Below are 144,179 nucleotides of genomic sequence, written 5' to 3'. Positions count from 1 at the left end.
CTTTCAAAGGAATAATCAGCTTTGTTCCGTGTTGAGCACAGATCCAAAGATCTGCATTGCCTTCTTCAGGTAGAAATCTTAGTACTAAAGTCTGGCAGAAAAAATTTGAAGTATAGGTGTCTGTTGTCTCAGGAGGGATTAGTATTTGTTCCTTCTGTGTAGGTGTAGGGGGTCTGTCTTCCACACTTCTTGTCTTGTTTGTGGTAGGCATTTGTTTCATTATGGGATTGAGTTTTGATTTAGTAGTCCTGACTATTGCAGATGAATGATGCTGTCTGGGTCTGGCAAAAATCAAAGATGTTACTGGCAGTCATCCATGTGAATTTTGTAGTATGGAGCCTTTTATGTTTAATGCATTAATAGATACCATTTTCTGTCAGAAGTTTTGAATAAAATAAGTTTTTGGAATAAAACTTCACACTAGCTGTGGACAATATATATTTTTAGTAAAACTCTGCAGATCTGCATTTAGACACAGATGCCGAAAAGTGATGCTATGTGTACAGTGTGATGTGCCCAGAGCTGCAGAGACCTGATCAAAAATCCTAGTGTTGGGATGGAGGAAAAATATGCAGAGAGTTATTGAAGGCAGAAGTCATCTGTCAAGCACAAGCTTTCTCTGAAGGTTATTTAATTAGAGGAGTTACTAAGTAATTTTTCAGACTCCAGGGACTTATTTCATCTCTTTTTGGTCCAAGATGACCTCCTTGAAAGAGGTAGAAGGAAATGGTTTCCTTGTTTTTCAATGCCTTGATTTTTGAATATGAAGATTAACCTTTTTCCATTTAAAAATAAGTCAAGATTTTTGTGTCATTTGTATCATTCTTGCTTTTTTTTCCCCTTTTTGTTTTCTTAGAGACCAACACAATGCTCTTGCATTCTACAGAAAAGTTCCAAGACACAGCAACTTTAATTCCACGGTCTCAGTCTACCTTCACTTTCTTTATGCCTGTGGTAACCTTCCATTATGGCAGAGAAAACGTGTCGTGATGTTGTGTTGCTTTATTGCATTGTAGCTCTACAGATCTCATCCAGCAAAACATTCAACTTGTCAGCTGCATCTTGTTGGTGTGTTTTTTCCTTTCTTTTTCCTTAATGCAAGATAGTTTTCTTGGTTTAACAATTTCTATGTTATTTTGATATAATAGTCACCTTTCCCCTTTGCTAACAAACTGTAGATGTGACTGCCCCAGCAGTTGTTGTTTTAGATGTAATTGCATTTCTGATATCCTTTTGATCTCAGGTACATTTGCAGGTTTAAATATTTATTAAGTAGAACTAAGAGGAAAGGATTTTGTTCCAATTACTCTCTGTTTCTGCTCTCTGTGCTTCAAGATGCGTGTACAAGTTATGGGGATTTTTTTTCTTCATTTTTGCTGCATCTGGTTCTTGTATTGCTGGTGAGCAATTTTCTTATTGCTTCATTCAGATGTATATAGGTGGAGACTTACAAATACCTGTGCTATTGGAATACTTCAGGATACTTAGTTTTGGATCAGTACTTCACTTTTATTTTAATTAACTTTAGTTCTCAGGACTTCCAGAAAATATAACACACTCACATAAGTAAATATTAAAATAAAATTTTGCTTTCTGTGCTTTCCTTTTTCTTCCTGTGCAAAAGCTTTTTTTTTTTCTATTTTCTTTAGCAAGTCATTCTTTGGAGAGCTAAGAGCAAGCAGTGATGAGTTTGAATTCCGAGAGGATTAGGGGTAGGACTTTGAAATACAGACTAATTCCTCAGACACATCTGATATTGTAGAATTTAGAGATGGCATTAAATCATGCCTGAGCATTTGTTGAGTAATTGCCTTCTTTCAAGGAAGGAAAATTTGTAGTGGTTTTGAGTGATGTGTAGTTTAATGTTGTAACTAAACTTGTCATCCTTTACTTGTAATGGGAATTCCCCTTTTGGCACTTCTTTCCCTGCTACCCTAGCTGGGAATGCTTCCTTGCATCCAGTACCCCAGATTAAGTGGTTGGTCTTGTGGTTTAAAAAATCCCACCTGGTGAAATGATACATGCACACCTCTCCCCAGCTCACTGCCAAGTCAGCCAAATGAGTTGGGTGAGCGGATGTGCCACACCAGTGTCTGTGAGGGGAGCAGTGGGGACAGTGCAGCAGCTGGGGATGGAGGTGTGGTGAGGTGCGAGCAGCCCCACATTTGCTGTGCAAAGCATTGCAGCACTTCAGGATGATGTCCTTTCTCCCCCTTACTGGACTAGTTGTTCCATGGGATCTTTCATCTCCTCTAAGTAGAATCAACTGGGATTGTTAAACAGTTCAGTCTAATCTCATGAATTTTTTTAATGACATGGCTTCTGTATCCCTTGGATCTGAATTGAGGCCTGCGTACTTGTATTAAGCTATTTGGATGTTCACGTTTCACATCTTGGAAAGCACTTGAGTGAGAAAATGAATGTGCACAGTAATTCTCAAACAAGAGCTATGGACTCTGAAAGAAACACAGTGGGCAGATACAGATTGTGTACCAAGCCATGTCCTGTTTGGAAGCTGTTGCCACTTTTTCTTCATTTTCCCATTTCAGAAACTCATCAATTAAAACAAACAAACAAAAAAAAACCCCAGAAAACAAAAACAACAACAAAAAACCCAAACAAGAAAGAGAAATATTACTTGCAAATATTAGCAGTTATGGGATAGGCATGCTTACAGTTATTGCTGCTGCCTAAGTATGTACTTCAAAACACTTTTAAACTCACATCAGACATGATGACAAAATGTTCCTTGGTGATGAATATACCAGTAAGATGTTTTTATCAACTTTCAAATAGTAAAGTTTTGCTTTCTTTTTTGCTATTGGAGTTTTGGGGGGTTTTTTTGCTTGCATATCTCTAATAGATCAGCTCAATCAGCTCCTTTTGATTGATGATGATTTGTGATAAATATATTCTTAGATTTTTTTTCCCCAATCTAGCACAACTGAAAGAGCCACTTAAACACTATTGCTGCTGAGTGTGTACTTATAAATCATATAACTGTGTCTGTACTGATAAATACTTTCAGAATAGAAGGCTGTTTTCAACATTATTTTAAAACCCCCCATGAATTAACTTTTCAAGGAAAGGTCTTTTGTCAACATCAATGTTTCCTTTTGGAAACTAAAATTGAATGATAATAGCCTTTGATGTTACCCTTAATTGAAATAATCACTGCAAATGTTTTCTGATGTTTTATTTTCATAGTTTGTGGCAGGTAATGCAGACAAGTGAGGTTTTTTTGAGACATTATAAATTTACCAGGAAATACTGGATTCTGTTTATGACTTGCTGTCATTCTTAGAGGTGTTCATTCCTTGCTTTCAAAGCTACTGGTGCACATGAGATTATTGCCTTCTGTCAGTCCCAATACCCTTTATATGTTTCTCCTACTCTTATTCCCTCCCCTTTCTTTTTGCCATCTATCCTTGTACATTTATGCAGCTTCATGAATCATGAGGATTGAGTGATCTTAGAAAAAAACAGCAAAGCCTTTTCATGACTGCTCTGCAGTGTTTTTGTCCATTTGAGTTCTTTGGGGGTATGAGACCTTCCCCTCACTTCTGCTGCTTCTGTGAAGAGGTGACAGTGAAGCCAGAAGAGTCCCATGTTGCTTTCTGCTGCTTGGGCACTGCACAACAGGTGCTGATTCTGCTTCTGCCTGTGGTGGCCTCTGTGGAGATCTTTGGTTGGCAGGGCTTCTTTTGGCATGGAAGACTTCAATAGAAGTAGTCTCTAGCAAGAAGATGTGTTCTTACCCACACTTCATCTCTTTGGGAGGAATCATTGTGTTGTCTTGACTGTCAGTCTGAAAATCACTTTAGCTCTAACAGTGTTTTTTCACTGTAGAGCTGAAGGAAATGGAAAGGATGTTCTAGTTTCTGGGGTTTCTGGTTTTTTTGTTCCCTCTTTCTGGTGATAGATTGTCAATTTTGTAAGGCAAGTAATGTTTAATTCTCTGCTTTTCTGGTAAGTGATAAGGTTGTCCCACTTAGTTTTGACATTTATCACTAGAGTGGATGAAGGCAAAAGGAAACATGGTTTATTATAGGTTACCTGGAGCTGTGTATCTGAATTCTCACCAAGCTGTAAGTGTTGTGGGTTTGTTTTTTCAAATTTATTGACAGGTACTTAGAGAAAAATTAATTTTTTTGTAAAATGCTGAAATACAGTCTGAAACTGTATAGCATTTGTGGGCTAATCAGTTAATCCTGTGTATGTTATACCAATGTGGGTATTGGGGAGGGAACTCATGCTATTATTTTTAGGAAACTAATGAAAATTTGAAGATAACCTAAAATATACTTGCATGCACATTTTCATATTTAATACCTTATCTATACTTCTTGAATAGCCTGACCTGCTCTACCTGGAGTTTTCTGTTGCTCCTTGGCTTTTGTCATTTGAGTAGGTCTGTTGTGCCCAGAAAATAAGTTGAACCCAAAATTCTAAATGATCCTAATTGCTGTACAAATAAGTCTGCAACTGCAAAGTTGGATGAGACCTTCCTCAGAGAATATGTATACTTGTTTTCCAGAAACCTCAGATGAAGCATTATTTTTGTTTAATCCCATTCTAGGTTTAGAAAATGTCATGTTTTATTGTTGTTTTAGTACTTTAGATAGTGCCTATAAGCTACAAAATATGTACTTTGCACTAAGTAAAGGTAACATTTACAGAGATGGTAGGACACAAAGGCATTTAATTTTGTCTAGAGAGTACAGCTTATAGTAATTGCCATTTTCAAAATGTTTTGAATGTATTAACTGAGAGTATATCTAAACACATTTCCTGTACATGCAGCTATCAAGGTATAATCTTGATGCTTTTCCCTGTTTTTGTGGGTTTTTTTTTTTTTTTTGAGTATATAAAATATTGTTCTTATGAGGGCTGTGTGTGTTCCTCTGCTGGAAGCTTCTATTTTTGTTCTGAGTACTCAAATAGATGAAAAGAATGTGCCTTTGACAGCAATTTACTTACACTGAGTAAAGGAGTAAGAAGGAAAATGAAATCATCTTTGCTGTAATAATTGTGGACACTAACAGTGATAATCAAATATTGCAAAATATCTAGTTTTTCAGTGTTTATGTTTCGCTTCTTGGTGTGCTTGGAAATGTCTGCTTTAGTATGCTAAGCAGGTTGGCAGTCAGAAGAAGTTAACATTTTTTTATGGGATATTTTCTGCTTGTCTTTTCTGTGAGAAGCAGCATTCCAGGCATTTTCAGAGGATACTTTATCTCTGTTTTATATAAAGTGCTTTTGCTGAGAAGGGAAGAAGTGGGTGCCCCATAATATAATTACATTAAATTGCTAGAGTGCTTGCCTGGCACACAGGGAAGCTGGATTCATTTACTGCAGCAGGAGAGACTGGAGTTGTATTTCTGGAGACTCCTTGGGAGGCAGGGAGTGAGTGCTGGGTCAGAAATCAGGCTGAGCTGGACACTGGACTGCTGAAGGAACTCCTGTGTTGGAAGGAACTGGTGCTTCAGAGCTTGCTCTGCTGACGTGATGGGTAATTGAAAGATTGTGAACTGAATTGGGGTGGGGGAAGGGCACACACTGAATACAGAAGGAGATGCTAAGCAGCAGCAAAGAAACTTGGGTTTAGTGTGTCAGTGTCTTAGTCAGCTGTCAGATTCTCCTCATCTCTGAGACTTTTTCTTAGGAGGAGCCTTAATGCTTGGTTTAGGGATGCAAACCTTGAGCAGGCATTACGCTGTTGCAATGCCAAGTGCTGCTCCACACCACATGGAAGTTCTTCTGTGTGTCTGGTCCCAATTATGTGGTCAGAACAGAAGTGTATGAAGTCCTGAGAGGAGTCATCTTGCAGTGAGAGCACCCTTCCAAACCCACCAGCTGGTGTGACTGATGTGTACTGCTGGATGCAGCACAGCCTTGTGTTAGGCCAGCTGGATCAAATGCTGCTCTTTGAAGGTGCTGCCATTATGCACTTTCCTCTTAGAAAATCACCACTAGCAGAAAATCTGTCTGCAGTAGCCCTCACCTCAAAAGTTCTGCAACAGATAGTAAGCTTTAACAGGTATTTTGTTCAACAAAGATACATTTCTCAATTATTTTGTCTGAGTGTCTACCAGTCCAGGTAGGACATAGCTCACAGCCATCTCTTGTGCCCAAATGTTGCATGTTGTTCAGCATCTAGGTTGCCTGTGAGAGGAATGGCTGGTATTGGGAGCACAGTCAGCTCCCACTTGAGATATTTCCAAACTCAAGAGCTTTTCAGAGATGTGTGTTGAGTTGCTACTTGTAAGGTCTGTGTGATATCTTAATGTATCGAAGGATGTTTCGTGTTGTTAAGTTGTTCTCTCGATAGGAAGCCACTGTGGGGTTGAAATCTCTGCTATAATGAGATCGAGTTCGTAGCAGTTAAATGTCAAATCCGTGATACTTGAAACTATAATTAAAAGGAAGAAAAAAAGTATTGTGAGACAAAAATAAGAAACACAGTAGTAGTTTCAAGTGTGGTTTAAATTTTTTTATATAGAAGCAATACCTAGGGACTTGGAACTGTTTAAAATTGGTTTTGATGCCAAGTGAAATAATTGACGAAGAATTGCTTTGCAATGCTTGTAAGGAATATAATATTCAATGCATACAAATACACCAAAACTAAAGGGAAGTGGTCTGGAAGATTTAAATAAGGGTAATGAAATTATCCACTAATGTACATCTGTGTATAATTATAGCTTTCTAAACTCAAATTGAGTACTCTTAAATTTCTCATGGAATACGATCATGTCTTGTTGTATATGTGTAGAAATGCTGTGAAAAATGTTTGAATCCTGCTTTGAATTTGAACTACCTCATCCTTTCCCTGCAGCAGAGCAGCTGCAAATGTGTAACCAATCATTTCCTGAAACAATTTTTTTGAGTCCAGTTCACAGAAACTAGACACAGAGAAGCTTGCTGTTGCATCTTCAACATGTCTCAAATTCAGTCTTCCAGCTAGTCTTAATGGAGTGAGTGAGTAGAGCAGGGGAAGAAAAGTGAGCTGTAATAGCAGGGTTTGTCAGTAATGTGGGCTTTCTGAGGCATGCAGAGCTTGCAGTGTCCTGAAAGAAGTTGCAGCAACTCCGTGATTAATCAGCCTAAAAAAATCCATCCCACCTTCAGATTAGTCAATTTACCATAACGAATTTGCAAGGTTATGGCTGCAAGGAATATTTTAACAAAATGTTAAATAAATGTGCATCCCTTAGTTTCAGAGCTTTAGGAATAGCAAAGGTATTTAGAGAATTGAATTAAAAAATGAGATTTTATGTACATTTATTTGTTATTTTAAAAATATTACCGTAGAATTATTGTAATATTTCCCACTGAGTGGACTTGAAAGGTTGCAGTTTTGGTTTTTTTGCATGTCTTCCCACTAATCTCTGATTCAGTAGCAGAAGCAGTGACATGATGTGTAAAATTAAAATATGCCAAATCCCTGCAACACTTGCATTTTAGCTGGCGTGCACTTATTTTTTTGTTGATACGTGTCCTGGCCTAAGAAAATAACTGCATGAGCAATGGCTACAAAGGTTTTATTCTAGTGATGTTCTGTGTGCATCTAATGTGTGGTCAATGTCTCTGCTAGCTGGCAGCCACATTTTTGTTTTTCAGTAACTTCCAAGTGGTCATCCACGTGCATTTACATACCAAGTTGTAGCCTGAAATTGTCAGCTCTTTTTAAAAATGTCAGGAAAATATTATTTTTAAGTATTAGTAGTATTTTAATGTAGAAAAATACAGTAGCCTTTTCTTTTTAATTTTTATTCATGAAAACTCCCTCTTGTGCTCTCATGATGAAAGAGCTGTGCCTCCTCTTAAGCAGTTTAAGTTGCTTTCAGTCTTCCCTTAAGCTTAGCTTTCTGTATGAATGAGTTTTGTCAGTGCCAGCATTGTTGTCTTTTACCAAGAGGATTACTCCTCAAAAGCAAGTGGCCTTTTAATATCACATTAGAAGTTGGGATTTTGTTTGACTCAAGGCAAGCTGAAAAAGCAACGCTGTGGTGATGGCAACATGGTAATGCCATTTGAACATATGATTGATTCCTATATAGCACCAAATTACCATGCTGAAGCACTTTGCAATCAATGATATAAAGAAACTGGGTTTTTTTATGCCTGTGATTTCAATAACTGCTTTCATCTATTTTCCTGCTCTCAAGTTCTTGCTAAAGGATGTAAGATCTTGTTTGCACCTAAAAGGTAGGGGTTTCCCACATGTACCTTCCAAAGTCTTAATTGGATGAAAGTTAGGGCTTACACCAGAGTATCAGTTTTAACTGAGTTGCTGATTTTAGAGCCACTAAGTCCCAATCTAGGGCACAAAGTTCAAGGTAAATATCCCTTAATGCCCCATACCATCCCATCAAAATACTGTTTTATAAGGAATCATAGGAGGCAAGGTGAGCATCAAGCAATGTGCAGTGGCAACTTCCATCCTGGCAGCTTGGCTCACCTCAAAATGTCTGAAGGCTGTACCGAGTAGTTCCCTGAAAGGGTGACATTTCTAAGAATTCAAAATGGCATTTAACTGTGAGATTTCTGAATCTAAGTTTGCCTTTGGCAGTTTATTTTATAAAAAACAAAACACAGCAGCAACAAAATGCAAAGTGGAAGAACTTGATAAATAATTACTCTCAATGGCACATGCACCTTACCTAGAAGGATCAATGTGAAGGCAGAGTTTTACCCCAAAGACTTAAAAGGGAGGGGGACAGTGAGGAAGTACTCGATAGTTTTTGTTTAATTACAGGAGAAACGGTTGCATTATTGCTTTTATTGTTTCTATTGTTTAGCAGATGTTTTGCATTTATTTTTCAACTTGTGTGTTTTTTAGACTCATTGCAGTCATCTGGAATAGTAAAGAGCTTAATTGAATTTTGCAGCTACCATTGATACTTGGATTTCAGTGTTTCTGTAGTGTCTTTAAAATGGTGCACAATGCCAAATAATGAGTGAAATACAACTTTCTCAAAATACAGAAAGTATCTATTTCACTGTGCTGGTGGGACTCAGTGCACAGTGACATATAATTTCCCTCATCAGTGTGAGTCATAAACATTTTCTTGAAATGTGTTGTGTGGTTTTGGGAGTGTGCTTTTGTATTGGTGTGGGTTTTCTTTGGTTTTTTTCATTGTTGTCCTACAACTTTCTCTAAGCAGAGGTATCAGTTGAGGTCCACAAGGCCCAGTAGCCCAAAGCATGTACCAACATGAGGATATGTAGTATAAGAACCTGTTAAAATTCCTTCTCTCTAAGATCCTTGATGCATGATGCAATGAAAAACGTGCACATATATATATTTAGTAGTACTCAGAGTAGTACTCAGTTTTTAACTGATTTAGCTGTATTTCTCAGGGAGGGGGGTGGGGGAAGCCTCTGTATTTAACTTTTCATTTCACTATTTTAGAAATATGTTGCCTTTTTCAATATATTTCTAAATATTAGTGCCAACTTAGCACTTAGTGACTTAAGCTGAATTTACATTGGAAAGTTCTGGGATGCCTGGGGACAAGCTGAAATGGTATCATTTGTGGTTAAAATGTTCCCCAGCATAACTTAGGCTTGTTCCAACTACTTACTATTCCATCAAAGAATTCCCCAGATGTGGCTCAGGAGCTGGGACAGCAGAGATATTTTCCAGTATGCACTTCATACACCATCACCCTGCTCTGGAGACTCTGGCAGATTCCTGTAAGGGATGAGAGCTGTTCTGTACTGCTTGGCTTCAGTGCACTCAGTGATTAGTACAGGCACAGTGTTGTATCTTCTTGCATGTTGTAGTAAAGGTCTTCTCTTTCTCAGGATAGTGCCAATAGAACTGGTTTTATAGATGGGACTCCTTTGGTGCAGATTTAAAAAAGGAAACAGAATTTCTTTTGGCAAGTGTGCAAGAGCAACATAAGCTGATGGCACTTAAATCAATTGGCTAAGTGTAGTACAAATTGGCATACAGTCCATGCAGTTGCTAGGTTTTTTTTGTTTTAAAGTTAGCCTCTTCTTCACTTCTTCCAAATGCATAATGGGGTAATTCCAGCTTCATATTTTGTATTTTTGTGGTGATAAGAATGCAAAAGTGTGGTGGTCAGGATTTTTTTTTCCCTGTTGAAAGGAAAATGAGATTTATAGGTTCAAAATAAATGCTGGCAATTGGAGGAGGGCGTTGGTGAAACTATTTGCCCCCCACCCATCTAAATCATCAACATCTCTGCAATCACAAATCCAGCAGAGTTGCCTGTGAAGCCCAGAATAAACTCCCATGATATTAACATGGGAAAATATTTTGGAAGTATTTTTCCAATAGTAAGGATGCCATTCTGGATATAATTGCTAGATAACCTGATTTCTCTTTTCAAAGAACTTTGTTTAGGCTGTTCCTTGTTAGAGCAGGGCTTTCTTCAGGTCTTGCTTAACCTTTTTGCACATGTAGCTCCTCGGAACATAACTGATTAAAAAAATAATTCCATCTTTCCTAATAATTTCCTTTTATTTTTCCAAAGAAGAATTTTTACATAAATTAATTGCAAAAGTCTGACTCTCGTGTTTTTCAAGAAATTGAGAGAATAATCATTGTTTCTCTTAAAATCCTTGTTTTCTTGGACCACTCTTAAGTCTAAAATCTGGAAAACCTAGTTTACTTTGAAGACACAAAACTAAGTTAAGATTATTTTAAAGATCATTTACTTTTTTTCAGGACGACCCAAATGATATCGACCCCAAAAGGAAGGAAGTGCGTGGCAATGATGTGGAGGACAAGGGACAAAGTGTGGAGACACTACCTCCAGGTATTGCAGTAAGATTTGTTGTGAAAGATCCATAGCCATAAAACATTTATCAGTGAAAGCCATGAATCACTGCTGTTGTTCTGATTCTGATAATTCTTTGTCGTTTCAAAGTTCTAGGATTACTTTAGCAACATGTACTTCTTTGTTCTTATAGCTTCAGCATCCTTAAATCTCACCTGCTTCACTGCTCCTTTGAGATAAAACAATAGGGAGTGTGTTCTTCGCTAGTATGTTTGTATTGTCCTTCAGTAGGTTTGAGGTGCTGTAAAAGCCTCTGGTACAGAAGTAGTCCATTTCTCTTGGTGGATGATGCTGGCAGGCAGCAGACAAGTCACCTTGGGACTGTTATTTTGACTGAAGATTCAGCCAAGGTTCATACATTTTTAGGTTTATTTCTAGCTTTTGATTTGGCAGATTTTCCTAACTGTGCTGGTAGTGTACTTTATTTTTTTTCCTCATGCTTGCTCAGTATTTGTCACATGCTGGAAAATAACAGAGCAACGTGATTTTTATTTTGTTTGAGTGAAATCCTCAAGCCTTGAGGATGAGTTAGGAAAACTAAGTGTTAAGGAATCTTCATTTCATGTAAATGTTTCCATAAACTTCTTTTGCTGCTTAACTGTTTCACATAAAGGAGATTTCATATATAGCTACAATTGACAAACTAAAGCATACAGAAAAATGAAAATTGAATTTGAATATTTTACACAATTGAAGAAGTTTAACCTGTGACAAGGACAATTACTGATGAGATAGCATCACAGGTTTTGCTTCTCTTCTATGAATCCTTGTGTTTTGCTTACAAATATGTCTGGCCAAACATTTGAAATACTGTGAGTTCTTACAGAAAGAACTAACCAAGGCAAGCTTTCTTTTAAGCAGCTGGGAACTCCCATCCCCAGGAACATGTGAGGCGTGATTTTTCTTTTTCAGTCATAAGCTCTTTGCTCTTGATGCCTTTTTTTCTGTATCCTTTGGCCTACCTTAACTTAGCCACTCTTTGGAGAAGGGAAATAAGACTGGTTATCTATGTCTACTTGTTTGGCAAAGCCTTTACTTTGTGTATGTATTGAGAAATAAATCTCAAAAAGCTGAAGAGCCTGGCTTATTTAAGTTGGTTTCTGGCAGATATTTTCAGTTATTTGTTCTGCTTAACAGACCTGTCTACAAATTTTGTTTCTGGTGTTAGATCAGCCAATTTTGCACCTTCCAGCAGTTCTTATTTCCCTTTTTTTGAATGTTTATGTATTCTGGACCAAACTTTATACTTTCCCAGTGGCCTTAAATAGCCTGTTTGAGTATTAAAGGGAGAGGGAAGTGTCACAGGTTGAAAGGGAGAGCTATCAGAAGCTGGAGGGGTTGAAACCAGAAGATTTAAGTGTGCAGTAGAGCAGGTCATGGCTTTTTTCATTTCATATGTTGATTAGTAGTCTCTTCTGGCCTGATGTAACAGACAGGAGAATTGTTACTGCAAAGCAGTATTAGAGTCTGGAATTAAACATCAAAGATGTCACAGACAGAACTACACACTCTTAAATCATTATTTTTTTTATTTTCAGTTAATATAGGCAAAATTCGGAATTCTTGTGGCAGTGAAGCTTGGTATTCATATTTCTGCAGATTCTTTGCATTGTTTTAAAAATTTGATTCTAATTTGCAGGATAGTCTGGACAAATTTAATATATAAGTGAGTTTTGATGTTACACTGTTAACACTACTGTTGAAGTTTAGTTACTTAATTAAATATTCCATCAATTGTGTTTGGATTACTGAATGTTGTTCCTTAAACCATGACTATTAAACTGGCTATTTTCCTGTTTTTACTGTAGGGAAAGTTCGGTGGCAAGACTTTGATCAGGACGCCTACATTGGTGCTACCGTGGTGCGATCGGGCCAGGATCCATACGCACGGAATAAATTCAATCAGGTGGAGAGTGACAAACTGCGAATGGACCGCAGCATTCCTGACACCAGGCATGATCAGTAAGTGCCAAACTGAGCCATCTTGGCTTGGATTTGCCTTTCTGTATTTATTGCTCTTGAGCTGCTCTTTCTGAAGCAGGAGTTTCCAGCTTTAGAAAGGCCAATAGCAGCAAACTCTCTGATCCTTGAACAGTGGGTTAAGGAACAATAAATCTTATTCAAGTTTTTCTGTTTCTGGGACTTGCATCAGCATGTACTATATATCCAAACTGATGCTGCATTTCAGTCTTTCTTTTTTCCTGTTTATCTGGTGGCATTTCTCGGTTTCTATGTTTGTAAGTCTCTCTCACAGTGAGGATGATCAAACAGTGGAGCAGGTTGCCCAGAGAGGGTGTGAAGTCTCTGGGCTTAGGAATATTCAAAGCCCAGTGCAGAGCCTACTGTAGCAGGTACTGCTTCTAGGGAATTTGAGCTCACAGATCTCCAGGGCCACTTTGGATCTCAGTCAGTCTGTGATTCTGTTTGTATGTGATGATTGTCAACTCTAAACCTAAAGGAATCAATTTTGTCACACCGTGGTAAACATAGGTCAGAATTATACTTTCAGGCTGCTTGTGCAGTTTCAGGAAATAGTACAGCTCACAGTAAGGAAGGATATTATTTACTATTGGTTAGAGAAGACCTTCATTTTAAAAAGGATTTAATAACTTGCATGAGTCTTGCTTGAAAAAAATTGCTCATTAGGACTTTGTAACTTGAAAATACAAAACCAGGTTTGGTTTGGTTTTAAAAACTAGGCAAGCCAGTCTCAAAACATATTATTGCCAACCACATGTGGTTAATTTGCCTAGCTAATTCTACAGTTAGGAGGAATGTACATTCACAAATTTGTAAGTAGAAGAAGCAAAAAAAGACCCCAGGAGAGGAAAGAGAACAGGAAGATTCCTGTTTTCTTCCATAAAGCTCTTTAATCAGAAATGGCCTACTGAAGAAAATTTGTGTAGAAACTCAGTTATGTCTGAAATCCCTTGTATGATAGTGTGGGTTTAGGTTTCTTTATGCAAAGTAGTTGCAGATGGGGTAAACCAAGTAGTTTGTTGCTAATTGCATGTCAAAGTAGGAAGAATCTGATGTTTCACCTGTTGTCAAGAAAGCAGTAAAAAGCTCAATGCCTGTGATGCTGTACTGAGGAGTTTAAAATTACTTTTGAGTTTTCTTCATAGCATATACTTTTTTTCCACAAGAAATGTATTCTAATTTTTTAGATCAGGTGTTCTTTTCCAAGAGATCAAACTCAACTCTCAACTTTTTTAGAAGTTTCTGTTATTCAGATATGCTGAATTTGGAACTTTTTAGATATCTAATAACCTTGGAGGGGGAAGGGGGCATGTCTCTAAAGACAAAGGGTGTCTGTTGAGAATAACTTAAGTAAGAGAGACATCCAGAGATAAATTATATTACAATGGTCATTTCTTTTAACTGTTGGTCTTGTTATTGTATGCTGGCTTGCTTAAGTGTTTCCACTAAGCAGAGCTGAAAAAGAACCCAGAGAGAGATGTGTTACTGGGGACAGGCTATATCTGAGCTGGGATTATTACTTAGACTGTGCCATGGAGCAGATTTAAGTGTCTATCAGTCTGTGAACAGTCATCTTTTAAAGAAAAAATGAACCAAACAGTAAAACAAACTGAAGCAATCATTCTTACAAGTTGTTCTTAATGAGTTCCTTGCCACGCTGCGTTTAATTTTCATTCTATTTTGGGAAGACCTTTCACTGCAAAAACTGAAAAAGCTGCATTAAATATTTTTTTGGGAAGTGTGCAGTGGAAAAAACAAAAGCAATAGCCATAGGAAGAAGACTATCTGAGCACAAGACACTTTGAAGCATGTTAGTTTCTAATAAAATTGAAGCCAACTACGTTGAGATTACGATCTCTTGTGGAGCTGTTGCAGTCTTCTTTAAGGAAAGAAACCTGGGTGAGAAAATACTTTGTTTCTTCTTAAGTAACTTGTTATTAATTGTGTTGATGTGTATCAGGATTCTGCATTACATGTGTAGGTGTGAGTGTAACTGTGCATCTTTTTAATACTATATTGTGAAGTCTGTGAAGTCTGTTTTTACATCATGCAAACTTTTACTAGCAGGAAGACAAAAGTTTTCCTCGTGCTTTTTGTGAAGGCATGCCAGCAGTACCACCAGACACTTTTGGTTCACTCATTTTAGCTGCTTGCCTTTGTTTTAAGCAAAAGGAAGAAGAGAGAAACAGGCAGATACAACATAAGAAAGGAAGTGGAGAGAACTCTGAGCAGGAACATGGATTCTCACTCCAGCTGATGCTCACAAACTACCACTTGGGCTGATGCTCACAACTCTAAGAAACCTCTGTGCTTCCTTTCATTTCATGGTAGATTGGGAAATCCAGAAAGGGACAAGTGGGTGTCACAGTTGTAATAGCAAACTCATAGAACTGTCCTTCTGTCAGTGTAAAATAGATTCCCAAGGGGGATAAAGGATTAAATACCCCATGGTTTTTGTGGACCAGTGTTCCCCATGTATGCTTTGGACTAGTGATTTCTGATCACATCTTCTAATTGATGTGATGATTTTTGGGAATTACTGTCAAGTACTATAGCTGCACTGAACTGTTTTCTTTGTCATTTGGCACCTATTAGAAGCTTCTGACCTCACGCTTAAGTTTTATTTTTAAGTAGAGAAGAAATAAACTTTCCTGTGCCTTTAGGACCAGTTGAAATGAATATTCTCCTTGCACTGGTTAAAATGTATATTTCTGCCAAAAAGTGTTTCAAACAAATCAGAGGTTCTGGGAAAAATTGTTAGTTAAATGAACCAGTCCAGATCACTGGGGGAAGGAATGTACTTTTCATGTTTTAACTGGTTTTACTGACCTATGTTAAACATTGAAGGTCTTGATTGAAATTTTCAGTTCAAGTTCTGTCTTAAATAAATGTATTTTTTTACTCTGCATGTAAAATTGAAGTGCTGCAGCTTGAGGAGACAAAGTTTAATCTTTGTGCCAAAAATAATGACATTGTTTCTTTGGTTTGAATTTTAACTGTGGCCCTGTTGACACAGCAGAGTAGGAGGAAGACTGATACTGAGTCAGTTAAAGCAGGGATTTATGAAGAGCTGAAAACAGTGATACTTGGTGAAACATTCCTCCAGTTTTATTTGGATGACTAGAAGTGTTATTTCTCCCTCAGAAATACACAGTAGTGCTCTTCTCTTGAGTTTTCTTAAAATTGAGAGGCTTCATTGCCTTGAGTAATTCTCCCTAATACATGATCTGGCTCAAGTGCTCTCTTCTGCAAAGAGATCAATATAAGTTTAATGTGACTTTTTAATTATTCTAATGCGAGTGCTTTGTGTGATAACTGTGTACACAGTAGCTCTGTCCTCTGTGGGTTATTTGAAAGCTAGCAGGATAAAGAATATCTTCTTTGGCACCACAGACTTCGAGTATAATAATTACACATCTTTTAGCTGTCTAGATGAATTGCCAGAAGCTCACGCTAGAGGAGCTGCTCTTTATTTTTCAGGAGCACAGGCATTTGAGATTTATTTGTTCCATGCAGGGCTCTAGTGACAAAGCCATCGTGTACACCCACCACAAAGCCAGAGACACCCCCGCTAATCTGACACAGCAGTTGCAGGCTTGGCATAGACTCTGCTTTTGTGCAGAGCCAAGTGAGGTCACTGCAGCATGAGAATGTTTTGTTTCATGCAGGCACTAGTGTGTGACTCTGTGCTTGAGTTGTATCGAAAGTACCACAGGTTGTTGGGTTTTTGTGGAGTGGGGCAGGGGAAGAAGCACATTACTGCTTGCTCTCTGATCCCAAGAAGGTGGAAGTTGTATTGTTTATGGTGCATGTTGCAGATGTTTAATTGGGTGTGGAGTGGGCTTTTATACAGGCAGAAGCCTAGTTTTAGAAGTGTGGGTGGCAAACTTCTCTTAAAAACTGGTCTGATTAATACTGCACAGAGTACAGGAATTGAATTGCTGAAATAAGTACTGAAATCGCTGAATTTGCTACAGGTGTATGCTAGTTGGGTTTATTCTTTCTGAAGACAGCTAGGCCTGTTAAAATTCTACCTTTAATTAAAGGACATGGAAGAAATACATCACTGATGTGTGTCACTGCACAAATGGCAATCAGTATTGTGACTTGGCACATTGTAATGCTTTTGGCATCAACTCAATATACATTGTTTTCTACAACTGTTAGTTTCTAATACAATGAGCATAATATCTTTTTAGGCTTATTTTATTTGATTAAATAGCTTAACTGTATGTAGTCCTGAAGGAAGCATTTTGGGATTTGCTTATTTTTGCTTATTATATTAATTTCAGGTTTCTAGAGGTGATGAAAAATGAGTTGACATAGATAGAGTATTTATTATCTTTATGGTTTGGAAGGATATAGTTCTGTGTTTAGTTGGCTCAACATTGTCACAGCTACCTCTGTTCTTCACATTCTGCATATTCATGATCCTTACAAATTCTCATTAGAATAGAAAACTAGTTTTATCTGTGAGTATGGCCAGGATGTTACAGGAGCTTTAAAAATAAAGGGAGAAGTGGGCACATGCCATTATAAACAAGAAACATGTGGTGAACCATGCGTTTTCGTTGAAAATATGCTTATTGCCTTGGATGTATTGCATGCTTTTAGTGTAAAAGAAGAGCTCTGGTTTCACACTCAGCTGCACAAAAGACATTTGACATAGTGCAATGATGACGGTCTGGTGACTTGTCTGAACCTGCCCATATCTGCCACTGACTTTTTAGCCTTTTGTGGACTAAAACAGCTGCCAAAAGCATCAAAAGGCAGGCTGATTATAATCTCACTTGAAAACAAGCTATTTCATTCTTCTTAGGCAGTGTGTCTGTGAGTTTAATCAATAAATTTGCTTTGCAATGAAGGCAGTCTCCCAAGCCTGGGATGTCAAAGTTAGGTTGAACTGACAGGGTTTTATTTCTTTCAGGTGCCAGCGGAAACAGTGGCGGATAGACTTGCCAGCCACTAGTGTGGTGATCACCTTTCATAACGAGGCAAGGTCTGCTTTGCTTCGAACTGTTGTCAGGTATGCACAAGAGACTCATTTTTCTTTCAGACCATTCATTACTGTCAGCTTGTGATAAGAATGGGAAGTAACAACCCATTATTGAACTATATACTGAACTATTTGCAGAGGAAAAGGTAAGTTTTAATTTCATTGACATCTTCAGTTCTTACATCCTGAAGTAGTGATGTTAAAGAAATTGCTCGCCTTAACTAAAATGCATGAAAGTATGGGACTGATTATCAGATGATGTTTGGAGGCTGGCCGTTTCAAGAACAAGTCAGGGTAGATGGATTCCCAGGTGATATTGACTCAAAGATATTTGCAAAAGTTCCAGCTCCTTGTTGGACATTGTCTAATGCACTGATTTCTGGGGGCTGGAATAGTGAGGGTGGGGGAGTTAGGGAGGCAGGGAAGAAGGAAGACACAAAATTAAACATGTGCCTCTTTTCATGCTTTTTGCAAGAACAGGCCAACAGCTGTTGTTGAAAGTAACATCCTGGGCTAGGTTCTACTGCAACTTAACTGAGTAGCTGCTTTTCTGACATTATTTTGGAAATTTAACACTGCTGGAATGATTTTTTGTTTTGGTCTGTTTCAGTGTCCTTAAAAAAAGTCCATCACATCTTATTAAGGAAATCATACTGGTGGATGACTACAGTAATGATCGTAAGTACTTTTATAGGACCCTACCTTACTGTGCTTATTCTGGTAAGATTTCTTGATGCTGATAGGTCAGTCAGTTGAGAATAGGCAGAGGAATGTGATTAGGAATTGGCAGAGGATTAGGAATTGGCAGAGACTTAGTCAAAACCAAGTCTTAACTCTTCCATATCTGTCATTGTGGAAATGTGAAGTCTCTATAAATATTTCCAGTATATCTTGTCTTTCAGCTAACAGGAAATAATAAGAGTGTATTTTTAAAAAGAGCTTTTTCATAGTGTGTTATCTTAAATAAAAATAAAACCCATGGTGTTTGCAACAAATATTTTTGTTGTGCTGTTTTAAAAGAATGCCTGTCTCCATCAGTCTCTCAGAAAAAATCTTACTGAACCTAAAATAAGTCCATGTCTTGTAGGTACTAGTGTATCATGACAGAAGTTGAAACAATTGAAATGGACCTCAGAGTCATATTTCTTAGAAGAAGCTAATATATATTTGCATTAATACTTTTACTAATACTAGCTTAGGTCAGGTTTGTCTTAATGTTGGTTAGAAAGTGAGCTTTCTTATAGGCAAACAAAGCAGTTTATTTAATTTTGTGGAAGTTTTTTCTCTGTATGTAATGTAGAAACTGTCTAATGAAAGCAAAGAGAAAATAATTAAAATTATTTCAAGACTGTAAAATTAAGCTAGCTTTAAGTTAAATGGTGAAGGTAGTAATTTCTTAGCCTGGTAATTTTTCTTTATTTCTTGTGAGATGAGTAGCTATTTATGAGCACAAACATTTTCACCTACAAAACTTTTGTTTTCTTTAAAGATGGCATCTCTTCTGGTATACAAATGTTGGATGCAAAACTATTTTTGCATGTTGGATGCAAAACTGGTTCTCATCACCTGACTTTTTTTCCTTTTTTTTTTTTAATTCATAAACCTATTATTGTTTTTTTTTTTTTAAGCTGATGATGGGGCTCTCTTGGGAAAAATTGAAAAAGTACGGGTTCTTCGGAATGATCGGCGAGAAGGTAGGCTTAATTTTAAGGAAGTAAGATACAAATTCCACTGTGCTGCCTTATCTGTTAGTTTTCATCAAGTCTTTTAAAGGAACATTCTGCTTTACTTATTGGAAGAGAGATCTTCACTTTATAAATCTACTAGTGCAAGGAATAAAAAAGATATTCAGGTAAAAACAGTAATTGTGATTGTTTCCATATTGTTCTGTGCACAATTGCCCATTGTTGGCTTTCACAGAGTGAGCTTCCTTCAGAAATTGCATTTAATCTTCAACCTTTCCTTTCTCTTCCTGCCCTGAATCCTTAGTTGAGCTGCTTCCATAGTACACAAGGTCTCACTGTAAAATGTATCTGTGTTTGAAATGACGCAGCTTAAAAATAGCTGTCTTTTTTTGCTGGTTCCCTTATTAGATATCATTTTATGCATTTAGTTGATGGACAGCCAGACAAACAATTTGCTTTGACTAGAGGGTTTGAGGAGCCAGGAGGGCTGGGACCAAGTATGCTGGTTTTTCTGAAGCCAGTTTGCCCTGTAACAAATTTGTCTTACATTTGTGTTTTCTTCTACATTGCTTTTTAAGTTGTGGTGTCACAGCACTGAGCCCTTCTGTCAGTAGTTCACTGACAGTGGAGTTTAAAGTATTAGATGCAGGCAACTGTTATCTACAGCTGTTTGAAATAATAACTGAGATTTGACAGTTGAAATAGCTGACTGAATTAGCACATATGTGCTTGCTAATTTTTATAAGCTGCATCTTCTAGACTGCTGGCCTGGCCTGGGGAAGAGCTGGAATCATTAGATTGTCAGGAACTGGAAACTGCATACACAAAACATGTGTTGTCCCATATTTAAAGTTAGTGCTATAACTGATGGGTTCTTAGTGTTTAAATATTCTGTTTGGAATATACTTGTGAATGAAGGCTTATTAGGAAAGCAAGTCTTTTATGACTTGCCATGGTTGCCAGGTTCTGAGTAAGTTAATGTCATTTTTCAGTGTATCGCTTGAAGATGGAGGTAGCAGTAAAGAAAAAACAGAATGAAGAAACACATTTTTGATGTTTGTTTCTTTTAGTAATTTTAAATATTAATTTGCAATGCATATGCAAATACATGCTTAGGAATGTGCATCCCTATATCTGAAAATTAAATGTAATTTGACAAATCTATTAGGTCAGAAGAGCACAAATGTTTGCAGATAGAAGACAGAGTATTTGTTTGTATCTTTGTGAGATTAAATATTACACATACAAATTAAAATTTAAGAGAATTGCTGAAATTAGGCCCTGTGTAGGGTGATAAGAGTAGCTCAGCAGTATGAACAATAGAGGAAAGCAGTGTGTTTTAAAGCAAAAGTTGAGGTGAAGAGATGGTGTCAGTGAAGGGGGTGACATTAACTGCCTTTCTTTCAGAAATTAATATTAGTGGCTATTAGTGTCATTTCTAGTACCAGAGTTTGTTATGGGAACAGATGTGTTTGAGGGTGTGGTAGTCTTCAGAATAAATGTTCAGTGGAACCTTTTCAGCTCTATTCATTATAAGCCTGAATGTGATTGTGGAGGACTCAATGACCAAAGTGCTCATGTCCATTTTTTTAAACTATGAAATTAAAAACACTGTTGTGTGTTTTCTAAAGAACTAAAGATGGCTCTTCAACAATATTATTTAAAATTAATAAGCTCTGGGGGGTGGAATTTGAGAAGTTTGAGAAAATATAGTGATAGTGCTTGAGGAATAGTTTGATGTGGAAAAACTGAACAAAACAGATTCAAAGACTGAAATTAAGGCACCAGCATTAAGTCTGTGAGGTACAGTTAGGTGTCACTGTGCCACAGATAAAATGTGAAACGTTGGAGAGCCATGGCACAGCATGTATCTGGAACTGTGCTCACACTTGAAATAAGAGATAGGAAAATGATCTTGATGGAGCTGATATTGAATGTTGGTCAGAGCAAACAAGCTTTTCCTCATAAGCATCTTGTGTTCTCTTGGCATGGTCATGTTTTGTGTGTTTGTTTTGTAAAGGGAGGAGCAAGTAACAGGCTTGATTCTTTTACAGTATTTCAGCTAGGGAGGGGGGGAAATGCCCAAACAAACCATGACAGATTTAGTGGGAAACAATCAAGAAAGAAAAAGGAAAAAAAAAATTAAAAAAGAAAATAAAACCAAAACAAATCAGACTTGGCTTTGGTCTCACATAACAAAAAGGAATCAATGAATTTTTGAATAGCAGTAGAAAAAAGTAGGGAGGAAATTTGCAAAGAAATGGGAGGAAGCTTGCTATGTGTGTATATATAGCAAGGGACTTTAAGGATTGGTGAGGTCATCCAGTGAACAAATAGTAAAGAAAAGGAGCAGAGTAAATCAGTGAGGATATCTATGTAATCGAGACATAGAGAAGAACCTTTGGGTTTTGCCAGAAGTTTCTGCCTAAAGATATCTATTCAGAACAGACAAACCCCAAACAAACTGCAAAACAAGAGAATGGCTGTAGGCACAGCCATTCTTTCCATGTAGAGGAAAGACAAATGGGTTGGATAGGGTTCTCCAATGGGAATTAATGAAGCATGGTTATTTCTTGAAGAAATTCATAGAAGACTGTACAGACTCTGGTAAGTACTAAGATGGGGAGTGGCAAAAAGGTGGGGAGGGTAAGTTAATTATGGTGCTTTCCTTAGTAGTACTTGAAGAGGCATACTTGTTTTCAGGTCCAATCTTAAGATTTATTGATGTAAATACCACTTAGAGTAATACAGATCCATCTGTATTCATGTATCACTTGTTTTGAAAAGGTACTTTTCTTCTTCTGAAATCAGATGGAAACCTGTGGAGTGCAGTAAGCTGGACACTTGCAGGCTGTTTGGTGTGAAGTCATTTCACTGAATTCTTAATGTGCATCTGGTTTTGATAATGGAGCTTGTGTATTTGCCCTGTCTGAGTAATTTAACTAATTACTAACTTAGAATGCAATAGTTTCTCACTACAGTTGATTGTTTTCCCCAGGAAGTACTTAAAATTTTCTGTCTTTACTTCTCAGGCCTGATGCGCTCCCGTGTCAGAGGGGCAGATGCAGCACAAGCCAAAGTGTTGACCTTCCTGGATAGTCACTGTGAGTGCAATGAACACTGGCTGGAACCACTTTTGGAAAGAGTAGCTGAGGTTAGTAAAGAGTTGTAAAGTAATTTCCTGAAGAAGCAGCTTTTAAATTTTAAAGCCATCTGGTTTATACTAGATTAATTTTATTCATTTTCCTAAGGAAGCTTTTTCCCTGATTTAAGATGATGGAGATGATTGGAGTGTTCTGTGATTAAAACATATTTTTGTTCATTTAATCTGTGAACACAGGAACATAAAATCTGAATATTTATTACTATCTTTGCAAGTAATTCAAATATATGCTTCCTTGGTTCTTTAGGGACTGCCTCAGTAAGCTGAAAATCTTTAGAGCAAAGTGTGATTCTCTTCTACCAGTATCATCTTGATGTGATTCAGTTTACCTGAATCTTTATGCCTCATTAAAATTCAGTGTGATAACAGGAGAGAGGATGACTTGTCAAACCAAAATTCCTGTGGAAACTAGCAGGAACTAGAGGCTCTCAGCATCTATGGAAATGATGCTAAGTCTGTGTCCTGGAAAAGCAATTGAGAGGATTGAGAGAGAAACTATACTGTTTTCTCCAGGGGTTGGTTATACTTGTTAACTTGCTCTGGAAGAACTCAGTTGAAGTGGAAGTTGAATGAAGTGTAATTCCAAAAAAGCACTAAGAAACACTCAAGACAACTGGGTTTTTATTCTTTCTTAATTGCATTCCCTTTCTGGAAAGCTAGTCTTCCAGGAAAGGTTTGGTTCTAAAATGCTTCTGATCAAAATGGCTTTGTTAAGCTACTCTGTTTGAATGCCCAGTTCTTTACTTATCCACCTTATGCTTTCCTTTGCATTCCCCAAAAACAGAAAGTGGGAGAGAGAAGGAAGTGAACCCTGTATACTCAGTATGCCAATGAAGAAGCTGTCAACTGATTACTGATTTTCTTTATTCTGGTTGGTTCTGTAATGCTTTTAGAATCATAAAATCATATAGGTTGGAAATTACATTTTAGATCATTGAGTCTGGCTGTTACCCAAGCACCTGCCAAGCCCATTATTAAACCATGTCCCTGAAGTGCCACATCTACACATCTCTTAAATAAATACCTCCAGGGATGGTGACCCCTCCACTTCCCTGGGCAGTCTGTTCTAATGCTTGACCACTCTTTCAGTGAAGAAATTTTTCCTAATACACAATCCAAATCTCTGTGATGTAAGAGACAATTTCCTGTTTCCTGTGCTTGTTACTTCTAAGAAGAGACTGATCCCCACCTTACTACAAACTTCTGTGAGGTAGTTGTACAGAGTCATAAACTCTCCCCTGAGACTCCTTTCTCCAGGCTAAACACCCTCAGCTCCTCCTCAGAAGGCTTGTGTTCCTTCATAGCTCCCCATTACTCTTCTCTGGACACACTCCAGCACCTCAATATCTTGGAGTGAGGAGCCCAGAAAAGGACACTGGATTGGGGTGGTCCCATTGGTGCTGAATACAAAGGGATGATCACTGCCCTGCTCCCGCTGGCCACACAGTTGCTGATCCAGGCCAGGATGCCATTGACCTTCTTGGCCACCTGGGCACAGCTGGGTCATGTTCAACTGCTGTCAATCAGCATCCCCAATCCTGTAGTATTGCATGAAATTGTGACCTGAGTGCAGAACCTGGCACTTTGCCTTGTTGAACCTCATAAAATTGGCAATAGCCTGTTATGTTTGCCAGGTGTTCCAGAAGTACTGCAGGTTGCCCAAGACACATCAGCAGTTAGTCCTGTTTTGGAGTAGAAATAACTAATCAGCTCAAACCTGGACACTATTAAAGTACCTAGAGCCTAAAAAGCCCTTGAGCATGGCTACCATAGCACTTCCTCCTGGTTTTTTTTTACCTATCTAAAGTGTTGCAGCTTCAGAGAGTTTGGGGGAATTTCTCTCTAATTATTAACTAGGAAAATAAACTTGAAGGCATAAAATATATCTCTAAAAGAAGTGGAGAATGCTTGCAGCTAAAGCACTGATGAATTCTAGGACATGGGAACTGTTTTCAGGCCTTTTGTGTAAACTACTTGAAGCATCTATTTATTCAAGAATAAGAAAAGTGGTTGTTTTGGTCAGCAAAACCCTGCATTTGGTAAGACAGTTATTGGTAATTTTCCCATTTCTCTTCTGTATGACTTTTTGCAGGTCATACTCATTTATCTTTCTGAAACTGATATGGAATTTGAAAAAGTGTTACCTTTTCATTGTAACAGAATGTAAAACCTCTTACTAAATTGCTGGCAATTTTGTGAAGATCCAGCATTGAATGGGGTGTATTAGGTTGGAGAAGCTGGTGCATATTTTGCTTCTTGCAGCAGCTACATTTTAGTGGCATGTGAATTATTAGATCCTTCAAAACTCGCTGCTTCCAACTGTCACCATAGTATACACTAATTGTGTACCACTGAATAGTTTTCAGCTGTATGAATATATTTTTCTTAGTCTTAAAAGACTGATGTACTGTTAAATAAATAATGGGTATAGAATTCCATTTAACTGTCATCTGCAAAGATTCCCAGCCAACAGCTATGGGGATTGAAAAAGCAGCTTTTAAATTTTCTGGTTGTTCAAATAATTAAGGCCGGGTTAGTGTTTATATATTGTATAAGATAGCTCTTTGTTATTTTAAATGGATTAATTCAGCTCACAGGGCAGACAGTATGTTAGCTGATGTTAATTGGCACCCTTTTTTGATAATCTCAGTGACAAGAAGCTGAATAGACATGAACTCTTTTCTGCTCACTGGTAACTTTTTTCAGGTCAGGGCTGCTGTTCATGAATACTGTGTTTTCTGATAGGCAGCTGCTTCTATTTTATATCTGGTGGAAAGTGTGTTTTGTTCTTCTTTTTCTTTTTGTTCCAGAATTGCCCACTTGGCATTTATTTCTGTTGGAGTGTTAGGAGAGTAACAGTGTGTGTTACAATATAAGAATTTACAGCTTCCAAGAAACAGTCTGAATCAAGTCAGTTCTGCAGAACTCTATCTGCTGTGCTATAACCACTTTAGAAAGCTCTGCCTCTTGACACCTGAGATATCAAACTTTCCTCCTGAATTGAAACATGATCCATCCCAGTTTTCTTCTATAAGATGGGTTCCTTTTTAGAATATCTTCTGTTTTTCAAGAGCCATGTTTGCTTAGCATTTCTGGAGGGGGTCTGATTCTGCTAGGGGCTTTTCTACGGCAATTTGAGCACAAGCTCAGTGCAGAAGCAGCATACACACAAGGTGACCGCTTCAGAGTTCAGAATGTGTACAGATATTCGTGTAACCAGGAGCTGGTGTACCTTTTCCTCCTTCCTGGAGAGTGGTTTTCTGCATGATTCTTAAGGCTACCTTTTATGCCCTCTAGATTTTTTGTGTGTGTGATTAAATGAGGAGACAGTGGAGGTTAACCCTTTGATTCCTCAAAAATGTCACCATAGTAATAAGTACACAGTTCTGAAAACATCTATAACTACTAGCAGTTTCATGGGCACTCATCTACTTGGCTTTTTCCTTTTCAAATTTCTAAACACTTTGACATTCTGTTCTTAGAATTCAGCAATTGTGTGAGAAAATTAAATGGGAAGATTCTGGTGCAGAACTGAACTAATCTGTTTTCATAGCATAGCAGTGAATCCTCTGTCACATTTAGGAAGGTATTTTTAAACAGAGATGATCTTAAAAGGAGAAAATGACTAAAATTAAGAAGTGTGATGTGGTTTGCTTTTTCATGTCTGTCTCAGATTTTTTGACTTTGAGTGAGACCACTTTTAACTGATGCTAAAATGAAAATATTTATATTTTCTCTTAAGAGTGTTGTGAAGTTTAATCTTTGAAGTGTCTAGACTTTTAGAAGGGGGAAGCAATGAATGCAGAATCTCGAGGATAATTTCTCATGGTTTATAAGAACAATATATAAAGCCTAATTCTCTAGAATATTCATAACTTCCTTATAAATTGTCAAGATGATGTGGTTTGCTACAAATTTTCAGGTGCTAGGGACTTGCAGTGTTTGCAGGCTATTTCTTTTCATTATGTTCACCAAGGAGTACATGGCTTTCCAGTTGCACCTTCCATTAGAGGGCAAAAGATTTTCTACATTAAATTATCCTAAAGCAAGGTACTTATTTATGCATGGTGTGATTAAGGGAACCAGCTGCTTTTTAGTCTTTTAAATGAGTGAACTCTGTAATTTGGAAACCCACAAGTTCTCTTTTAGCAGTGTCTGCATTAACAACTTTCTAATGCTCTGCAAAGCATCACCTTAAGAATGTACAGAGCTTTTTTCTGCTTTGCTACTGAGCAAATCCTGTAATTTCAAGTCACAGAAGGGCAGCACATTCCCAAGCCAACAATGTGAGGGTTATAGATCAAGACTGAATGCACATGGCCTGGGTATTTGGCTGTCAGAGAAACAACTGGGAGTTGTTTAAATATGTTAGGTGTAGCAAGTGGTGTTAGTGTGGTGTTGCACTGATATTGACAGAAATAATCAGACCAGCAGTAAAAGCTCGGGTGTATAAAGACAACATGCTACCTGCTTATGCAGCTTGGTGGAGATAAGCTGAAGCCTAATTGAAGCTCTGCCTAATGTGGCACCTGATAACTTGGGCAGCTTTTACCACCAGGTTCAACCTGATCAAGTAGAACTATTTGAAAAACAAATCTTCTTCAAAAATACTTTGAGAGGGGCATAGATGTATAATCTGTCTGAATTTCAGCTGAGGAATTAATGAGAAAGAAAGGAAGGATGTTTTCATTTCTGTATTTTATGCTCATAGGTAAACTGTGAATAACTGGACAGGTTGATATCTTCTGCCTCATCAGTCTTTATTTAAGGGAGTTTCTTAATTCTATCACTATATATAGAATGCCTAAAATAAGGACATGAGTACATCTAAAGCATTTCAGTGATGTAGGAAGGTGTACACACACACACACACACACACACACACAGAGAGGACTTTGCAGGAATGGTGCAGTAAATTGTAATTCCCTCCCAAGTGCAACACAGTTAGCAAAACTGTGCCTTGCTTGCCATTGCAAACATGGGCTTGAGGCTATCACTAGGAGAAACAGGAGCTAAAGATGTGATCCATGGGGGAATATGGCAGGTTGGCCTTTTTTGTTTGTATTTAGACCAAACAAATTAATTCTCAGTAGGAGGATAGATTAGATGTTCTGTTACATTTCTCATGAAAGCAAATTTTTAGCCTTGTTGGCATAGCTGCAGTGATAGTAAAGGCAATGGAAAAAGCAATGTGTCTTCAGCTTGAATTCTCTTGGGCTTGCTTGAATTCTTCTTTTGGATGATACAGAAATACATGACCTTTTGCTCACTCAGGCAGAATGACCTAGTAGATGCCATTTATGTAATTAGGGCTGATTTAAAATCAGCAGAGACTGAATAGTTAAGGTTCAATAAAAAGAAAATGGGTGTTAAAGGTTCTTATTGGACCAAGCAAAGCATTTGTCAAAGTCACTTTTAAATCTTTTCTTATGACCTCAACCTCATACTAATTTGGTTCCAGTCTGTTCTGCATAATACTGGTTAATAAGGGGGATACATGCTTGAACCATTGTTTAGAATATATGTGGTGTTGTTTCAAGATATACTTATAAAATAAATTCCTAAAATACAGATGTTTAGGTTGTATTTCTTTTAACCATGAGAACAGTTTCTCTATAATAGGAGTAACCAAAATATCTCCTGTTTGTTCAAAACATTTTTTTATATTCACAGATTTGATGATACGCTGTTCTGAAGTTAACTGTTCTCTGAATGATGTTAAATTGTGCAGTTCCAAACTTTTATTTTGAATTCAAGCAATAACTCGTGGAGACAAACTGGCTTAACCATGATACTGCATTTCTAACATTAGATGAGTCTTATTTTAGAACAGGGAGGTCTTGTGATTCTGCTGGGTAATACACATGGAGTTGTTGGAAAGATTTTTGTTCTTAAACTATTTTGGCAAAAACATCAGTTAAAATAATTAACCTTGCTCAGAATAGAATACAAGACCATGGTTGGATAGAGGACTGTGGTTATCTGTACCACTGGAATCTTAACTGCTGGAGATTAATAGTATTCATGAGTCTGAGGTGCTTTTTAGGTTCTCTTTCCTGAGTATCTGTTATTGAAGTGTGATTCTCCTGGTGTGAAATGGATTGGCATTAACCTAAGATCTTTCTGATTGCAGAAAGGCCTAAGTGTCCCTTAAAGGTTGCAATAATTAAACTGTAGTCCACTGCATAGCTGGAGACTTGCTGTGAAAAATATGAATTGTCTGGATGCTTTTCTTTGCATTGGGTTTAAAAGTAAGAATGGAAGGGCTGTTTGCTTGACTGCCTTTAGAACCACAGGTTTACTGCCTTCTTCAAGAGCAAGGCAGAAGAGGGGGATTACTGAATAAAAGTTGCCTAGAATAGAAAGAGGATTTCAAGTTATACCCTGTGCCATGGTTTCTGCTCTCTGGAGCAGTGCTGAGCAGTGCTATTCACAGCACAGGCTCTTTGGAAGTAGGGGGAGATCTGGGGAGACATGCTAATGAAATCCTGCTGAACTGTTCAACATCACATCCTGCCTGAATCTTTATATATTGATTTCATTATTTCAATATTACTTTCTAACATTTATTTTAGGACAAGACCAGAGTTGTGTCTCCTATTATTGATGTAATTAATATGGACAACTTCCAGTACGTGGGGGCGTCAGCTGATTTAAAAGGCGGTATGTACCTGTACTGGAATACAGACTTGAAAAAACCCATCAAGAATCAAAGCTCATAATCACTGCAGTTGTGGAATGGGCAATTAACATACTGTTCTTCCCTTTCCTAGATCTAGTTTCAAGTTCCATAGGTCACTTGCTTCTTGCCTTGGATTTTAATTGGCCTTACTGTTCTCTGCTTCAAAAGGTCATCTTTATTATACTAATTCTTATAAGTTTATGCTGCTTTTTACCAATATGCAAGACTTGCTCCAAGGTTTGTAGGGTTGTGTAAATGTGTCAGAAAAAGCTAATAGCCAGAGCTTATGGTTCTCTTTTTAGATAACACAGGCTTTAATTGCTCACTGGTTTAGAAGCCCATCAACAATGCAGTGTCTATGAGGTTTTTTTCAAGATGCTGGTTTGCTTAAAAAATTAAACTCTTCTGAATAAGCAGAAGGCTTTGGAATGTGTTTAAAAAAATAAATGTTTATTAGCCATGATCTGTAATTGTGAAAACACTCACATGTGACCATGAAAATTTGTAGTATTTATACCTTTGCCATTGAAAATATCCCCAGTTAAACTGAGAAGTACTACAATTTCAATATGTCTAGTGTAAAGTATTGACAGCAAGTAGCAAGAAGGCTTTTGAAGCCCTAAACAAGAATTAAAAAAAAAAAATATTCTTCTCTCTCAAAGAGGGAGAGGGCAACTACATGCTAAACTCCTTACTTACTACAGATTTTTAAAACTTCTTTAACTGCTAACAAGAATCTAATATTTAAAATAGTTTTTCTATACCCACTTAGCCCCTTTTTTCAACTATTATTTGTAAATAATTGTTCCTACAACCCTGGAAACACAACTGTCTGCATAAAAGGTGTACAATGAGCCACAATATAAAAATTAGAGTGCTGTTCTCAGAGTGGCCTATCTTTTTCTGAATGGATTTCCTGAAGTGAGGAAGGAAAAACCAGTTTCCAATCTATTCTTTTAGATTCTAGTCTCTGACCGGTCACCTAGGTTGTTGCAGTGAACTAAAATAAACGCAGTATTTGCATAGTGTTGCATATGCTCCAGTGATCTGGAGGTGAGAGGTTCTATGTCCTTTTAATTAGTGTTTTGAAATGACACCTATGGTGTATATATTCACAGTGTGCTAATGTACAGTTCTGTGCTTTGTATGTGCCAGCATTATTAAACCTTAAGGCCCTTACCCAATCTATTCATTAAATATTAACTACAGAAATCTCTATACCATTGTGGGCTTTTATTGTTGTCTGCAGGAGGAGGAGGAGGAATTCTTTCTTTGAAGCCTTAGATCAGGTTGCTGCTGGGTTCATGCTAAATTCTTCCCAAGTTAAGTGGGAGAGGATTGAGAGATTGTTTCACTTACTACTGCCCTTTATGCTTTATCTTTTAATCTGTAACCTAAGTTGTTCATTTGTCTATTATTTTTAGTACTAATTTTTCCTTTTGTACACGGAAAGAGATTGGGTTTTTCATTTTTTAAGGTGCATGACTCCTACATACTTCTGATTGAGGAGTGAGAAACACTTTTTTGACCTTAATGGTAATTTTGCACCTACTAGTGTGCCAAGCTAATTGAGGGTCGCTTGAAATATCAATAATATATTTGTCAGTTCCCAAAAGCCAGATTGCCATGGTAGAGGCACTACAGCATTTGGCACCACAGGACACTTTTCACTGGGGCCAAGTCTAAACATGGAAACTGAACTATGCTTTCAACCTTAGGTACAGTGTCTGTGTGGCTGAAGCATGGAGAGTTGAAACAGCTGGGACAGCATTTGTGCCTGGTCTGTCAAAAGGACTTAATCACCCAAGACAAGCAACCTAGGAAATGGTACACACTTTTTTCAAAGTGGACAAGTCTGAAGTAATTCCCAAGTCTGGCCAAAACTAAATCCATGCTTTTAATGTTACAGGTTCTTTATTTGGTTGGGCTTTTTTTGTTTGGTTTTTTTTTGTTTGGTTTTGGTTTGGTTTTTTTTTTTTTGAGGGGGATTTCTGGAACTGTTTATGCCACCCTGAGAAACACCACAATTACTGGAACAAGCTGTAGTTAACTGAGAGCTAATAATTTAGAGCATGCCTGTGATGCAGTTTACACTGGATAGAGTTTCATACTGGATATGCTCTGTGTTTAAAAATACTCCTTTTACAGAGTTACTGATATTATCTCATTGAGTGCAGATTTTTCCCAGAGTCTGTGAAGATGGAGACGGAAAGGCAGTTTTGAATGGGTAGAGGCTTTATGCACTTGTTCAGTTTGTGAGAGTGCTGTGTTCCAAAAGAGACCCCTTGTGTTCACTGGAGTACACAGTAACTGTGTCTCTCTGCTGCTGCTGCAGATCAGGGCATTTTTCAGCTTCTCCCAGATGCAAGTAATTTTGCTGGCTATCTAGGATGAAATGTGGCTTTTTAACTGCATGGAATTATTGGAACTCATTTTACTCTTCATGCTGGAGGCTTTGCAGTGCTGTGGGTTGGAGCCATTTTTCAGTTTTGCTACTTGGAGTTTTAGAGTAGTTTGACAGTCTTTCATTTTTACAGTGCAATGCTTCATGAAATACTCAGACATGGAAAGAAGGAGCTGCCATGCATGCTGTAAAGACTGTTCAGGGTAATTTCTGTATTGTGTGTGATAACTATCTCATGAGTTAAAGTGAAAACTGCGGAGTTTTTAACTTCCTACATCAGTCACTGCTATGCACCTTTATGGATGCAGACAGGCAGTTTGTAGGCTGTAATTGTTGCCTGTTTACATTAGCTATTTTCCTCCACTTCCCCACAAAGCAATTGCTTTATCTTTATACTGGAGAATGAAAACTATTGACATCTGTGCACCAGAAATCTGGAAATCATTCATTACATGACCTCATAGGATCTAAATGTGTTTGGCAGCAGGCAGAGTGTACAAGGCTGATTTGCTAGGTGTACTGGGAGAGGGCTATGGGTCTTGTGCAGTTTTTTAAATAGATATTCATGATTATGAGCATAACCCAGCACAAAAACTGTTCTGAAAGGGTTTCCTATAAGAAGTTTGTCCTATACGAGCTCTGTATCATTGCCTAAAAGAGGTAATTTAATGGTTCTAATGTAGAAAGCTGCTATAGGTGACCTATTCATCTTGTCTGTTCTGGTGATCTTTGTGCTCTGTGCTTAACTCACGACAGGCCCTGACCAGTTGTTACTGTGTGTTCACACTTACATGTATATGCATAAGGAAAGTAAGATTTTGGTGCTCTAGTGCACTTGCCTCAGTTTTAAACAATGATGCATTTAAAAACACAATGTTTTTAAAGTATGAAGTTAAATGGATATTGACAAGATGAGTGGAACCTACATAATTTGTTGTGACCTTCATGATGGAGAGCTCTTGCTGTTAGAGTTACTTCAAGAGTACTGCATAAAGCCTGTGTTCATGTAAATATGAGATCACTGCTAAAGAGTGGAAATGCAGTTATTCAGTAAAAATTGTTGGGAGCATTTGTAATGGCTGGAAGATCATCATATGATCTTTTCTATTTGATGTAAGGAAGCCACTTGGGTTTCCCACTTTGTGAAATAGTTGAAGACAAGAGATGCGAAGTTATTTGGTGCTTGAGATTTACTCTTTTTTCTTTACCTTTCATCCAGACTCCTTATTTGTTTTCTACCCAGAATTTTGCACATGTTTAAGATTTTCATTTTAATTACAGTTCCTGGTGTTTTTAATGAACATTGTTACTACAAGTTGAATGATGACGACAGTAATTTTAACATCTTACTTTTCTTCTTGAAGGTTTTGACTGGAATCTTGTATTCAAGTGGGATTACATGACACCAGAGCAAAGAAGAGCACGACAAGGAAATCCAGTTGCTCCCATAAAGTATGTCTGTACCACCATTTCTCAAATAGATTGTAGTTTGCAATTAAGGAGCGTTAGAAATCATCTTCTTTGAGTCTGAAAGAATATCTTCACTATATCTTAGATAAAAAATGAAATTTCATTCATTTATATGGAGCATTATGAGATTCTCAGAAATAAATGGTATTTAAAAAATTGCTTAAAACACACTAGTTAATTGTTTACCCTTAAGAAGTAGATGTCACTCAGTTTAAAGTCAGTGTGTTTTGAGGGCTGTAAATACAGCATCAGTTTTAATGTATTTTGCTGGCACAAATCACCATCCTTAAAGTAAGTGACTTGTGAGCCAAGTGGAAATTTGGAAGCTACCTCAGAAGGTGGTAATGGCCATAGAAATGTCCCATTGGAATGTATGGAAACAACATTTGAATTGATAGATGCAAAATAAGTTTCATTCAAAAACATTGCCAGTTTTTTCAAGAAACTATTAATCTTGATGTACAAACAATAGTTACCTCCATGTTCATGGTTCTGTAAGTAATTTGTTTTTTTCTTTAGGACACCCATGATAGCTGGTGGATTATTTGTGATGGACAAATCCTATTTTGAAGAACTAGGAAAGTATGACATGATGATGGATGTTTGGGGTGGAGAAAACCTAGGTATGTGTATTATTTCCCTTCTGATCAACCTTGAATGAAAGCAGGTTTCATAATTTCCTTTATTGTCAAGGAGTCATGGTTTTCCTGATTTTGTGCAAAGAGGATTAAAAACCAGTGTTTAAATTTCATACACTTTATTGGCAAAATCCAAAACATTTATTTCAATGAAAGAATTATAACAAATGAAAAATTATATGCTAAATCTAAGGGAATAAAAGTATTAGCTCATTGAGCAGTTACTTTTTTTGTAATGTAAGTTGGTTAGTAAAAAATACAGGCTGTAGATTGGCAATTAAGTATAATAATGTTTAAATGCTGAAAATTGAAGGCACGTTTTTAAGATGTTGCTTAATTTAATCATGAAAAGTGGAATGCAGGAGAATGAATTTAATGTTATTAGATACACCTTAATAGATCAATTAATTTAGCTGACTGAAGAATTATCTGTTTCTGAACTTTGCCAGTAGTATTCTGCCTGGCAGCTGAACTTAGTGAATTTTGTAGTTTTATACCCCTTCTTTAGCCCTATGAGATATTAATGGTTGAGAAGGCATTTTTTCTGTATTTTCAGATGTTGACACAAGTGAGATTTAGGCAAGAGAGTTGAGGGGCTGAGAGAACCTGTGCTTTAGCCATTCTCCTTTGAGCTGGTGGTTAAATCTGGCATTAGTAGGTTTTTCTGGCTGTTTGCATTACAGCATTGTGCAAAGGTTTTCTCCAGTTAAGGCCAGTATACTTGTTTTAAAACAAGAAATATTTTATAGGAGCAGAATTTGACACCTCCTCAAGAATTCCTGTTTTTCATTAATTTAGTTTTTTGGGGTAGAGATGCATCTCAGACATTCCAAGCAGTGCATTTTAGGAACGCCTCTAAGCATAGAAGCTTCCCTGCTGCACATGTTAGCTGCAAAATCCTGAAATACATTGAACTTGTAAAAACCCATGAGTATTTTGAGTTACTGAAATCTGCATATGCATTAAGCATATGCTGGGCCTACAAGGAAATGTCTGCTGTGTGGAGACATGGTAACCAAATGTTCAATGCTGCTGTAACACACTGAAAAGTTGGAAGGGGCATTCCTGCAGTCCTGTCTCTGACCATCCTGAGCAATACTCAAAAGAAACCCTACAGGTGTTTTAAACAGTTACATTCCATGTTTCTGTTGTCTTGCTATTTTGGCTGTATATTGCTAAATTGTATTTATGTAAACATAATAATTTTTCATTTTTTAAATGTCCTGGAAAGTCATTGGATAAATTTAATGCAGCAATACTCTTTTCACTCTGAAAACCACTTTTGCCACTCGAGTGCTTAAATATTTGATTAGTTACAAGCGTGTTCTTGAGCTACTGAGTTTTTTTCTGAACACTTAGCAACTACTTTTATGCTTTGATAATTGAGGCCTTGATAGCAGGAAAGGGCACAAGCAACAGCTTCTCTCTCAAGGATGCCAAGAGATGTTTATTTTGCTCCTGCTCTATTCAGTTCCTCCCCCTCCTTGGGAAGAAAAAGATGGAGACTTAGGGGTGCCTGAAAGGCAGGCAGAAGGCAGCTAATGGTTTCTTCCTAGTTGTTGGACTAATTGAAGATGAGTAAAATTCACATGGCATATGATTTAATTGGCAATAAATGACACATGCAGCAGATAACTAGAAATCTGTGATGTGCAGTTTAAAATTCAATGTGCACACTTGTCAGGCCTCTTTACTCTCAAGTATAGCTCTACATCAGGGGCTTGGTGTTACATGCAAATAAATGCTAAATGGACTAGCAAAATAATTCTGCACATCATATTCATTTATAAAAGCTAGCATTTTTCCTTCAAGCATGTACAGAGCAGCTGTTATGAGGTTTTGTTCACATGTCAGTACCAATTTGACAAATTTTAAGATGAGCCTGCAGTATTTTCTCTAAATTGCCCAAATTACCATGAAGGTAGGTACATTCTCAGACTGCTGCTAAATGTAACTGGTAATGCATGTGTACTGTACAAAATGTGGATCAAGATTAGTTCAATCTCTTTTCCAGCTCAGAAACTTCAGTTCTCAGTATGTTTATGATGCTTTTTGATTAGCTTAGGAGAATCAGAGTATACCAGAGAGCTGGATGGACCTTGAGAAGGTTTGGGTCTGATTTGAAAACCTAGGCTTTTCTTACTAGTTTTTCTAAAATCAGGGAATGAGTAAGACATTTCTTGTCTTCTATATTGATGACACACTCTAATAAAAAGAGCAAGTCTCTTACAGAAATGTAACTTGATCTCATAAAAAATTATTGACGTGCTGCTTACGCCTTTTCATTTAAAAACTATGTCCACTGAACTTGCTCTGGTAGTAACATTTCCTACTGTTGGAGTATAACAAAAGAGATGTCTTAAAGGAGTTTGTGGGGTTGTTTTGAGTTTTAGTTGCTGTATATTTTTTCTTTTTCCATGCAGGCTTTGGAAGCCATGTTGGTGCAAGTAGTAATTAGTTTGCTTCTCCCTGTATTCTCGTCCTTTGCGGTGTTTCCCACTGAGCTATTTTGTGTAATATTCACTTTTTTTTGAGATTCTTTACAATCTAAGGTGCTGAAAGGTGTACAAAAATGAAAAATTAGTTGTCTTATGTGAATACTGTGAAAGACAATGTTGTCATTCACGTTTTTGGAGTATGATCTATCTACAGCTTGAGATATGTTGACTGTCTAGGATTCATGAATATGACAGTCAAGAAGAAAGGCAGTTTACTTACTCTGTCAACAGCTGAAATGACAGCATCTCTTTTTATTTACTTTTATTTTTTTCTAAATTTTCTCTGGACATGCAATGAAGATAACATGTTCTCTAACTTGTGGTTGTGGGAAAGTTCTCTCTCCAGGTGACTTCTGCCATCAGAAGTTGAAGATGAGACAAGTTTTAGACCTTTGTGTCATCACTAGGTGGCTCAGATGATTAGTTTGGCTTAGACATATACGGTCCATAACCTTGAACTTACAGAAGTTATGTTTTTATTTGGTCTATCCTCAAGTCAACATTGACTTGATATAATTCCTTCCACTGTTTGGGAGTGTTTGTTTATCTACTGTAATAAGTTAACAGCTCAAATCTATTGGTTATTTTAGTTTGCCTTGGTTTCACTTATCTTCAGTTACTCTGTTTTCGGCTGAAAATTTGTTATAAACTAGGTCATTAATTTATTTATTAAATGTGCCTACTATTGTTTGCTGTTCAGATAAAGCACATATACCTAACTCACTGGCAAATTGAAGCAGGATTTATAGATTTGGGCAAAACTGGTAACTTCAGATAAGAGAAGATACACATTTTGCTTCCAATGTAGTGTGTTTATTTCTGCTGAGCTTACAGAAGCATAAATGCTTTAGATACATGCCTTTGTTTATCCTACAACTTATTAAAAAAATTGTCTCTCTTGATCTTCTCAACAACAATCACTAAAAGCCTTCTCTGTAAATATAATACAAAATAACAGTAGTATATGATGTTGGTCTTTCATTCCTGTTTTTATTTCAGAGATCTCATTCAGAGTTTGGCAATGTGGTGGGAGCCTAGAAATCATCCCTTGCAGCAGAGTGGGTCACGTATTCCGCAAACAGCATCCCTACACATTTCCCGGTGGGAGTGGCACTGTGTTTGCCCGGTGAGTGCTGAATAGCAATGGTTTGGGTTTCCTCAGATGGTCAGCAGGTGGCAGTAATTCCATTTCAGGGATCTCATCTTCAGAAAAACTTGCAATATTATCTATCATGGTAAAATATTAATTAAAAAGAAACTAATGACTTTGAATCAGCTATGTAGATTGAGAGAAGAACCTATGAGTTGGAAGAGGGAAACTTCTGGTGGACACGGACTGAGAATCTGGAAAATAAGGAAATGCTTAGCTTGGTATTTCATCAATATTGTGTGTGTTTGATTCTAAAGAAGGCTTTATTTTCAAAACTGTCATAAAACTTCATTTTGTAGAAACAGCTTCATTGTTCACTAAAAGCCACAATACACTAAGTTATGAATATGCTTTGCTTGCTTTTCATTATTTCATGATCAGCATGTATTATATATATATACAAATACTATGGATTATACAATATACAAATATTATGGAAACTGATTTCAGTATTTATGCCAGTCTGTTGGCAACTGGTTCTCTATAATATTTGCCTTTCCTGTGCTCTGTTTAAACATGCATTCTCTACAGATCTAAGAAATTGCAGTTTTAAAGGCTTAGATTAATATGCCTATTAATTTTCCTGTTGGTACCCATGCATAGCAGTAGCTGAAATACTGAGCTGTCTCCTCAGTTTGTTTTTTAAAAAGTGCTGTGAACAGCATGTTCATAGTGGTTTTGACTTAATAGGGATAAAAGTATGGCATAAATGTACTGAGGGCATTGTGGTCAAGGCTGTATCAGTTGTAGCTGAGGAATCACTGTAGATTTTGGTTTAGAGACTTGAACTTGATGCTCAGGGAGCTGGAGAAGTACAAGTCTCGGCTAAAGATTCTGTGGGCTAAGAGCTGGAAATAAAATTGTTTATTTACACTTGAAGGGATGTGGAGCCCAAACTCAGTTTAACATGAAGCAACACAGAGTGCAGATGTACTTAAATTCATAAGAATGTTCTAAGCTGCTGATATTTTTGGACTCGTGATTCACTGTAGACTGAGGAATCTCCTTAGGGTGTAGTTCTTCCCTTCCATGCTGGTTATGCCACCAAGGTGACTTTAATGAATTTAATATCTGCTAAAATAAAGTCACTGTCCTGGTTTTTTCAGTATAGAAGGAACTCTAGTATTTTTTTTCTTTTTTCCTATTCTTTGATATATATATTTTATGCTGCAGTGAAAAATGAAAAATAGTACTTATGTGAAAACAAAAGCTAGCAATGAAATGTCCTCAGTACATCACATCTCTGTTCCAACATTTATAGTGGGCATCAGGAGGGTTGAAAGCTTTACCTTTTAAACTGCATTGTGTAAGCTTAGGATGCAGCTGGTGTAGTTTAATGAGGTTTTGAAATGACAGTGTCATAACAAGGAGCATGGTTAATAAAAGTGAATAAATTTATGAATATGCTGTGCAGTTTTCCCACTCCTGCAGCTTTTCCATCTTTGGGGTGTTGCCAAGATACTGCTTTTCTTGTGCTGTTAAATAGCTTTCTTGGATGTCAAACCAATATAATGGGATGCCTTAAAATCAATTTTAGCAATGAGAAGATAAGAAACCCTAAGTAGAAGGATATCCTTGTAGTACAGGTGTTATAATACACATGTGTAGGACCATGGTGCCAAGAAAACTGGTGCATGGAAGATGTGCTGGTGGTGCAATTGGGATGTGTTGGCATCTGTCTCTTGGCTGTAGGCAGCTTGTTCTGGACTCCTCTCTTTTTAGCTGGCTAGTCAGTATGCACTGCCTTTTGGCAGCCCAAACAGGTTGGTAATTTTGGGTGGGAGACTGGGAGTCCTGTTTCATGGGAGAGGGACCACATCACCATGTCCTGGCTGTGTGATGTGGGCAGGGACAGCTTGTGTGGCCAGTGCTGCCTTAACACAGCACTCCAGTGAGCCTTGCAGGCCCAGTCTGCTCCAAGCAAAGCTGCCTCTGATCTCTCAGTGCTCTGTTTCATTAAGTGGCTCAACATTAAGTGTATCCCATGCTGTGTTCCTCAGCACTCTGAGTTCTTTAGGGCCTTGCTAGTTCAGGCAGTTCTCAGCATCTGCACAGTGCCCATATTTGTGTCACACCAAGCCTGAGCTGTTCTTCCTCTGTGAGTATGAGCCAGTGGGATACAGGCAGGCATTCTGGCCTTGAAAAGTGCCTTTGGGGTTGTTACACCCTGGAAAACAAAGTACCTCCTCTCTCACCACCCAAATCTGTTTGGCCTCTGGCATCCAAGCTGCTTGCTGGGCAGACAGGAGGGGCTGAGTGACTGAGACTCGCACAGGCCTGAGAGACTGCAGGTGAAGATACATTCACATAGCTTCTAATCTGAATCTAGTGGGATTTTACTTACAAAAAATTTAATCTTTGCAAGAAAAAAAATCAGTCCTCGAACAAAAAATTATTCAGATCGGTCTTGTGAAATTTTCATTCGCTGTATCCTATTTTCTCAGCAACATGCAAGCCTCCTCACTTAATCCTGATTGTTTTGTCTTTTGAATTGGAAAATCATATTAAAGAAGTTATTTGCTTACTGAGTTCACTCCAGTTGCTTTAGGTGAACTTTCTGCCAAATGTAAAGTAAGCTTCAGAGCATGGCAGTTGCAAATGAAGTAAGACTTCCTTTTCAAAGCATAAAATTATGAACAGTAGAAGTAAATGAGTTTTACATGGAAGCCAGGGGAGGGGAAAAGCCATTGCACCATGTTGCAGTCCAAAAGAAAATGTAAAGACACCAATTACATAAATACAGGAATTTTAGTTAGAGATGTGTTTGATTAGAAGTAAAACATTTGGATTAGGATTTTTTTCCCACTTATTAGAATAATGAGTCTTTCTCAAATTTTACAACATTTCCTCTTACCTCAGCCATAGAAGACTTGTTTGTTTCATAGGCTTAAGTATTGTGAAAGCTTGTGTCTTTTTGGAACTTTGAGTGCATCAACCTAATAAATTCCATGAAGTTTGCAGAAAGAACTGAAAGATCTGTGTTAAGTTCTGGATGAAAACCTGCAGCAGTGAGGAGTGTGGAAAAGATATAAATTTCATTATAAATGCATTAATTTCAGTTATGTTACTCGAATGGTTTTCTATTAAGTGGGTCTTTTATAGGGAGTCTGCTGCCTGACTTGTGGCAACTCAGTGTATAGTACTGGGAAGGGTTAAAATAATTCTGAGGAAAAATTGGATGGTTTAATTGCACCTAGAGAACATATAACCCATGTGTTTCATATGATTGTCCCTAGAAATACACGCAGAGCAGCAGAAGTCTGGATGGATGAGTATAAAAATTTCTATTATGCAGCAGTGCCTTCAGCCAGGAATGTACCTTATGGCAAGTAAGTCAGAAGTGCTTCTTCGCCCTATTTGTTAATTCTTCATGACATAGCACCTTCTGAGGTGAAAGCAGTGCTAAATCTGATGTTGTCTCTTAACATATTTCTACAGTTCTATAGTTCTTGTGTTTTCTGTGTTTTCCATAAAATATATGAAGACAGTAGCCTGACTCTGAAAACTCCTTTTTTTTTTTTTCTCCTGTAGTATTCAAAGCCGAATGGAGCTCAGAAAGAGACTTAGCTGCAAACCCTTTAAGTGGTATCTTGAAAATGTTTATCCTGAGTTACGGTGAGTTTTGGCTGAAACAGAGTTCATATGGAGTTTTCTTTTTTGCCCTCCCCAGAAATCATTGGTTTCTCTTCCTCCATACTTGGATGTAAAGGATATGTTTTACTTTATCTATGAATTCAATGCTTCATGCAGATTTATTTGCTTTTTTTGTTAGTTCTGTTCCTAAAGAGTAATTTTTCCATAGCTAGCTGCTTTTTCTACTTATGGCAACTACAGCTGCAATATTTTAGAGAAGAGTGTCCAAAGGACTGAACCTGAGCCTGAAGTTAGTCCCCTACCCAAGCCATTTGCTCAAAAGTACATATTCTGTGTCCTGTTGTCATCCCTTTAAAGCTTTTGCCTATGCCTAAGCCCATGCCTAGTTAAGTGAGGAGACTGAATCTCGTTGCAGAACAAATGATGACATTCGGCAGACAGGAGGGCCTTGTGTGGTTGGCAGACAAGGGTAGATGTCTAAGGCTCTGAGAAGCTGAGTCTCCTATTCCTTCTTGTCTCCTTTTCTCTTGTCACTGAATAATCACTGACTTCTGGAAGGGCTGAGAAGGGGGAAGTGACGGATGACACTGCAAACAGTTTCTATAACATGAACATCCTAGCTAATGAGAAATCCTCCAAGAGAAATGCTTTTTGAAAGGATAGAAAGACTTTGGTTAAATAATCCATTAAGAAGTATGTTGTTCAGATCTGAGCCCACTAACTAGTCTGACTCGCCTGTCAACCTAATGCTGGTAGTGTAGTGGTGTAAGATATTGTGTGTATCTTGTAAGAATACTTGAGGTTTTTTCCCTGGGGCCACTTCATGTCAGTGGTGCTAGGTAACTGCTAGAGACATACAAGCTTGAGATGCAAAAGCAGCACCAGCTATTACAGCCCCAGTGCAACATGTGCAGAACCATACATACTAATGAGTCTCATAAAGCAGGATGATACTGAGGAATTAAGTTCTCCTTTATTTACTCTTAAGAGTGCCAAAGGATATTTGGTTTTGTTTAATCTGTGAGAAAAAATGTCTCCCCTGAAAAATGTGCTACCATAAGCATTACTGACATGTAATGTTGTCTTTTTCTGTCATCCCTCATGTGCTCATTCTGCTGCGTTGAATTATTATACTCATATTATAGTCTGGAGTTCTTAGAGGCTCTGATATGCCCTTGTTTTACTGTTCAACTCATGGGCTCTACCCACAACTGTACTTTGCTGAATGGAACTTGCCTAGGAGGTTCCATGCTAGGAGTGTACTTTATGTGCAACCATTAGAAAGTAGATATCAGAAAAACTTTGATTTTTTTTTTTCAAATTCCTAACCCCTTTTTTAACGTTTCAGTAAAAACAGTCTGAGAAACATGTAGTGTCCTATTTCTGCCACAAGCTAAGTTGCCTGAAAAGACAAAAGGACTTGATGAGCTAATTGATAACATTAAGCTTTGAGTCACTTTAAATGATAAGTCATCTTTAATTTGATTTTTGTGCCACATTTGTATGTTCACCCTCCTTCTCTGGTACAAATCTTCTGGTACTGTGTGTGGTAAGCTTGCAAGTTTACTCATGCTTGATCAATTCATGATTAGATAATTGCCTCCCCTCAAAAGATGATAGAGATTTTCAGATGATAGTCATCATTCATCCTCAGCCTCTCATCTTAAAAGTACTCTGAGTGTTTTTACAAACAAGGAGTTAAAAAAAAAAAAAAGGTAGGAAAAACCTGCCAAACAAACCCTGAACTGAATCAAGCAGATATTTCTGGTTTTGTTTTAGGGTACCTGATCATCAAGATATAGCCTTTGGGGCTTTGCAGCAGGGTACCAATTGCCTTGACACTTTGGGCCATTTTGCAGATGGTGTTGTTGGAGTTTATGAATGTCATAATGCCGGGGGAAACCAGGTCTGTATGCCATTAATTTTGCTTTCTACACTAAGTCTTGAACAAAAGAAAGAAAGTTAAGCTAAACTTTTAAACTCAAGCAGTTGCTATGTACTGGTAAGAGAAAGATGAACCTAAACCAGCACATCAGTTGTTGTTACAGATGGGCTAAAAAGCTTCTCCCTCAAATATAATTTTGTGTTTTCAGGATTAGAATCTGATCCCAGAGATTCATTCAGTGAGCACCACATTATCCCCTTCCTTTGTCACTATGGCACTAGAGGCCATAGCTTCCTTCTCAGAGGTTTTGTACTTTCATAGAAAGCTTTTTTCCAATGAAATGGTGTGTTTGATTTTTTGGGAGCAATTTTTACTTCAGAAAATATTTGGGTTGCATCAAGCATATGGCCTAAGATCAACAAAATAAAAGAATGCTTTGCTGTGCTGCACTGTTAGTCATTTACAGTTTGCAATAGTGGAGTTTAAAAAAAATCTGTCATAAATCCCCATTTGGCTCTTCTAGAAAACAGCAGTGCCTAATGTTCACTCACAGTAAGGGGAGTGTTTTAACAAATCCTTTCTAATCCTACTCCTAAACTAATTGTAAATGTGTCAGATCTTTAAATGAGAGCATTAATTATTTCAAAGAATCTATTTAAGCAGTTGTGACTTAGTTATCATTCATGAAATGCACACAGAGGTTCTCACTGCTTTGTGTGCTTCTTTGTCACTAAATCCTTGTCAGATTAAACCTGACTTTAAATCAAATGTAATATTAATGTGTCAAGTACAGCTGTTAAAATAGAAGGCTGACCAATTAAAAACTACTCTTGAATGAGTGTCAGAAGTTTGCTCTAATTTAAATTAGAAGAGGAAAAACCTAAAATAAGATGAAGCCTAAAATGAAGTAATTTCCTGGAAGATGTGTGATGACAATTCATTGAAATCAACATGTGAGAAATGCCTCTATTCCCTATCATTAAAGAGAATTTATCCATGGAGGCTTTTTCAGTTACCTTTATGAAAGTACCCTCATCTTTTCAGAAACCACAGTGGGGTTTTTGGAAGAAAGGGTAGATGTGTCACAAGTGCCTTGGAGCAGAAATTATAGAATTTTCTGCTGATATTGTGTACTCTTTGTAAATACACAAAGTTATCTTCCTTTTTCAAATTCCCCTCACTGAAGCTGACCCTCTTCTTTCTGTGTCTGTGGTTTTTTCTGTGGCACTGACCTTGACAAACCACTATGCACTTGCTCTGAACAAATACCTTTGAGAGGACATTCAGACAGATCAAACCCAGGTTTTATGTCCAAGCAGAACTTGGATTGGATTGGAAAGAAATGACAACATGGGAGGAGAGGGATAGGGAACAAACCACAGTCTGTAGATCTGTACTTTGTGTTTTGCACCTTACTCTTATCAGGAGGTTTTTTGAGGAGTTAAAGGCATTATAGGCTGTGGCAATCTTCTGTAACTTGAAGAGTGTGTTCTGTCTTATGTTCAGCACAACTTAAAATGCAAAACCTAAGTCAAAATGGGATTTCTGCCCCCTTTTTCCCCTGCTCTCCCCTCCTCCAGGCTGGTACAACTCAGGGGTAGTTGTGCATCTCCAGAGGGCTGAGTAGCTTGTGGTGTGCTTGATAATATGCAAATATGCAGGGCTGTGATAAAGAGCTAAAGGTAAAGCCAAATGCACTTAGGCTCAAGGGGAAGGTTTCAGATTAGTTTGTCTACTAACTTTTTATTTCTGATTTGACACAGATTTTCTCAGATATTCTGATTTTTGCAATAAAGCTATCCATTTTCCAGCCTGTGCCCTGAGCATATACACTGCTTACAATTTCTCCTCTGGTGTAGTGGAACTTGTTCCATCTTACCTCCATTATAGTCATAGTTACTGATCTGTGGAGGAAAGTATCTGTACACTGTGTCTTGTAACATGAGGGGCAATCATGTAGATGTTTCCAGCAACAGGGCTTGGAGCTTTGATGAAGCAGCTGTACTTTGGCTTTTAAAAGGTTTAACTTCTTACATAATTTCTGTTGTGGCTGGAGCTCATACAGCTTTTTGATGGAAGGGTAGAGCTGTATAAAGGTAATCATTTCAAGGCTCTAATTCTGACTGCAGGGTTCTCAGATGCAAGTTTTACTACATCCCTGGTAGTATTTTCAGCTGTCATTTTTCACTATAAATCTTACCAGGGAAGAGTTTGGGGCCATTTGTAATTCCTGATAAGCTCTGAAAAGAACTTGCTTAATTCCTTTACTTGTGACTAAAAAAAGTGGCTATTAATATTTTATTATACATTAATGGTTCTTGTGGCCGTCTTACTGGACAGAACTGAGAAGGCAAGTAATTTTGCTGTCATCTGAGTTTAACATGCTGAGAGTAAAAGGAGAAGTTATCAGCTAAGAGTTTGGAAGACAAAGGGATACACAGATTTGTTCTAGCTTTGCTTTGTTTTCCACAGTTGTCATCATTCTAGTACTTGCTGAATATAGTGCAGTAAACGCATCCAGTGGCTTGGGACCTGTATGGTTGTGATTACTTGTAATTTTTTGGGCTGCAAATTCTGAGTGTTCTGAGCATTTCTTCCCAAAGAGATTTAATAATTATTAAATCTGCTGAGTTTCAAAGTAATTATACATTTATTTTATTTCTGAAACACTGATTACATGCAAAATAACATTTAAATGTTATTTAACATACACGCTTGGCCCTGTATGTCTAAGGTTGTGTATTATACACCACTAAATCCTCTTAAGTTGCTTGAGAGAAGCTAATCATGCCGTTTTAAGTAGTTTATAAGCATGATTTGAATCATTAGCCTGGCTTTAATCAAGTGGCTTCTTTCCTCAAAGGGTAGTTAGACAAATGGAGACCAGTGTGGACCCTGGAGAGCAAACTTGAAAGGAGAGAGGCATATGGAGAGAGTCTGAACATCAGTGCGAGATCAGGCTCTGTGTGAAGAGACGCTGAGATCAAACAAGCTGGGCAGCAGTACATGCAGAACAGCTTCTCTTTACTCTCTGTTTAGGAGTTGCATACTTAAATACATTTAACAGAGATTCTGTTGTACATCATGCCTTGGATGGGAGGAACATTCTCTCTATCCCTTTTGTGTATTGCTTTCTGGTGGTCTTAATTGTATTAAGAACTGCTGTTTCCTCACTGTGGTCCATGTGCTTTGTTCAGTGTGTGGGCAGGGTGGCCAGTGGTGCTGCAGACCAAGCTTTTAGGGGTTTTATGTATACAATTATATGTATATTTACACATGTAGAAATACATATTACACCTGTCCCTTTCTTCCACACACACACAAAAATAAATACCTAACTAAATAAGCATTTGGAGGAGTATCTTCAGGAGGCCCTGTGTGACTGGCAGCAGCAGCTGTGTAAAGCCAGCAGAGGGAGCAAACAGCAAGCTCTGCCCTGAGCTGATGCACGGACACTGAAGCAATTGGAATTACTTTTTGAAATTTTTTGAAATGGACTTTTCATCTCCTGCCCCGTGGGAAGCAATGAACTGTTCTAATGCCAGTACATAGCTTTTTGCAGGATTTTAACTTGGGCTGTGTATGCAGAGGTAGCATGTATTAACATACACAATTTTGTACACTTTTTGTTTCTTCCTTTTTGTAGGAATGGGCCTTAACAAAGGACAAGTCAGTGAAACACATGGATTTGTGCCTTACTGTTGTGGACAGAGCTCCTGGTTCACTAATAAAACTTCAGGGCTGTAGGGAAAACGACAGCAGACAGGTTAGTATGTCATGATTGCACTCTGCAAAAGGTGGGGAAAACAAGGATGGTGAATAAACAATGCCCTGGTGATCTGTCATATCTTCTGTAGGCTCTACTTTTACTGTTGTTTGTGTGTGGGAAGCTAGGATTCATGGTGTCATCAGGGCAGAAATAAGCTTTATCCCAACAGGGCCTTATGTAAAGGTTTCACCCATTGATGTGTAACAGCATTCAACTGCCTCGTGTGTCTTCTGAAAGAGTTTGTATATTCCACAATGCCTTTTTGAAAGGTCTCACTCAGTGAAGTTCGAATATTATGTAGGCTTTTTCTCAGAAGAATGTGTTTTGGCTTTCCTTCTTTTCAGTTTTGGCCTGCTTATAGCAGCCCTAGAAATCATCAAATTCATTTTTATCAATGCAGCATTGTAACTTCATCTATTTCCCATGACTGAGGAAATTCACATTTGCAGAGTCATACCATCTTTTTGATCTAGTCATAAAACAATTCATCTCTTTCTGCTCAGTCATCACTTGTGATCATCTGCCAGCTTCCTTGCTTCTATATCTGTTTTTGCAGACAGGTTACTGGAACACTGTTTATTTATGAAGGAAGGAATATTCTTGCCACTCTTCAGAGAAGGAAACTAAGGAAGCAAGATTTTCTTTATAAGGTTTACAGGCATATTATGGTAGACATACAAGAGAAACCACCCCCCCTTTTTTTTTTAAATCCTGTATTTGGAATTTATTCTGTCCTTGACATCATCTTGGACAAAGAACTTTTGGCAGCACAGATTTCTTATCTTCTGTAGAATTGAAAGGTGTCTGACAAATTTCTGGATTTCTGTAGAGTTGATTATAGTGAATGTGCTTCTTGCTTCTCTATGCTCAGTATTGTAGTGCTATGTGGATGGACTTTGATTCTCATATTTTTCTTCAGACCAAAGGTGTCACACAGGTAACAGGGTGTGGCAGTGCATTTGAGAAGTTCTGAACTAGAGGGAAATGTGTTGGTGTATTCTGTGTCTTGCAGAGTGTTAGCAGAGAGAACAGCTGTTCTGGGAAGGCTTGCCAGAACGTACATACTCTTACTCAAGGATCATCCAAACTGCTCCTGTTATTGCAGTTTGTACACATTTCCAGGCACAAGCCAGGGAAGCTTATGAAGACTGCAAAGGACATGATGTAGAATTCTTCCTTTTCCTGCTTTTCCAGGTCAATAACTGTATTTTCTCTTCCAGAAATGGGAACAAATTGAAAGCAATTCTAAACTGAGGCACGTTGGCAGCAACCTCTGTCTAGACAGCCGAAATGCCAAAAATGGTGGTCTCACCGTTGAGATCTGCAATCCTTCTTTGTCACAGCAGTGGAAATTCACACTTAATCTGCAGCAGTAGAAGGACTTACAAGCAAAGTGCTGTTTCAACTGAAAAACATTGGGCAAAGTTTTGATTGAATTACTGATGTATTTCTTAAAACTTTCCACGGAACTTATATACCTCAGTATTCCACCTTTATCTGAAAGTAGAGTGCTGAAGCAGACACCAGGGATCCAGGGGACTCGGAGCACTGCAAAGATGTCACTGAGCATTACTTCACAGGAAGAAGGAATTGTGCTGCAGACTTGAACTGTTCCTTTCTGTCTTCAGCTGCTACTTGCACAGCAGATAATTAACTCTAGGAACAACTGACGTATTGTAAACAAAAGGATCTGAAGAAACATCTGTGGGGAACAGTGTGGGAGGGAGGGTGGGAAAAATTACTAGGAGAAGGTCATTTGAAAACTCCATTGGAATAGAAGTCATGGTTTGTCATTTCCAGAACCAGAAGTGTCATTTTGAAGTTTTTTTTTTTCTCCTGTGTGTACTTGGTAATTTGAATATGAACTTTTCTATGATGGACTCTAAATATAAATATATGAAAGTATATATATTGTCAGCTCCCAATGATTTGTATCAGTTTTCATCATCCTATAATTATCAACAAAGTGATTGACATATGTATAACCAGAAATTGGATTGGAGTGCTAGTAGAAAGAAACTCAGAGGGTGTGGATTTTGTGCTGCTGGGTGTGATGTCCCTGCTAACACTGGATGCTTTTGCGTTGCAAACTGGATCTACTTCTTAACACTTCACCCTCGCTGGAGATCATGAAACTCAGGAGGAGAAAGAAAATAGCAGAGGAAGTCAATGCATCTGCCCAGATGATTGCTTGGATTGTTTATTCCAGCTTGGGAATTCATCACCTGTGCTCTGGATAACGTTAAACCTGTACTTTATATTTGTGTTGATCATTTCTGTAGTACTTTGTCTTTAAAATATTTCTTCCTTTGTTACAAAATTATATAAACTGCACGGAGCTTTTGTGCAGGTGTATTGGTTCAGCAGAGTTTTATTCTGGGCCCTAATGAGGAAAAAATAGTCTCAAACTCCCCTTTTGAGCTGTAGAAATAAGTTAGAATTGAAACACCACTGACAACAGCACAAGATCTGAATTTTAATTTGCAAGGATGAGCAGCTATGTAATATCTCTGAATTGCACTTGCTTAATTTATAGACCTACTACTGGGGAAATTTCTTCTATTTTTTTCTTTAAATGTAGCTTTTGAATGAATTCAGGCTTGACTCTGGGAATCAGCCTGGATACCTGCATAGCCTATGTGCTTTTAACTATAGAACTTGTGCATTTTGCAGCTTCAGTCCAGCTGATGTCATTTTTATAAAAAAATGCTGTCAAAGGTAACCCAAACTTTGACCTGTCCTTTCTTATGTTTGCATAGACTAAATACTTTTTTATTAAAAGCAAATGCTTCAATGAGCTTTTAAAATGAGAAGGAAGGTAAAAAAGTATTAATAAGTAAGACAGCGTTGACAAAAATTAGTGCAGACATGGAATGCCAGGAAGTGGTTTTGGAAAGATGGATCTTGGGAAAATATAAGGGTTGATCATAAGGAGATGCAAAGCATCTGCTGTACTGTAGTATGCTGGTACAGTTCCCCTCTTTCTTTGTCCTGGAAGTAGAGTAGTTCCTGATTTTTTGTTTTCCCTTGGCTGTAGCTGTGCATCAGGTGTAGAGATGGTACTGTCGTGGGCAGGGTGGCTTCACTGTGCCCAAAGATGCCGTGTGTGTCTGAAGTTATGACCTGCAGGTACCTGCTCACCTTTTGGATGGGGTCCTGAAATCCAGTTTCACCCATCCATCATCATCTGACTTTTTAAATAAATAATTAATACTTTTTCTCTGCTTATCCACAGTCCACTTTCTCCAAAACTTGCCTGTTTTAAAGGCCAATGGATAAACCATTTTCAGCTTTTAGTCTCTCCCTGTAGCCTTTGACCTAGCTGAAGAACTTGAACGTATTTCATAAACATAGCAATAGATGCCTTCATGTTTTGGAAAACAAATGCTGAAATATGAGCTCAGCAGCAAGCCAGTTGTTTGAGGCTTTGGAAAACAGAATTTAAAAGGAAGTTAAAAAAACCTAACCATTCAGCTTCAACTGTGGAGGTATTTCCATTCACAGCTTTGATCTGACTGAGGGTGGTACTAACTGAAGTCAGCAGCTGCAACTCAATACTGACCTGCCTCTTATCTCTGAATCTGAATTGCTAGTAAAGAGAAATTTTTAAAAAAATCCATATTCCATCACTTTAGTCTTCAATGACTGCAATATTCATAAAGTAGGAATATCTTTTCAGTAATTCCCCCTGGATGTTGTGCATAGGGGTTTTAATATAGGAGCTGTATGCTTTTCTTTGAGAGAACAGACAAGAAGTGGTATCCTTTTGTTATGTTTACATGACAGTGTGCCAAAGTTACTTACTGTGATTTAGGGGTTTTTAATGCTGAAGAAATTCATCTGTTTGAAAGATAAATTAAGAGCCCTTGAAGCAAATTGTGATGGAGTCTCCTGAGAACTTTTCTTACTGTCTTCAGAACAAGAATGGTGATACTGTTTATTTTGCAGATTTTCAAAACATAGTTTGGAAACTGTTTTTTTCAGTTGGTTTGAAAAGTCTGCTGTACAGAGCTTGTACTTGTTCATTTTATAGATGGAAACCATCCTTGAAAATTTGTTTAACTTAAATAAAGAAGAACGCTTTATAGATAAGTGTGTGCTGGTTAATAGAGCTGAGTAAAGCCAGTAAAAGTCTGCCTGGAGCTTGTAGGTTGAAGTAGTTTTCAAACACTTCATTTCCCTTGGTTGCTTCAAAAAGTTCCTGTTCTATAAGTGTGTATATGTGGGTGTATATTTGTATTTATGAAAACAGATTTTGTTTGTGTTTCATACTATAATTTTGAGGAAATTGTCTTGTTTTAGAAGCTGTATTACACTGAGGAGAGGGCTAAAGCTGACTATAGTCACCTGAAAATACATTGTCAAGGCACTCACTCTCCTGTTCCTGTCGGCCTGAGCTTCTGGAGGTTCCCACTGTGCCCCTGAATGCTCCAGCAATCCCTGTGCCAGGGCCTGAGAGCTGCAGCTCTCAGCATCTCGGGGTGCCTGTGCTCAAGGGCTCCTGTGCTCTCCCTGCTCTCGTGTGCAGGGCAGGCACTCAGTGCTGCGTGAGGTCATCTAGTGTAAATATTTAAACCAAAAAATACTTTTTTTTTCTTTAATAAAGGTTTTTTAGGGAGCAAACACACCACCAATCTAGTTTAGAGAGTTTGCAAATGAACCTGCACCAGGACAGCTGTGGAGGGAGCAAATTCCACTCAGGAGGTGTGGAAGGAGAATTTTCCTGCTGCCTTTAGAAGAAATGGGGACACCAACAGGGCATGGCCTGGCATTCCCTTGGCAGAGCTGGGGTGCAAGCTGAAGGGGCTGAAGATGGGACCAGAAATTTCATCTGCAACCTTGTGTGCAGCCTCAGAGATGCCACAGGGCAGCTTTTGGGGCACATCATTCTTTCCCACTCCATGGCAGCCAGGGCTAGGTTCTTTGCTCCTGGTCTAAGAAACTCAGCTTTGCAGTCAGCCCCAGGGGCAGGATTGGCCAGCAGAACCTGCAGAAGCATCCACAGGAGAGAGTGAAACATTTCCACTCCTAATTGTACTGACAGGAGGAGTTTTGCCTAGCAGCCTGTGGAAAAGGAGAAGTCATGGGTACAAACTTCCTCTGTGGAGCATAAGTCAGTGACTTTCAAAACCTAAATTAAATCAAGGAAATAGGTCTTTAATATTAATGGCTGGCAAAAATAAAAAGGCCTTGTCAAGCTGCAGTAAACAAAAGGAACAGTTTTCCATCTGCTGATTATATTTGAGAATTCAAATGAGGATTCTCTATCTTAAATGCCCTTTAACACCTAGGAGCTGGTAGGTGATATCTAAATATAATTACAATGGGCTTCTGGCAATAGAAGCTTTTAATCTAATCCAGTGTTAAATGTAGGAGTCTGTTACATCTCTGCCTAGAGTCTTCCATGTTTCCTGTGTGTACAGTTCTCAGTTCACTTCTCAGTGTAAGTAACAGGAGTGAATGAAGCATCCAGCAATTTTTTTGCATTGCTGCTGACCAGAACTCCCTTGTTGCCATGTTACCCGAGTACATAGATCTGAAAAAAAGTTCATTTTCTGGAAATTCAGGTCATGCTTTTTAGCAACTTTTTATGCATGGGTTTACTCTGCTTGCTTGTCACTGTGCATAAAAGCAGATATCTTTATACTGCCTTTATGAGGGAATGTTTAAGCTTTACTCTCTGGGAATTTAAAAAGGCATTTAAAATCCTGTTTTTTCACAAAGATGCCTTTCTGTATTTGGAAAAGAAGCTGAATTTTGGGAGAGATAAAAAGGCTGCAGCCTGCTTGAGGTAAAGACTGTTGTCTTGTTTGAAGTGGATCCTGTAGAGCATTGCCTGGTTCCATTCTGGGTGTTACTGCCATAACCTTAGTTATGTTTTAAGATGTTTAATTGTTGTGCACAAATACCAACATCTACTTTGCCTTACCTAGGTTTATTTTGAATGTAGATGCTGTATGAATTTACATGTCCATGAGTGGCACAGAGGTATCACCTGTGTCCTCCTTCCAGCATGAAACACAGTGAGTAATTTCATAGCAATAGCTTCTTACAGATCTCTCTAGCAAGAGGTTTGTTCCTTTCCAGATTCATTTCAAGTGAATGAAGCCGCTGAAAAAAATTCTGGGATAATAGGCCATGATTACAGAATGAGCACAAATGTCAGAGATGCAGCTTTTGTTAGTCTGCACATTTTATTTACAGCTTAGCATCCAGTAGCTATTTTAAGACCTGCTAGTAATCAAGCTTAAAAATTGGGAATAGACTCATTCCACAGATGTTCTCTCTACAGCCCTCCAAGAGGTCTGAATGGGTGCAAAATACCCTTTTGATTTGGTTTGATTTCTTGCAGCACAGCAGCAGGTTGCTGCTCTGTATGCAGGAAGAGGGATCTCTTTGATTTCAAGTTCCTATTTCTACCCAGAAGATGTTTTTAATCCAAGGACTTTTCGAGGTATTTTTTAATTAAAAAGGATCTGGAAGTAGCAAATAGCTTTCTGTCAAACCTGTATTAATTAAAGGTCACCTTTGGTAGTCTGGTAAAAACAAGGTTAGAAAATTCCTACCAAGGGTCTGTTGTACTCTAGTAGTGTGATCAGCACCACTTTTGTAAAATACTTTTCTCAACTTTTGTGCCACCTCTCTCCCTGTGCAGCAGGTTGCTTTTGAAGTGACCAGGGGTGGATTCCTGGTGGCAGCTCTGTGCTCAGCTGAGCCAGCCAGTTTGGGGAAAGGAGTGCTGATCCCTCCTCTCCTCCCTTGGGATAGTGTTTCTGCCCGTTCCGTAAGACAATATAGGGAAGGCTGGCAAAAACAAACAAAAAAAATAACCAACAACCCAAACATAGAAAGTGTTGTCACTCTTGGTAGCTGAAAGCCCTTTGAGCTTGGCTTAACTAGACCATAAAATCAAGGCTTATGTTTTTGTAAGACTGAGGTGAGGGACGCTCTGGTTTGCCTTCCAGCTGAGATGCATATTGTAACAATAATAACAATAATAACAACTAATGCCAAAACAGCCTGATTGCTTTATGTAAAGCCAGCAGTACCTGTAGTATCAAGAGAGGAGGAACAGGGGTGAGAGAAACAAAACGATTTTAAGCTTTGCATCAAGGAGCAAGTTTCAACATAAAGCCAATGTTTGACAGGGAGATTGCTACTAGAAAGGGGTATAACACTTTGGTCTAGACAGTCAGGAGAAAGAAATTGCTCCACCCTGTGTGCAGTTTGTGCTTCGTGTGGCATGGAGCTCACCATGCTGGTGTCAGGCTCTCTCCCAGCTGGTTTCAGAATTGTATGAAAATGTTGCTCTTACCTTTCCTGTTGAACAAGTTATTTGAGAGAGGGAGGCATCTTCAGGTGAGGATCAGAGCTTCTGTCATAGGAGGAGCTTTAACAGAAAATTACATACTCTGTCTTCTTGGTGTCTTGGTAGAAAATATTTTAAAAAAATGAAGCAGAAGAAAAAAAAGGTGCAAAGTGAGAGGATGTGGAGAAGCAGATGCAGAGCTGCAGCTTAGAATGTATTTCAAAGTCAGTAATTAATAGTTTAAGGAAAAATGAGATCAGGCTATCCTGTGCTCTACAGCATCAGCTGTAACATCTTCAGCAGTGGTGTCTGTGCCAAGTGCTCAGCTTCTGTCTGGATGTGACCTCTGGGAAGAGCTCAGATGTAAAAGACCAGCTGAATTTTCGGAAGTTTTTAGGACGGTTAGTTTTTAAAAATAAAATTTAGGAAGTTTAGACATCTTGAGAAACGGGAAATTTGAGAGTTAGGAAATCTTCAGCTGATATAATTATCCTTTTGTCAGTTCTTCCAATATAAGTTTGCTATAATTAATAATTGCTTCCAGGCTGAATGTCTAGCTTCAACTGCCAGCCATGTCTCTGCTGATTCTGCTTAACCCCTTAAACCAAGTTTTTATAGAATCAAAGCTCCTCGAATATGATTCTGTCATTTCTTTACTTTTGCCCTTGCAGACTGAGCCCTTCAGCTAGGTGAAAAGCAGATTTTCCAGGTCACCCATTGCTACAGCTCTTCCCTGAGCTGTCCTCAAGGCTGACAGAAGGCTGATGAGGGGTGAAGGTCCTCCTCTCAACTCCAGAAAAATTGGATGGGACCCCTGTGGTTGTTACTTGTGTAAGATTCCCACTGGTGCTTCTCACTCACATTGCTCTTGGGGCTTTGTAAGAAGGACAGCCAGGCAGTGCTCTGAATGATCCTGAGGGCTGTTACATCTTCCTCAGCTTCCAGCAAATCCAGTGTGGCGAGGCAAATCAGTGTTGGGCCTGTAGCTGCTTATTATTCTGGATGAAATCAGCAAAGAGAGCGCTGCTGGATGTCCACGAGCAGTGCTTGCAGGCAGCTGGTCAGAACTGATGCTCTTGAGGGCCTGGCAGTTTGCCCAGGGAACATCCCAAAAGTTGGTTGTGCACCTGGGAATCTCTGTGGTTCCCATTCTACAGAGCAGGATTAGATGCCTGAATGGATCAAAGTATTTGTACATTATACTGGTTAAATCATAAGAGGAGAAAATGGAATAAGGGAGACAGACATAGCTCAATTACAAGCCAAGGGGCACAGAGTGGATGCCAGGGGACACTTCTTTCCCTGCTAAATCTGAAGTCTTCTATCAGCAAGGAGCAAGAATTGTCCCATTTTGAGATAAAAAGGCAGGGTGCTTGTACTAGAAGGGGTTAGATCATGAACAGTAAGGAGTATATGGATGCAGAGTTAATGCATGCCTGTTTTTTGCAAGTAGTGGGTGAGAAGACAAAAAAAAAAAAGATGTTTCCAGGTACCAGGTGTAGGACACAAGCTCTTCATATTGTTGAAAATTACTCCATGGATGTGACAGCTCTTTCAGTGGAAACCAGTGCTGTAAAACATGCAAATGTATAAATGTGAACTGGAAAGTTTCTACACCAGAGATTGATGGGAGCTTGAAGGGCAGGTGGAGGTAATTCTAATTGGTTTTAATTCTGTTCCTTTGGTCTTTCCTCAGGCAGTTGGTTACTGGGTTATGAAACCCTTTGGTCGTGCTGGCTCACATTTTCCACCTGAAGTGTCCTGAAGCTGGGCAAACACATGGATGCACTGAGCACCCTTGGAGCACAGCAGGCAAGAGAAGACAGAGCAGCACCAGGAATGTGCCAAGGGATGGTGCCAGGTGAGCACACCCAGAAGGTGTGAGCCAACAGCTGGTGTCTAATGTGCTGGCTGGAGAGTCCCATCTCCAGCTCTCATCTCAAATTGCTTTTCTTGCTACTTACAGAATGGTGTCCTCAACCTCTCACATAAAATGTGAAGATGTTTCTGGCTGATTTTTATATTATAATGGAAAATGGCTGCAGATAGTTTTTAAATTTCAGACTTTCACATTGAGGAGATATGGGAAAGAAATTCGTCTGGAAAGGATTAGTAAGTTAATTTTGTATTTTATTGTGAATAGCAGTTTAGTGCCTTTGGGGACCAAGTTCTACATGATTTTAAGAATTTTATTCCTATCCAAAACTGCCACAGAAGTCTGCCCATAGAATTTGCATTTTCAATAGTCTTTTAGGCAGAGGGTGGCATCTTTGACATTCTGGTGTCTTTTCATTGCATGAGTCCCTGAGGACAGTCTTTGAGAGCTTCTGAAGAAAACAGGTTATATAGAGTTCTGAAAGCTTGCCATGGGATTCACAATTAGCCTGGATGCAAAGCTCTTTGTGCTGCTTTTGAATTTTGACCTTCATTATCAGTGCATGGGGAAAGGCTTCTATGAGCTTCTGGAAATCCTCACCTGGCGCAGAAGAGGTCCTGGCTCAAGGTGGGGCACCCTGGGCTCCATTGCTGGAGCAATTGTGACCAAAACGGCAGGTGGCTTTTGTCCCTGGGAACGCCTGCACTGTGGGACTGGTTGGAACCAGCCCTGGCGTTTTGGCTCATGCCAGTGCTCTGGTACTTCTGTGATCCACGTTGTATGGGTTAAACTCTTCCTGGTCATGAAGCTGAAGATGTGCCTGGCCCGTGTGGAGCAGAGCTGAGCCTGGCAGGAGTGAGCAATGCCCTTGTAGCAATGACCCTTGGATGACTTTCCAGGAAGATAAAAAAAAAAAGAATAGGAAAAGCATTCACTTATATAGATTTGGCCAAACAAAAAGCCATTTCATGGGGGACACAAAGGGTGAGCCCAAATCCATATGAGTGGAAGGTGACCTTTGTCCTGCTTGCTTCAATTCTGGCTTTGCCTGAATGCCTGTACTGGAGGAGGCATGGAGCCAGCCTGGCTCCCTGTGCCTGCACAGGCTGGAGCAGGAGTAGCCACTAACAGTGCTGCTGCTCCTGCTGTTGTGTAAGAGCTCTGTTGTTGTGCTGGTGCTCTCTGCTGGGGCAGGGGAGGTTACCTGCCCCTCACAGGAAAGATTTCTGGGGTGAGTGCACATACAAAAAAAGCAGTCTGAGCCCAAGGTATTCCCAGAGAAAATGCTTGTCTGTGCAGGATGGTTATTTCTGTGTCCACCTATGCATCCCACCCCACTGCTGTTTTATCTGTGGGAAATGTCCTTCCCTTTCCCAGCAGATGGACTTGGCTTCCCCTGTGGGGTAGGATCAGAGTCGTGCATCCTCTTGGCAGCTCTCTTTCTTTGACTGGGTGCCCTGGAGCATGAATTTCCTTAGGAAAGCCAGAGATGGCAGCAAGACAAGTTTTCTGCCAGTTCCCTTGTTCCAGTTTCCTCCTTTTGGCAGAACAGGATTGGATTTTCTTTCTCACTATTATTATGGGCTGCAAAGAAGAGCTCTTAAATTAGCCCTGAGGAGGTGGAAGGGTAGAGGAATCGCTGTGGGGAGTTTGGTCTGACGCATGTAATAAGCACAAGCTCTGCCTGATTCGACTGATGAACCCTGTCATGGGCACAGCCCTCTCCCCAGTTTGTTTTTGTTGTTTTAATTAACTTTTGGCAGCCATGCCAAATGCAACTCCCACACCTTTTCCCAACCACTGCTGCAATGGTACAGTGAAGTTCTTTGGCCACAGCTTGGCTTGGGGGGCTTGGGTCCATCCAAGGAGGCTCCTGTGAAACTCAAGGCTGGTGTGAAAGTGCCTAAATATCCCCCAATATGATCCTTTATCCCCTTTTCCTAAAATACTCCTGGCTCCACCTTCTCCCCACTGCTTTGAGCAGCTCAGAGTCCGACAGCTCTGCTGCTCTTCCCACTTCTTTGGGACACTGGTGCACTGTGTGGCCAGAGATGCTCCTGCTGGGAAGGCAGAGTTGGGCTCTTCAGCCACCCAGCGTGGATGTGCACCCATGGGGATACTGATCCAGCATGTGTGACACTGGCCCTGTTACTAGAGCCTCTGAAGGCTGTCCCTCTCTAGGAGAGACTCCTCATCAGCCCCAGGGGCTGTGGAGCAGCTGCACTGCTCCGGCCTGAGGGGACAGACACCCTGGAGCACCTCAGCTGGTGGGGAGGGGAGGGAGGGCAGCACACAAACCCCATCAGTGCCCTGCAGCATCCTTGGGCAAAGCAGGATTTAGGTCACCTGCCTAGGGAGCAGTTTGTGCTCTGCTGACTGCCTCTATCACACAGGCCTGAGGTGCTGACAGGAGAGAAGGGCAACTTTTGAACCTCAACTATAACTTCCTTTGACTTCAGATGAAGTGTTATGGCTTGCTTTCAGTGAGGGAAGGGAGCCTTGCAGCCACCCATTTTTACAGAAGCCTGCCCTAAGAAGGTGGAGCTGCTCCTGCATCCCTGGGTGCTTCAGCCTTTGCGTGGGGCCCCAGAGAGCAGCAGCCACATCACATCTCATCCACTGCGGATTTTCATTATCCACATGAAAAACTGGGTTAAGCTACCTCAGGCAAAAAGAAATCCTGCAGGCTGCTGTGAGGCTGTCACCGCTGGAGAGGCTCTGGCAGCTGGGAAAGGGCACTGCTTTCATGCAACAATGAACCTCACCCTGCTAGAAATAGCTCCTCAAAAAGAAATACAGGAAAGTCCTCTCACTCCCTTTCTGTTGCATTTTCTCCTTGCAGGTAGCAGGAAAGCCATTTGGTTATCTGCAGCACAGGAGCAGAGCTGGTTGGGACCAGGGGCCATGAAACCAATGAGGCAAAAGTTAGGGTGAGCACATGGGGAGCAGAGTAGGGTCTGGCATGTCTGGTGGTTAAACCTGATGCACAGGCATGAGGCAGGGTCCCACCCAAGGGATGCCAGACAGCATTTCCAGCTCCCTGGGTTTGGGCTGTGACAGGCCAGCTCCCTTGCAGCCCAGTGGTGTTTGGCATCTGCTCCCCCTCACTCAGAGGGAGCCTGGTCATCAGCCCTGTGGGCTGCTCTTTGGGGAAGCAATCAGGGAAGAGTACCTCCCAGTGCCTGCAAGCTGTTCAAGATCTGTGATTTACCACTGGCCAGCTCAGCCACCACTCTATCTTGAAATTTGGTGGTGAGGCTACCGGAAAAATCACGAGAAACAGATCATATATGCTGGCCTGTGGGAAAAAGTTCCTGAATTTGTTTTGCTTCTCACACATGAGCAACAGAAAGCTGTTGCTGGCAGCCACTGAATCCACTTGAATGTCTGTGCTTGGTGTGTGTTTGTGTGTACTTGCCCCAGGCCAGGGGAGCTTTTTTTGTTCAAAAAAACAGCTTCTAAAATCACTGTATTGCACCATACATTGAAATTGGCTGCTGTCATCTCAGGCAAGAGAATGCTGCTGTGCGTGGGTGACTGGTTTAAACTGTCTATGGCCAGCTTGTTGCACTGGCCAGGAAAGGGCCACAGATGTTTAACAGCTGGTCTAAGTCCTGCTGAAGTACCTTTCACATCCTCCAGGGCCACCTCAAGCTCCTGGCTGCAGTAACAGGTTTTCTTCATTAAACGTGCAAGTATTTCTTCTATTTCAGTAAGTTTATTAAACCTGACTTGCAGCATTTAATAGCACTACTTGCTCAGCCTGGCTGCAAACTGTGGGTGATCATCCGTGACCAATTTCATAAATACTTGACATTACTTGGTGTCTGGAAAGACAAACTGTGGAACTCTGCAGTGGCACTTGGCAAATTGCTTTTCTGAACAGAGCAACACTCTACCTGTTCAATGTTAATTACAGGACAGGAGTGAAAAAAATGTGATTATCTGAACACAGAAACACTCTGCTGATGTTCTGCCAAGCTACTTGTTGGGATGCCTCTCTCGCACCCAGTATCAGAAGTGGCTGTGGGTTTTAGGTAGTGGTGAGTTGTTGGGCACTGTAATGGAGAGGACTGAAAAGAGATGAATTGGGATGTCAAGGAGAAGAGCAGCACACATACTCTGGAGGAACACCAGCAGGTACAGAATTACATTTTTCTTTTCAAGTGTTGGATGGGGCTTTTCCTCTGTGGCTGGGTGCAAATACAATTGCTTCTGCTTGGAGACCGACTTTTCCAGTGCATATGTCCAAGATATAACTATGCCTATTAATTCATGTGTTTGTCTTTATCTCTGACAGTTTCAATCTGAAAAGGCTGGGATACTGATAGACTAGTAGGCAATGAACTTTCCCAGTTCCTGAGAGTGATTTGCAATTTATTCTAGTGTGGCTGCCTGCAGATGCTAGTCTTATTCACAGCAAATAAATGTCTCTCCCTTCCCTGCTTTCCCTCAAACCTTTCCATTTTTTGGGGATTATCATTTGGCATCATTTTAGCTGACTGTTTCTAAATTTTGTATGAGTCCAGGAGAGATGGAAGAGGTTTGCTGTGCTGTTTCCTCAAAGGCTTTGAGACAATGTTGCCATCTTAAATCCTGCCTTGTTGCCCCTGGGGAGTCTGAATCTGGCAGGAGGAATATCTAGCATTTCTTTTAAGGTTGCAGTCCAGCCCTGAGCCATAGAAGTGGAAAAAGGAGCATGTTTTGGCTATGGCACCTCGGTGTCTTCACACTGCAGTTGGTGCCAGCTGCAAGGGCTGCACTGCGGGAAGTGAGTCTGTCTGCTCAGGGGAGATGATGCTTATCCAAGTTTGTGGATTGCCAATTCCCCCTGAACCTGAGAATGTCCACTGCTGCTGCTCTTGCTTCTTTGATGAAGGACAGACTGCAGATTCCCAGGCAAAATCTGTGACCGGAAACAATCTGCAAAAAGAGCTGTAGTAAAATACATGAATCCCATGCCAGTATCGCTGGTGCAGGTGTTCTGAAGAATCCTGCCCAAGCCCTCACCTGGGGAAGTGGGAATATCAGAGAAGTGAGAGAGGTTTCTGGTTTCTCAATTCCCATCACCTTTTGTGTATTGATTTCTTAAACTCTCATTCCCAAGACAGAACTGTGGCTGTGCAGTAATCTAAGGGAACTGCTGCATGGAGACTGTCTCTAAAAAGAGAGGGGAGATAGCTTGCTTTACAGGGATCTGATGAGATGCCATTCATTACTGCCTGTAAAGTGCTTTTTCAAATCTCGGGTGAGGGTGCTTTAGGAGAGTCTGTGCTTTGAGTTGGTGACAGCTGGGGGTGTCCTCTGCAGTGTCTGTGAGGTGGCAGCTTTATTCTCTCTGTTCCTCTCTGGAGACAGAGGGACAAGTGGAACAGGATATTGGAAAACACTGCAAAAGGGCACGTTACGTTTGGCTTAATTAATAAAGACCATGTTGTTGGAATTAATTGCGAATTCTCCTGAGAATAATTTCACAGGAGATTGAGTTACTGTAGGCCCTGGCCTGATCTGAGTGGATGGCAATGTTGTAAATGACAGCACCAAGGTAACGTGTGTGTCTGTATCAATCAGATCCTGGGTTTCATAATTTCATAAATTAAATTCCTTCTTTTATTCAATTAGTGTGCTAAAGACGATTTGCATTGCTTATTGTACCTCTGATGGCGTGGCCTGATCAGACACAGCGCTAGCTCAGGTCACAGCACACCCAGGGAACAAAATGCTGTGCTGCTGGGGGCGACTCCGCAGCCGTGCCAGGGAACAAGGAGAAACCCTCCTTTGCTTTATGGCACAGCTGCACTCTCAGCTGGTGTGTTGCTGCTCTCCCTGCAGGGGCCTGTAATCCTCTCCTTGGTGCCTCCTGCTGTGTGTGCCCAGGGAATGATGCAGGGAGGCTCCCGTGCGGGGCTGTTCCCGTCCCAGGGAGCCCTGCTCTGAGCCAGGTCATGCTGATCCATCACCCTGACGGTGCACCCACACATTTCCAGGCTCTGCACTCCTTTGGGAAGAGCCAGCCCCCACGCTGAGCTGCAGGCACGCAGGGGTTTGATCGCTCCTTCAGCGTGGATGTGACGTCTCACAGCAGAAACTCGTGAGTTCCTCCCCTGCTGCTCAGCAGTGACTGCTGCGGTGCAAAAAACACACAGCAAAGGGGAAAAGGAGCCTGTTTCTTGTGTGAAGGGGACAGACTGTCTTTCAAACCAGCATTAAAAAGGGCTGCCAATGCAGCTACTTACATGTTGAAAAGGTTTCTGAGATCTTGGCTGTGTTGAACAGCCAAAATCTCTTGTGTCCCCTTTTGTGATACTAAGCAATTTCACAAAAATAGTCTCTGATGGACTGGGTCCATAAAGACATCAAATAGGTCAAGGGGATTGTTGCTGGTTGCTTCTGTTAATGTTTTCTTTTCCCTGGAATTCTGGCTTTTTCTTAGTACAGCTTAGGTGCAAACTAAATTCCTTCATGTGGAAAATCCAAGATGCTATGAAGAAACACCCTGAGCAAATCAGACAAATCTGAGCAAACCAGACATGGCAGCCCGACAGAGCCCGGCCAGAGGTCAGTGTTGAGCCACACTCACACACCTGGAATGCTGGGCAGCCTGGTCCCAGTGGAGCCTTTGCAGCCAGGGGAAATGAGGGACACAAGGCATGGGGGACTCCTTTATTGTGGCTGCTGGCAAAGACCGACTGTAACCCCACTCCTGTCTTCTTGCAAGGCTTCTGCTGCCTTGTGGAATAAGGTTTAAACCAGGTCCTACCAACCTGCTGACCGGGAGCTGTGAAACAGCAGCCATCTGCAGATCACACATGCCTGATTTTTCCTGCAAATGCCACTCAAGTGGCATGCAGGCCATGGGTTTGGTGGGTACCACTGGTGGTACAGACAATGCTCACCGGGAAGAGCCAGAGCAGTGAGGGCAAAGGGCTGGTTCTGTTCAGTGTTGATATTTGAGAGCTGGGACAGCTCTCCCTGTCCTTGTGTCCGCCCTGCTCTGCCCTGAGATGCCTGTCAGGGTCAGAATGGCATGGCAGGGGGAGACAATGGTCCCCTTTCCTATGTCTGTGTGCTGACTACACTGAAAGGCTTTTTCAAGTCAATTTTTTCTAAAGAAAATGCCTTTGTCCCCAGTGGCTGGACAGAGACGGTAGGTTTATGTTTCTGATGGTCTTAGAGTGTGAACCTGTAACTTATCTTGCAGGATATTCTCTACATCCTTTCACTTAGGCACCCAGAGCATGACCAAACATCTTCCCCACATATTTCAGAAAAGAACAAGACAGGAAAAGCAACGGGTAATATATTTGACTGTATTTCAAAGTTGTTGATTGTAAACAAACTTTGTTGAAGAAATAAAATCACATGACAAGATATCAGAGTGATACTATAAATCAATTTTGTTATTGTTGCCACACTTCACATTTTTGGAACTCGGAATTCAGCTTATGGTGTACAAAATTTGTAAAAATTTATTGCAAGCGTGCCTTTGTGTAGAACAAAACTGGTGTCACAAAAGTAGTTCCCTGTCCCATGCAGAAACACAGCTGTGTGTCTCTTACTGTGAAGAGGTCACACACCTGCATTTCCTGAAAGACTTGGCTGTTATAAAATTGGTCTGAGAAGATTTTTAAAAAGAAAAAAAAAAAGTAATTTGCAGTGTATATTTAACCTCTGTAATTTATGCTTTCAACAGAAATCTTCAGAATTATAAAGAATATGGAATTTGCAACAGAACCGCAGCTGCTGATGGTGTGAGCACAGCCCAGTGGTCTCGAAAGCACTCAGCCTGCTAAGGCCCATCTTCGCAAGTGGAACTGTCACTGCATTTGATGGAATGTAAGTTGCACACATTGAAAAATAAATGAAAACAAAATGTCAGTGGGGAGACTCCTTCTCCAGAATCCCCATTGTTCCTGTTTCTAGTGTGGTGCTTCCACAGTCTGTAGCTTCCATGCTGTGCTGACATGCAGCAGTGCTGTGACTCCAAGGCTGACGACTACGGAACACGTATAGCCTAAGGAAAGGCATGGAGTGAGGCAGGGATGTAGCCAAAGCAGGGTTTGTGTTACTCAATAAGCTGTGCAGACTGGTTATGTTAAACATCAGCCTTTTCTTTAATTCAAAGGCAGCAGGAGAGGGGGGTATACATGCTGGAATGATGAGAGTTAGAAGGGATCACCTGGCTCCTCTCTCTACATGAGTCCATCCTCTGAACTTTCTTCTGCCTTCTCAAACCCACTGTTGAACTCCTCCATGTGTCTGTGTCTACATCCCTCCATGCTGATTAGCCACACCTTCACAGGACCAGAATAATCGCTGGCGTAAACCTGAGTTTTGTTATCTCTGATACCAACCCCAGACCATGGGATCAAACTATTTTTTTTATTTCAGTACTGAAATGCCAGGCAAATATTTGGTTTATATCTAGAAGAAAAATCCAGGTGGCAAAATAAGTCAGAGAGACCTGCGAACTGTTTTCCATCAAATGAGCAACTATGTTTCACAGAGACATGCAAATTGTTCAGCAGTCATGTTTTGCAAATGCCTTGACACAGATTATTTGAGAAGAAGACCACAAAGTTACTTTGACACAAGTGGGTTGGGATTCTGGACAGCTGAACCTAGTGTGCTGTGCTTTGCTTTTAAACTTCCAGGCTTATTGAGGGGAACTAGTGGAAACAGGTCAAAATTCTCTGAATGCCAGAGCACACTGTAAATACTTGAAGTGTGAAAGCATTTGCCACAGTGTTTATTTTAGAAACAGAGTTGCAAGGGCTGGGAGCAAACTGCATAGGCCTGGAATTTTCCCTTTCCTAGAAAACCTTCTGAGACCAACTTGACTATGAAGTCTGCTTGTCCAAGGAGCTTGGATTGCAAATTGTGATCTTGTGTCTCCCCAGCTTTTTTCCCCCGTCAGGTCCTGCCCATCATGGTCATGCAGCACAGCACGACAGTCCTCTCCCTCTGGGTTCCTCACCCAGGGCCCCCAGGCATCCAAGGCTGTTCAGGTACAGCAAATGATGCTCTCCTGGGTCTAGTTTTCACACTGCACATCATGTGGACCACTCTGACATCCAATACAAGCAATTATTACTTCAAAAGAGTGATACAAAAGGGATTTATCACTTAAGGCCTTTTAGTGATACCTAACAGCTGTTCACCAAACCCATCAGAGTGAAAGGGCTTCAAAAACAAAGCAAAACACAAAGAAAATCCCCAGACCCTGTCAAAGGTCTCTCTATGACAGCAACACAGAGCTGAGGACTATTACAGACATGCCAGCTGGAGCAGTGGGTGTGGTGCTGCTGAAACCTCTTTGGGGTCCATCCAGACCTGCTAGGACAGCACTAATGGGGAAAGCAGACAACACCTTCACAGTGATTGCAATCAGAACAGCCTGCAGGAACAATACCCTGTTTCATCTGAGATCTGCAAAACAGCAGAAAGGACCAGCAGAGCAACATTACAGAAGTAAACTGAAGGGCCAGCTCTGTGCTGTCAACCCTTCCACACTGACCAAGAACCTGCAGGATGCTTTGGATATGTTCAAAGTGCAAGGAATGAGGGAAGCAAAGGAAAGTGTGTGGCAGGAAGCTTCTCCAGGGCTAGATTTGCAGAGGCAAAGCTGTCACTCAGAAGAAGAGGAAGAAATCCTTTTTACAAAGCACAGCTGTTCTCAACTGTTTCCCAGCAGTGAGGTGATGATATGAAGGTGCTACCAGTTCATGATGCTTCTGATGCTTACAAAGGTAAGTTTAGGAAGAGTTGTGACAAGAATGAATATGTATCAAGTAGCACTGATGACAGGCTTGCTTATGAGTAGATGATGTGATGTGCTGGTGCAAGTATCCTAGTTAACAGCAGGCCAAATATATACCTGTCTTGGGTTTAGAGTTCCTTGCCCTTGTGAAACTGTGAACAGGCCTTTGACACTTCAATGTTTTCCTCAGTCAGACTGAGATGAGCTTGTTTTACAAATAGCCAATCTTACATCAATCCGAGCACAAAGGAAGTGCCATGGCAAACTCCATTACAGAGGTGGATGGAAGACTTCATATTCCATCTAAGCCTCAGTGACTTTTCTTAACTCAGTAATTATTTGTCTGAATTTCACACTGATTACTGAGCTATTGCAGGGCTTCAGATTTTCCATATATCTAAGTTCCTCTAGGCTTGTTGGGCTCCTACATTTTATCAAATTGTCTCTTACCTTTAGTGCAATTTGGTTTGAACTCATGCCAGCCTGTATGAAGGAACCTGTGCTAAGTGCCACAGCCCTTACTTAGGGGGAAATGATATTTGGCATACTTTCATTTCTAGTTAGGAAAAGTGCTTTTGAACAAGAACCAAGTCATTGAAAACATAGAACATGGTATTAATTAGCAGGAGAGCAAACTCCACTTTGCAGTTTCATCAGCCCCCTTATCTGTGCTGTGCCTGGGTGTCTGGTAGGAAAGGAAAAGCTGTGATAAGCTAATGATGTCTCATGAGTGCTGAGGTTGTTACAACACTTTGCAATCCTTGCTTGGAAAGTACCAGAGATGCACAGAATTATCAGAGCAGCATAATCCCCCAGTCCCCCCCTTGTCAGTGGAATCAGCACTACCACAAGGGCACTAAGGAATGGAAGAATGAGATACTGGAGGTTTCTTTCACTACTCACTAACTCAAGACAGATTTCTAAATAACTTTTAGAAAGAAAGTAACATCTTTGGGGGGAAAAAAAGGCCACAGAAATATATCTGGAGGTAAAGAACAGGAATGCTGTTTTTGGGTTGCTAAATTCAATTTTCTCTAGAAATTACCTGAAGAAAAAAAAGTTGTACTTCTATAAATTATGATTCCTAGACTATTTGTATATAGAAAGGTTGGGGATAGAGAATAGAAACAGAAAATGGAGATGAGATTTCTTTAAATTGTGCCCTATTGTCAAGTGTACAGATGGACTGAAGTAAAAAGTGGCAGAATTCCTGCAAGCCCTTGAAGCATTTTTCAACAGAGACAACAGTGGAAACCACTTCCGAGTGGCTTCTAAGCTCTGGCAAGTGTGGCATTACACACTGGGAAAAGAAATGTTTTCCAAGAATGGATCGTGGCATGACAGACATTTCCTGAAAGTAGTGTGCATAGAAGGTGGTTGGTATGTCCTACTGATGGTCTCGGTTCTTTGAAATAAAGTTTGCATACCATGAACAAGTAATTATCGGTTCTTAGAAGTACAGTTCTAAACAAGTAAGTATCAGTTTTTAGAATGTCAGTGAAAATTCAATTAAGCAGGAGAGAAAGGAGCTATGCTGTGCTCCCTTCACTACTTCAGTGTCGAACTTCTTTTTTTTTTTCCTGAAAAAGTTTAGAGACATTCCTCTGTGACTTGGTTGGCATTTTGACTGCATTTTACCTACTGCTAAGTTCTCAGATCTCTTACCCAGATTGTCTTAAGGCTACAAACAAACCAAACTATAATTTCACAAGCTATTGCACAGTTAGACACACACACACACACTATAACGAGCATCCTTGCACTACTTTGAGACTTTTCCCCCCCCTTTAATTAGGGAGAGGCTTTAATGTTACAAGCAGGTGGGGAACCAAATCTGAGTAAGCCAGTTTGCAGTAAAGGAAATAATCCTGCACAGGCTGAGCTGCAGTTGACAAACTTAGCCTTTTAAAAATTATCCTATATCTTCCTTAATTACTTTGCCTTGGTTGTAGTAACAGAAAAAGTGCAAGATGCTTCTTCAACAAGGAGAAATCTTCATTTTCCCCAACCCTGTCCACTTCCAGTCAATAAAAGGAGAAGATGAGGGGGAAGAGTCATCTGTAGATATAGACTACACTTTGGTGGCTTTTGCTTGTTGGCTTCAAGAGCCAAAATTCAGATATTTTGTACATACAAATATATATAAATATTTTTGCTTACTTATGGAATGTTTGTGCATGATAAGAACAACAGTTCCAAATGATGAGGGATGTTTAAGGCTAAGAAAATGAAATTCATTGCAAAGCTATAATTTTGTTTTCATTTTTCTCCTTTATAAAGGAGACCAAAGCATCTTCCCTGTAATAGTCAGCCACTGTGTAATCCCCCGTCAACACCAATTCTAGGGAAAACTACTCAGGACCCAGTCCCTGAGGCAAAAAGCTAGGATCTCATGATTTGAGCTCAAGTAATCCGCATAATTAACTTCATACATTGGTGAAAAATTAAATATTTCAAGGCCTACAGCCATCCAAAAAAAGAAGAGGCATTTTCTGTATGGGATGGCCTAGATCCAGGCCTTTAAGCATACACAGTTATGTAACAATTGGCCAAGGGCTCCAGATTTATCCCAGGGGCTTACAGCGTAGCTGGAGAGTGGTCTGCCTACTCCTCAGAAATGCCAAGTGGCTCCAAGGTGGTCTTGGAAACCATCCCATGTCTGCTGGGGGCATGGGTATCCTGCACATAGCCCAGCATGGCATGGGAGTGTAAGGAAGCCAGACTCTTCATTTAAGCCATCCCATCAGTAAAGTTCCAGCCATACTTTTCCTTACTGCCCCAGTTTCAACTACCATATAAATTTATGGGATATAATGAGCTAGTAGCTACACTTCCTGATCCAATATAGGCTGGCATTGTATGAAGCAGGGAGCAATAAGAACACTCTGTGAAATTTCCTGAAAAAAAAAAGAAAAATATAGGTTTATATTGCTGAACATTTATTTTTCATGCTTCAGGCTAGCTGCTGTCTCCCTTCCAATACTTACAAGACTGACAAGAACCAGCTATCAAACACACTCAGTCTGAAGAGGGGTGGGCTCAGTTCTCTGCAGGGTCAAGAAATTCTGAACTCATCCTTGAGTTCCTGTGCAGCTTGGCATTGTCAAGGGCTAGAGTGGTACAAACCCACCTCCTTCTTTTGTGGTTAGGAGGCCTCAGTGCACAGTTTTGTCCTTTCTCCCATGTTTCCAGGTGGAGATCTTGTGGACTGAGCAGTGAAAAGGATGCTTAGGAATCTCGCTGCTGTTCATTGTGCAGCTAGCAGGCAGAGCAGGATGTGTGGGACAGGCTCCAGGCTGTCCAGAACCACCATGGAGTCAGCCATGGCCATCCCCTTCTCTCCTTGCAACCAGGTGAGATCTGCCTCTAGGTCTATGCCAAACAGTAAGACTTTGGTAGAAACAGAAAGGTGTCAGTGCAAGGATACTCCATGGGCTAGTCATTCATTTACTAACCCCTGCTGGATTCTTCCTCTCTTATTATTTACATGTTATGCATTTGCATGTCATAAAATGATGAAATATGAGGAGTTTGCAAATTTATGTTGGTTACCCTCTACTGCCTCTGGTCAGATAGATGCATGTAACCTGCTAAGATTTACACTGATGAATCAATCATTCACTCCATTCCTCTTGAATCAACTCAAGTCATTCTTTGGGAGTAAAACTTTCAGGCTTGAGTCCTCTAATCAACGTGGTTTTCTGCCCTGTAAGTTAATGCAATTCTGTTTGTGCCCATCACTGCTAACCTTCAGAATACAGAGGTTTTTGATGATTGAGTTGTGGACTGAAATCAATAAAGTGTAGAGGGCAGGGTAGTAGTTCCCTTCAGTATTGATTCCCTCATTTCAATCATACCTCTCTCTCAGCATTTATTTCTGAAACTCCAGTGGCTTTCAGATTCCACGAGCACCAACATGGCCTTGACCATCAGCTCATGATGATGCTTGTCTTCTACAGTGTCACTAGGAACACAAGAACTCTTTGGGCTTGCTCTATTTTAGCAAGGTTTAAGGTTGGTTGCAACTGGACTTCTTTCCTTTTCTAAGACACAATGCTACGTTATTTTGCTAAACATGTAATCTGCGTAATTACAACTACTGTGCCAAGCCCTGAACTCTACCAAAAGGAATTCCTACAGAACACCCCACAGTGATAATGGGAAAACCTTGGCTATTAGTGACTTTTTTTCCTGCCAACCGTGCACCAAACAAAATTCTAAAGTGGACCAAAAAGGTCTTGACAGTTACCAAAGAAAAAGGAAGAAATTATTGTTCTTAAAACTTTAACAGTCCATTACATTAGCTTTTTAAGCAACATTTAAGATACAGTTGAAATCAAGAAAAAAATCTAGTTGGTATATTTTGATTTCTCACCTGTACACTGACCGTGGCAGTTAAGATGTGAGGCAGTATTACTTACTGGTTTACTCACTGTTAATTACAGTAATTAACAGTAATTAATACGTACAGTGTTAATCACTGTTTGTGTAAAAAAATGTTTCATCATGGTGAAAAAAGAAAATCACTGTAATGTATTTGTCATTTTAAATTCACTAATGTACTTAGTTTCTCCTACTTTTCCTGTGTTCTAACTGGGATCAAATTGTTGTTATGTTACATTAATAAAAACGAAGGGGGAAAAAAAAAACCCACAGAAAGAAGAAATCATGACTGGTCCTCAGTTCCTGGCTGCCTGCCTGTGAAGGTGGTGTTTGTGCAGAGCCTGCTGCAGTGTCCCTGCTCCGCCTGTCCCAGCGGAGGACAGCAGCAGCAATGGGACGGCAGCCGCGCTCAGCCACAGCCCACGGGGCAGCTGCACGGGCTTGTCCCGGGATTTAGCAACTCCCAGGAAGGTGCAGAGTTTCCTGTAAGGCCCATCTAGGACTGCTGAGCTGTGCCAGCTTCTGACAAGCTCTTGGCCCAAGAGGAACTTTACAAGATGACCCTGTTCAACAAATAGCATTGAGATGACGGCTAATTGAAGTCTGTTTTCAGTGTACAGATTCCCACAGGGCATTCACATATGCAATTTTGTGTCAGCTTTTCCAGTGGCACTTTCTGCATGAGATGTTTACATCCAGCTGATACTAGGAACAAAGTTTGCACCTCTCTAGTGGCATCACTTGGCATTTTTGGATGACAGCACTGGTGGTGTCACAAGTTCCTTGCTTTGCCGCTCCAGGTGTGGTATCTTCTGCTTTCCCTCCAGCCCCTGCCTACGCCACCAAAGCAAAGCATCAATGGGTGGGTGAGGTGTCCTCCAAGCCCAGAAGCTCCTTTACAAGTCTTTCACCAAACTGTGCACGGCTGTACCTTGTCACATGGTAGGCCTCTGACATTTTGTAGAGGATGTAGGCATTATTTATAGCGATGCTGATGGCAAACCAGAACACTTGTTGCCAGGTCTTGTTTGGTTTGTGGGAAATGAAATACCTAAAAGCCAAGAAAAGAGGGGAAAACATTGTTCAGCCAAACAATTGCGGCTGGGATGCAAGAAATCACCCCAAAGATCCTGCAGTCCCAAAGGAGAAGCAGACATGGGACTTAACACCTGGTTTAAGTATTATTTAAAGAAATTTTGTACAACATATTTGACAGACATTAACAGCAAATTTACACAATTTTGGACATTTCTGGTACTATGTAAAAGAGCAGACCTCCTTGCTCTCAGAAGCAAACTTCAGCAATAATCTCACCTCTGTATCACTCCATGTAAATAAGAGTACTGATAAATATTCCTTGAGCTCACCCATGACAAATATCCTTGTGATAGGAGATGTAGGTCTGAATCCCTTGAATTTGTAACTAAAAAAAAAGCCTCAGTCACATTACATTACAGTTTTGGGAAGCTTGCTGATGCTTTTCCTCAGGTTTATTGTGAGCAAAGGATGATTGCTGCTGCTGCTGTCAACAGTAGGTGGGAGGATGTGGGGGCAGAGCGAGAGCGTACACTGCTGGTAGGTGGACCACAAGGCAGAACTAGAAAGGACTGACATCTTTATATTTAGGTTCTGACTAATTCTAGGACTGCCAGAATATTCTCTCTTCAGTCATAAGATTTCCCATTCTCCCATTTTCCTACTTTCATTTTTTTAGTAACCATTTAAATCTACTACCCCAGCTTTTTTCCACATTGATTTCCTCAGACCAGATCCCAACATCATCCTCCAGCAACCATCTCCTCTCCTCTTTAATATATTCTACTGAATTCTTGCTGCCTTGCCCGGAGCTGGCTTGGAAAATCTGTGCTTTTTCTCTTTTCTCAATTTCTAGTTCTTGAAATCTTCTGTACCTCATTGCTATTCCCACAGCCAAGCTTCACTACTGCTATTCTTACTCCCTGCTGTTCCTCCCTGCTACATTAAGAGCTAACACTGAGGACACCAACTGGAATTCAGGAGCCAAAAGTTCTACATTCTGTCTCTCTTTGTGTAGATCAGCTCTACATGCAGAACTGAATGTCTTTTTCCTTCTGGCTCCAGGTGATGCAAATATCACCAGGACAGATTATAAACTAAACAGCAGCTACTGCTAGAGGTGGAGAGCTGAGCTAGCCTGAGAGACGTGTGGGGCTGGTAGACCCTTGCTGAATTCTCTATCAGTCTGCTGGCTCATCCTCCCATCACTTCTTAAAGGTCATTTATAAGATGCAAAGGACCTGTGTCTCAAAATTTCTTTTTTTTTGTCTGATGGATGGGTAGACGGAGCCAAACCAAGACCAGCAATGTAGTTCCTGCTTTGTGCAGAGCCAGTATCTGATCTTTGATTTAAACAGAAGTTCTGTCAGAGAATCAGTGACAGCAGCATTGGGCCCTCACATGCAGCTCAACATGAACAACTCAAACCTTGCAGAAACAGAGAAGGTGTGAAAGAGGTACACACAAACATGCACATCTTCTTACTTACTTGCTGTATTTATCATCATATTTGCAGATATAGCTAAGGTGAGCAGCAAAGGCTTCAACTGCCAGTGGGCATGGAATTTCTCCGCTTTTTCTCTTAATTATAACTCCTGCATCAATTAGAAACATAACAGTTTTAAACTGACATCATAATTCTAGCTACTGAAAAATATGTTTTCTATATATGGCTTATAAAATAAACATTATTGACAGTTTTCCCCCTAGAGCTGGAAAATTATCTGTAGCAGAGATGCTAATTTGATTTCTTTTCCCACAGCTAGTACATTGAACAAGTGGAAGTAGAAGAAGAGGGATCATTTTGTAGTTGGAAATGAAAAGGTGTTAGACACAAACATCTTTAGCATACATTCAAAGGAACTCACACATTCCTGTAGTCCCACAGCAGCCCCCTATAGACAGTGTTAATCTCTCCTTTTTTGGGTTACAAGAAGTTGTGGTCACCTCTAGAGCAGTAACTTGCTGTTACGTGCTTTGAATTCTGGAGGTCCCAAATTAGTCCCTTGAAATTAAATCCTTTGCTTATCTCCACCCATGGGGGCCAACAGGGGAGCTTCTCTTCCCTGGGTGCCAATTGACACAGAGAAGAAAATACAGTGAGAAGGGGCCAGCTGGCTGAACTCAGGAAGAGAGAAGTGAGGCTGGCGGGTGATTGTGGTCTCAGAAATGAAAAGCAGCCTCCTTCCAGCTGTGGGGAGCCAGAGCTCAGAAGTACCCATAGGTTGCTCACTGGAGCTGAGCACACATTTCTCTGCCTGCAAGTGCTGTTTCCTGTCCTGTCTCCACAGCTGGCTTGGTAATTCAGCTCATCATAGGGGATGGCCATCCTGCCTACTCCAGAAATCCATGGAAAGTCAACAGGCATCACCCTGCAGCCTTCTACCAACCACTTTTTGCACAGGCAGGTGCTAGAGCAGGTTACTCCAGAAATCAAGTCTATCTTTGACCTGGCCTTATCCAACACTCCTGCAATATTTGTAAGTCCAATGTCTTCCTAAGAAACTCCTCTAACTCTTTTCTGGTGTATTGCTCCTGGAGAAAGCTCCCTGTAGGAAGGAAGGGTGGGTAAAACAAACTTGGAGCATGTTCCCTAACTTTTGATGTTATGCCCCCACAGGTTTCAGTCGTGGGCTCTCCAGGGTGTGGAGCACCACTTACTCCATGGCTATGGCACACTGCTCAGTGAGGCTCCCTTCTCTCAGGTACAACACTATTTTGTCCAGGTCTAGAGAAGCACAGGGCTGGTTGCATCCTTTCTCAGCATCATTTCAGGACAGGTACAATCCTTGGCTTTCTCATTTCTCAGTCTTTTCAGACAACTTCTTCACTTTCCTTCTGCCAACTCTTTTCCAATCAGCCCTTATATGCTACTCACGTTTTGATTACAGACTTCACCATTTCATTCCTCCAGCTGGAAGTCTCATTCAATCCATTATCTCTGTCAAGCCCCCTGTGCTGTCCTAGCTGGCAGACTCTATTTTGGAGCTAGTATGCGACATACTAAATGTCATGCTACAGCTGAGCCATGCAGAAATTTATTTGGGGTGTTTAAAGTCTGATTTTTCAAGAGTCCAAAATTATATTACCTCTGAATTGCTCAATACACTCTCCTTTCACCTCTGCCTCCTCAGGCTAGGTGTAAATGTAGCCCAAGGAGTGGGGGGGAAAAACCAATCAAACAAAGAAATTTCTTCATTACATTCATGTAATTATTATAGTGTGGTTTTGATTCTTTTAATGAGTCCTGCACGTATCTGGCCAGCATGAGGTAAAAAGAACTGATACACCACCAGCCTGCTGCATTAGTGCTGCAAAATCACTTGTCATCTCATCAGGGCAAGTCAGGGAAGGGTAAGTATGTTCCCAGTACAAGTGTTTAAAAAAAAATCACCTTCTTTCTCCTCTTGCTCTCTTCTCTTTCTTCCCCTTCTCTTCCTTTGGAGAATTTGTATTTCCTTTGCAATTTGCTTTGTATTCATAATCTTTAAAGGAATACATTGCAGTGGCAGAACCATATACTCCCTATCACTTTCTATTATATTCCCCATAACATTTCCCTGTTTTAAGAATATAAATAGCTGTAGAGGCATACTATTTTTAGCCTTTCCTAGGCTTGTTTGACAGCCATAGCCCACCTTCCCAGGGAAGACAACTGCCAGAGCTGGGTCATTCCTAGCTGCAGGTCTCTGTGGCACGTGGCCCTGAGCTGACTCATCGGCACATCCGATGGATGAGCCATTTCCCCTCCTGGTCCTCCCCCAGCACTGCTGTGTTCCCATCCCTGGCAGCACTCCAGGGAACACACCACCTGCACTGCAGCCACAGCCTGCCTTTGCTTCCATGCTGGAAAGGGTGCTGACTGCCGGCCTCCATCCTGTTACCATGGAAAGGCATCACCTTTTGGGTTTGGTGTTCTTTTAACCCTTTTTTTTTTTAATTTCAATTTCTAAGCTTTACGCTTGTGAAGCAAGGCTTGAGAAATACTACCTCAAATGAAACAAGCCAAAAAACAAAGGTTTACATATGTTTGTTTCCTGAAAACACGGATCCTAAGCCTATCTAGAGTAATGCATTTTTGAAAATGGGAGTCCCACTAATACCAGCACTTGCACTCATCTTGTCAAACCCTGAGATTTCATAACAGTATAGAAGAAGGGGCATTTCATGATCCAAGTGCTATCTGGATTTTTATCAGGACTTTGATTTCTTACAGCTCTTTATCAGAATTGCCAACATTCAGCATTGGACAAGGACTCATGATTGAGGTCTTCCCCATGGGGTCCTCCAGCCCCATCCCTAATCTCCCCATACTTGGACACAACCTCCTAGTCTCACAAAGGAGACATGGAAAAGGTAAATTGAAACTCTAAGCTTATCCATTCTTTGGATAAGGAAAGGAAACATGCTTTTTAACACCATACTTCTTTCCCCAGATTTTCCAATTCTGGGCCAATCTCAGAAGCTGATTTTTTCAGGAAACTGGACTGTCACCAGTCACCTGTCACTCCAGCTGCTCCTGGAGTAAGTACCACACAGAGAGTCAAACAACTGCTTCATACAATTGTGATTGCTCCACAACATCTCCCATCTTCTCACAAGTCACTTTTGAGATGCCATCTGCAGCTCTTTATTCCTTGCACATGTGGCCCAAGCTCTGTTTTCTATGCTTAGTTATTGACTGTTTAGCTTTTAAGTAGGGCTAGTTGGTGAAGAGCAGCTGTGGAAGTTCTTCTCAGAAAGAAGCTACTTAAAAAGATCTTGGGTTCAACAGTTTTTTGCTGAAGATGTAATTCTGGGCATCCTACTTGGGGGCCTGTGAGGGTGCTGCCTGCTCCATCCTGCTACATATGCAAGGTAGAAAAGATTGCAATTATCTCTAGAACACAATAATGGAGATGCTGAGGAAGTGGGCATCAGATCTAGAGTGAAAAACCAAAATGCAGCCTTATCCCACAGGTGGGGAGATTTCAACCAGGACACAGATGACCTGCTTTAGAGTAAGTTAACTTTTTAATCTCTGAGGGTCCCTATCTCTTTTGAATTCTCACTTCTTCTGTAATACAAGCCCAAGGAAAAATTAAAGCTTAAGAGCAATTAAAAATCTGACTGGATTTTGTTCTAGGCAGAAACCACATACTTGATAGCAGAGTAAGCAGGATATGTTTGCAAGACCAAAGGAATTAGATCCATCCTTGAGTATCTGAGATGATGTATTGTGACATGCTGGTTTAAAACATCCATTATAAATAATCTGCTTCATCTAAGAATATTATTCATAGATCTGCTCTGTCAAGTGTACTGCCCTCCTGGTGCCTGTGGCTTGGGTGGGATTTGCACTCCAAGTACAGGCAAGATTTACCTTCTTGACTTTTTTTAAAATAAATAGTTAATTATTAGCTATGTCCACCTCTTTCCTCATCCTAAGTGTTCTGTCCACCATCTCTTGCCTACTGTTTCTAAGGTTTTCTCTTCATGGCCTCCTCCAGCCCACGCACATTTACACTCAGCCAAGTGCAAATGCACTGTGCATCACCAGACAATCCCACTGGCACCAGTCTCTGTTCAACTAGGCCACATGGCTTTTAACCCTGTTTAACTACCTCCTCTCACATGAAACATGGGCTGAGCACGTCTGTGCTACAGGCCTGCCTCAAGCAGCACAGATTTCTCCTCCTCCTCCTCTATATATACATACCTTAGAGAGACTGGTAGTCCAGCTTCTCTTTGAGTTGGTTTAAACTCTCTTTGCTGCACTGACTTTAGTGATGCCAAATCAGAGGCAAGCAATCTGGTCTCTTGCCTTCCCACCGAGCTTCCATCTGTTCCCATGTCCCTGCTAGAGACTCTTTGCCCAGCATCACACTTTAAAAAGCCAGGCTCTGTTTTCTGCTCTGATTCACAGTGAACTATGTCAACTGTCCCAGACAGAATTTGGTGAGCAGTGAGTTGGGAAAGCCTTGTCCATCTCACACAAAGGTTGTAATCATAAATACCTCAAACATCACCAACAATCCCATTTATGCCAAAACAGACCCAAGTTCAATCACAAGCACAACAGCTCACACCTCCATGTCCTGCTTTTAAAGGATGCTGCCAGCACAGTCTGCTTTTGCTCCTCTTTTTAACAGGGCAATTAACACTGATGTTTACAAACAGAGTATTTTCCTAATATTTATGAATTATAATCAAATGCTCCATGCTAGTCTACAAAAAACAAGTAAGTAGTTTGTAGCAATAAGTCTTGTCCAGTTAGTGCTGCCGAATGATCTAAATCCAGCAAAAACCACCAGGGAAACAGCAGAAATCCTGATGGTGAAAGCCACTCATGGGGAGCTACATTACTTCAGAGACTGGCTTCAGCAGGGTGTTCAAGTGTCATACTTCCTTCTCCTAAATATTTCCAGCATTTGTGCTCAGACATCAGTCCATCTGAATCACCAAGTCCTCACTCTGCTGAGATGCCCAGCACAATTCCTCAGGATCAGTTCATTACTTTGCTTAGGCAAAGAGCCTTCTGGCAAAGCACTGAACAACACACTAAGTCAGCTTTTTCAGCTTACCATATAGTAATTCCAGGCCTTAGCTTTGCTTCTGTAATCTGTAAATACATGTGAGAGTTGCTTGGGATTCAGAAAATTAGTGCAGAAGATGCCTTTGAATTGGTGGCTTTGTATTTAAATGTTTATGTTATACTCATTTGTCTCTGGCAGTTAAACATAAATTTGAATTATAAAAATTCTAAGAAAGTGAAACAACATTCTCATTGAAAAACTCATTTCAGTAAGTTTTAGTCATTGCATTTTACCGAAGTTTCCAAATGTTCTTAAAACCATCTTATACTTTCAAAAAGGAAAATATTTCAGTAGTAAGAAGCTCTCTGTAATTATTCGAACTATCCAAATGATCTGTTTCGGTTTCTTTTCATTGACTGCCAAAATCAGTTTAACATACAGCAGGAAACCTTAATCATATCTACTTCTGGCAAAAAAGATACTTGTTTGTGACTAAGTTTTTACTAGATAAGAAAAATTAATTGTAGGATCTGCTTGGAGTTCAAAGTACATCATGACATTTATTAATTTTTCTGTTGTAGCAATCCTACAAGATGCTTTGCAAATGGAACTAATATTGTCTTATGCAGTAATCATCTTCCTTTTTCTGACCATCAGCAAAGATATAATCTTAAAACCTGAAAGGAAAGTGCCTCTACCAGCTCAGGCAAGGATGCTGCATTAGCAATAGGCTTTTTAACCTTTGTATGGGAAAGAAAGAACAGCTGTATGAAGATACAAAAGGGAAGTAATCACTACAGCTACTGTTTATCTAGGATGTATGATCAGTTACAATCAAGCTCTTTGTTCAGGGTTATTATCAATCTCAGTGACTCACTTTGGCTTGTGACATAAAGCATATGCACTTTGGAGATGAGAATAGGAATATTGCTTACCTTGTTGAACTGGGGAATAGGCGTTGGTCAGAAAACGGAAGTGCCCTTTATTGTACCAGCAAATCAATGACATGTTTCCCTTCATTCTTATTCTGTACTGTCCTCTGGACTGTGGAGTTGCAGAATTGTTCAGCATGGATGGAGGTAGGCCTGTGCAGTCACTCTTCCTGGTGCTCAGCAACCCACAGCAGTAAATCTCTGCATGTGAACAAACACGTTCCCTATTAGCAAGCCATTGCATGGACCTAGAGAGCAAAACCAGCAGAGCAAGCCTGAAAGACCTCTTAAAGAACTTCCCCTACAACCTTCTAGTCCAACATATTTGTCAGCCAATTGGTTTTCTTCTGTAATACCAAAGATTTGTGTCCTACAGACAAGTGCAGAAAGCCTGATCTCCTATGATGCTTTTAGTCACAATAATCTACTGCTTCACTGTGCTGCCACGATCTTGATTTTTAGCTCGATACTCCTCGCACCTGCATCATCTGCTTTGCTAAGGAAATCCTGCTTAAGCAGCTGGAAACCACGGAAACCAATGGTTGATTTAAAAAAATGCATATGCCAGAAGGATGGAGAAGATGGAAATTTCAGTGAAAACTGATTTTAGGGCACTGAAGCAAGAGCTGATCTTGTCCTGCAAAGACACCAGAGGCTCTTGCAGGCGACACAGTCTGTTGCTCACAGCTTCCTGGCTTTTTCATATGTGAGAGGCAATGAATAAAATCTAACACAACAAAATGCATCTCAATGCAGCCAGGCGGGCACAAACAAGGTTTGAAAACAACATTAATAACAATGCTTGAATTTTTCATTAGGCTGTGAAATAGTAACAGCCTGTTTCTGCTAGTCCAAGAGAAGCAGATCTTCTTGATCAAATTGTTCCCTGACTCAAAGACATCTTGGATGGAAATTTCCATGGTCTCCCTCAGGTTTGTGTTAACCCATTTGAGTAGAAAAAAAACAGTGGGCATGGAAGCAGGTGACATCTGTGCACATCTTGTGGTGGTTTAAAGCTCATCTGTCAGCTAAGTCTGCTTGATCAAATTTTTCATCCTGCTGAATTTTGCATTATATCCTTACAGTGAAAATACCAAGTCAGAATGCCATGTCTGGCTTCCCCTAAATATGTTACCTCTGTTCTTATGTTTCCATAAACATGTTACCTCTGTTCCTGGATTTCCATTTATGTGGCTCTTCTGCCTCTGTCTTTCTGGGAGCACTTAAGCTCTTGAGTGCAGGTGCAGCCTTTGTCCTCACCTATAGTGATTGGCATGCTGAACATGCCCTCAACAGCTCACAGACACTACAGGAATACTAATAAATTAATTGCATCTACTCATGCATTGGTCCAGTTGCTGAGGGCAGGTCTACAAAGAGCTACAGCTCTTCCATCAGAAATTTAAGACACTCATAAGAGAAGGTCAACTAACACAGCAATGGGAAAACTTCATTCTCAAGGGAGAAACCTGCACTCCACCAGTTATTTCTAATGAATTAATCAGTCCCTGGAAATCTGTAAGTTCCTTCCATAAAAGAAAATGAGAAAAGCCTGATGACAACAGGCTTCCAATCATTATAGAGGGAACTGCACCTCCAGTGGAAAGCTGATTTTTTATTTTTCTGTTTAAAAATTTCTTCTGTTGCTAAGAGGTACCCAAACAGTGTAGGTCATGTACCTGCAGACTATGCCATTAACATAGCAAACATTTATATTCTAGCCAATATTAAGATCTTCCTGCTTTGATAACAAACAAACCTGCAAAGAATTTCCTTAGCTGCCCAGAGTTTATTATTCATTGAAATGTGATACTTTTTCCAGGAGGCTGCAATGGAATAAAACCAAGCTAGTAACTACATTATTGTGCTAAAACTTCAAAATAGCAACAGCCATCTTTGAGATCCCATAATAATTAGTTGTAGCTTTTCCTTGTATTGTAGCAATAAGCCTGCAGAAAACTTCCAGCAGGTGTTCCACTCCTCTTGTAGAATAATGGGAAGCGTTTTCTCTCTAAGGAACACATCGTGTAGCCTTCCTGCTGTACAGCCCAGAAAAGTGCAGCACTTCTGCAGATTTACTAGCATCTCTCATCATGGATGAAACCCTTAATCTACTGTAGAGGTTTTTAAAATCACCCAGTTACTATAGCAATAGAAGCAATAAAAATTACACCCATCTGGCTCAATGAAGTTTTTGTCTGTAATTAAATCAGAATCACAACAGGTGTTTTCTGCACACACAAGAGTCAGTGGAAGCAGTTTGTTCTCTGGTCTTCTTAAGCTGTAGGTGCAATATAAATGAATACACCTAAGATAGTTCAGCAAAGAAGAGGAAGTGTGGTATAGTCACCCAAAACTCATTCCCAGAGTCTCCAGCCTCCAGAGAGCTTGTGCTGAAGCCTATTTCACCACATCTTCACTAATGCAGTTCACAAAGGCCATCAGGCTCGAGCTAATTCAGGCAAAAATACACATTCTGCAATCACTTATTCTGCATGCAACACTGGGTCAAGTCAGAGCTGGGAAACCAGGGTAGGACTGCTGTGGGGAGCAGAGGTGAATTTGTTTCAGTCTATGTGCTGGAGCTGCAGGATCCTGCAAACCTTGTGGGAATGCCACGGCCAACCAGGCTGGCAGTTCTTGCAGCTCTGCCAACACCAGCCCTTCTGCAGAACAGAGACAGCTGCTCCTCCTGGTTCAGAACATGCAGAAGAGACTTTCAGGGATCATATGTTTAAGGGAAGCATGGAACACAGGGCTTTAGGAGGTTTTGTCCTCTATAAAGGACAATTCTAATGCTTAGAGAGGGAACAAGGGATGTGACTATGAATGAATGTCACAGCAAATAGCAGTGACAGCTGCTCTGTCTGCTCACAGAACAGAGAATCTGGGGCATTTCAGAGCAGGTTTCCAGTTCTATTCAGAGGCCAGTGAAAGAAATTCTTTGTATGTCCCCTGAAAAAAAAGGTCTATTCAGGGTTTTGATTTTGAAAAAGATCAAAGTGCTATCTTATTTTCTGAAGTTTTCTCAGTTCTTGGTATCTTCACGTAGGTCTTAGAATTATGTTCACTGACATCCCTTTATATTACAAGGCACACTATTGTCTCCTGTGGTACAGTGAAGGTGCTACACCACAGGGTGTCAATAAAGAGAGAGAATTATTGTCTTTAACAATAATACATGTGTGGGATAGGGTGAGGAAAAGTGAATGATAGTTAAGATTTTACAAAATTTTTTTGTAGGATGACAGGATCCTGTGGATTAAAGAATAGTTCAGGCTGAAAAACAACTCAGGAGGTCTCTAGTCCCACCCCCTGACAGAGACAGGTGAGCTCTGAGGCCAGACAGTGCCATTCAGGGCTTTATCTTGTCTGGGCTTGTGAACTTCCAAGGACAGAGACTGCACAACCTGGCAGTCTGGGCATCCTGCTTCACTGCCCTCAGGAAAAATCCTGCATCTAGTCTGATCATCTTTTTTTCAGCCTAAATCTGTTATTTTTTGTCCTTCCACAATGCAGCACTGTAAAGAGCCAGCTCCATTCTCATGATTGGGTAGCATAAGGCCACTGCTGTTGCATCCCCCCAAAGCCTCTTCTCAACCTGAACAAGAACAGTTCCCTCCCCACAGCAGAGTATACTTGTATGCAGAGTATTCTTGCACTGGAGGCATGTTGTCTAAAACTGTAGGAGGCAATAATCACCTCCCTTGATCTACAGGCTAGACTCCTGTTAACACAGCTTGGGACAGTGCTGACCACCTTGGCTGCCAGCACACGCTGCTGACTCAGGTTCAGCATGCTGGTTACCAACACCCCAAGAATTCTGAAAGGAACTAATAGAGTTTTAGTGGGTGACTTTCCAGATTTTCCAGAATTGTCTTAAGGTGCCTTAAAACTTTCATGTTCCCAGAAAGTTTATGACTTCCAAGCATGAACTTATTTAAATATTTCCCTATTTCTCTGTTCATAGTCACAAAACCCCCAAACAAAATAAAGCAGTTATATCAAAACAGGACAACCCCTGTGGCAGGGAGGAATGACAAGGAGGACTCCATCTTATCAGAAGGATAACTAATTACTTGATTATACTATATTATTCTACACTATATTACATTATTTTACATTATATCTAAACTGAATCTGCCAAGCACTCCACTGCACTCCAACTGCAGAGAATCTCGTGACTGTCGGCCGACAGTCCCAACACACACACTCTTGGCCCTGACAGGCCAAGTGAACAAAACACCATCACTTTGGGTAAGCAATCTCCATATTGCATTCTACTTTTGCACAAACACAGCATAGAAAATAAGATAAGAATTGCTTTTCCTTTCTCAGAGGTTCAGAGAATGTGAAAACCAGAAATATTCTTAGGAAGAATTGTGCCTTGCTTTTCTCTGTGAAGAGAAATGTGGCGACAGAGTTAAGATCAATACCAATTTTTTTTTGGTTTTGGCTCTCAATGGGATCTTTCTACCACTGGTTCTGCTCTAGCCCAGAAATGGGATCTTCTTGTACAAAAAAAGTAAATTTATCAGTTTAAGAATGGGTCTTGAACTGTCATGAGCACCTGAGCATAGATACTTTTCAACAGGCTCTCGTGACATTTTCTGGTCATCGTGTCACTCTGTTCAGGTTTAGCTGAAGTCATACACCAAAAAGGAGTCACACGCCAAAAAACCCCAACACTGACTTCATTGCTGAAGGAGACTCTGTGGTAGATGAGGAGAGATCTCTCTGTCCAGTCCAGGCTTCTTTGCTTGCCTCTCCCCAAATGTCCTGCTAATGCAGCAGGATCCCAGCAGGTGCTGGCAGTACACAATCTGCTCTGCAGCAGAGTCAATAAACACCATCTCCTCCAAGGCTCTTACTGACTTCTCCACAGCTTGACATCTCAAGCATCTCACCTCTCCCAATGTCTCACAGTCCTTCCAGCTCAACATTCCCTGGCAAAACCTCTTTGCCAGCCCATAGCAGCTCATGGCAAATGCAGAAAATCCCACTGCCTTATTAAACAGAAACATTTTTCTCCCCGTGTTCTTCTTTATGTAGGAGTGCCATGCTACATTGCAAAGTCAATAAACCTGCTCTCTCGGTGTCCACCCCCTACCTACCTCATAGCTGCACCCCTAGGAAGGTGATAGTGTGTACCAGATCTGAAATTTAATTTTGGAGGCAGCTGTCAGAGATTATAAAGTCTCATGAAGCTATATAACAAATCATGAACCAAAATGAAATCTCAGCGTTGCATTAGCATATTTGATCAGATAGTAAGTCAAAATTACATGTTTTTAAAAGACATTACTGAATTTGTTACCTGCTAGAAACCATTAATTTGAATGATCTGTGCAGTGTAAAGCCTATGAATAATTCAACTCTGTGAACAGTTTGAATTATCTGCAAGTAATAAACATTCAGCTGTTTTAGTAGCCATGTATCTTTTTCACCAGGGTTACTGACCAAATGGATCATGTCAGATCATCTTTATCCTTCTCTAGCTGAGCATAGAGGATGAACTCAGTCAAGCTGCCTTTACATTTAAACCTTAACATTTCATCTCAGGTACAAAGAGTATGTGTATTATCTTCTGCATTTTTTTAAACTCACATTTTGCATCATTGGTTTGGTAGTCTTAAAAATGTAATGCTTATAATCAGCTGAGAAAAGCCATCTAACAAAGATAGGTCTCTGCTCAGAGGAAAAACTCCAGTGCACTACAAATATGCTTTACTCCATTCCCATTTGGCTGTTCACAGCACTTGGAAAACCATGGCTCTTTTATGAGGTATGCAGATATTCCACTGTAGCCAGTGAGCTTCCAGCTTGCCTGAATTAATGTAGGAGCTAAATTCTGCATGGAGCTCAACAGATGCAGCCCTCAGTGCCAGCACAGTCTGTAGTGCTAAACTACAGCACTGGTGCAGCTCACTGATGTTCTCATTTTAAATGAGAATTACCATATTGTCTCAATTCCCAGACTCTCCCCCTGCTTTGGGCCATGTTTCATTAATGTAATGGTTGGCGTGGGTTTAATTTTCTGCAATGACAAAAGTGCCCAACTCGGACAGCAGTGGTGTGTCAGCAAACGGCCTCGTTGCTGTGATGCATGATGGCAGCCTCCAGCCTCATTGCTGGGAAGGATCTCTTCCATGCAGCACATCACTCTGAAAGGCTGTGCTGGCTGAAGAACGAGACCAGAGTGATATGAAATCACTTAGAACTGACTGGCAAGAGTGCAGGATCCTGTTATTGCAGGGGAGTCACAAGTCCTCAGCTTCAGGAAAGTGGCTTTTCCATGCTCAGAGTGAGGGGGCATTTGACAGAAAGGATAACCTGGGATTGCTCTTTGCCGTGGCAAGAGACTTGCTTGGGTGAGCTGTATCAATGGGCATTCCACTGAGAAGTTTGTTTTTGCTAATGGAGAGTTTTATTATGCTTTCAAAACTAAAATCTGTCCTATCAAGGTATGTTGATGCTAGCAAAAATCCCCCAAAACAGAAAAAAGCAAACTTTTCTAGAGCTTTTGCAAAGGCATAAAATCCTCTAGAGAAAAGACATCTTTAACAGACATTAAACCAAAAAAGACTTCTAAGGCACATCTCATTCATCCCATCCTTCATCTCTGACAACAGGAACAGAGAAATTACGAGCAGATAGGAAATTCCTTGAAAAGCCTCCCAAGTCACATAACAGATTTTACCTTACATTTCTAAGTCAAAGAACAAAAGCAAGCACTTTAAATAACCTTATTAAAATTGTTTTTACATCCTCATTTTGAAGATTTAAAAAGGTAGATTTAAAAAGCAACTTAGGAAGTCTTCTGCATAGTACCTTCTCATGAATGAGAAGTTTTCTTAGACACAAACAACTTATCTATACAAGGAATTGAAATGTCAGTGAAGACTTTTGGAATTTTTTTTTTAATTCAGTGGCACGAGGCCCCTAGGTCTGTTGCCATTAAAACCCAATGAGTCACCCAATACACACCTTGCTTCTCAAATTCTTCAAAGAGATTCAGGCTGGTAATGCTTGGGCCTGTGAAGATGATGTAGTTCTTCCCAGAGGCGTTTTGACAGAGGCTTTTGGCCACCATGCTGTGAAGCTGTGGTTTGTTCTTCAAAGCATCCAACCCATCAGCACCACTCCCTTCTTTGAGATGGACATAAATCTTAAATGAGAAATGGTAAGAAAAGTGAGAAGGTTATAAGGAATCTAGAGGGATTAGATGCAATTCCCAACACACCTGCACATCTCAACTTGAAGCAAGCTGAGAAGGCAGCAGACACTTGTTATAAAGGCTAATTAAAGTTCCTCTCAAGGGCCTGTTGCTTTTAAACCAATTCAGGTTAGCTGGCACAGCTACTGATAAACATGGCATACTTCACCTCACTTCTGAGGCTCCTGTCACTGTTGTGCAGTTTGAAGATTGTTTGCTTGGCAGGGAAAGACTCCAGTCATAACTGGATTACATTTTATACTGAATCTGCATAGGCTTCAGTGCTGCCAGCAAAAGGAGAGCACGGGAACTTCAGTTTCAAGAAAAGCCAGTGTAAGATGACCAGAAAGAAATGGCCCATTACCTTCACTGCATCAATATTCACTGCATCATTTGCAGTAACCATCAGGTTGTGACACAAGTGTATGTGCACCTCCATAAATGAGCAAAATGCACACCCAACCAGCCAGAACACTCTCATCAAACTCCCCAGGCACAGTGCTAACACTCAGGTCCTTTACATGGATCCTGATTTGGAAGCAACCCACCAAAACAGTTTGAACCATGCAGAGGGAAAAAGTGTGTAACCCTTTGTTTGTACACAAGCCTTCTATTTGATTTCATTGACAGTATTTTAGAAGCACAACTTTCACCTTTTATAAAGTTCAACACTTAATAAAGCCCACTAGACATCCAACCTTCATTTTGCTCTAAGAGCTAGCAGAAATAACCTGCTGGAAAGAGAAATAAGAGGAAGCAAACACTGTACTCTGTTACTCAAATACTACTGTAGTATCATGGAACTTGCAAATATTTAAATAAATAAACAAATACAAATTCAGAAAAACTTGCCCAGGCCTGCCTTCATGACTTTGGCTCTGAAATACTCAAATCTTTTATGAATTACAGAAAATTTTACCTGTCAAAGAAAAAACTGAAACTTGTTCAGTATTCAGGGGCAGGGAAAAGTAATTTTGCCTTGGTTTTTGGAGTGATATATTCACAACAACTTCGTTAAATTTGTTTGAGAATTCAACCATGCAAAACATGCATCATTACTTTTCTGTATAGATTATTTCTCTTACCAACAGACACTGTTAAAAATGAAAATTCATAGCAATCCTCAGAGAACAAAAATGCTCATGTTTGCACTAGTGCTTCCAGTAATTTGTAACTCAATGATCTTAGAGAAGAACAAAATTCAATTAAACAGCATCTCTCCTTTTAGATGGTGCATCTCCCAGCACTAGTATTCTGCATAATATTCTCTAGCAATTCATGCACCATGGAATAGAACTCAACAGAATGTGTTACATATGAAATTTCTGGGAAATTAGACATAATTTGTATTTTGAAGAAACTGACATGCTGAAAACAAAGTTGGTGCAAGGACAAATGCATGCTAATTCCGAAAACTAGAGTGTATATTAACAGGAGGTCTTAAATACACCATTTATGCTAAAAAATATATATAAAATTAAAACCCCTTTTATTGATAGAAACAGCTCTCAGATGAGAACAAAGACAGCAATTTTTGCAGACTCCCTGATTCTGCTCCACTAATTTTGGATGGCTGTCAAATTAGTGCTTTCTCCAGTTCTAAGACTGAGGACTAGCTAATTATGATAAGTCATTTAGGTTATTAATCAGGGCTCCACAGAGCCAGTGGAATGCATTCAAAGAACAGATTGTTCCAAATTTACAGCAAAGGTATTTAGTGATTATTGGCAACAAAACTAAGATTAGGTTACTAGTATGTCAGCACAGAGACCACACATCAAACACTCAAAATCTACAGACAGGGCAGTGGAGACAGAAGGTGCAGACAGATTAGTTTTGACCTTGCATTAGCAGATAAGCTGAAAATAAAGCAGGAAGTCTCTCTAAGTCTATAAAAGTGTCTTACACCTTACCTTCCCATATCCAGTAAATCTTAGAGTCTCTCATGCTCCATGTTCCTTGTAGAGTGCTGCCTCTCCAAGGGACAGTCCTCTGGCACTGCTGCTGTGCCAGCTGGTCCCTTGCTGTGGGCTGGTTTGTGTCTGCAAGCAGCTCCTTCAAAGAGCCTGCCCACCATGCAACTGGCCACTGAGGTACCCTTACTTTCATATGAAGATGCTACATACTTCACAGGTTTTGTTAGCACAATTCCCTGTGCATCCAGCTGTGAATCTCAACCCCTTGCTCTGTTCACCTTCCCAGTGCACATTATTCCAATGTCCATACCCACTGCTGAACCTTTCTTCCTCCTCCAGTGTTAAATATATTTTCCCCTTGGGCAGTTCCTTACCTATCCAAAACCAGCCTTTTTTCTTGGCACAGTATTTTGTGTTTTGGAGAAGCATCATTCAAAGCTTTATCATGCTCAGCTTTATTGCGATGATGGGTGAGAGCAGCAGTGTTGGAAAGCATAAAGGCTGCTGTGAAACACTGGCTGTGTACAGATAACTGGCAAAGGGATTGCTTCAAATATCTTTGCAATGCCTAGGATCCCATATGGCCTTCATTTTCCCTCATCCAACTTATTTCATTCTACCTCAATCCATTAGGATCCTACCAACTGAAGCCCACAGCACTTCTGCCTTTCTGTAATGCAGTAAAAGTGTTATTTAGTAGTCAGGAATCTGCAGAAAAAGCACCAATTGCCAGAAATTGGCTGTTAGACCTTCATAGGCACAGTCAGAAACTGCTCCCCCAAAATGCTTGTTGGACCATTCACTACACCTTCTGGTTTGTCCTGGGACATTAGAATTTTGTGTTCTTTCCATGTGCACCAACAGCAAGATATCATCAGAAGTACAGGCTCAACAAGTGTTGCTGGATAACAGGTGGGAGCTGCTGGCAGCAAACATCCTCTGCTTCTGTGCAGGACAGCCCAAGCAGCACTTCTGGAATACCTGCAGAGATCTCTTTCACTGTCGGTCTTTTCTAATGGCTCCTGATACATTTGATCTACAGCAGCAATTGGGAAAGACTGTATGGAAGTGACATCATCTGTCTTAGGAGGTGACTATGGGCTGAAGATATTTAACATGCAGCACTTTTTCTATTCATTCCTCAATTATTTGTTGAATATTTGTCGAATACCTGTTGTTGATCAGAACAGTGACGCACTCAATTGTGCCCTACTGCAGCAGATACTTTCCAGTATGTTTTCATTACCTTCTTCTGGAAAATCCATAAGGTCTCACAGAAACTGAGTAAAAAACTGAACACTTAGGAGCAAAAGCTACATCTTGACTGCATATTTAAGAGAATATGCCCTAGAAACTGAAATATTGGTGATTTTGCTCATATTTAAAGCTCAGATGGCGTATTGAAAGCACTTGAGAATAGCACATCCCAAATACTCCACCTTCATACATAATTGAAGCACCCCAGGGTACAATGCTCAAATGAAATAGATGACATTTGGAAGCAAAAAAAGGGCAGAGATAGTAATAAACAGAAAGAAGATTTTGAAAGATACATTGTGCAATAACATTTCACAAAGGGCAGATCCTAAACAACCACAAAACAGAAGCCATGTTTTTAGATAACAGTTATAAAAGCAAGATAAAAAAGTAAAGTTGTCATGACTTTTCGATCCTTGATAGCTATTGAAAAAATAACTTTATTTTTTCTACAGGCTTCACAGCCCACCCACAACTGTGCATTCCTAGCACTACTTTCTAGATCCCACCTCAGTCAGTCTTCCCCTCATCCTAAACCTCACCTTCAACTGTTGCCATTGCTGACACTGCTGGGAGATTCTCCTCTCCAGTTCCATCCCAAATCTGCTGCAGTTCATACCCTCTGCTTCTTTAATGATCTCTTCCCAGACAGCTCTTGTCTAGCAGATATTGGCACCAGTGGTGGTGCTCTTACTGAGCCCAGATTTTTTCATTTGTTCTAGCCTCTCTTCATTTTCTTCCGGCTACTCTAAAGGCTATTTTCTAAAGGGTATGCAAGAACATACCGTTTTCCCAACCTGTTCCCAGCTACTTCCTGGTGTTCCTAACAAAGCTCTTTACTTGATCCCTTTCTTTTCCCCCTCTGCATTCTATTTAGAATTATTTCAATCTGCATTAACACTCATGGATGCAGCTAATATCTTTGTGCTGTGGAGTGACAAGCATCTGTTCTGCTTGCATATATTCTTCAAAGTTTCTAAAAAGATCTTTGTGAGACTGGCAAAAAGATGCTGGTACAGTTGACAATGCAAGTTCAATGTGGCTTAGAGTTCTTTGCTTTCCTTTCCTTGATTTCTTTGTCACTGAGGGCACAACAACATCTTACCTGCATGGCAGATTGACAACCCATGGGTCAACAATTCATGGATCAACAAATGCAGATTCTTCTCTGTACCCTCTCCCAGGCAGCCACATCTAGATCAGGGAGATTCATTTTCTCTAACAGCTCCATGTAAATAATTTCCAATTCTTTCAAATACCTAAGAACTGTCTGGCTTAACTCCCAATTACTGCAATCATCCTTCTTTACTTTGGCCTTGCTGCAATGTATCTTGACATCCAGACAGCACTTCAGCCCTCAGATGACTTGCCTAACCCTTTGCTTTAGCCATGCCAGCCTTCTACCACTTCCCTCTTCTCTGCAGCATCAAAAGGAAATGGGGCTGGAAAATGGAGACAAGCCTTTATGGTCTAGGCTTCCCCACTGATCTCCTATACCGTGTCAGTGTAGTGATTCCTGCTCACACTTGCCCTGTGAAGCCAAGCATCCAACAACCAATGTCACACAAGCCCACATTTACCTCTTTCCATGCTGCCCTTCTCCTGTCTGGCTGGAAATCATCACCATCTCAGCAGGGCTCTTTACTTTTGCTCTTCGAAGCCTTTCGTAGAAAGGATGCAATCCCAAAAGGCAATTGCTAATCAATACATTGGTCCTCTTTTTTCTTAATGCTACTTTTCTAGGCTTCCTCTGTGTAACTGGCAGCCCAGCTCAAGTCCATGACTGAGGCTTCACTCTGGTGCCACACAATTGCACAACATTGGCTCAGTTTTTTCCATGAAAATTACAGCTGAGCTGTGAGAAGGTGTGTAAGTGGGAAGATGTAGAAGTGATGCAAGGCAGGAGCAGTATAAACTATCAGAAGGGCTGTAACTGTTGAGGGGATAACACACAGCAGCTCAAGGAGGAAAATACATTAAAAGGGTGTAAAATCTTAAGGTAAAACTGAGTGACAAATCACTGACACAAGGACCCAGCCATTTCCAAGGAGGAACCACAAGGCTGATGACTGCCTGGCCCATGCAGGCTCACCAGGAGTAGGGTTTATACTGGCACCTAGCAGTGAGTTAGTCCCAGAGATCTGCCATGTGGACTAGCCAAGAAACACTGCTGCACTCAGCCTGCTTCCAGAGTTCTCTGGGCAGCCAAAATGTGTCTGAACTAAAGAGATTTGCTATAGGAAGCTTAAGGCTCTTGCACTTAGATCCTGAATTTCCTAGAGCAGAGAGTTTTTTTTAGTTCTGCTTATTGCACCCAGCACAAAGGGATGGGATCCATGAGGAGCATTCCTACAGCAAACCTATTAAGTTCACAAAAGGGGGCTCTGGTGCTTTAAAGTCTCCTTCCCAAGCAAAGTTGCCCTGAGAATAGCTGCAGAAAGGACACAACCATACAGGTAGTTTTATTGTCATAAACTCCAAGCAGCTCAGATAGGAACTAAAAATAACTTTCATTCACACTTGAAAACAGACACTAAGACTGTATGTAAGACAGATATTTGCATTAGATCACATTTAGGTTTGGTTTCCTATTCATTTAGAAACATGGTAAGATTGTAACGCCCATAAAATGAATAGGACTGGCCCATCACACATGTGCAAAAATACCTTTCCAGTTAACACTGGTGAGCAAGAGGATAATTGACTTTTAACTGAGATCTGGGATTCTCAGATGCTGACATTACAGAACCACATGCATTAAAAGCCAGAGCTGGGTGGGAGCCAGAGGAAGAAAGTAGATAGGATTTTCCAGTCACCAGTGGCTGACAAAGGAAGGTGATCAGATTTCCTGGGATCCCCTCACCGACAAAGCCTGACCTTGAGAACCTCCTCAAAGCAGCTGCTACATCTGTGTGTTCCAGATGCAACTGTTCTAGCAATAGAGGAATTATCAGGGCCCTGTTTAAAGAAATGCAAGGGCTCAGACTAATCTCTAAACAGAACTTAAATAGGCTGAAACACCAACATTTCTGAGCAGCTTATTAAACAAGTGCACAGATGGTCAACTCTCCTGCAACTCTGACCTTGAAAACAAAACTGACTCTAGGTTTATTTACCCCATTGACTGAATGCACTTATGTGGTGTGTTGTGAAATTATAAATTCTTTGGGGCATAATCTCAGTTTCTCTAAATTCTGGAATTTCTTACTCTGTAAAATCAATGGGGTTATGAAGTATTCAAGCTGGCTGTAGCTACTCTGTCTGACATGAACTACAGCATATACTATAGAAGCATGGTGTTTACATTGTTTGGGGGGTTTTTTTTGCTGCCACTGAGAGCTCTGCCATTGATCTGTGGAGCAACCTCAGACATCTCCCTTCACTGAGACTGCTGCTCTTTGCAGAAAGAGCCCTTTCTCACCCTCTCAGGTAGTGATCCAGGGTTTTTTTACCCTGATCCAGGTTTCACTCTTTAAACATGGCTGTCATGCAAATCACTGTTTCTTCAGGACCATAGAAAGACTCAAGATGCAGAGACACAGTACTTTTCCTTACTCTGTTCTGACTCATCACTTCATGGGAAGCAGTGGAAGGTGGAAACTCAAAGTCAGTCCCAGCACAAGGACCTAAAGGGCTTCATAAATCTGAGTAACATATTTCACAGAGATATTTGTGAAAATGAAGTGCACTATTGCAAGAATTTTCTGCCAGGGAATATAAGCAAGTGCAGAGTCCAGATATTCAGGGGCAGGGAGGAGGTGTGGGAAGGGAGAAGTCTCCAGTATAGCCTCAGAAAATAAAATTAATCTCAGTGCATAGGAAAGGATATGCACATCCGTAAACTAATTTTTTCCTCACCATGATACCAGCTTTTAAAGCAAATAATAATGTTGATGAGTTAATTCCATTACTGCCTATCAGAGTGATTAATATTGCCTGACTGTCCCTTTGCAGTGCTCTCTACCATCTAAGTACAGTCTTTCATCTTGCTAATTGATGGCTCTTTGGGTCAGGGACTGTCTGAGGGTTACATTTGGGCTATGGATGAGTCTGTGCTTCAGGATGAGGCACTATGGGAATACCTTGTTCTGCCAGCTCTCCATGTGCTGGGGTTCACCAGCATCCTGTGCTTACTTCTCCTGCAAAATGATCAGAAAACCTTCTTGTGCAGGAGGAGCTATGCAAGGACTAGGCATCACATAGTAATAGTTACTCATAATCATGCTCATTCCTTTAGAGCCACACAAGAATGCAAACAGAGAGCATGATATGTCTCACCAGGAGAAAATAACTAGCCCTGGTAAGGAATTTGAGAATTTTCTTCATCATTTTTTGATGAGTGATATTGCTATATCTAAAATGAGAAATAGTCCTACCAATCATATTTATGAACCATTTTTATAATCAAGTGTTCCAGATTTTCCGAGAAAAAGAAAGAAATAAGAACTCACAAAAAAACCTGACACAGCTGGAGTTTTGATTTAAATAGCATGACTTACTATTTAAATATACTCTAAGCAAATACTGTACGAAAGACTTTTAAGCTACTTCAATAATTTAAACTGCAATCAAGACATTAAAATATTGGTTTTAAAAGTGTCTCCATGGTAAGTAGGGAAATAGAGGTGCTAAGCAGTATGTAGGGAGGTAGACTGAAAAGAAACAAGAAAAGCAGAAGATGGAGCAGAGAGGCACACCTGAAGTCCTGCAAGCTGTGTTTGTTGTTCCCCCTGAATCAGAGAGAAAGAAATGAGACGGCCCAAGCCCTCTCCCACAGCAGCTGCTGCCACCTTGATGTCCAGTGTTACGGGCAGATGAAAAAGGCAATGGTATCAGGGCAGTTTTGCCACCTACTTTGCCAAAGTCAGCTCTCCTGGAGCCCTTCTGAGCCCTCTGAGAGGTTTTGCTTGTGTCCCCAACTGCAGCAGACATATATTTCCATTGTTTGAATAATGTGTCCTTCCTGCATGTTCCCACTTGGCCAGCTGACCGTGAAGAGATGCTCAGCCAACACAGCTATTCACTGCAACAAGATTGCTCTGCTTGAGATTTTCTGAAGCAGAGATACAATCTGAAATTGTGCATCCATTTTAAAACAATTAACTGTCAGGGTGCAGTCAAGTTATCTGGAGTACAGAAGACAGAAAATTAGTGTAATATTCAAACATTATTTATATTATGAATATATAAGCCCATGCACCTTCTTATGTCCACAAGCAGCACTTGAGCTTTGTGCCATTTCTGTTCCATGAATGGGTTATTGGGCTAGATTTTTAACCAAACACCATTTCCTTAAAATAGCAAATGATGAACCATCAAAAAGAAGTGTTTACTCATATCCAAAAAATTGATTCAAAGTTTTGTTCACAAGAACAAGCACAAACAGGAATTTGAGGAGACAAGCAGCTGAAACTCCTAATATTAACAACTGACCTGTGAGCTGTCAACCAGATTTCACACAGTAACTCAGCATGTGGTACATCCATTTTTCATTAGGAAAAACCAACCAATCTTTTTCACCATAGGCAAAGCAGAACACTGGGAAAACTAAGATGTCTCCTCAGATGCATCTTTTTTTTAACACAAGGCTTAATTCAGGACTGGGGGACATTGTTTTTGGCCAGGAGCATCAAAGACCTCTTGAGGTTCCTTTTGTCCCTGAAAACCTGTCACATATAGGTCTCTCCTCTCTTCTGTGTGGGCCTACCTTTTACAGATACATATTATTCAAATTTTTGAAACTGAATTATCCTGATTTATGATGTGTTGATAGTCTTATTTTATCTTGAATAAAAGGACCTCAATGTCATCATGTAGAAGCAGTGAGGGAGGGAATTCACCCAGACAGTATTAAAGAATATGTATATTTTGAAGGTTTTTCCAAGATTTGGCAGGTGATAGACAGGTCAGTCTTCAACTTCTAGAAAACAAGTCCTTTCTTCATGGTGGCAGCTTCACAAGAGATGGAAGGAAAGGTGTGTACATGAAGGGAAAAGCATTGGATTTATTTCCGGTTTAGATCAATTTTCTCCCTTTGTTTAACACAGGAAAAAAAATCAAAACCTCTGTTTTAATACTCTAAATACACCAAATAACCACCAAAAATGCTTTGGATTCTGCAAAACTGTTTTTAAGTGTGACACATAAATGAACATAGCATTTCAATCACATAATAATTGAAGTTGCCCATCCTCCCCAGATCAGGTTTTTCCATTTTAGCATGAAGGTACAGTCTTTTTCACTGGTCCCTAAGGTCCCTTTCACCCAGTCATTTCAGCATGCTGATAATGACAGCCAAGTCAAGGAATGAAAATAGAAGGCAGCTGGTAAGATAATCCTGGACGTCATCCGGATGCAAGTGAAGCACGAGCATCTAATTCATTAAGGGAGTGGGAGGATTAGGGTGGTGCTGAGCATCTATTCTGTTTAATTTGACATTCCATTAATTTAGCCTCTCAGTGGACAGGACAGGAGGTGCAACATAATTATGGCTCAGAATCTGAAACCTCTGGCATGTCTGAAGACTCATTAGTTTTGTGGCAGTTGGCTGGGGGGAGTGTGGCAAGAGATGAGCAGACTTTGTGCTCGCTGGGCCCACTTCAGTAATAAACTGCATGTAGGACTGGTGAAGCTCTCCTTGGAGATCAAAGACACTGCCTCTATATAGCAAATTACTTTCCAAGAGCTTTGAGAGCAGAAACTTCCAAGGATGCTTCACAAGGTGAGTCTATTTTGTATCAGACAAAATAGATGCTTTAAAACCTAGATGGAAGAGGTAGGATCCTAAATTTCTTCTCAGAGCTAGCAGCATTGCTGAAAACACAAACCTGTGTTCCCAGTGAGCTTCTTTTCCTGCACAGCTACTCAAACAGTCATAATGATTCACCAGCCAAATCCTGCTCTGAACCAATGTTCAACTGCAGCAAATCCACAGGCCCTGTTCTGACATGTATTCAGCCTTAGCAAGCAGTGTGCACATCCTACCTCTGTACCACCACTCCAGAACATGTGGGATGCAACGTTTTCACAGGAGCTCTTGGGAGAAAGAAATATTGGTAAACATCTGCCCCCTCACCTCTAAGCATCAAAATAAATGACCAGATTTTTCAAGGGCTCTCAAAATACATCAGCTGTTGGGGAATCTAAGAATTTGAGAAGATGTTCCCAATGCCTTACAACAATACAAACAAACCCTTTAACATGTCTCTCACTCCGGCTGACATCTCACCTTCAAGTCACATCAGGTTTTATTGCTTTGATTGAGAGGTAGATGTGTGAAAAGATGCGTAATAAGGGCCCCCACTAATATGTTTCTCACAGAAAAATTGACATCTTGGTACCATATTGATTTAGTCTATTGGACACCGCTGGCTATCACAGGTGCAGTGTTATAGAGAAAAAATCTGACTCATTCAAAATTACATAAGTCACAGTACCTAGACATTTAGATAAACTTAGGATATACAGACAGACCTTTTAACTGCATTTCAATGTAATTAGCTGAAGGCTGGCAGCCAGATGGACAGCATCAGAGACAGAAACTCTCAGTTAAATCATACAGCAAACAAAGCATCAGGAACCTGTCATCATTGTCCTTCATGTCTCGTATTCGCAGGAGTCAGAGGCCTCCTGCATTCAGACTGCAGCCCCCAGCCAGGTAACCAAGGGAAGTGACTGTTACCTTTGGTCCTGCAATACATTCAAGGCCCTGCTGGAACTGAATGAAGACATTTGAAGAGGTAAAACCCACCTGGCAGATGAAACCAGTGGATGAGCACTGCCGAACCCAAAGACTGAATTTCCTCTTTTTCCTCTTGCGCAGCTCCCTCTCTGTACAGGTCGCAATGAAAACAGGATCCTCATCTATCAGGGGCTCGTGTAGTACCTGCAAGTGGCAAGAAAAGAGGCAGGGAAAGAAATGGAAGAATGCATGATTGCTAAAAAAAAAGGTGCTTTAATTGCTTTCAAGGAAATACAACCCTTGCACTGTGCTTGTGTGCATCACCCCAAACAGAGAATGAAACCCATTTTTGTTTGATGCTACCATCCAACAAAAACCACAGCCTGGCCAAGCACACCCCATTATGGATAGCTGTTCTACATATAATTTGCAAACATTGCAAGGCACAGCTCTCACTTCTTACTATCTGCTACAATTCAACATCCCTCCAAAATGATACAGGGGATGGGGCAGGGAGAGTGGATTTTTAGCAGCATCCTTCTCCATACTTCTTCATAAGTTTCATATTGTTTGGCAGAATGTTTTCCACCCAACCATCCCCTACAATTTGTTGTAAAGTACATTCCTTGGTTATAGCAAAGGAAAAGACATAATAAAGAGAGAGAGAAATTAAGGGAGGAAAAGATGCTTTCTGCTGCCACTTGAGGAGGTGGTGAAGAGACAGAAAATATTTTTCCTAGCAGCAGCAGCTTTAGGGAAGTCTCTCTTGCCTCAGGAGCTGAAAAAATTGTCAAAAGGAGGCAGGGATAAACCACCAGAGGCAGGAATAGAAAAGCTAAGACAGACTGGAGCAAGTAATGAAGACCTGTGAAAACGAAGCACTTTCTGCATTCTGCATTCAGATTATGTAAGTGGTTCCCTGTTTCTCAGAACTGTTTTGTTACACTTTTCTCCATTAATTTAGCAGCAAAACTGAAGTGTGCTACTGCTAGGTATCACACTGTGGAACTCACCTATAGCAAAGTACCAGTAGCTCCCCAGAGCTCATGGGCAGCTGTGCATAACATAAACACACCTGAGTGCACCATGTGCAAGCATTTAGCAAGCCACTTGTGAAAGTACAAAGTCTTGCAAACTGTTGAAAGGTCTCAGCTGATGAATGCTGGCCAAATTCAGCCATGTACATCTAAATCAGAGCAAGTCACTGCAGGCTCCCCTCCTTGTACGTGTGGGGAAAGCAGTCCCAGCAGGCCATAATTCATACCCTTGTAAAGACATGCAAAATAGTCAGAGGGTTATAATTTAAAGGAGTCTGTTCTTTTCCAGTGACCATCCCTCCAGGAGACAGGCTCAGACACAGGCATGCAGAGGCTTCCACCCTCAGACAAAGCCTTTCCACACCTGCATGTGTGCTGCTTTAGTGCACATCCGTGCAGTCCATGGCAGAAATGAGAACAAAGCCACACTAAACCTGGGAGTGACACTTGTAGGAGAGATGTGGTGGGTGAGCACTTAAGCACCAGAGATGAGCAGCTGCTTGCCTCCTGAACACAAGATGTTTGCTGAACATGATTCTGTCAGCCCAAAATAGGCACCCGTGCCCTCCCCACGCAGTGATGGCTGCACACTGTCATTTATACGCACTCCACTTCGCAACGACTCATGAAACATTCACAGGACCATCTGAAAGCACTCTTGCAAAATGTTCAAATTATACACCAAAATGCAGATGTGAGCAAGGAGAGCTGCACACAAAGCTATTTGTTCTTCCAGCTGCAGCTGCCCTGTTTCCCCACTGAAGCCAAATCTTCCTCTCTCAAGGTCCACACAGAACACAACCCTCCCTATCTAAAGGCCACCTGGGGCATTTCCCACTTCTGCCTCAGAGGATTCTGAACAGCATTTTGCAAACATTAAACTTGCTTTTGCCTTTCTGCTTCTCAAGTGCAGAGGAAAGGAGCACATCCTTGGGATAGGGTCAGATACATGGTTAAGAATTTCTCAGCTTCTGGAAAGGCTCTCTTACCTGCTAGATCCCATTGAGTTGTGTGGTTTCACTATTATAATCTCCCCTGCTGTAGGATGGAGAGCAGCAGAAAGAAAAGGCTGTATAAGCATGACCTTAGGACATCTTCTACCCTCTGTCATTAGCTTTTTTCCTCTGCACCACAGCATCAACTCTCCTTGCAGCAGCTCGACTGCATCCTGTTTACCCTTCACACTCTTTCTGCCTTCTATGACACAGTAAGGCCTGTCAGCCTTACATCTAGAAAGCAAATCTGAATATTTAAAACCTCTCTTCATCTTCCTTTTCTTCCTGCCCATGCTCAGTCCTGCCTTCCCTCCTTCGTTCCTCTGTACTGAATTTAAGTAATTTCTCTGTAATTTCCAACTCAACTTTTGTGAAGACAGAATAAAAATGTGAACAGACTCGGGAAAGATCTGCTGTTGCTGCAAAGACAAAATGTGGACAGGCAAGAAAATGAACTGAAAACCCTGGAGCTTCCTTCAGAGAGTGGGGGACACCCACTCCACATGCAACCACTGCTTCAACAGCTGTAAAGAACTTTGGAAGCAAGGCACTGTATAAGCTGTTCCTGCCCCTGGCACTGACATGGTGTTTTTAGGACAAAAGTTGGCCCTGTTGCTACTGGCCCATCCTATAAGTTTGTTCACCCTCCTGTATTCTCAGTCTCCCTGCTTTTCCTGTAATCTCAAGTCCATCTATTTGGCAAATCCCCATGCAAAGTTATATTTGCTCCCTCTCTATTCCCCATTCTTGCTGTTGCAGCAATACACACTTTTACAGGAGTGAGCTTACTGCCCCCATGGCATATTCTTTCCTGCTTCTCATCTTCCTTGATAAAAATCTACTTTCAGGCTTAACCACTCCTACACGTATTCCTGGCCGCCTCTTCACCATCTTTTTCTCACTCCCCAAGCGCTTCCCTCTTCCTATTCTGACTTCCTATGATGAAAGATAGTTGGTGGATTTCTTCATAGAAATCATCCTCATTTTCTTCTCTCAAATTCCCAGTTCTGTTCAGATCTCAGAAGCTCTTAATCTAGTTGCTTTGCCCTTTCCTTTCCTTTCCTTTCCTTTCCTTTCCTTTCCTTTCCTTTCCTTTCCTTTCCTTTCCTTTCCTTTCCTTTCCTTTCCTTTCCTTTCCTTTCCTTTCCTTTCCTTTCCTTTCCTTTCCTTTCCTTTCCTTTCCTTTCCTTTCCTTTCCTTCCCCTTCCCTTTCCCTTTCCCTTTCCTCATAGTAATCCTTATCCCTGATAGATCTACCTGCCAAACCTTCACTCTTTGTTTTCCCCCCAGTCTGTATTTGCACTCCAAGTGATGCAAAGGCAAGATTCCAAGATGGGACTCCATCAATTGCTCTGTCTCACAATATCTTTCACTCACAGAACAAAACAGCCACTGTCAGGAGTGCCTTTCTTTCTTCTCCATTTTAGTCCATTTCCAGTGCTCTTTCCACACCAAAATTCCACCCATTCTCTCTCACAGAGTCCAAACAGGCTTGTAGACAAAGCCTAGAATCACTAAGTCTGTTGCACTTGGAACTCCTGGACTCCATATACTTAGATAATGAACCAACATATCCGGGAAACATCTCCCCCCGAGCTCCATGGCCATCCACAACACAGGCTGTCTCTTCAGCCTGTCTCCTGGAGAAGCTGCCTCAGCTTGCCTTGTCTCTGGCTTTTGGTGGGTACCACCCAGCTGCAGAGGCCCCTTGGTAACCGTGTCTGGATGCACAGTCAGTCATTCCTTCTGCAAGGATAGCTTGTGCTTCTGCCTCTCTGCTCCAAAGCTCCTCCTGTCTAATCTAAATTCTCTTGCTGGTGTCTGACATCTCTGCTTGCATATCTAGCTGCCAGTTCTGATTCCATTATGCTGCATTTGAGAGCATCTCCCTTCCCTTAAGAACCCCTCAGTATTTCCTTTTTTGGTCATTGCAAACATCCCTCTCCTCCTGCTGCAGATATCACTGGCTAGTGAATCTGAATGTCAGTCTTTACCTCCTACTTGCAAAATCTCCTCAGCCAGGCAATGCCTGCATTTTCCATGCTTTCTGAGTAAGAGCTCTAAAATGGCACTCATTTTAGAGTAACAACCCACCCAACCAGACAAGTTTACATCCAAACCCCTCAATCATCCTGCAACAGTTTTACTTTTATTCAACATAACGCAATCTTCTTCTACAGACTGCTGCTGGAAAGCCATTTTCCTAGTCACTCACACTGACCACACCACTTTTCTCTATTTCTCTATTACAGTTCTTCTCCAGTATATCAGACAGATTCTTTCTATTCTCATTTTTGAAGTCCTGCTTGGCCTTTCCACATTTTACAGCTCCTCTCTGCCATCATTCAAAGGTTAACTCTGACTTCCAGTGGAGCCATGATTCCATGCTCCTCTGCCCATTTGTTCAGTCATCAATCAGTCCTCTTAAGAAACAAAAAGTCGGTTCTTACAGCACTCCATTACCATTAGGTAACTTAAAAATAGCAATGAAGTTTCATCATTTTCTGCTGCCAAACTCTCCCTAAAATCTGGCATCACAAAAGGATCAACTGGCCAAGAGCTACAGGACATCAGAAATTTACCTTGCAACTCAATATTCCTATTGTTCCTCTGTCTGTCTTTCTCTTGCTCATACTTGTCTTATATTTGGCCAGCATACTCTATATATTTATGTATTTGTGTCACTCTCACAGAAGCTCTAAGACAGAATGATTCACATTTGGGACCAGCACCCTCAACTCCTAAAGAATCATTTTGAGAACAAGAAATCTGAAATATAGAGGTACAGCACAAGCAAGGTCTTATAATTTGGAAATACCCAACATCAAATGAACATATAAGCATGAGGACAAAAAAGCAGGTTGCCCCTCTGTGTTTTCAAAGAGGCTGTCATCTAAAGCTGTGAGCTGCTTTGGAAGAGCTATGTTGAAACTGCTTAGCTGTACCCTATGATACCATCAAGAGTGAAACACAAAGAAGCTGCCCAGTAATTGGCCAAAGTTGAGCACCATGCCCTTGGAGCAAGAGGTTGGACTTACATCTCTCTTTTTGCCAGGGATTCACTCCTGCTGGTGACTGTTCCCAGCTGATATTTCACTGGGCACATGCAAAACTGTTTGGTTCCAAAACATCAAAGAGAAGGTACTTTAGAGGGAGAGGGAAGCAGAGAGAGCCTGGAGTTATGCTCCTGACCTCTCCTGCACCAGTCAGGGACAGCCAGAGACAGCAATCCTGTCTAGCCACATCCTGCTGATGAGCATATAAACACTCAGCAGGCACAGAAGGATATTTGAGCAGTGATGTTATTTTCCGTGAACTCCTCTGGTTTCTGGAATTCAGTGTATATCCTTGGCAGGTGAGTACCCTTGAATTTGTTGCTCTATACCTCCCAAGTGCAGGCAGGGCATCCTCCCTGCCTTCAGGCTTGCAGATAGTAGCACAGCTACAAAGCTAAGTAGCAAAGAAATAACGCTGCTCAAAAGAGCAGACCCAAATCACCACCTCTTGTTGCTTAGGTAGAGGTAGTGTTTATTTATACAGATGATGCTGAGGAGGGATAAGATGCAGAGAATATTCCTGTCATTTGTTTTTTACCAGTCTAGGTCAGAACACCATTTTTTAAACTTCAGAAACTACAGCTAGCACTGCTGATGCACAATTAAAATGTTCTGGACTTTCAATTCCTTCATAAGCTGGAGAGTAATTATTTCCTTTTGTTTGCTCAGTATATTTAGCAAAATAATTATAATTCACTAGATTGTCTTCTTTGTTTTGGTATGCTGGCATAGTTCTTTCTCCCTGTTTCCTTTCATAGCAACTGTGGTGTTATTTTTACAAGCACATTTGGGTGGGGGAAGGGGTCACAGACAAGGAAAAAAAACCCTAAGTATTTTCTGACAGAAGTTCCACTTGAAGAATCTTTTCTAGCTCTCAAAAAAGAAAAGATCAAATCTACAGAAGAAATAAGTGTGAAGGCAGATGTTGTACTGCCTGATGGATGCAGATTGTTCCTGCTCTGTCCATAGGAGTGAGTTAATAATGGCATCTTCCTAATCTGTGCTCTGTGAGTCCACACTGCCAGAGGAAACAAATCAGTAACAAGCCTACTCATAAGCCCACACAGCCCTGCTGCATTCAACAGGAGCTGTGATTTAGCTGTTTGATGCCACTTACAAGAAGGTAGCATAAAGCTTGCGGGTCAGCAGCAAGCCACCCAGGTACCACAAGTCTCATGTTTAAGATACAATGTACCTTAAGCAACAAATCCATTCTGACCTTGGGATTTCAGGTATCACTGATCACAGAAACCTGGGTCCCCCTTTCCAATTGGCTTTCAGAGGCAGAAATTCCAAAAGCCCATCTAAGTGGTTCTTTCCTCTCATCTTTCCATTTGTTTCTGTGCAACTGTCTTATTATTTTTAATTATTTCTGGTATTTCTCACTGGGCATTCTGGGTTTGATGTTTACTGCAGTCTGCATTCAAGACAATTTGCTGGGAGAGGTCTTTCCTGCTGCTCTTGAGACAAGTAGTGTGCTGCCCTGACTGATGGCACCCAGGAGGATGTCACGCACAAGGCTCCCTTCAGAAGGAGGCCTGGAACATCCCCCAGAAGCCTACTGGAGGTACACTAGGGTATTTTTAACAACAGATTCAAAACCTTATTCTTTCTCACAGGGTTATTTTTGAAGCTGTATTTTAGTGCTTTTTGTTCCACTCAATATCACTGAAACATGCTGCATAGAAATCGCTGACGTAAACACTGACAAAGGAGCACAGAAGTGGAGGAGAAAGGAAGAAAATTGGGCTGTCTCTACTTCTTCCCCCTTATTTTTTTTAAGTAGCATCTCCTTACCAAGCTCAGGATAATAAAACGTTTTGCTTGTGAAGATTTAGATGTTTTGCCATTGCAAACAGGGTGCTGTGATTTTATCAATTCAGTTCTCAAGCCTTACTCGGGATGGGGAATGGGAGAAAGGATATACATGCAAATAAAATCTTATCCCTTAATGGATTTGCACTCACAGTGTGTGCCACAGCACACCATTCTAAGCATTTGCATTACGCACAGTGATCAATTTCTGAAGCCTTTATCTTCTGCCCATTGAAGTTAGCAACCAGAAGGATTAGATTTCATATCTTTAAGGGAGCTCAGTCCCAACAATTCCATGTTTCTCATTGCCTGTTTTGTCTTAATGGAAACATACCTTGCATAGCTCAGTGAGAACACTCTTCCCTCCTCCCTTCTCTACCTTAACAGCTTTTTAGGCAGCTGTGCTCTCATGGGTTATATAGGTATGATTTTTATTGTCTATAAAATAAACTGTAATCACTCGCCATTTATTTTAGGCACACTTCAATGGATGTGTAGCATCTATGCCTTCATTAATTTTGTGCAGTGGGCAAAAATGGGATGCTTCAGAAGGGAAAGAGGAAAAGTAAGAGGACTATGGATACAACACCCTTTCCAAATGCTTAAGTGAAATGTTTATGTTCTGGAAACAGAGAATTGATTGAAAAGTTATATCAAGCAGTAACATATTTCATGCTTATTCCATTTACTTTCCGGATTTCTGAACACAACCAGTAGCAACAGCTTCAAAAGCGGATAATTTGTATTGAATGAAGTTTAAATAGATTATGATGAATATGAAAAGATTTTCACCTGTCTCCCTTTCCAGTCATGAGGAAGCAGCAGTGTTACTGGACCATACAGCAAGCACCTACTACTAAGGTCAGGAACAGCCACCTTAGCAAACTCAACTCCTCCATCCCTCCAGCCCAGCCCCACCAGCTCTGCCCCTTCTACCCTTGCACAACCTGCAACCTCCCATCCTCAGGTTAGCAAAACCCAATGCCAGCCTCACTGAGCAGTGTCCAGGCTTGTTTAGGTCACTAAAGCAAACAGCTGCAGCTCAGAGAGCACCATTCCCACTGAAACCTGTTTGGTGCCTGCACTGACAGACACTGATGGGCCCTCACACAGGACAGTGCTGCTTTCTCTCTCGCTTCAAGGAGGCACTGCAGCTTTCCCCAGGCAGCTGTGCTGTGCACTTTCTGTCCCAGTGAGACAACCAGGTCAGATGTGCCCTGCGAACAGCTTAACTCTTACCTGGGCTTGTGAAGGTCTGAAAGCAGAGTCAAAGCCATTCTGCAGAGAGTCCAGAAAAGGCTGGATTTTGTAGAGGCTATGCGTTGTCTGGCTCGAGCGGAAGGCCACAATGTGGAAGTACTTCAGAATCTTCTCAAACCTTGACTGTGTCATGATAAGTGCAATGCTCTTGTTGCTGTAGAAGCCGCTGCTCCAGATGCTGAGAACAGACTCACAGTGGTGGATGCTGGTTGATATCATGTAGCCTAAGAAGGCCTTCATTTCTGTCAAGGTGACATCAATCCAGGCATCGTCACTACCAAACCTCTCCTGGTATTTCTTTGCATACATGTTGGTTTGGACCACCATATTCTTTAGTACATTGTCAGGGACAAAGAGCTGAAAAAAGTCCATGGCACTGGCAGTCAAGGGCATTTTTCGTGTTGGACCTAGGATAAAAGAAGGAAAGATAGGCACACTCCTGATCACCACAAGGCACATCCAACACCAGAAATTAAAAGCATGAGTATTTTTCTCATGCAAATGACGGTATGTACCCATTGCCTGACAGACTTCACCAGGAAACTCCCCCTCCCCCCTATATCCTTCCTCCTGTATGATACTATACACTCTGAAAAGTTTCTCCTCTGCTCTGCGCGGTCATTACTTTGTAGCATGCAGGCTTGTGAGACAAGCAGGCATTTTATTTCTCCACTTACACATTACCTGCAACTTTTATCCTCAGCAGCTGTTTTGGACTCTTTCTGGATAGTTTTTCATTGGTCCATATGCATGTCAAAGCAATGCCTTCCTCCAAACAGCCCAGAAGGACAATGTGAGTCCTCCAGAGGCAGCACTGCCCTCATCCCAGATGACATGATTCCCAGGCTCTATAACCTGAGGTGCACCTTTCCTACTGCACCTCCAATTCCTGCCTAGTTCACTGTCATAATTCTGTGACTTTCATATCTGCCCCTGCTCCACACAGAGTCACATACAAGTCTATGTGGTTTTGAATTTTGTGCCTCTACCACCACATTGGAGTTTTATCCTGCACTCTGATATCGCCAAGAAAGCACATTACCAGAACAAGTCAGTTACCATGTGGCTAGTGTCACTGCCCCACATCACAGGGAATATTTTTAGCACTGTAATGCATGCAGTGGTCCTCTTCCTCCCATAATGTAATAAGCCTTGCAGTCCCATGCTGGGATTACTCTAGCATTTCACTGATCTTGCACCTTCTCTGCCAGTTTCAACTACTCCATAAGAGGAAGGTGATAAAAACAAAAAGGAGGCTCTAAGGACTGGCACCACTGTATAAATTCAGCCAGTCAGACACCAGATTACACCAAACTGAATTAGGAACATCAAACCCACAATACCAGGGATGCAGACACCAGTATTTAAAGCCCTCTCTCCTCTAATCCCTCCCACAAACTAACCAAGCTCCATTCCAAAAGTAGTAGTTTTCATGCTTGCACCTTGTAGTAGTGTTTTAGTTATCAGGTAAGGGCAGGGAACATTCTCTATTCTACAGAAGCAGTGAAAACCAACACCATGAGCTGAGCAGCCTCTTCAAACCCAGCAGACAGGGGAGCACTTAAAAGCAACTCTACACTGCTGTGACAAAGACAATGTCATGGGTATAATCCCAAACCAAGAAATACTGCACCTTAGTCCAGCAGCCTTTAGCCCTAGAACTGTCTGAAATACTCCTCCTAATCAAAAGCAGAAGGCATACAGCTTCTCATTTGCAGTTGTGCCCAACGAGAGCAAGTCTTTCTTGCACTACAGGGCTGTCTGGATCTCACATCAGCTCTCCCAGCTGCATCAGAGATGAGATGGACCATCACACAAGCTGGCTCTGCAAAGATCCACTAGCACATTGCTCCGGTCACATTCTCCAGCACCCTTGTATCTCAGTTCACATTCCCAGTCACAGCAACAACTACAGCTTGCAGAAATTTTCCATGAAACAGAACTACAAGGAATTACACAAATATGGTGGTTGGCCTTGATCTTAAGCCTTTATGTTTGAGTACACTCTGGTGGACTCAAGCTACTAGAAGGACAATAAAAATAGACTTTGAAACATCATCAAGACTTTTAAACAGTAAATGTTCAGATTGCAAAGAATGCCAAAAAGCAAACAAAACTGGATTTTTTAAAAATAAAAAACTATCTATTTAAAGATTACTTTCTAATTTTAATTTGTGAGATTGAGAAACTTTCAGCTGAAAGCACATTCCTCTATATTGTAAGACCAGAAGAAAGAGCCAATTTCAGCTTAAATGATAAAAGGTTTTCATTACCAAGTGAAAACTATGGGGCTAGAACAGATATATTTACTTCACCTTAACTGCTAGTGCAATAATAAAGCTTCTTAACAAATGTTTTCTTCTTTTGATCAGGAGATTTATTTTCTGCTGGCACTGGCTAGCACTGATAGAGCTCACAAAAGATGCTCTATGCATGATTCTGTATCTTCATTCCTCCCCATAACTTAATCAAGTTTTTATATTCTACAGTAGGTATGGCTTTCTAATAAAAACAAATGGAACAGAGTGTATTCTAGTTCTATATGAAATCTTGAGTAACTATCAAACTCAACTCCAGTGCTCAGGCCACCTTCCAGGTAGCACACAGAGATAGTTTTTAAATACCTGGCTTCAGAAGCAGAAGCTGGGAGTAGGGGTAATATTTTAAATCTTGTCTACAGCAAACAAGAATTCATAAAACATCAAGTCTTACAAAGTGAAATATCTTGAGACTCTTGGATACGGACAATAGGTACATGCTGGCCTCCATCTTCAGGGAGGTAAGAGCAGTCAGAAGCATAAAAAATGTAATTTTGGTGTAACAAAATTTTCAGCAGCTGCACAAGTTTACCTTGATAAGTGATACCTATACAGGATACAATAATCCTTCCTTACCCACTAGTCCTGCTCCAGACACAGAGAACCTGCTACCTCCTCTCCTTCCTGGAATAAATATACAAGCTTTGTATCTCATTGGTCATGCAGAACCCACACAGCTCTAAAAAAGCAAGCTGAATCACTTTCTGACTCAAACATCAACATAATTGTTGATTAAATAAAATTATGAAAGCCCCTGTATAATCTCATTGTCTTAAAAAACAGCCTTTATTAGCAAAGTGAGCACAACTGATTCATAATTTACTGATATGCAATATAACAAGAGCAACATTGAATTTCAGCAGGAGAAGTGAATTTTTAACATGAATTGAGTTTTGCATAGTTAATGACCAGCCTAAAATATTTAAATATGACTTTCTAAATACACAAATATATCCCATAGAAAGAGCCAACTGTCTGCATAAGAAACTTAAATAGCTAATTCGTTCTTTTAAAGGATTTTTACATTGACTTAAATGGCACTTACCCAGCAAATACTGATATGAAGAGTTTCAGTGTTCATGCATGCACTGTTTAGCCTTCAAAGCTTTACTCAGACAAATGAAAGAGTGACTTTGCCTAGTTGTCCATTCTCAGAATGATTATACAATTATAACTGTATGTAAAATTCAGATTTTTCTCTCTCCTCTGCTCTAAAGTGTTTGCATGGAGAATATATTTACTTTCATAGGGTTTCTTTAAAAGCCAGTCAGGATTTCCAATACAAATTACAGAGACAAAGTGCAAAAGCACTCTTGGAGTGTCTGAACATGCAGCCAGACCCAGTATTCCATGCACTGTCAGGACAGGGACAGCTCTACTGAGTAACCTCTGATTGGACAGCACACATGCCAGCACCAGAACTTTGGGCTTGCTCTAAGTGACCTTGCAGGATGTGGAAAATAACAAACAACTTCTGCTATGATACAGCCTACACACACAAGCTCCTCTTCCTTCTCACTCTGTCTGCCAGCAAGAACTTGCCTGTGCAATCTGCAGCAACCACCTTGCAAGTCATTACTGCTATTTTGACTCGCTGGTTCCATTTTCTCCTTTGCACTCAGAAGGGATGTCTCCCACAAAGAGACATCTCCATTTGTAAGAACAGTCTCAAAATAAATGAAAAAGCGAAGCATGAAAAGCTATTTGTGTGTCTGTGCTGGCAATGTGACTGTGAATAGAAGCTGGCCCCTTGCCCTCGGAGCGTGTGCATTGCAGAGCCCGCTGTGGCTCAGCTCGGCTCGGGGCAAACTGCAGCTGCCTCGCTGGCCTGCTGTCCAGCAAGAGAGCAGGCTGCACACCCAACTGCTCACCAAACACACCCACTGCACAACTCCCACAAGGATTTAAGGAGAAGTTCACGTGGAACTTCAGGCTGCCCCTGCTTGTTGTCCTAAAATCCCTGGTCTTCTCTCTTACATGGGTCCTCACTGGTCACATTCTTCCCCCTGCTTCGTTCCCTTTCTAGTCTTCCTTGCTGAGCAATACATCAGGAAAAAAAAAAATATCAAGTGAATTAAATGGTTTTTTCTTACTTAACTGGTTTGCAGAATTAAGTAATTTGAGAGCATTTTAAAAAGTTAATGTATCCTTTAGTATTTTTTCTGTTCTGATTACCAACCTTAGAATTCACAGACTCAGAATAAGGATGGACAAAAGACAGAAAGTTTCAAAATGTACTGTAACCTACCAGTGCTTACAACATAGTATACAAATCTTAAGAAGGTCAAAACATCATTATTTTGGGCAGGATAAATCAGATATGTGAGGAGAAAACACAGTGAAAGAAAGTTCTTTTGCTCTGCTGTGCAACAGACTCTGCTCTCATTCAAACTGCAATTGAGGCCTGCAATAAAATACTGCATTACTCTTAGAGGCCCAGGGGTTACCCTATGTATAACCCAAATTGCATGGCTGGTAAAAAAACCTTGTGCAGAGCTAATCACAGCTCATTTTGAAATTAATGCAAATTCATTAACAGCTTGGCAGACCCCAATACTCCCAAATCAGGAACAGGAGCGGTAGAAGTATCAGTTCAATAATTCTGAAGTAATTTTATTATCTTCTTTGAGGAAAAAATCTAACAATTTATAGCCACCTACAAGAATAGCACATTAAGCATATTATATGCAGATACATACCTAAGAAAAATCAATCCAGAAACTTTTTTTTTTTGGCCATTGGGAAGTACCTTCTCCTCCAATATATGGTACAGCCTTCAAAAACCAAGGTTTAAAAAGCCATTTATTTCCTTTTCCCTAAGTCTAAGCAATTAGAAACTGTTTTATATTCCTGACAAGTTACCTCTGCAAAAGTACACAACATGATTTTTGGGTCTTATTTAGAGAACATAAAAAAATGCTGACAGAAGCTTTTCGTCAGAAAATACTCATCCATCAAAAAAATCATGATGTCTTTATGGAAGGTGTCAATTAATGAAATATGACGGAGTTCAAACAATTTCTCATCTTTTTCAATGTGCAGGGAGCATTATAAAGAGCTCAAAAAAAAGGCAAGAAAACAAAAAATGATGTTTTAATATTTCCCAAGTGAATATTTTTCAGAATTTCTGTTCACACTAAGTTTCCTCATGCAACCTTTGGAAGCACTGGAGCTTATCTGGCTTGCCAGAATATCAGTCTTCATATCAGCTCTATTATTAATGGCCTAGATATGTACATCAGACCATCCTCAAACCATAGCTGGTCTGACAGCATTACAACAAGCCTGTCAAGACAGCTTGAAGTAAATTCACTTCACACTTTTTTTCTGAGTTTTATTCCAGTTTATTTCAGAGACCGCTCTCCTGTAGGAACTGGGTGGCAAGCATCCAGGTTTTTAGGATATTATGCTGCATGTTTTTGTTCATCTCCATTAGAAAAAGCGACCAAAGCTACTTTGTTAAGTCAAAGGCATCATCCTAATATATACCAACTGTGGTTCTGACCAGGATTTTGGGTGAGTAGATGTCTGCATCTGTTATTTTGCTAGACAAATCTTAGCTTCCTTTAGGGACTGCCTTACACAAGAATTCAATGATGAGAAGAATCAGCAAAAATAAATGATGAAAACATGATCCATACTGTGACATTGCTTGGAGCTGGAAGCTAACTTAGGAGGAGGCAATAAAAAAGTCAACAACTCCCATGCAGACACTCTTGGCTTAGAAAAAACTGGACATGGTCCTTCCAAAGATGGCTCTTTTTGTAGACTGTAAGGGCTCACTCTCAGCAGCCCATGCTTCTGGGGAAGTTTTTGCAAGGTCACCTTTACAGAAACTTACTTTGCACCCTTGCGTGGGCACTCAGTAGCCGCACTTCTGCTCTACATTTAGTTTCACTAAGTCTATTCCAAGCTATTTAGCAAAGTGTGATTTGCCTGCACTCTTCCAACCTTATAAATAATCCTTTGACAATGCCTCCATGGCTGCACGTAATAACCGTAGTCAAAAAATTGTTCCAAAGAGCTTCTCTGAAAGGCCACTTTCTCCTCCCTCCCCGGCATTAAAAAGGATTGTTTTCTTCACAGCGTCAGCAATAAAGCGATCCACAGACTGCAGTCTGACTTTTATCCATAGAGAGCATTAAGAGCTGTGTCTAGGAGCAATCCAAGGACAAATGAAAGTGGACTGAAAAGCAGCACAGATCTGCTCTGTGCTGACTCTGGTCCTAAGAGTCCCTGACCTCCACAGCAAGCAGCACTGAGTTACTGATAAATGAAATAGAGAACTTATTTAGAAAATCAAACAGTAAAATTAATGAAGTATTTCGCAAACTAAAGAACTTCCTGCAATTCAGCTTGTTTCTGTGCTGTGTACTGGATGCAGACTGTCATTCAGCTTTTCAAAGCATTATAGCAAAATCCTTGAGCATTAAGTGTAGCAGGTCAGCCTGGCGTAGGTCAGGGATGAGTGATGCACTGTTCCACCAAACACAAGACAGTCTCCTCCCCTGATGAGATGGTGACCTTCCAAAGCCTGGGGTGATAACCAAGGCACCCTGCCCATTCCTCCTCCATACTGCCATGTGCTGGCAGTTCAGCCTGCAAAAGGTGAAGAACTTCAATGGGGCATCAAGACTGGGATACCAAGGATAAATAATTTTGGCTGTCACTCAGTAGATTATCTTGTGTGAAAAGACACAGTAGAAGCACAACTAAATTTTGGGGCATTTTCAAGAGACCAAGCAGGCAGGACTTACACATTTCTCATTGACTAAATGTATGTTGTAACACCAACAGCACTGGTCTGAGAATGAGAACACGCCAGATATGTTGTGGCAGTTTCCATAGAAGTGCCTTGTTGTAGATTTAAGCCATGGTAAAAAACTGTTTAATTAAGAGAGTATTTCTTTGTGTTTACCATCATGTTTTAAAGCCACAAAGCTTTCAAGCTGTGACAAGTACAAAGAATAAACAGCCTACTGCAGCTGATGTTGACACCTTTAATTATATACTTAATTTCTGTGGTGAGATCTTGCCATCTACCAATCACCATTTTTCTAACATCCAACAGACCCTCCCAAAACACTGGTACAAGGTCTTTGGGTTAAAATAATTTCCAATAGTCAAAGACCCTAAAGCAGCTGAGTCAATGCTGAAGTAGAATACCCTGTTGTGTCAGTTCACATAATTCTTTGCACATTATTTGGCTGTGGGACTGCATATGCTCCTCCTCAGGGGAATTCCTGCTGCAGCAGCTTCCATGGCAATAGTCCACTGTGCTCTTTTGCCACTGCAGTTTTCTGTGAACATTTCACTGCCCTGTTCCTGGCAGCCCAGCTGACACTGGGCATATCTAGCAGATGAGAGATGACCATCAATGTGCTGACTCCATACACCACCTGTAATACAGCTTTGAGTAGATCACGTAGCAGCTACACATCTGTCTGTGGGCACAGCTGTGCACATTTACAAAATAACTGTACAAAGCAGCAGGGATAGTTTTATGTCAGCACAACTCCCATTACCAGCAGGGTGACCTTCATAGCTAAATCCCAGGAGATTGCTTTGGGATGGTTCCATGGGGGGACTCCTCTCCTGCACTGGCAACTCTTGCAGGTGCAATCCCACCATCCCATCTTTCTTTCCCAGGCTCCTGGTCTGTTCTAATACACACTGGTCACAAATACCATTACTCCCATGGAACTTTCTCCTTTCCAGAAATTTAAAATAAAAATCCACCCTATGCATCGGCAATATTTGATTTGAGGACTCTGCCTTGAAAGGTAGGGCTTTTGTGTTTGAAGAAGGGAAAATAGCCTGATATGTTTTCCAAGCAAACCATCAGAATATTTATTTTTGTAAATAAAAGTCAATAAGTCAATATAAATGACCAACTAATGAGATACTGAAAGCCTTCATATCAACTCCTGCCTTTTACATACAACACACACATATGCTATTGAAAAATGAACCTCCAGTTTTTGAGTAAGTCTCACAAAGAAATGGCTTTGTTTTGTTCAAAAATTAGTTATTTAAGAAAAAAGAAAAAAATATATAGCAACCAGAAATCCAGACAGTTCAGTAAAGCATTGGAGACCAGCCTTATAAGGCACGAACATTAATTTCAGCACAGAACCTCCTAATGATTCATCTCCACCTCACATGAGCTAAGGTAGCTACAGTACTGGTGTCTGCAATTGCTCCCCAGCAGCAACAGGCTCTTCCTGAAGAACACAGGGAGAAGTTGTTAGGGTAAGCACATAGTCCCCAAGTTATTCAATGCTACTTCTCACAAAGAGATGTCAACACCTACTGCAGCAGCCACTTGGGAGAGGGTGATCAGTGGGGTGATGCTGCAGCTCTGCTAGAAGAGCTCAAATTCTGGAATCTGCCAAGAAGGCTGGTGACAGGGCTGCATGGGGATAATATTCAGGCTTTTTCAAACCTGTTTCTTTTAGGTTGTACCAGCCTCCACTGGATTTTACTGCTCTCTGTAGGAAAGCATGCACTTGCATTTCTAAGCAAGTTTCATCAACTGCCCAGTAAGAAAAGTCTTCTCTGCTATCATCACCCTAGATTAAGAGGTAAAGGAACTCTCATTACTCCATATTGCATCTGCACTTACAGACCTACTTTTAAATTTGTAATTTGCTTGCTTTATATTCTCCATGTTCCTCCCCAACACCCTCAAAAATCCTGGGGCAAGCCACATGTTCTCTGCATTAGGCTTAGAGGCAGGTGAAAATCTTATTATTTTCTTAGTACACCTATGACGCAAAGTGGAAGTCATGTTTTGAAATCCTTGCTAGGGTTAGGACTTCTTCATATATGCACAATATCACTTTGTGTGCTTTTTGTTGTCTTTTTGATCTTTTATTCCTGCCCCTGTTGTTAGACAGTCTTTTTCCATTCTTGTTCTGCCTGCACTAAGAAGTGACCAGTGCTGCAGGCTGTCTGAACATCTCAACTCAAAACAGGCAAGCAGTTGGAAAGTTCAATAAATGACTTCTCTACACCATGTACATCAACATCCCTAATCCTCTTACCACATGCAGGATACATGACACACTCCACAGCACCCCAAGTGCTTAGGCTTCCTAATAACTCTTATAAACCCACAACTTGCCAGTTTTAGGAAATCGGTGCACTTCTTCAACAATTAAGAGTGAAAAAAAAGGCAGTCACCTGTGGAAAAGGTGGGATTTATTACTTGCCCTGCCTGTGTTAACTTCAGGGTGACACAAACGTGTTTACAAGCCACTGTACCCCCCGGAAAGGTTTTCATGGAGCTGCATCTACAGAGAGCAAGCCAGAAACACAACTCAGAGCTAAACAGCGCATAGATTCAGAGTGGGACCCTCAGTGGCACAGCACCTCTCACTCTCAGCAGCAGTCCCTCAGCAGCCCTCTCACAACCTGTGCCCAGGTACTTTGTGCAGCCTGTGGAACTGCTCGGCTCCCGGCACCTCCCACTGCAGCCCACACCATGCTGCACGGCTGGCAGGGGCAGCAGGAACCAGGCCATGGAACTAGGTTTGCAAAGAAAAGCATTGTGTACTTCCCCACACAGCCTTTCAGGCAAGATGTTTGGTCGCTCTGGAGCCAAACTCCACCTCTTCAAACACAGGCTTAGAGTGCTCTATTCTGAGAACAGAATACAGTGAAAAGACTGGAGGTCACCTGACAGGTTGCTAGTCGCCATCCAGAACACCAGATCACAGCTACACTTAGAGATCAACTGGTCCAGGCTTCCTGGGGGCTGCCAACATATGAACCAATAAAAGCTGAAAGATCTCATAAGAATTAGTCTCTGTAAGAACATAGTTTAGGTTACAAAAGGAGAAAGTATCTTGTATTTCTCATCTTGGACCTAGTAGCAAGAAAGATTTCAGACAGAGGTTTTCAAAGAACTTCATGGTGTGTTCACATTTCAAAAGAAAAAGGAGCCTGCCACTTCCTAAGCTTTCTGGACCTAACTGCTAAAGTGGTTTTATATTACAGACAGATTTGTTCCTTTACACAGCCCTTCCAGTTCCTCAGCCATTTGTTACTATGTTCACAAAGCTCTCATTTAAACATTTCTTTCCTTTAATTCTTTATGTTGACTGCCTCATAAAATTAAGAGATCTATTGTGAGATTCCATCAGCTTCTTCCACCACCTTTGATACAGCTCCTTTCCCACACACTGTGAATGGCCGTGAATAGGTAGCATTTTACCTTCCACATCAAGAATTTTTTACATGCATCACTTAAGGTCCAGATTCTATAATCCTCATTGATGTTTTTAGTGGGAGGTAAAAAAAGTCTTCAGATTATTTTTAGCAAAACTGGGCCTGGAGTTTTTATAGCCTTGTCTGAGAAAACCCCAAGCCTACTAGGCAAGGTAGAATGTTATTTATTTGGGAGGAGAGAGAAGACAGAGAATGCAGGTGAACATACGGCTTTTCATCCCAGCTACATCTGGGTCTGGTAGCATCCCTGGCAGAGGGATTCAAACCACTTCACAGAAATTCTCTTTCTGGGCCTGAACTGAAGCAGTTTGGCAGAGCTGGACACAAATGACCACAGTCTTCCTTGCCAAGAGCCAGGCCCCATCTGCTTGGTGGTCATATGTGAACTTTTATCAACATCCTTATATAGGCCTTAGCACAGTGGCTTCCAACACAGGGTGCTGCATAAGACAATCTACAGCAGGAAGAAAATATTTTTCTCTGTTGTTAACAAATAAAAAAAAAAATTAAATAGTGCTGATTTCATCTTTGTATCATCCTGATTTAAATTCTGGTTTTGTGTATGCTTTATAATGTACATAGTGTATTAGTACAGTAGTGCAGGTATATCACCTATAAATAAAGAAATAAACATAGATTGGGGGTACCTGTGGAGAAAACCTCCCCTGATAGGGGTGAATGATCAAAAATGATTGGAGAACACTGCCCTAGAGCTCTCCAGTAACTGCACTCAGGACTAAAGCAGCCTTGCAGATACAGTTCACCTAGCAGAGAGCTGAACACGTGCTCAAATCCTATAAGCTTCAGCTGATCTACTTTAGGTTTTATATCAATATAAAAAGGAGAAATTTCCCCTTGTCCTTTAAGAAAACTGTCTTCTTGTAAGAACAGGGGAGTGGTGGGATCAGTCAGAGGTCCTTCTGCATTGGTATGACACTTCTCATGTCACTAAAGAATACATATCACTCAAGTCATACGCCACATATCACGTATCAAGGTAGTACCACCTATTCATATACTTATATGCATCTCTGGATTCAAAGAATAATGCACTGTATTCACATCCCTTGACACTCCCCTTTGAATTTTAATTTGTGTCACTTGCAAAACAAGAGGAGGTGTAAGAGCTTTGTGTTTTTCTCTAGCAGAAATAGGTTTCCAGAGCAGATACTCATTTTGCAGTCAGCCATGCAAATTATTAATCCTAAAAGCAAGACTGAGGCTGCAATATGCATCATGGCAGGAAAAATGGGGAATGTCTTTTCACTATGAAAATCCTTTGTAGTTTATCCTGCAGCCACCTTGTCCTCCCTCCTGGACCTTACGACCACCAGAGATTTTGCTCACTCTTTGCAAACCCTAGCAAGCAAATTGGAACTCATGTTCTTCAGGAAGCATGGATTTTTCCTTTTGATCAAGGGATTTAATGTTAGTTTCTACTAGATCTGATCCCAAACTTTGTGCTGTTGTGGCGATATGAAGCAAACAGGTTGTACTTTCAATAAACATCAAAAGGGATGTCTTCTAAGAAATTTTTGAAGCTACAGTTTGACAACAGTAACCTCTCCTAGGGTCTTTTCACTCCAGCCCAGCAGGAACCATTTGAGGCAGATACTTAACTTTAAACTACGGTGATCAAATTATTCTTAGGCATCAGTGCAACACTACCCTGAAGTGCATGTTTTTGAAGTGAGATTAAGCACACTTCTTCTAGCCTAGGATTGCCCCAAGCAAATGACTTAACAGTGTAAGTATTACAATGTCAAGTGATGCAGTCCATAATAAAACACAGAAATAACTGCAAAAGAATGAATATTGGCAAGTATAGTATGGAGTCCTTGAACACACAGCAAAAGAGGTACTTAAAACTCTGCTCAGAAAAAGCTCCTTTTTCTACTTGAGTTTAAAAACTTGCTTACCTTCTCCTCCCTCTTCTAAATTATAAACAAGGTAGCTAACAATGACTCTCTACAGCAGTAGTCAGAGAAAGAAAAACTTAAAATAGATCTTCGTGAATGCTTCTGAAAGAAAGGAGACAAGATCCACCAGTATGTAAAACATTGAGTTCAGCTAGCCTCAATGAGGAAAAGAAAAGCAACAGCTACCCCAAAACTGCTTATAAAAACTATAACATTTTGCTTTCTTTATAGAAAATATCACTTGATTTTGGTCACATCCTCCTACCTCTAGAACCAAGGTCTGGCAAATAAGGGACTACAGGGTACACATCACAAAGTGAGTGAAGAACCAGACACAGGAAACACAATCCCCACTCCTGCCAATACAGTGAGTGAGAAGGGAGAATATTCCTCAAATGCTTGCTATAAAGAATTGGGCCCATTACTTGGGGCATTAGCCTCTAAAACTGCACTGGTCTCTTCTGTTAGGTAGCAAGAACACAGATGCATTCAGACACAACGAAATGCTAACACAAAACTCCATGCGGGGGCAGCTGACACTCCTGAAGTGCAAACTTCATCCAAAAAGAAGACTGAACAATCATGGGATAACCAAACCCATATGAACCATCAGATCTGAACTCAGATTTTGTTGAGCTGTACACTGCATCCCTGCCAGCTTTTTAATGCTGCGTTAGATGCTGTGGTGGGTGTGACAGTTCACATATTGTATCTCCCACAAAAGCAGATCTGGAGCATCAGCTGTAGCAAACTGGGTGAGCAATGTGGTCAAGAGCACCTGGCCATTATTTTCTCATGTTAGAAATACCACCTATTGTCTTTATGTGACACTATGAGGCAAGAACAGGCAGAGTCTGGTTTCACATGACCTCACATCTCAACATCAACTGCTTTTTCATCACAGGAGATGCTGTTGCAGCCTACAGACTCTTCTCTCTACAAATGTGCTGTCTAATAAGGATTGAACTCAAGTGAGCCATCTTTCAGCAAGGGCAATTCAAAAGGCTGTCACCCCATCAGCTATCTTCCCATAAGCTGGATAAGGACTCAATATCTGGAGGACCTTTACCTTCTCGTCCCACAAGAATGGACATAGGGCAGAGCAAAATTGCACAAAGCCTGGCTTACTAAGAAGCAAAATCTGATGAACTCCTGCCCCTGACTACTCGCATTTTTAACAAGAACAGTAGAGACATGGTATCCAGCAGAGCCCAGAGAATAAAAAAAAGGTAGTTTCATAATGACTAAGAACAAGATGTTAAAATGGGAAGTACTGGTAGAATCTATGTTAAGATATATGAGAAAGGTTCATTTTTATGACAGGATAAGATTTTAGAAAGCAAAATACAATTAGAGAAACTAAATGCTGCAGCACAGAAGGGAGGGTTAGAAAGAGGTTATAGTACCGATGAAAAGGATTCAGTAGAAACTGAAAGCTTAAAAGTAAAGTTTTGAGCAGCTTTTGTTACACTTATTTCTTGTTCCTTTTCTGATTAAAGCATTGTGCTGACGGATTCTCCCTTTAGCTGCCCATTTCAGCTTAAAAAAAAAGAATTCCATCACCCTTTTATCTTGGGAAGAAAGCTGACATTAGAGCAATTGGCAGTGCACTGCTCAATGTCAAGCTGCTCCAGGTCAGTACTCAGACCCCTTCTGAGCCAACCTTTCAGCAAAAAACCTAAAGAAAAGGCACGGTTTTTATTTTAACATCTTGCTCACTCTCCTGCTATATATGTCCATAAAATATTATCAAACGTTTCTGCTTCATCATATGATACAAGTAGCTGCTTTTAGAAAAAAACTAATGCTCACTTAAGTTTCTTTTCATTGATTCAGGGAGACAGAGCCAGCAGCCCAAAAAAAAAAAAAAAAAAAAAAACAAAAACCCCAAAAAAACCCAAACAAATAAACAAAAAAACCCAAACAACATCACATTAACAGTGTCAAGTCCATTTCATATTTCTAGAACCATTTCATACTCAGTACCCACTTTGGCAGTACCATCTCAAAAATATCCATAGCTGACTATTTCACACTCATCTGTCCCCTGAAAGCAGTGAGATGTCTGCACTACTATTTGCACTCAACATAATTCAATGTATTTTGAATTTATCCAGGTCTACTGGGATTAAAGGTTTTGGTACTGCTGGCTGAACTCGCATCCCTTGTAACCAGAAATAGCCATGGCTTGTACAGAAAGGCATTATTTAATTTTTTTTTTTTATTTTTTTTTTTACCAGGACATGGAATTAGAACAAATTTTATGCTAACATACTATCAGAAAATACTGGGTTGATCATCCCACGGGATAATACCTGAATTTGTTGGCCAAAATAAATCTTAAAAACACATATTTAAAGCTTTTTTCTCTAATTATCTGCTGAAATCAGGCACAATCTCTTATTCTGCAGAAAAATGAGAATTTTTCAAACAACTGACTTCTAGAACAGTCACTTTTTGGATAGCATAAAGCAGGTTACCTTTAGTGAAGATAGTGACATATGAGTACCTTGAACAAGGAACTTTAAGACCTTACTTGGACACCTGTGCAATTTGTCAACAAAGAGTTGACCCTACACTGGAAAAGGCAGAGAACTACCACTAGAAGTAGGAGTGTATTCTTGCAAGGAAATGTTGTGAAGAAATACTATACTTTCTTATTTTTAGCCTTGGGAGAAAAAAAAAAAAAGAAAAAAAGAAAAAGAAATAGCTAGAGAAGAAAACCACAAGAAAGCTAAACAGCAAATCACTTTAAATGTACTTGAGGTAAATATCAGGGAAAAAGATGATGTTAAGTGCCAAAAAGTAGTCTTTGAAGATGAAACAATTTTGCAATGCTCACAAAGAAGTGAAGGAACAACCTTCTGATGCCCAGTCAATGAAGAGAAAAAACATGCAGTAAACATTCTGTTGTTCTTTCCTGCCAGGACACCTGTTCCATGATCATCAGCTATTGCAGGTGTCTGCACCATAATCCCAGCCAAGCCTCCTCCAGACTGGCACTTGTCTTCCTCCATGTATCTATCCTTATGGTCTACAGAGGGTTGTGCTGGGATTCAGTTTCAAGGAGGATCTTTGTACCTCAAGAAGTGTCATGAACAGAGGCAACTACAAACCCAGGCACCACCCAGGATGATGCACTGCCTCCAGAGTATAGCACTGCTAATCTCACAAGTCTTTGGGCAGTGTCCCATCAGACATCCCTAACATAAGCAGTTTGGTGCTTTGAACATAAAGGAGTCTCAGAGTAAGTCATTTGAGTAGAGATACAAGATTCTTGGGCACACAAAACTCATTACCATAGAAGTGAGTGTGGAAACAACACCCCAACTATCAAGTCTGCCTGGGCCACTTTCCAGGACAAAGGGAGGGAGGGAGTTTCACCTTAACAGACCAGGCAGCCTTCTGCAAGCACACAGCTCCTTCCCACAAGCTGCACAGCTTTCTCCCCACTCCAAAATCTGACATGGAAGATGCAAGTAGCAAGTCCTTCACATAACAGTCCAGCATTTAACTGGCCATTAAGCAGCTTGCTTATCTTAGCCAATCTAAAACAAAGGAAAAGAGTGCTGGAAGGGACCTCAGGAAGTCCTTCAGTCCAAGGCCTCTATCCCCATTCAGCACACATACTGGGTGTCATTCAGTCTGTTACAAAAGATATAACAGGTTAATGACACTTGTTCTTAGGTTTTCAGTGATGCATTTGTCTTCTGCACCACTGCACTGTCTGAGAGTTTCTATCATGTCTGATTCAATTATCCATCAATTTATACCCATTATTCCTCATATTTAGTTTTCAGAGCAGGTAAGGCAGATAATTCCCTTTCCTATAATAGCTCTTTTACTTACCCATATGGCCCTTTGGCTTAAAACCAGAATACTAAAAGGCAGCCAAGTTAGTAGATTTTCTGCTTCTGTCCTTTCTCTTCATAATTAACTACATGCTTCTCACCTGGGTTGGCAACCCAGACTCTCTCTCTTAAGTAGCAAAACAGTCTCATTTCAAGTCTTGTACACTCCATTTGGATGTTTGCCTTTTCACAACAGCATGACACTGAGTCACATTAGTCTAGTGTTCAGCTCCAACCACCAGTTCCTTTTCCACCTCGACAGTTCTTCCCCTCCATTTTCCACTTCTGCTGTTAGCCCTGCCTTCACATTGAGCATTCCCCTCTTGCACCATGTCATTGTGTTTCCTGTACCAGACTATTTCAGGCTATCAGCAAGCTTAGAAATCCTCAGTTTGCTCTTCAGTGTACATGCAATCACTCCCAGCTTCATGTTATCCAAAGGTTTAATAAACAATCTCAAGAAGTCCAGCTCCATTCAGGAATGCACTTTCAGGTTCTTATTAATTAAAAATAAAAAATAAAATTAAGTGAAATTAAATAAAAATAAAAGTAAAAATGTCCCATCAGAATATTTAAGCTTTTGTCAGATCGTTATGCCACACATTTTTAGAGATGCTAGGCGACATCCATCCAATTCAAATCGAGACAAACAGCCATTTTCAGTAATAACAATTTTAGTGAAAATACCTGATGGGGATTGGATGGTATCTATCCAATCAGATATTTCTTCATCTGCCGGCTTTGCCCCACTACATATTTTAATGTCTAAGATTTGTTGCAAGAGATGTAGTGTAATGCAAAACACAATGTGAAACTCAGCCAGTACTGCAGAGATGGTTCCCACCCCAATAATTTGCCTCCAGTTCACTGCAGAAAACAAAGCAGTGAAGTCCTATGGAACACAGTGACCATGGGGGGCCTCCACAAGGATCAGCTGATTCCTTGCTTGCCACAACTGCTCCATGCACCAAAAGCCCTCACACGTTTGTTTCATACACAAGACAAACACTGAAGGTAATCTGAAGCCAAAGAACTTGCAGGGCACCCATGAAACCAAGGTAACGACAAGACAGCACTATCTCCCAGTCACTCTGACTCCCAGGGCCACTCCACTGTGGCAGCAGCCAGGCTCTCCATGGCTGACAGGAGGGCTGGCTACCAACAGCCTGTAGGGACAGGGCACAGCCACAGGGAAGTGGGCTGGAAGAATGGTTCAACTGAGCACTGACAAGTTTCCTTCTGAATGCTTTTTTTGTGGAAGACCCATTACAGAAAGTCATGGCTTTGCCAAGGAGCAGCTGCCAGTGCCCCCACTGTGCCCGACTGGCCTTGCCTGGCCCAGTGCTCCATGACAGCTCCCCAGGGCCATCAATCCCCACCCCAGCTGGGCCAGGCTCCAGCCGTGGGCCCACATCCTGAGCCAGCCTCACCCCAGTGCCTGGAGCTGCCTCAGTGCCCTTGGCTGCAACTGCCCTGGCTGGGACAGACTCCAGGGACACAGGGGCAGGGGGCTGCTCTAGAGGTTGGACAATCTCTTAGACCATCCCTGATGTCAGTTTAAGTGTGAGTCATTACCCTGTAGTACAGAAGCAGATGAAGAAAGGCCTTTTTTAAGAGGTCATTCTTTATTCATCAAATACAACCTCATCAAGTGGAAAGACCAAGATGTCATCTACCCTAAAATCCATCGCTCTTTTCCCAAGGGGGAAGGTTTCTGATGCATTTGAAAACATATCCTTAAAAGAAAAAAAATGAAACTATTTGCAACAATGTTAGCGCCATGAAAATATCTACAGATCACTCAAATGCAGTCCAAATCTTAGAGCTTAATTTCTTTTAATCTCAGAGTCAGTGACAAGAGAGAACTAATGCAGATCTCCAAGTATAAACCTTCAAACATTGTATTTTTTTCATCTCAAAACAACCACTAGCTACATAAAAGGACAAGTTTATGAGTAAGGAATAACTACAACAGCCAAAAAATGAGAAAGACTTCAGTTTAAGGAGGTCCTCTCATCTAGTAATCCTTTTCAAAAATACAGTCCAGAAGGTCAGAAGCCCTTTGAAAGGCTAAATAAGAATTTATATCCACACATGAATTTATGTCGACAATGCAACATATCCAGCAAGACAGATATAAGAGCGTCTCACAGTTTTCAAGATCATCCTGGGAATCCCTTGCCCCAAACCAAAGGTGGTTAATTTTCAGTTGGCTGCTGCAGCACAAGGTTTATGAACCACCACCCTGCCCTCTGGGGAGGGAGTTGCCATCCTGTAAATGTCCAAAACACCTATGAATACGGCACTTGAGAAATTGGTTTAGTCATGAACATTGTGGTGGTGCTGAGTTGACAGCTGGAGTTGATGATCTTAAAGGTCTTTTCCAACCTTAATGATTCTGTGAATCTGAATGTGTAAGTTTCAATACATGTAGCCTCCTCCAAGTAGTTTTCCTGGGCATGAACTGACAAGATTACCATTGTCTATATCAATAGGGTACACCCAGCAGCAGACAGCACCATGACATCAATGGCAAGAGTCACACACCCACAGCTACGTGCTGACCCTAGCACTGCACACCTACAGGTGCTCCCTACTCAGAAGTTAACCACCATCTACCTTTCCAAAAAATGCAGAGATGACTAAATGCACTGGATGGGCAGACTTTCCACAACAGTGAATTTTGTAAGTAACTTTAAAAAAAAGAAAAATATTCTCATTTTTTACTTGAATTTAATCTTTCATACACACCCACCTCCCTGCCATATGTAATCAGAAATGAATCACAGTTATAACAGCAGCTGCTTTAAATCTTTTTCTGCTTTTTCTTCACAAGAAATAACACCTTCATTTGTGCCCACTGGTGGGCTCACAGTATCTTTTATGTCAGTCCAATAATCTTCCTTCCAACACCAGTTAATTGCCCCCATCCATACAGACACATGCACAGTATTCTTCCCCTGTGTATCCCTCTCCAACATGATTTTGGCATCCTTACAGTGTGCCTCATCGACTACACTTCACCTTGCCCAGGTTTCAGGTGCATAGTTACAGCTTTGTACTGCTTGCTGAACAGAAGATGCTTGGTTTTGCTCTTTGTCCTTAACACCATGTATGGTTTGTCAATACAGGTCATGTGAATCCCTCATGTTATCCAAGAAAGAACACTCAAAAGCATATTTTCTATCATGTTACATGAATACCAGCTGTTTTCACAGAAAATAAGGACATAGTCCAAGAGTAATTTATACAGACACAAAATCAGCTGTGGAGCTTTCCAAGCCTATGATCCTGCAGTCTGTCAATCAAGGAACTCTGCCTTAATTTTTAAATTACCTTCTCAGGTATCAGTTCATTCATTTTCACACAGAGCCAATGACTGGTTAACATCCTGTTCTTTAAAGAATATGAAGAGGGAGCTTGGATAAGCTCCTAGAAATAATGCCTTGCTACAAGGAACTGAGATGTCAAATTATAGTATCCTCATGCATTTGTCTCAGCCATGCAATCCTTTTGAGTCCATCTGTTCTGTTTTCTAATAACTTGCTCAATTTTTGGCAGTACTCGAAAGAATGAGGTATTTCAGTGATTAGTACCTCTAGTCAGGATGTGTGACTGTATCCATGATTACCTTCCCTTTTAGAAATTCAAGGTATTTCCAAACTACTAAATCCAACCACTCCAAAATTTTTGAAGCTTTAGCACAGGAGGGAAGCAAAACTCTTATACGAACACTAACATGTAAGAGACATTGCCAGTTTCTTTTAAATCTAGGACATCCAGGACAACTTCCCGTGACCTAGCAGTCAATGCAGAGTTTGCAAGTCAACGCCACCATTAGCATCCTCATTAGACTGAGCAGAGGCTGATTTCATCTCTAGGCTGACTTAAAGGCATACAGACAGACATGGAAGCTGTTTGCTGTCCTGTTTCTGAGATGTGGACTAAAGGACATTAGTAGCTGTTGGAACTGATCTACTTTAAATGACCCCATCAGTACCTACAAGGAGAAAACATTCATTTCATGCAGTAACAGATCTAGGAGCAAATATGCTTTTCCTCTGTAAAAGGCTAGGCAAGTGTCTATGGAGAAGACCTTAATCTGCAGAGCTTACAGACTTTCCTGTCTCAAGTACTGACTAGAACAGATTGTAAAAGCAGAGGAAAAAACTGTGCTGGTTCTTTTTTCCTGTAAAGTCTATCTAAATACCAGGTTATTCCCCAAATGCATGTTTAAGGCAGAGGTATGAGCAAAAGAGACAAGGGAACATGGCAAGATAGCTAAGCTGCACTAAATTTTTTAATCAATAAGGCTGTCATATGCACTTTGCTCTCTTCAGTGACGATGGAAGCAGAAAAATATGCTCTAAAGCCATTAAAACCTCCTGAAAAGCACATCTAGATTTTGTAAGATGTATGAGATATTAAGCCTTTGCACAATTCACTTATTTAGCAAAACTTCAAGACTTTAAATCATCCTATAAAGGCTTTGCAAAGTAGTAATGTACATCTTTGAGATGTATTTATCATATCTCACTGAAAGTGCTGCAATACTGTCATTATAAGTAACTTCTACGTAGAATGCAAGAACAGATCATATAAATATGCATTTTCCCCCAATATTTTCCATGGTTATGCAAGTCAAAAGCAGCTAAGTTCTCTGATGACATAAATAAGAACAAAGCATATCAGCATCACTTTATCCACTTAGAGTCAGAAAATTTGGGCCAGATATTTCTGAAGCAGAATCTGACATAAGTGACTAAGTAGCATTCATACTTTTCTTACTCTAAAACTTTTAAATATTGACATCAATCTAGTAAGATGAAAGCCTTCAGATTCTATTCAGGATTTGAACCAAGAGCTCCTGCACTGTTAGGTGGTACTATGTATATGGCCCTCTCTTATGGCCCAGACTGATCCAAGAGCTCTTCCTCCAGGCTTCTTGCTGTTAGAATGCTGACTTCCCATCTGACTGTCCATGCTCTTGGGAACAGAAAATACTAGAAACTACTTTAAATATTTGCTTAAACTTCTTCAAAGTGACAAGATTGCTGAAATGGTCTTAGGAGCTTCTTCCTGAGCACATTCTCTTATACACCAACATGTTCTTCAAAGATGGCAACTTATGGCACACTGCTTCAGAGAAACACTCTGGAAATTCATAAAAGCTATTTTCACAGTCTAAATGCAACTTGAAGAGGATCTGCTATGCTCTTTCAGCAAGGAACATTCATAATATTTTGTCCTTAGGTCTAGGCTTAAGAACATGGTTTGGAGGGCATAGAAAATGAAGGAAACTGGCACTAATTGCCTCCATCTTTGAGGACTTCAACCTTAACTTTAGCTTAGATTTCCCTGCTATTGCTGCCACCCTAAAACATAACTCTATCATAGCATCCTAACAGTAAGAAGTGCTCCTACATCTGAGGTCAATTTTTCTGCTTGCTGAACTACATGGATACAGGACGCATTGGATCCTAGGAAGAAAACACCAGCTACCCCAAATCAGGAACATCCAGCTGAGCAATACCAGGATATTCTTACCTCCAAAGACCCCAAAAAAACCAAGAGCAGAAGCAACACTGCCTCTGTGTATTACACAACAGTTCCTGGCAAGATTACTGAGCTTACAAGGGAAAGCACCACTCAGAGCCACCTCACTCCTAAAGAAAGGAAGAGCACACCAATTAAGTCTGAGGCAGGAGTGACCAGAGATGAAGGGCTTATCTTGAGTTACTGGCATATACTGGCTTGTAATAGTAGTTGCTTGCTCTCTCTCCTTTTCAATCATGCTTTCCCAATCCCAGTAGCAATTTGTTATCTTATTCTTTCTGCCCTCTACAACTAGGTCAAAAAGCTTGGATCCAGCATTTGATCATGGATGACATCTTTTTAAACACCATGCTAAACAACCATGGACCTGCTGCAGCCAGGTGCTCTTTGTGAAGGAAAAGCATTTCAGCAACTTCCCCAAGTCCTCATACCCATTAACCACATCCCAGTACCTCAGAACTTATATTATTGCCTTGGTGCTTGTGACAGACACTTGTTTCCTGAACCTGATTTCATTAGAATTATACACTGCTACAACTTACCAGTTTAAAAATCAGGGTACCAAATCATATGGTTGAGAATTTTCTCACCCACTAAAAAGTGATTTGCAAAATAGTTTAACGGGAAACAAAGTGGCAGCAAGCCATCTGTTCTAACCTCTATGTTAAAGTTAACAGCTATTTTGGATTTCAACGAAGGAAGTCACCTAAAGCTATTAACATTGTGGTGGGTTTTTTCCCCCCCAGGGAATCTAAGCACCCACTATTATTATTAAATGGAAAAGGAACAACAGGAAGTGGAGATCCCTGAAAAAGTGGCAGAAAACAAAAAGTCTGGGACACAAACAGCACTGTGCTGCATAGCTCTGCCAGTCACTTATCTCCTGGCACAGAAGATAAGCCAGACCTTTCCCAGTTTGTCAGAACCTGCCCACAAGCAAGGCAGCATCACCACACAGAGATGCAGTGACCGACTGCAGACTAAGGACATACTCAACCATCTAACACACTGCCAGCAGCTTCCAGCACATCTTGGTCCTGAGTGTATTTCTGGGATGAAGTGTCAGTTAGCCTGTCTGTGCTCAAGATTAATTCTAGGGATGGATACAATGCTTTTTAAAGACATAAGTTTAATATTGAGGCTGGGAAGGCAAAGGCAGTAGTGAGCAATCGAGTCAAAAGAAAAAAGGGAAGTGATAGTATTTTCTACTTGTAGTTAAAAAGACCACAAGCTTTATAAGTGGCTCTTTATTTTTTCTCTTGAGAGCTTTAGCTCACTCAACTAACTCAAACTTTTTTCTCCTCCACACACTCCCTTTCACGAAGCAGCAGTCTCCCAAACCAAAGAGCTTGACATTAGGTTTGACCCTGGTCTCATTTGAGAATTTATCTCCAGCATCAATGAGGCTGAAGTCTCATGAGATATTTGTCTCCCGGCATGAGATGATGTCAAGTACTTGACCTAAGCAAACCTTGAGATTTTGACCAAAAGGCCATGCTCTAAAGTTTTGGTGCTAACCAAAGGTAATTTTTATCTTGGTCTCATGTAAACTTATTCCTTTTAATATCAGAACCTAGAAAGATAGAATCTTACATCCAACACATTTCAACTGAGAACAGAGTTTTATTGGTGCTCTAACCTTGTATTTCTTGCTTGTGTTCCATCAGGGGCTGAAAGACATGCTGTCACTGCAAGGCACCTCAGTGGAGACCTTTTCCTCACCAAGTATAGATACAAACTTTCGTGTCAGAGTGGTGTCCAATGAAGCAACGATGGTACCAGCACAAGTACGTTCAGCATGACTCTGATAATGATATCTGCAAGGCCTAAAGCCAGTCAATGTACAAACTAGATTTATAAGATCCCAGTTATATACAATGCAGTAGTTTCCATAAGTTGGACTTTGAGTAGTCAAAAATAAAAATATCACAGCTAGTTCATGCTTCCCACATATTAAATCATGACACTACCTGAACTTCTGCCAAACCAAATCACCATTCTATGAAGAGCATGCAGCATCTATCATCATCATCACAATCAACACAACTAAAGGGCAGAAGAAACCTCTTCTGCATCTATTAGTGGGAGGAAACATTTACAGCAATATCTATACACCTTCCTCAAGGGACATCTGCATTGCTCCTGTCAACCATAAATCTGACTCCTTCAGTTCAAAGGAAATATGAATTCCTGAATTAACATGTCATCCAATTCCTTTCCAGATCAGTATTAAAGCACTAATCCCAGTTTTGCCTGTGTTAAAAAGGATATTACTATAAAGCAATGATATGAAGGAATAAGCCATCAAAGGCAGATAAACTAAATGAAAATCAATGCTGAAATATCATCACGTCATGAAGCTTATAGTCCAGAATGTCATCCTAGGTATGCTTATGAATAAGAACCTTCAATACAACTCAGGAGGTTTTTTACAGAGGCACATAACAGTGATTTTAAAGCATTTTACAAGGTTCAGCTATTTACAGAGGCAAACACAGCTCCTATTTGCACATTTGTCAGAAGCACAACTGAACTTTCTCCGGGCTCCAGTGCTAGCTCCACCTTCCTCCCGAACCATCCAAAGCTGCTTCCTCAGACAGGTTCCTGCCTACCTCACTGCACAAATTTCAGCACACTACACTGAGGACAGCAGCACTCTTTGGCATTTACTTTTAACAGCCAAATGAAGGAATTAAACACTACTAAAAAGAAAAGACAAGCAACCTTAGGCAATCATCCTATCCTATTCTGAGATGCACATGTTGAATTTCACATCCCAGCTTTTCATAACCATTACCCTGTTCTTGCAATGCCTTGCTACACGGTCAACTTGGCTGCCGAGGCCTGCAGATTTATTATAGGTTATAATGGCTCCCTCGGCAAGCCAGCGCTGTAACTTGCCACACAAGCCACTCCACGGAGATCTCCGTGCTGTGCACTGCTGCTGTAGGTCGCGCTGTGTCATTTCACCACTCTCTTGGTATTTCCTCTGGCCAAAAGCCACGCAAGGAGGGTTAAGTTTAGGGACGGCTGCACAGAAAACCTTGCAGCCAGGGGGAATCCCAGTCCGAATCCCAGAGCCCCAGTGCACAGCGCAGGGCAGGTGACCCGCGGCTTTCCCCAGCAGTGAGCGGGGACGAGGAGCCAGCCGCACACCGGAGCGGAGCCGCGGCGGGGCCCGGACACCCACCCTGCCCGGGGCAGCGCCTGTCCTCATCCCGCGGGGCAGCCTGCGCTGCCGGCGCTCGGGGCACGGCCTCAGCCCCGCCGGGGAGGGGATGCCTGTGACTAAGCACACGCGGCCTCTCCTCGCCCTCCCGCTCACCGCCTCGGCCGGGCTCTCCAGCACCGGCGCGCCCGGCCCCGGGCACCAGCGGCCGGACAGCGGGACCGCTCCCGGGAAGGGGCCGGGCAGGGCAGGGGGCACCTGCCGTGCTCCCCCGGCCAGGCCCGGCGCCGGGCAGCAGCCCAAGCGGCAGCCGGGCCCGTTTACGGGTTTCTCTCCCGTGCTGCGCCGCTCCGCGCACCCCCCGCTGTCACCCCCACGGCAGCCCGGGCCCGCCGCCCCCGGCCCGGCAGCCCGCTCTCCTCGTACCGCTGCCATCCTTGAAATGAGGGGGTGGGACGTCTCGCAGCGACCGGGTCCATCCCCCCCTCTCGGCTTCCTCCTCCTCCTCCTCCTCCTCCATAGGGCCGGGGCCGCCCGGGACGGCGCTGCCGCTGCAGACCTGCCGCTGCCGCCGCCGCTCCGCCGGGGTGGCCGCCGCCCGGGGAGAGCGGCGCCGGGCCGCCCTGCTCCGCGGGCTCGACACCGCCAGGCGCCCCTGGTCTTCCTCGTCGTCGTCCTCGTCCTGGGAAGAGGCGGCGGAGCGAGAGTCGGCCGAGGTGCTGTAGAAGGGGTTCCCGCTGCTGTCCTGGCCCGACTCCCCGAAGACGTCGTCGGAAATCTGCAGGCTCTCGTAGCGGGATCGGGCCGCCTCCAGCAGCGATAGCGCCTTCCTGCGCGCCGGCCCGCCGCCGCCCTCCGCCATCATCTCGGCCGCCGCCAGCAGCCGCCCGCGCTCCCCTCGGCCCGGCTCGGCCGGGTCCTGCGGCCGCAGGCAGCAGCCCAGCAGCAGGAGCGGCTCGGGCACGGCGGCGGGCAGGCAGCGAGTAGGGGAAGCCCCACCGCCGCCGCCACCGGGGCTGAGCCCTGCCTCCCGCTCCCGCCCGCACCACCCGCCCCTGTGTGTGTGCAGGGACATGGGGGGAAGGAGCCAGCTCAACATCTCCAAGTACCACATCCAGCCAATTGCCGCGGCACTCCGCGCTCGGGAGGTGGGGTTATATGGGCGCCGCGGGCCAGCGTGGGCCGCCCCCTGCCCGCCTCCCGCCCGCCTCCGCTCCGCCCATTTAAAACCACAGCGCCGGCTGCCGCGGGGCCGTCGCTGCGCCCCGACGCCGGGAGGGGGTCTCTAAGCCCAGCGCCGCTCCAGCTCCCCGTCCTGGCCCCGATCCTAGCCCTTGGTGCCGGCCCCCATCCCGGTCCCGGCCCCCGATCGTGGCCGGAGCTGTTCGCCGCCGCGGTGCTGAAGCGGCGCAGGGCAGAGGCAGGAGCGCTGACCTCGGTGCCTGCGGGGCCCACAGTAGGGCCCGCCGGGCGGGGACACGGAGAAGGGCTCCGAGAGGGCTGGAGGAGAGCGCCGAGGTGTTAACCCGCTGGCTCCGAGCCCCGACAGCCTGGCCGGGCCACACAGCCCGTCATGCAGGGCAGCGTGAGCAGTGGGGACCGTCGTGTCCCTGGCCCACAGTGGGACACACAGCTCCAGCGCCGGGGCAGTCCGAGAAGGGAAGTGGGGAAGGTGCTGGAGCACGGTCTGTGGGACACCTGGCAGGCCCTGCCACCCGGCTGGGGCGCCGTGCAGACTTTGACTGGCCTTAGGGACACACACGTGCTCCTGCCTGTCCAGCTCTCTGCCGGCGTCGGGCTCTGCTTCCAGTGCATACTTTGATTTCTCAAGTGAGTACAGAGTGGAGTAACCATTCTTCCAAAATCGCCACTGATTTAAAAGCAATGTCACGGCACAAGAAAAACGAGAGAAGTGAAAACACCCGTGCCCTGACTGGGTTAGTTAAACATGATTCCGAAACATCCCTGGAGTAATCTAAGGATTTTGTACAGCAGCTGATGCCCCTGGTTGTGCAGCAGTCAGAATGGTCTCTCTGATGTTACAGGAATGTTTGAAATCCCTGATCAAGGTTTATTGTTTGCTACTGGGCATCCCACTGTGCTGGTTACTGTACAAACACTTATTAGGACGACAGTCCTTCCCTCCCTTGTCAACAGCAATAGCAGCTATTGAGCCTACCCTTTCACAGCACTGCTTTCAAAATAAACAGCAATCGGATTCAGGGGGGTGGAGGAGTTTTGTGCAGCTTAAAATTTGCAATTTTTGATGCAAGATTTCAGAGCAGGTTGGTCTGAGGATCTGTTAATGCTGCAGATTTATCAAATTTTATAACACTAAATGTTTCTGTCTTTAGGAAAGGAAGATTAATGACCTTCTGATGATCCTCAAGGACTCTAGCACAACATGAAAAATTATAAAAGCTGGAATGTGTAGGTATTTAAAAGACCAACCTTATGTTCTATTCAGATATTTTTAAAGTTGCAATAGCTTCATTAAAACTTTAAAGTTCTATATAATGTATACAGGCAAATCCAGAGAAAAAAATCAATCTTCTGCCTCCTTAGGTAAACAGGAAGGCCTAGTGTATTTTGAGGGATGAGATTTAAGTTCCATTTCTACTTTCAAAAATGTCAAAACTGTCTTACTGACTATATTAAAAAAATCTGTAAGTTTATATACAAACTTTTTTTTAATTCCAAGCTCAGCCAACTTAGCCTGTGACTTGAGCATTGCACTATCTTCATTTCATCTCACTGGTGACCAGAAATCATGTCTCTGTAGGCCAAGCTAAGCTTTTAATAGATCCATGCCACCCTGTGTCTTCAGAATACTGTGAAGGGAAGGCATGATTGGATATCATAAGAACCTTTCTTGCTAATGATGAGTGACTATCTTGAACCTCATGAATCCTCTTTGCTTGGTTGGCATGTAGAAAGCCACAGACTCTTTTTCACAAATGTTGTCTGTTTTATAGCTGTTCTCAAAAAACAAAAAAAATAGGGATGGCCTTTGTTGAACATCTCACACAATGGTTTTTAAGACTGAAAAAAGCCACTTTAAATATGTTGACATGTTCTTTGTAGTAGGGATATTGAAACAAACTTTTGATTTTTACAAGAATGGAGGTGTCCATTTAGGTGATGTAGAATTCACCTTGGCATCCACGTTCTATGGAAGTGTCCATGGATGGACCTCATCCATGTCTCAAATGTCAAATGTCTTCAGATCTGCTGATTCTTTTTTGTGAAACACAACAGCTGGAAGGACAGCTCCAAAGGCCAGGACAGAAAGATAAGGTTTTTGAGAATGGGCTCCCAGTAAAAGAATGGATGGGAACTGTCCAGAGACCAAAGAAACCCACACAGCCCTCTCTAGCTGCTGTTTGCAGCAAGGACAATGTTTCCCAACTCATGCATGCTTTGTGCCAAAAACAGGCTTCCATCCCAGCTGCCTGATGCACACTGCCAGAACCTTCCCACCTCATGGCCAAAACTTCAATTTTCATTTCTTAAGAGAGTGATGTACACAAGAGCTCTGGGAGGAGACCACTGCATTGATGGAGAGAGGTGGCACTAACTCTTTAATCTACCAATCCAACATGACATTTTAATGATGGAGTCTGCTGCCATGCAAACACATGCAGATTTTGCTGATGGAAATTTGCCCTCTTTCAGCATAGCCTATACAATGACAGGTCCCTCTTCTGCCTGTCCCACAAGCAGAGAAGCTGCTTTAGTCTCTCATGCACGCATGGGAAGATTACTTTTCTCAGGCAGGACTATAGAGGCTCCCACACAGGGCTGCATGCCTAAGGTTTTGGCTTGCCTTATGGTCTAAGACAGCTTTTCATATGTACCCCTCTGAGCATCCACAGAAGCTGCTGATTGGATTACTGTAACCCAAAATGAGTATTCTGGACTGTGAAAATTGCCATGTATGACATGCTAGCAGTCATTTGATCCCAAATGATTGCAGAGGCACAGAGATATGATGAATTATTCTAAAAATGGTTACATAAGTCCACTGGATTTTTATGAACAGCCAAGAAAACCATCACCAGGGGTGATTTGCAGTTGAAAGATCTAATTATATAAACCTAATGGAATGTTATAAACATAGCTGTGTTTTCTCCCGAATCACTTAAACTTGTGTTTAGCTGCTAGAAAACACTACTGGAGTAAATGGACTTTTGTAGCCATGGCAACCTGTGGATCCACTTTTAATTTGTCTACAGAGAAAATGTTTGGTGTTATTTTCCTTGAAGTTTTCTGGTTTTATTGCAACAGCAAAGATGCCTTCTGCAAACTCCTTCTGACCCTGACAATCTTCATGGTTAAGACTATGATAGTGGGAAATCTTGTGTTTCTCAGTTCTCAGAAACTTTTTCATAGTTAACTCTTTGAGGAAGGGTCTTGTGCCATCTTCCACCATATTTACACTGTCAAACCATGGCCTAGATCCAAAAGAATATTGACATTTCTGTCTCCTACCTAAGCTTCCTCACTTCCTATTGATTTCACAGAGTTTGTAGACCCAAGCCCTCGTGTGTGCTTGATCCTTTCATAACACAAGTGCACCAAGATGCAACAATATTTAATCGGATTACAAAATTATTCTTTTTTAATCCCTTGTTCTGAAAGTGCAGCCTGTAATTCAGATTACAAACTGTCTTCCATCTCAAGACCCCACTGAAAGGAGTCTGTAGATTCAGAGTCAAGTTCCTTAACCAGGGTGAGGCTTCAGTTCCCTCTTCCATTATTGAATGGCCTCAGAAGAACAGAAAAACTTGGGAAAAAAGCTTCATCAAGACTGAAAACAGTAATGAATTGGAGCCAGTGGATTGTTTCCTCCCAAGCCCCTGAGAAGAGGGAAGGGAGGGACTGGCAGAAATCATGGATCAGTCTGGTTCTCAAGTACAGGGCCATTTGGTGTCCCTACTTTGCAGGGAAGAAATCTCTGCAGAATCCTGTTACAGTGCTCTGCTCACCCTCCACAAAGGCTTCTGTTCCATGTCTTGCTGCATGGCACAGGGGAAAGCAGCTCAGCAGGGATTGATCTGCCACTGTCCTGCCCTGCCAAATCCAATGCTCCATGCAGGCTGTTGTGGGGCTCCTTCTCATCCACCCTGCAACTCTCCTGTTGGAAGCAACACTGATAATATCTGTGGGTTGTGGTTTTTTTTCTTTTAAATTAATTAAGTATTTACAGCACATGACATGGTGAATAAAATAAAATGCTCGTCTAAGTATTTCTTTTTTGCTTTCTGTTTTCCAATTGCTTTGTGTTGTTTGAACCCTGTATTCTTGGATTTATGTTTAACATTTCCCAAGTATGGTGTTGACCCAAATAAAGGAATAAAGGAATAAAGCAAGGTGCTGTTTTCACATGAGAGAAATGGAACAAATATGTTTTTTTCTTATAGTATGAGAGGAAGAGATGATTTTTGACTCTTCTAATACTGAAGCAAAAGTGCACTGAAATTTAAAAATCAGGAGAGAAATTTCAGTGCTTCAGTGATGAAAAATTTTGATTTTGAGATTAAGAGCCTGTGGAAACCACATTTTTGTGCATGCCCAGTACATTTTTAGCAAAAGCTGTATTATGAACAGGACTCACCTAAGCTCCAAAGGGATAGATAAGGTGTGTGGCTCATGCATGCGTGGAAAATCAGCAGTTTAATCAATAATTTATGGAGGGTGCATAGGGTGTTCTGCAATATCCCTTCCTTCCTCTGTGGTGGGGGTGTGGGAGAAGCTAAATGCATTTGGCCAGAGCAGAGCAGTGCTGTCACTCAAAAATCAGAGTGCTGTACAGCTATACTTGCTTTTCCATTGAAAACCATGCAGTTTTGAAATGCACTTTTGGAAGGGCTGACCCCACCCACAGTCAGGCAGAGCCTCAGGGGAGCACTGTTAAAGGCTGCAGTCCTTAAGCCACTGCTCTACAACAGCCTGCATCCCCCTGCAGTGCAGATCAGGTTCAACTTTTGATCATCATGGGACCTAAACCTAGAAAGTCCCTGGGACTGGTAGTGTGGAACCATCTGGAGGCTCTTTGTTTAGCTAGTTAATTCTATTAAAGCACACTACAGGATTATGAAGTTTGCAGGGCTTGATGCTCAAAGTTAGTGACAGGAATTTAGCTCCTTGTGACCTACAACTCACAGTCAGGTCTGAGAGAACACTCCTTATCATGCAAATCACACATGCAAAGCTACCTGAATTTCTACCATCTACAACCCCGTTTGCTGCAAATCATAATTTCATATCCTATCCTGTATTTGTTCATTAGCTCAGTAAAAACATAATAGAAATTTCAGGGAAAGTCGTGTTGTGGAAGCACATGAAGGAAGTGATCAGAAAATGGGATCCCAGCCAGACTGGTTCCTAGTTTGCTGTTATGCATAGTATTTGCTTTGCCATGGCCACCCTTGCTTTATCACCACTGGTCTGCAGATTCTCCAGTTTGCTTTCTTGGGATTTCTCTTGAAGGATGCCTCAGGTGCCAAGGCAGGTGCCTGTCTGGGTGCATGGCTACAGCTGTATTCTGTCTATTTCCTCCACAGATTACACTGTCATTGCAGCTCAGACTAGAGGGTTCTTCAGCTGCAGAGCGAGCTCATTCTTTCTGAGTATCAGCTTGTTAATTTACTTTTCCAACACAGAAGTGGTAAAATCGTTAAATAGTGCAAACATTCATCTTCTACAATAAATATTTAATAGTTGATGTTTAATTTTAAATTACCATATTCATATTATTATTATTATTATTATTATTAAAACATTAATGTTTAGAATAATAATATAATAACATTAGGATACGATGTTATTGAAAAGAGGCCCCAAATCTGCTATAACATTTTGAAGACCTCTTCTTGGAGACAGAAAACATAACCCATGAGTAGGTAGATGAGCCATAGTGGCCAAAACCAGTTCCTCAAGTTGTTTATTATCTACCATCACTTTATTTTTCTATGTATTCTGGTTTCTAGCATGTTTTTCTAAAATGCCCTTTAAAACCACCAGGAAATACAGTACCCCATCTGGCAGTTGCCAAGATGCATTGATTAGCTTTATCTAAATAGGCTCCAACCCATCAATAACTTGTGCTAAACCTTCGCATAAGAGATTGTTTCTTTCCTTTTTTTTTTTTTTTTTGTTCTAGTAATTTGTTAGACAATTTTAATCCTATTGGAATAGGTAGTCCTTGCAAAGCAGTACAGGTTAGCAAAGTGAGTTTAGACTCATGCTCTGTTGCATTTCATCAGACACCAAACAGATTCATTGAAGTTTTGGTTAAAAGCAACTCCCTTCATCACATTTTTTAAGGGATTAGTTTCTTTCTGGAGGGGAAAAACGATTGAAAAGTCAAAATATCACCTCTATAGGGTGATTTGAATCACTTAGGGATCTGAAATGGAATCACATCTTCCCACAAAAACAGAGTAATGTTAGTCATAGACTGTGGCAGATGTCTGTTAGTCACCACTAAATTAGGAGAGTTTACCCACTCTGTTCAATCAGTGCAAACATGAAATAGATCAGGTCTCAATTAGCCGTAGCAAAAGAAGTCTTTCAGAAGTCAAACGTTGATCATAAAAGGGGGCAAAACTGAAAATGTAAAAGGGAGCAGGGAAGAAGAGTGACAGATTATTTTCATTAGTAAAAATAATTGTTAATCTCAAAAAAACCTTCTGTTTGACATCTGCCCCCCATGGGAGGTAATTTTTTTTTCCAAGCAAAGACTGAATGTTCAGCCATCACAAACTAAGTGGGTTTTGCTCTTGAGGGTAATTGAACAGCTGCAGCAGTGAATGAAATGTACAAACACTTGCCAGGTCTCAGGATTTGGCCCATCAGGTGGTCCTTTCAGGGCATGGAACTGGCTGCTGGCTCAGCACACTCGGAATTTCTATTCTGAGATGCACCACTGAAAGCTACCAATTCCAGGAGCTGAGGTCTCTAAATAGCTTGCAATGTTGTTAGAAATAGGATATTTAAAGACATCTGGAAAAAAATATTTGTGAACTTCTGTCAGAAATGGCTTTATTCGCATGCCAGTTTTTCTCCAAATATGCAGTCAGGATTCAAAAGAGGAATATTTCCAAAGAGTGTTGTCAAGATAAAAATCAGAGTTTTTGGTACTGCAAGATGGAGAAAATTATTAACTGAAATGCATTTTCAGAAGCTCCCACTAAGTAATGCTGAAAATAATTTTAAAAAACCAAAAGAAATAATACAGATTTACATTCTCCCTTTGTTATTATTGTAGCTTAGGCAGTTTGGTTAATGACTGTTACTTTCATTCACATGGGCATGCCCTGACATACTCCCATATTTTTTCATCATTTGGCGACCTTGTTGTGTGTTGGGTTGATTACATTTCAAAAGAAGCGTAACATTTTACTTAAAAAGCCTGTTCCAACTGACTTAAGGAAATGTGAGAGCACTGTTACATGATGGAATCCTGTTCCGGGCCCTTTTTATTTGCAGGGAAATGATGTGGTCCAAGAGGCATTAAAGCAGTGTTGGTGACCAGGTGCAGCAACCTTGAGCCAGAAGGCTGCTCTTCCAGGTGTGCCATGAAGGCTGCTCTTCCACATGTGTGCCATGAAGGCTGCCCTTCCATGTTTGCCATGGAGGCTGCTCTCACACGTGTGCCATGAAGGCTGCTCTTCCATGTGTGCCATGCCATTGTTACCTGGTGGATCAATGAATGGATCACCAGTGCAGAGAGCTGCTGGCAATGCCCCTGCTGCTGCATTGTCTTCTTCCTGACAGCACCAACCTAGAGGTTAAATCCAAATAAGAGCAGTAAAGCCACTGTTTCTGGTTGTATCTCAGTTTATTGCAGCTCACACTGGGAAGCTACTTCCTGCTCACTGAGGCTTCATGGCAGACCAGTCCATTTCTCAGACCTTGGAAGGTCTCCTAGTGCTTAGCTTGGGGATTGCTCTTCTTAAATCATCAGAGAATACTTGAAGAGATCAATTCTGTCTTTGTGCTTATTCTGTCACTGGTCAAACACTCAAGTTGTACTTTGTCTAGAGATGTACCATGATTTTTCCATCAGAGCATTGTCCAGCTATCAGAAATCTACAAAAATTAGGCAGAACACATTGGCCTGGATTGGAAAAGGCATCTACGACCTCAGGGTATCAGCCTTCCCCATTGTCTGCTTTCTCCAAAAAGCGACAACGAACACACAACTTTTTTCATGTTCTTTCTTATATATATATATGCAGAAAAAAATTCTGCTAGGTGAGCACAGTTTTACTGAGTTGTTTTTGTTTTTTGCAAGGCTATGTCTGCTGAAAGCAGCAGAATGTTCATGGAAATTCAGCTAACACTATAAATCTATCCGTGCTTCATGTGTCACGTCCTAGTCTTCCTAATTTCATGAAGCAAATGAAAAACCACAGGGGGTAAAGGGTTTACTAAATTTTAGAGGGACAGTGATATTTGACAGGTACTTAATTATTATGTTTTCAAAGTTAGTCTGTAACATGGAGTCTAGTATAAAAGAGAAAGAGAAAGACTTCTGAATGCCAGATGAGTTATTGAAGCTTAAGATAGATATTACACAAAATACTGCAGCTGCTTGCTGTCAAACTGTTCATTTGTGCACTACAATGTCTGTTTAACTTTTCCTCACTTGGGCCACCTGCCTTTTCAAAATGTTTTATGTGTGAGATAAATCCCTGGAGGAGATTGCACAAACAGCTTAAGGAAATATGGTGTTATTCTCCTGATTTATACAACAGTTGCATTTTCCTTCATCTTCTCATGGACTTCATCTTCCTTGTAAGGTTTCCCTGGTAGGACTTTTGATTTTAGAAGTCTTTTCCCATGGTGGCTTGCTCTTTCTCTTTGGTTTTGTTGAGTTTTTTTAAAATCCTCTTCGCCCTGCCATGCTTAAAATATAGAAAAAAAAATCACAAATTAATAAACTCCCTGATGTGTGTTTGTGAAGCAATGAGGAATCAGGAACTGACTGACTTATATGAACAAAAAATATCTTGCAGGTTTTTGGATTTATAGTAATTACTCTTTAAAAAGCCATTGCATGGCTTGATTTCCCCTCTGGTCATCCTTATTAGTGAATTGCTACAATTGCAGAAGGAACATTCTCTTTTGACTCTGATTCCTTTCCCATTAAAGAGGGGAAATCTTGCTGCTCTGTCGACTCAGCCTTCCTCACTGCAATTCCAGGCATGGTCTGAACAGCCATTGAAACATCAAGCAATGTCCCTGGGTAACTCTATATCTGTCATTTCCAGGGCTCCATTTTCCTATGTAGCCCATGTCTTTGCCTTCTAGAAAGAAGGCAAAATCTTGTTCATAACTCCTTCCCATCCTCAGTTACTGCTACTAGGTGTCTGACAACTGTCTTCTCCAGGAAATCTTACCATCCACTTTTGCATCCTGAATATCTTCAACTACTTCAGCACCTACTAACAAGGTGATGCCTCAGGAGCACACTGAGTATTACACCCCTGTCTCAAAGACAATTATTCTTAGCAGTACTTAAAGACTGGTATGTAAATTATGATACTCTGGAGCCTTGAACTTCTTAGTAAAGTAGGCATTTGCTGCAGGCAGCTGCAGTACAAGTCAAACCAATTTATTTAATATAGATTAATAGTTTGATATAATTATTTTCCAAGGACACTTACTAGGCTTATTTTTGAATGTTCAGTAATTTTGTAGTCCCAAATATACTGTTTGGTGAAAGTAGCTGGATTTATACTTTTAAACCATCTTTGTTTAATTTCAACTCTTTTTTTTCCCAAGCAGAGACTCTACAAAGATGAGCAGAGGTCAAATTGTCAGCTGTGGCTGTAACACTCTCCCCTTTCTTCTAGTTCAGCAAGCTCAAATCCCATAAATCTCCTTGATCTTGAAATACACAAAAGCACACTGAAATCTAAAAGAAAAACTTGAGCATTTAGCTGTCTTGAAAATGTACTTCCAAATATATATTCTGCAAGATTTATCTTACAAAGCTTGTTAAACAGATGTGTTCAGTACTGGGCACCTTTTGTCTGGTGGTTTAAGTAAAGAGACATTGATTCTACTGAGAGAAAATAATAAGTAAAGACTATTGCAAAATAGCTGACTGTATATAGGGCACTTCTTTAGGAATAAGGGCATACTAATTAATTTCTGTATTGTGGAAAATAATGGAATCACAGAATAGTTAGGGATGGAAAGGAGCTCTGGAGATCATCCAGTTAACCCCCCTGCCAAGGCAGGGTCACCTCAAGCAGGTGACACAGGAACATATCCTGTTGAGTTTTGAATATCTGCAGAGAGGGAGACTCCATGATCTCCCTGGGCAATCTGTTCCAGTGCTCTGCCACTCTCAATGTAAAGAACTTCTTCATTTTAAGTTGAAACTTCTTGTGATTTAGATTATGGCCACTGCTCTTAATCTGTCTCAGAGCACCACCAAAAAGAATCTGGCACAGATGTAGATATGTAGTAAGGAAAATCTGCCTATTTCTTAATCACATGAATGTGTTTATAATTTGCCATGTCAGTAAATGATTGCTTGTTCATGAGGATATGTGTTTGCAGCAGGTACTGAGATCAATCAATAGGGTAGGCCAGATAATCTGTGGTAGTAACAGTGATTCAATTATATTCAGCCCTATTAGCCTTATCTGGCTGTAAGATTTATACTGAGCATGTTGGGGAAGCCTCCATTTGTCAGTGCTCTCCTCTGCCTTGTGTGCAGAGTGGGAAGCAGCACAAAAATGCAGGCTTGCAACCTGGATTCCATGAGACACTGACAAGATCCACCTTATCTGTGCCCCTTTTTCCTTCACAAAGGCTCTGCCACATTCTCTCAGAAGGACACTTCAGGCGCAGCTGAGAGCCAGCTGCAGGCTGGATGAGTAGTTCCAACAGTGACAGCTGGCTCGGGGTGTCTGGTGCACATCTATCCTGTGTAATTCAGAGATCAGTGCTGCCTCTGGGTGATGGGTGTGTCAGGCTGCTTGACAGAGAGTGCCAGATGCCACACTCCTTTGTCACATGGATGTCTTGTCACCAGACAGATGTTGGGCCATATTTTTGTGCCTTCCATCAGAAGCATGCCTCTCTGGCATGGGAGCCTTGCTCCCATAAAAGCTCTTCTGGTCAGGATTTCAGACATGTCCCTCACTGTCATACCTTTTCTGCATTAACTCAGAAGCAAAACTCATTCCCTTGATCAATGCTGAATGTAGAATGCACCCATCCATCTCTTATTTCTTTCTCCTATTTTTGTTTTCATATTGATCTCTGCTACCACAAGAAAGTCTGTGAGATGTAGGCATGGTATTATGAAGCTGGAAGATATAGTCACATTTCTTCATCCCTGGAGGTATTCTCAGCAGTGTGCAAATGCTAAAAAAGGATGAAACTTTAGGAAAACCAGTTGATATTTCAGAAGACTTATGCACTAGAAGTATAAGTCCCATCGTGATATGGTTTTAGGACAAATCAATACCCAGGAATTCCTATGAAAGAGGTGAAGGACATGGGAGGATTACAGTAGGAATGATGTCCTTCAGGAGGGGAAGAGGAAAAGGAGTCCTACCAAGAGGAAAGGAAGCAAAATAAGAATGATAATGTTTAGGAATTTTCAAGAACAGATGTAACTATACCTTTCTGTCTAATGGTCTTTCACTTTCCTGATTCCTTTTTGAGCAAACTTTTACTATTAGCTTTCTCAACACCCTTTGCAGTATGCTGTGGCAACGAATTCCACAATTTAGGAACAGCTTGTGAAGCATTTCTTTTTGTTTAGCCTGTCACCTGATCATTTCATTTGATGTCCCTCAGTTCTTGTACTATGAGAAAAAGTCAGTAATTATTTATCATTTATCTTCTCTGTGGTAAAAAAAAATTTATACATTTACATATTTTTAAAATATTGTTTTATATAATTTTGTATTTAACTATAATTTTATAGTTTCACTATATCCCTTTAAACATTGATTAATCAAATCTCAATGAAGTTTTCTAGGTGTAAGTGCATTGCAAACTTTGGCAAAGACTTATTGATGTTTCTATTTTCTACTCCTTTCTTACTATTTTTTTGCCTTCTGCTTTCCTATTTCATGGATGTCAAATAGTGAACTGTGCCTTTCTGGAATTAGTCAGAAAAATAATCAGTTTCTCTTTCATGGATAATAGTTGCTGATTAGAGCATAATGAGATGGAGAACTTCAGAACTGAAGTGCTTTAATCTCATGCAAAAACAGAGACAAAAGTATGGAAAAGGAAACAAGGGTGCATACAATCATAGGAAAATATGTAATGCAAACTTTTTCTTCCTCAGCTCTTCCTCAGAAAGAACAAGTATGAGAGGAAGCTACAGAGAACCAAGTTGCAGCGAGAGGTAAGAGGTGACCAAGATGTGGACCAAACAACTTCTCTTTTCACATTTGGATGAAGCAGACATTATCAATGAGAAATAACAGCATTTATTGTAATTCTTGATGAGGACAGAAAATAATAGAATGCTGCCACTGTGAAAATGGTGACATTTCATTGGAGACAGGAGGAGATGAAAAGGTGAGAGAAGAAATGATGTAGCTACTCAGCACACAGCTACACCAGGGACCAGTTATCAGAGGGGCCCAGGTGCAGCCTGGGAGGATGGGGGAGGCAAGGAGCGAATGTCAGCAGCTGGGAGGACAAACAGCTTCATTCTGATTATTGCACTGCTGCCTGTATTGAGCACCAGTTCCACTAACAACAAATGCAAAACGAGAAGACAAGACCTCAGCTCCCTTTCTGTTATTTTTGAAATTGTGAAAAGATGAAAATAATTATTTTGATTAAAATTTTCCCTGTGTTTGTTGACAGCAAGGTTATTTACAAGTAATACACGAATTTACAGCTATTGTTGCCTTAAGAGGCTTCCAGCAGCTCTTAGAATATTTCATGTGAAAGTTCACGTGCTCCAAACATTATTAACATCTTTCTTGCCTTTATGGAATTATGATGCACATTTTGCTTTATGCAGTCTGAATAGTTTGATCCTTTTAGTCCCTTACAAGGAGATGACCACTGGTTAAATAGGTATTTTTATTTCCCTGTTCACCCCAAGAATGTCTAAATTCACCTGTTTTAGCCTGATTAGTTTAGTAAAAATTGTTACTAGACAGAATGAAGGCTGGAAGGTTTCTCCCTCTAGTTATAAATCTTATTTTTCCTAATTCATTATTTTTAATTAAATAATTGATTTTGTTTTAGTTAGTTACTCTTGGTTACCTTGCAATCTAAGGAAAGAAAGAGGTCTTGGAAGTCTGAAGAAAAAGGAACAATTTAATGAAAATAAATGTACTCTTTTTTTTTTTCCATATATC

At 40.9% G+C, this 144,179-nt stretch overlaps 2 protein-coding genes across 2 annotated transcripts in view; one reads left to right on the top strand and one right to left on the bottom strand.

Moving 5' to 3' along the window:
• Positions 1-48,442, top strand: part of GALNT2 (polypeptide N-acetylgalactosaminyltransferase 2) — an 86,537-nt gene extending 38,095 nt beyond the window's left edge. The window contains exons 2-16 of the mRNA XM_058020146.1: positions 10,703-10,793; positions 12,623-12,776; positions 17,722-17,820; positions 18,401-18,468; positions 19,419-19,484; positions 22,508-22,629; positions 29,214-29,301; positions 33,089-33,176; positions 33,714-33,817; positions 37,330-37,456; positions 40,717-40,809; positions 41,012-41,095; positions 42,854-42,980; positions 46,606-46,725; positions 47,949-48,442. Of these exons, the coding sequence (XP_057876129.1) occupies positions 10,703-10,793; positions 12,623-12,776; positions 17,722-17,820; positions 18,401-18,468; positions 19,419-19,484; positions 22,508-22,629; positions 29,214-29,301; positions 33,089-33,176; positions 33,714-33,817; positions 37,330-37,456; positions 40,717-40,809; positions 41,012-41,095; positions 42,854-42,980; positions 46,606-46,725; positions 47,949-48,104 (1,587 nt within the window). The 3' untranslated portion in view covers positions 48,105-48,442. The remainder of the gene's footprint in view (positions 1-10,702; positions 10,794-12,622; positions 12,777-17,721; positions 17,821-18,400; positions 18,469-19,418; positions 19,485-22,507; positions 22,630-29,213; positions 29,302-33,088; positions 33,177-33,713; positions 33,818-37,329; positions 37,457-40,716; positions 40,810-41,011; positions 41,096-42,853; positions 42,981-46,605; positions 46,726-47,948) is intronic.
• Positions 48,443-63,209: 14,767 nt separating this feature from the next.
• On the bottom strand, positions 63,210-130,715 carry PGBD5 (piggyBac transposable element derived 5). Its single transcript, XM_058019795.1, has 7 exons — positions 130,243-130,715; positions 104,751-105,178; positions 96,678-96,812; positions 85,526-85,706; positions 78,542-78,739; positions 72,581-72,686; positions 63,210-71,107 (listed from the first exon to the last, which is right to left on the bottom strand). Exons 1-7 carry the CDS (start codon positions 130,679-130,681, stop codon positions 70,912-70,914), a joined length of 1,683 nt encoding a protein of 560 aa, XP_057875778.1. The 5' UTR covers positions 130,682-130,715; the 3' UTR covers positions 63,210-70,911.
• Positions 130,716-144,179: the final 13,464 nt, after the last annotated feature.

The sequence above is a fragment of the Melospiza georgiana genome, chromosome 3, assembly GCF_028018845.1.
Source record: "Melospiza georgiana isolate bMelGeo1 chromosome 3, bMelGeo1.pri, whole genome shotgun sequence".
In the NCBI taxonomy this organism is placed as follows: domain Eukaryota; kingdom Metazoa; phylum Chordata; class Aves; order Passeriformes; family Passerellidae; genus Melospiza; species Melospiza georgiana.
Note: the sequence above shows the minus strand (reverse complement) of the source record. Positions and strands in the feature narration are given on the sequence as shown.

Coding starts and splice junctions, on each gene's coding strand:
- PGBD5 (XM_058019795.1), bottom strand. CDS start 130,681: ATGATGGCGGAGGGCGGCGGCGGGCCGGCGCGCAGGAAGGCGCTATCG. Junction 96,813..104,750: donor TCAGACCTTCACAAGCCCAG/GTAAGAGTTAAG, acceptor TGCCACTTGCAG/GTACTACACGAGCCCCTGAT. Junction 72,687..78,541: donor CTATTCCCCAGTTCAACAAG/GTAAGCAATATT, acceptor TAATTGATGCAG/GAGTTATAATTAAGAGAAAA.